This window comes from Dermacentor variabilis, chromosome 5 (genome assembly GCF_050947875.1).
Source record: "Dermacentor variabilis isolate Ectoservices chromosome 5, ASM5094787v1, whole genome shotgun sequence".
Taxonomy (NCBI): domain Eukaryota; kingdom Metazoa; phylum Arthropoda; class Arachnida; order Ixodida; family Ixodidae; genus Dermacentor; species Dermacentor variabilis.
This window is the reverse complement of record NC_134572.1, coordinates 55,316,246-55,438,141: the sequence shown is the minus strand read 5'-3', so window position 1 is coordinate 55,438,141 and position 121,896 is coordinate 55,316,246. Positions and strand designations below refer to the sequence as shown.

The 121,896-nt window shown below is 45.3% G+C and overlaps 1 protein-coding gene across 1 annotated transcript; it reads right to left on the bottom strand.

Annotated features, from left to right (window-relative positions):
* Positions 1–8,887: 8,887 nt before the first annotated feature.
* LOC142582620 (uncharacterized) lies at positions 8,888–104,009 on the bottom strand. Its single transcript, XM_075692526.1, has 8 exons — positions 103,770–104,009; positions 52,704–52,912; positions 26,738–26,873; positions 18,791–18,924; positions 15,879–16,080; positions 12,572–12,705; positions 10,961–11,243; positions 8,888–9,686 (listed from the first exon to the last, which is right to left on the bottom strand). Exons 1-8 carry the CDS (start codon positions 103,870–103,872, stop codon positions 9,586–9,588), a joined length of 1,302 nt encoding a protein of 433 aa, XP_075548641.1. The 5' UTR covers positions 103,873–104,009; the 3' UTR covers positions 8,888–9,585.
* Between the last annotated feature and the right edge of the window lie 17,887 nt (positions 104,010–121,896).

The following is a 121,896-nucleotide window of genomic DNA, read 5'->3' as shown; positions in this document are numbered from 1 at the left end:
TAAAAATTTTGATTGATTGATTGATTGATTGATTGATTGATTGATTGATTGATTGATTGATTGATTGATTGATTGATTGATTGATTGATTGATTGATTGATTGATTGATTGATTCTGCTGTCACTTCTTTAGATGGAGAGACTGACGTGGTGACGCAGCTACATGCGTGCGTATGCAGTGTCAAAGAATAAGTGGCTGACAGCTTCGCAGATACGAACGAAATAGTAATATTTGAACTAAGTCTAGACTAGCCTAAATGAGCAGCTAACCTATACAGGACCCGCCGTGGTTGCTCAGTGGCTATGGTGTTGGGCTGCTGAGCACGAGGTCGCGGGATCGAATCCCGGCCACGGCGGCCGCATTTCGATGGGGGCGAAATGCGAAAACACCCGTGTGCTTAGATTTAGGTGCACGTTAAAGAACCCCAGGTGGTCAAAATTTCCGGAGTCCTCCACTACGGCGTGCCTCATAATCAGAAAGTGGTTTTGGCACGTAAAACCCCAAATATTATTATTATTAACCTATACAGGGGCGTGATTCTGAGTGCAACGCAAATGTATTCCGAAGACTACACGTAGTGGAGGGACTCCATACAACGCTGGGTAAAACAATGCGGAGCCGTACTTAATTCGGGCGCTTCTGGCATGCTCGTCGTGCTCTCTGCCTAGTAGTCTGGAAATACCATCCCGTTGGAATGTGGGCAATTTCGAAAAGTCGTTCATGAGATCTCGCAGAGAGTGCGCTCCACTAACAATCCGTTCACTCTCACTCTCTTACCTCAAAGGCGTTAGGCCTACAACTGGCGAAGATAACTCCAACATTTCCACGGAAGGTATCTGCGCCATGTGCTAGTTCTATCACCATAAATGCAGCACTTGTATTTTCTGTAGTTGTGTTAGCCAGGTAACTAGATTACTTGGGCTTGTCGTGGTGGAAGTTTGTCGTTTTGTTAAGGAATTAAAGGTGTCTTTGAGCACAGCCGAAGGGGAAAGTATTTATATGAAAGAAGAGATGCGCAGTCAGATTGAGACATTTTATATAGAACTTTAATAGCTGCGAGTTACCACACAGCAAGAACGTGTAGTTTATGTGCAAAATATGTTCCGCGGTGGCGTCGAAGGCTTTTCAGGAGCCCAATCGCTTGGTCGTTATTGCGACTGCCTTCAAGTCGCAGCGCTCGAAATTGTGCAATTGCTTTGAGAGTAAAAAGAAAAGCAATTTCATGACTCTTGGAGAGGCAGAGAAAAATATGAATGAGTCTGGCGTCGCCTAACTTACGCGCTTATTAGATTTGACACACACACGTCGGCCCCTAATATGCGTTCCTATATGCTGCTTACCGAACACACTAGAAGTTCGTTAATTAAAAGTTCGTGAACTGACAGATTTTAGTTTAACATGTTAGAACTGCAAGCAGTTTACTTTGACTGAATGCAATTCAGCCCGTAACCAAGACAGTATGTACGGGCGATTTCTGATGGAGTACTTTATCACAAAGGCAGTCATTTTCAAATAGCTCGACGTAATAATAGGCAAGTAATTATGAAAACTAGGCTGATTGCCTTTTTAACCTAAATGGTCTGACATTTCATACCCATGCAAGACTTGAAGCCCGTCATCCGAGTAGCTCATAACTTCAAGTCAAACAAAAAAAAAAAACAGGTACAACTGCTAGATTCTTCAGCTTAATGAACTACGGCTGATTTCACAGAGCAAGTCGAACCTGTCTGCCGCAGTGCGCAAATGTCGCGACCCTTAGCAGACGCTCAGCAGGGAATTAACTGTTTACGCTTCACCGTCTGACGAGCCCGAATCGAGCGAGCGAGATTGAACCTTGGCGGGGACGCCCGCTTCATGCTCGCCTGACGGTGGCACGTAAACAGTCACTTCAATCACGGATGCCTGCTAAGGTCGTTGCATCTGGGCTCATCGTCAGTTCAGGTTCGGCTTTTCCGGGTCAAGTCAGCCGTAATTGATTACGCTCAATAAATTTATATTTCCAACTTCTCGCTTGTTTCTAACCCGATATGACCTCCTCGGATAACGGACGTAATTTCTTGCTGTTGGTATCGGACGTCTGACTCTCTCGGTTAAAACTTTTCGTAATTGCGTGCCTAGTTGTTAGCACATGTGGTTATGATGTGCACGCCTTTGCAGTAAAATTAATCCCCGGGAAATCGCCTAATTGTCGCACCTTCCCGATGTCTGAAAAAAAAAAGAAAACATTCGAAAGCATTTTATGAAGCATCTGGTCTGTACACACGAACTTCTTATTTTCTATACTTTCTTTTACAGATTTGAAACACAACTGTAGCATTTCAAGACGTTGCGAATACTTCGCAACGCAAGTTTGCTATTTCGCCCGCGTAGTCTATATAGTTTAGTATTCTTTAGCGCGTGAAATATTGAGGCAGCTTTGGTTTCATGAAGAATTTTATTATTTCGTGGATTAGGATGCCGTATTGATTTGATGTTGTATGGATGATCCTGTTGTGACCTGTAGTATTAGGGCCCTTAAGAAGAACCTAGCCGAAGTAAATTGCACACTGCAATATAGGAACTTCTGTACTTGTTGCTCGGCTCTTACAATGACCCACCGCAAGAAAAGGGTCGTATTAGATTCCCTGCCCTGATTCTTTCGTGAGAAGCAGCTAAAGGAATACATCTGAAAGACTATTGCTGTTCCAGTGCCCCTCGTCATTGGTTCCGTGTTCCATCTCCTGTCTTTTGCACGTGACCGATGTCCTCCCCGATATGTGCAAATCAGTTCAATAATAATTTTAAGAATACATCCTTCAACAAATACCAAATTGACTTGTATATATTCCATTTATTATAACAAACAGCGACTCACCTTTACATCTCATTTGCCGCCTGGTAAACTCAGTCCTTGCACTACAAACACCCAAGTCTTCGCGAACAAAAGTATTTTGATTCTCACTGGCAAAGTTTCATGGTGGCATACTAAGATAATGTCCACTAACGTGCGAACATACTAACATAATAATATTAACGTAAGCATAAACATGCTAACTACTAGTAACTGGTGACACGATAATTATAAGAACATACTAAATTGCGTACTAACATAACCTTATTTCATGAGGTGCCTTTAGCATCGAACAGTGCAACCTTACGCGAACACGAAGATGAGACACACACAGCGCTGACTTCCAACAAATAGTTGTTTCCAAACATTTGCTACATTTATTTCAAAGAATGGTCTGCCGAAGGTGAAGAAAGCGTCCGAAAATAGAAAGTACAAGATAAGTGGCCCGTTGTGCACAGTGTTTGGTAATTTTTATATTATTGTGTCATAACAGCGGATGCTCGGATGATGACGAGACAAATACTGAAGTCATATACGTGATGACTGTAAGTACTTGCAGACATCATAAACTCGCGAATCTAATAGAAACTCAGGACAGGAGGATGATTTTGGTAACATATAGGAATCAGCAAAAACTTGCGTGACTTTGCTTAGATGCCGGCAAGTTAAACTCGCTGCAATTTCCTTTCCACATTTCTGTCTCCCCTCAACCCTCCTTCAGTGTAAGGTATAGTGAACTGGATGTTTCCCTTTGGGTTGAGCTCACTGCGTTCCGCATCTCATCTCCCTCTCCCTCATTCTTGTTCATTCCAAACAGGAATCAAAGTGAACCCTTCGGAACCAACGAGGAATCAAAGACGCTAGGAAATGTGGTGAAGATGAACGCATATGAAGTTCAAAAGTCGTTAAAGTGCTCTCGAAGAGCAGAATATTCCAATGAGGACCGTAATAGAATGGGCAGCAGTGAGCCACGTTGCCGTAAACGCAAGCGCCCCGTCAGCAGGGCAAGAAAAACTAATAACCGCCTTGTTGTTCGCCAGCCGCTGCAAATTAGCGATGGCTCTCGTTGTTTGGCCCGCCGATATGAGGCTCTTCGCTGGAAAGCGTCGGTGGATGCTCGTTAATTATTCCTACGACAGCAGCATCACACTCAACCCAGACGTATCAGCGAACTCGAATTATGTTGATGTCTGCTTTTTCACCGTGCGGTGTGAAGGCGGCAAAAGGCTTTCTGCGTTTTCATACATCCAAATAAGGTACCGCAGACAGCTGCAGACAGACAACCATGAACAGGGGAGATGAGGCGGGAGAAATGACGTACTCTAAATTTACGCCATGCCTCGCCTATGCATGAGCATTCAGCATTTCACACGCTCCAGCATTCATTTTTTTAAGCGAATAGCATTCTTTGCCTACTTAAGCCGTTTTGAGCCTATACATACACCTAGCTAGCCTTTTACGCCGACCCAGTGGCACAAGCTCTTTACCCGCTTGGCCCAGTAGGTGTGTGCTTCTGATCGTGATGCATCATGGTCGTTCAGTCCTAGTCATTCCAGCTTCGTCCTCTTACTTTCGTCACGCTGCCATCGTCGCTCCTACTCCGACCCAATGGTCCACGTTGTTTAATAGCTGAGGGCACTATGGGTATGTGTTATCGGTCGGATTGCTGTCGTGGTCGTTGCATCGTCGTCATTCCAGCTTTGTCATCCGGTACCCGCCATGCCGTCATCAGGCCATCGTCATCATACAATCGTCATGCATTCCTTGTCACACTACCATATAGTGATGCCGTCATGGTCATTCAGTCCTAGTTATTCCAGCTTCGTCATCTTACTTTCGTCACGCTGGCATCGTCGCTCCTACTCCGACCGAATAGCCCACGTTGTTTAATAGCTGGGGACACTATGAGTATGTGTCATGGGCCGGGTTGCTGTCGTGATCGTTGCATCGTCGTCATCGTCGTAGCACCTTCCTCGTTCCATCGACGTTAATCTTTCTTCGTCATTGTATTGTAATCATATCGTCGTCATTAAAACGTGATTATGCTGCCTTATCATGCCGCCATCTCCAGACAGTCGCTGTCACGCCTCCATTGTCAGACAGTCGTCGTAATGCCGTAGTGGTCGTGCCATCATCGTTCGTCGCTCCAGCTTCGTCATATGACTCTCGTCATGCTGTCGTCGTCACACCATTGGTATCACATAGGTGTCGTCATACAGTCATCGTCACGCTATTGTCATAATAGGCTCGTCATCATTCCATTATCCTCATACCGTTGTCATGCTATCGTCGTCTCTGCACCACTGTCGTATAGTCATCATCATGCATTTGTTGTCATACCGTCATCAGAATTCCATCGCGGTCGTGCCATCCTCATCATTGTAACTTCAACATACGACACATGTTAAGCCGTTGTCGTCACCGTTGTCGTCATGCCGTTATCTTCATGTTGTCGTTTCATCAATTTCATCACTTAAGCGTCGCCATGCCGTCGTCGTCATACCAGTTTCGTCGATCCATAGTGATTATGCCGCAGTTTCCATACCGTCGTTGTCATTGCGTCAGCGTCAGACAGACGCTATCATACATTGGCTTCATACCGTTGTCGTCATGCTGGCTTGGTCATGCCATCGTCGTCATTCACAATTCTTCACCCGTAAGACGTTATACCGTCATCGTCGCTCCATCATCGCCATGCAATCGTCGTCGTCTCATTGCCATCATGTCGTTGTCGTTACGTAGGCGTCGTTGTGCCATCGTCATAATTTAAATAATGGCATACCATTTTAGTCATGCCGTCGTCGTCATACTCCCTTGTCGTTTGTTTTATATAATTCTTTATTCGTCATGTCATCGTCACTGCGTCGGCGTCGTACAGTCGTCGTCATGCTCCCATGCTCATGGACGATCTTGTCAAGCGAGTGCCGTGGTAAATTGAGACGATATCAGAGTATGTGGCATATAACCGCAGCAACGAAAGTGTCATAATGACCACTGCACGTTTGAAATAAACGTGACTTCTACATTATGATCTGTCGCTACATTTTTCGATTGCTATTCGCATTACCATGGACAGTCATTGTGAGATGAGTTCTGCCGCAGTTTTTTTTTATGTATTGCTTTCGTTTCAATTATGTATTGACCTTACCAATAAGTATTCTTTATTCAGCATCCGGTGACAGTTGAAAGTGATTTCTGTCGTTTTAAGTTTGTTCACGAGTATCGGCTAGCTGATCACACGAGCGCCTGTCACAGTTTTTGGCAGGACTCGTGTTCCGCATAGTTTTGATGTCGGGTGTACGCGGTAGGAAGACACAAAAGGTACAGCAATAGCGATGCGTTCGCCGCAACGGACAAGTTCCACCAATTTATAAAATGCACGCAGGTCCGTTGCATGCCTTGGTGCTTCTGATCCGCTATGCACAGAGCTCGGACGAGCTCCTGCTGGCGTGGGTAGTAGCAGGCTTTGCCCCACACTAAGCCAAAATATAGTCGCAGTGCAGCGGGCTCGAAAAAGTGCTGCCTTTAAGCGTTGACAAGTACGCCAGTGTTCGTCATATATTATCGGTGTTGAGTTCCTTGATGTGTTTCGTTTATCATCACCCCTGATCCCTCTAAAACAGCTTGCAAAGCACGTTCTTGCTTAACGTTCTTGGATTTTATACAGGCTACATGTTTTTACCATCAGTCAGCGTTGGTTACCCTCTTCATACATCAGCGCTCAACTCGCGCAACAGTCTTTTGATTTTTCGACGGGCGTTTTTCGTTCATTAAATAACAAACTCGCACGCGCTACTCGGCGATGTATGCAGACACATAGGTTCATAGGAAGCAGGAAATGTTCAATTATGTTTATTGGCAACATATAGCTTTCTACGGAGGGATCCTTATTGCTTACTTGAAAAACAGCCATTCGCCATTCCAAATGAAATCTTTCCTCGTCGCTACCGTGCATAACTCGACCACTAAGCAGTCGTTGAAGTTTCGTTGTTGCTGTGCGACGTTGTTGTGACTTCCAGAAAGAGCATACTTGGCTCATTGAGCAATAATACCAAACAACAGCTGGTTGTAATGAAAGGAAAATTTTTATGTACAGATGTTTACATGTATTTATTTACAGTGGCAATAGTACCCATGTATAAACGTCTGCGGAGCCGTCGAGGTCATATCAAGTAGCATTAGCCAGCCTACAATGAACATCATTTTTTCGGTTAACCTCCTAATGCTTAACGCGGAGTACTTCAGCACAAGTCTGTTTGATCAACTCCTTTATTTACATATGACCCGCAGAAATGGAACATCGCGAATAACACCTATGTGTAAAGAAACACATCAATCAAGTCTTCAAAACAATGCGCTTTTTTCTGTTTGTGTATACGTAAAAGAAATACATTTAGCAATAATACCAAACAACAGCTGGTTGTAATGAAAGGAAAATTTTTATGTACAGATGTTTACATGTATTTATTTACAGTGGCAATAGTACACATGTATAAACGTCTGCGGAGCCGTCGAGGTCATATCAAGTAGCATTAGCCAGCCTACAATGAACATCATTTTTTCGGTTAACCTCCTAATGCTTAACGCGGAGTACTTCAGCACAAGTCTGTTTGATCAACTCCTTTATTTACATATGACCCGCAGAAATGGAACATCGCGAATAACACCTATGTGTAAAGAAACACATCAATCAAGTCTTCAAAACAATGCGCTTTTTTCTGTTTGTGTATTCGTAAAAGAAATAGGTGAAAAATAATACGCTGCAGTCTAGCATGTTGCCCGTCAGTACCATCAGGCAAGAAAACATGGATGTAAAACTGCTAAACTGGTCTGTTTTCTCGCACTAGGAAAAATTGTAAATAATTTGTGCGTAAGTATACTCAAAGTACCCCATCGAGGGATCAATTTTAACATATGTGGCCCTAAATTATGATACAGAAGAAAGCTTAATGGCATGAGAGACTATGTTTAGGACTTTAAAAAGCAAGCTTCGCGCGAAAGGCGGTGGAATGAAAAAATGTTTTGCGTAACATCAAACTAATATATTAAATGTTATCGGTTTTGTACGATGGAGGTACACCGAAGAGTTTTATTTTTTTAAATTTCCTTCTTAGTACCGTTTATTGACAGTCACAGTCATTATTTTCTGAAATGCTTGTCAATAGCTCCCCGACATACACGCTCCACTGCTGTGTACTGGAGCGAAAGCATGTTGAAGAAGGACAGGCAACTGCCTACCAGTGTATGTTACTTTCTTCCGATAATGGAAGCCTGCTTGAATTCGCATAATTATTATGCGGAAATGTACATTCAGCTCAAAAATCACGTACCATACACTGCCAGTGAAAGGCTTCTATTTAACAAGAACGGAAACGGTTAAACAGAAGTAAACTAAGATTACACTACGCAAATTATGTGGTTCTATTATGTAAACTTGTTTCAACTTACGAACCAGTGCGGTTGAGAAAGATCATTGCTACTGGTACCTCCTGAGAAATTCTAGTACATCTTGAGCATCAGCACGTGTAAAATAGAAGCCAAACAGTGGATAACACGCTGAATGTAATGTAATCGAACACAGTAAAGTGTGTAGTAGGATGAACAGATATACCGAGAGCGAGAGACGTACAAGATGTAGGACACTTTTTTGTGACAAGGTAGACGTCCTAAATAATTTGTAACGCTGCCTTCAAATGCATTCCCGTTTTTAATGTTTATTTTCGCCGATCCAGTTTCAGCAAGAATATGCGAAGCACATAACCCCGCATTTCACATATTGCGTCACAAAAATGTGTCACATTTGCCAACATTCGTACTGGCATGAATGTCAACTAGAATGCTTGCATTAACATTACTAAGTAAAACCTGGTCGGAAAGCAGTCCAAGTAACCAGGAGGCTGTAGCTCTTGCTGAAACGGCCATTTCTCTTTTTGTATCAGAAGAGTAAAATGTTGTGCAAATATTTCACTTTCAATATTCTGGATTGTAATTAAGCTGCTCACTTTCTTTATGAGGCTGAATAAACCAAGCAGCCATTTTTCTCTTCCTTCTTTTTTTTTTTTGGGGGGGGGGGTGGCAGGGCTGCACAATTTATTTTTTGTAGCATCAACCAACTTTTCTTAAATTCAAGTATAATATATTTGTAGTACAGTTAGCATCGTACCATATGTTCATCGCTTGCATTTCCATGCAGTGCCATAGATGATGGAAAAGAATTGAAAGCCTAGTGAAAAAAAAAATCTAATTTTGCCTTACGAGCCTCTACAACGGCAACGTGCATTGCACAGACACCTCCCAGACAACAGAATACCTATGCGCACTCAATGTGACGTCATCAAGCAAGGCGGTCCCGTCCCTTCAACTGAAAACTATGCCATGAAAAAAAATTACTCTAGCCGCTCTAGCCGTACATTGTGAAATGTATAGGCTCCCAACCTTCCAACGTGACGTCGTGGCTTAAAAAGCGCGCATCTTCTGTAATTTGGGGAGCGTTAATTGCATGTACCGTTTCGTGATTATTCCCAATTTTCTTGCAACACTCACTCATCCTTGATCGTTAACGATGTCATCGATGACGCGAATCGAAGGCACTGATTTATGTACATTGTTTTTCATGCCCAAGACAACTGTGTAAATGATGTGAAGCACATCGAAAATTTAACAAGTGTAAATACGGTGTTTTCGAAACACATGAACCCAAGTCGGTGGAAGGGCATACAACAAAATCTTGAATTTGATCCTCAGTCAAGACTGCTTCACGAAACCATCGGCAGTAGCGTCAAAAGCAGCAATGTCGCTGAGCTTTGGATGAAGAGAGGCAGTGACTTCAAAGGCGGCGAGCCGTTGGAATCAGCAACTGTCAAAGAAAAAGAGAGTATACAGTTAGGGTTCGGACACTCGTTTCAATGCTCACGGATGGATCATGCAGCAAAACGTTGATAAAAAAAAAACTCTTCAAGAAACCAGATCTCCAACTGCCTCATCGAATGAAGGCTATAGCGCCTCACGAAAGGACCCAGTGATAACAGCGTGGACTGTTGGAAACAGAAACTTAGTTGAGTGTGCTTCACCATAGATTAAGAGCTACTGTAGCAACCCCTAATACAATGGTGTCAACTTCCTTCACATGATAATGGTGGCTCTGCGTTTTAGTGTCTATGGAGTCTTACAAGCATGAGTTTTAAGTACGTTTCCCATTGTGTTCGATTAAAGTGCTGCCTGTGTAATGTAGCGATTCCTTTCGCTCGAATATATTATTTTCATATAATCCAGCGCTTACGACTGTCCGATCCTGGTCATAACATTGGTGAGGAAAAGTATTGGAATAGAATCATTGCATTATCCCGGCCCATAATTCCTTTCATTGTCTTAAAATCTAGATAACTTGCTGCCCGCAAACACCTCTCAGCGCTCACCAAATGTACAAGCCTCTAGGTCATGCTCAGGTCTGCGGTCGGATTTATACGTCCAACGTCTTACGCCCCATAAGAAAGAAATACAAGTAAAGTAGTTAAGGCAGGGAGATAAACCAGAGGATATCTCTGGTTGGCTACCCTCTACTGAGGGAGGGAAAAAGTGGCATGAAAGTTGAGAGAAAAACCAAGACAATAAATGAAAAGGAAGAAAAAGAAGGAAAGAAAGGACGAACAACAAAGACTATCTGTGTGAACACTGTCGCACACACGCTTCCTCAAGAAGCCACGCATTAACACACAATATCAATATTACACACGTATACAGACATGCAACATCGCACGGTGCCCAGGGTCACCAAGTGTGACCCAATCACAATTTGGGACGCGATGCGTTATCCCACTGCACCGTATACCACCACTGCGCCAAACGCAGCAGCGCCTTTCAAGCCCAAAGCTGCTCACTGGCCTATCAGTTACAACGTATAGCGTGGTATTAACAATGCTGCCGTTACCCGCAGAGATAGATAAGCGGTAAAAAAAATGACGGTCATGGACTTAGATTAAGGCGCACGCTAAAGGAACGCTGGTGGTGTGTTCGGATCCGTGCATTATACTGCGTCTCTCATAGCCTGATAACTGCTCTGGGACGTTAAACTTCACGAACAAATCAACCAAGACCGCTGCCGTAGTTTATGCCGTCAGCAGAGGACCTCACCAGCGCCGTAGTGCCCAGGCACATGAAGCCCTGACGAACGATGGCTGCTACCGAGCACGAATTCTCTCTCGGAGTACGAGTCGCCGCTCGCGCCGGCTGCCGAGGAGGACGTGGAGGCGGACGAGCCCCTGGCGGCGCCCGGCAGCGCGGCCATGCACTTGATACGCATCTCGTCGTGCACAAAGTGTCCGGGCCGCACAGTGAAGCGCAGTCCCAGTGACGTCACCTGGCGTCCGGACTCGAGCCGCTGAATCGGATAGTGGACCAGGTACCGGTTCGACACCTGCACCGCCAGGATCGTGGTCATTGTTTAGCCTTGGTCGTATAGAGACAATGTGCAAAACTACGAAAGCGGGCTTCTTCGCCTGGCTTTACGGTAAAGTGTCTACTTTAGGTGTGTGTAAACTCTTCGTGAACGCGTGATACGTATGAATTAATGTGCCGTCTACTTTGGAACAGACTGTTAATTATTACCTGCATCGTACCTCTTGCGTTCTCTTCAACTTTTCTAGAACTATGCGTAAATATGTTCCGAATTTTGCTTACTTCATGTTTGCTCTACTGGTAATATTTCTAGGGAAGACCTACGAGGTTGTTCTTCGTATGCCTAAGGGAAAAGAAATAGTCGACATCACGAATGATGCCAACATCACCTACGCGTACACTTCTTAAAATAAATTTTCTACCTAATACTCCCAAAATACCTGAGTGCGTTCCCTCTTAGCGTTCTGCATTTTTGGAAAGTTTTCGCTCTGTTGCAAACGAGAGCGCACGTACGCACCCCTAAAACGAAAAAAAAAAAAGTCGGAAGCAATGTTTTTGTAACTTGTTTGGGTAGTAATTAGCGTATGTAGTGCGGTCCTGTGCAAAGGGTTGGGGAGCCGAGACAGCATTTTTTAAAGTTTTTACTGATTGCCCGGGTGATCTCGTTTTGTTCTCCCAAGTTTCCCTCGATGTTCTCGTTTAAGTGGCCGGATGTTCTCGTTTGAGTCTCCGGATGTTATTCTTTGAGTCTCCCGATGTTCTCATTTGAATGCCCCGATAACGGCTCTGGCTTTTGGCTCACGGTCACTTGAAGGTCGCCCACAATGGGAGCTAAAAGTATTTCACGCTTAAAAAACAGGTGGCTATTGTCCGTGTATTTTCCCCTGAGCGCATTTTAGGAATATGCCGACAGACGGGAGATCCCTCGTTTTGTTTTGTTCGGGGTCGGGCTAAATGTACGTGAGAGGAGGGGCTATTGCGAAGCTTTGCAGATCAGCGAACTTAGAGCATTTCGAAAGCCAATTCGAAAGCCGCGTTAATCAAGACGGGTAAGAAAAAGTCAGTTAATTAAAAACGAAATGCAAGTGTTTATTTGCATACACTAACAACTGCCAGTCGTTCCAGACTTTCGACCCAGATGCGACAGATGGCACAGGAGTCGCTGTCAAACTGCACTGCTGCATAGCTAAGCACGATTTGGCGGTCGCAATATACTAATTTACGACAAGCTTTCTAAGGTTGTTTGCTGGATAGACAGCACATATGCTATTCTAATCATATCATGCCGGGCCTGTGTCGCTGCTATAATCGGCAGTGGAAATTTCAAGGCGAAATGGGTGCACCCGCCTCTCTCTCATTTAGTTGCCATTGGAGTTCTACGGGTCGTCCATATCGAGAGTAGCTGCAGGTCACGTTCACCAGGTCGCCAACGTGGTAGCTCGCCTGGCCTCCCGTGATCGAGGGCTTGTCATCCTCGGAACCTGCGACAGAACGAGGGAGAAATGGTAACAGCGAAACGTGGGCGGAATCCCTCTTTCGACCGAAATGTCAAGCGACGTTAGAGAAGGACTCGTCATAATTATCAGTCCGTGCTTCGGAATATGACGCTATTACTCTGTTTCTATCGCCATGGTTTTCTAGAAGAGCTCGTATTGTCGAGCCACATTGAGGTCAAGTGGCACCGACGAAGCCAGTCATCTTTCTTATGCTTCAAATGAAAGGGGAGGACGTCTGGCATTTCTTTCATTCTTTAATATTTCCATCGCTTTTAGGACTCAAGAGCAAGGAATTCGCTGGAAAATGTTCGACACCGTCAAGTTTCCAACTAGATTATCTTTCTGCAGGAAGCATTCTTTTTTCCTTTTTGGCATTCTGACTAAGGCGCAACCGGTGGAGCCGGTTCTGGTACTGGCAAGGCGCCTCCTTTGTGCCGAAAATAAGACGCTAACCAACGCACGACCGACTTATCGGAAGGGCACGTAAGCTGATGCGGGGAGCTCTTCGGATTGTTAACGTAACCCTTTAACCGCCAATTTACCTTTCGAAAAACGTACCAAAATCACCAATTTTTTTAAGTAGTCATAGTTTTTTCCATGCAATTTTGATTCTGAAAATATATTAGATCATTGATTTCTGTTTAGAATTAGCACAAAAATTTCAAAAGAAAGAAAAAGAAAACTGCTGTTGAGGGCGGCTTTCCCTCAATGCATGCCTTGGTAATGGGTCAGAACATACTGAAAGTCGAAGCATTTATTTGATGCAATAGACGGTAACACACTGAAAATTGCATGGACGTTGCTTCGTCGTAACAAAAGCTTTCATGATTAATAGTCGCTCGTTGTGTGGTAGATTTCGAAGCATGGCGTTGCACAAATCCCGACTGTTCCTGAACACTGGTGTCTCCAAAACTTCCTTTGCTGACCAATCTCAACTTGACGTTTGCCCACAATACCCTGCAATATTAACAGCACAAGGAAGGCCATAATGTCATCGCGGTCTAACGGTTTCCATGTAGAACCCCGAGCAGCAACGTATGCTACCGCATAATGGTTTGTCTCCGTGACGATTAAGTAAATGATGCCCCAGTAAAAAAAAATACATGAAACCAACCGAGAATGTCATTCTCGTCAGTGGGCTGCAGCAAGATTCCGGGCATTGAGGAGAAGAGAAACCGCGAAGACGCATGTGGCGGGTTATCGGTGTTCACGCACTGCCAAAACACGTGCACTGCTCGGTGCGTCACCGTCGTCGTTGTCGTCATCGCCATCGCCGTCGCTGTCGTCGTCATCTGAAGCGATATCCAGGGTAAAGACAAGGTCCGAGTCGCTGTCAGACACAAATTCCACATCGTCACTAACGCTGCTTTATGCACTGGTCCAAGAAGCACCTCTTTTTCTTGGAGCATCGCCGCCACCGGCATTCTTCTTGCGAAGCGCCATTATGAAATGACTGTTGCCAGGCTTAAAACACGCGCGAAATGCACGAAATGCAGTTTTGCATAGAAAACTACCGCCATTTAGGGTTGAAAATTGCCAGCAAAGCAATTGACGACCGTGATACGTCATTGGCGGTGGAAGGAGCGGAAAATCGGGCCGGATGAGCGTGATTCGCCGTTGGCGATATTGGTGCCAACTCATGTGACCAGCACAGCTCGGGGTTGGCGGCTAAAGCGTTAAGGTATAAAACCAAAATTCGAAATATTTAACTTGGCTGAACCCTACTAGCCTAGACGTGCACTGGAATACTATAAAGCACGTATCTGAGAAAAGTTGACAGTCACTTTAACATACGCTAAAGAGGGTGAAAGCGAAAGCTTTCGCACTCACGAGACGTTCATTACATTACTTGACATTTTCATTCGAATGCGTTGTTACTTCCTATTACTTGTTTTCTCCCACCAAATGTCGTGAATGCTGGTTCGGGTGCCCTAATGAACTCTATTTTAATGAACTGTGCCTTTATTCACTCTGCTGTAATTAACACCAAAGGTGGCGGTTTCGACTCCCACCAAAGGTTGTGGACTCGAGTTCCTTAATCAACTGTATTTTAATTAACTGTGCCTTAATTGACTTCGTCTTAGTTAACAACGAAGGTAGTGGGTTTGACTCTCGGCTTTCACGATGTCAACTGAAATCCAACTTGGAGGTATCGCCAGTTTGCCCATATCTCTAAGTGTGTTCGACTTCCCCCAGAGGTCGAGGGTTTGACTCCCACCAAAGGTCATGGGTTCGAATACCTCAATGAACTATATCTTAATCAACTGTCCCTAAATTAACTTTGCCGTAATTAACATCAAATGTCGTGTGTTCGACTCCCAACAAAGGTCGTTGGTTCGAGTGCCGTAATTAACTTTGCCTCAATTAACTTCATCCTATTTAACACCAAAGTTCGTGTTTTAAATTCCCACCAAATGTCATGGGCTCGAATGCCTTAATTAAATATATATTAATGAACTGTGCCTTTATTCATTTTGCCGTAATTAACACTAAAGGTTGTGGGTTCGACTCCCACCAAAGGTCGAGGGTTCAACCCCTAATTTTGGTGCCACTAAATTTTGGTACCATAACAGCGGACGGTGTAAGGCCGGACGGTGAAATTTTCGTCCCATGAGCCTAATTTTCGTGCCGTGAGTCTAACTCTTTCGCCTTAATAAAGGCGCTAGTGAGGACATCTTGAGACGCTGTAATCAAAACATCGCAGCAAGAACTGCTGCACGGCTCTCCTGTGCAAACAATACGATTTAGAAGATTACCTTGCAATCATTATCTCACGATCGACAAGCTTACGCCAGCAGATGGCAGGGATAGTGTCTGTCACAAAGTTTTCGGCGCATGATTTAAGCACAGTTCTTTAGGCAAAGTGTCATAATATGTTGCCAGCAGCACTGCTCTTTCTGATACTCGTCTGCACCAAGTTACATCTGCGCTGTGCTAAAACTAACGGTGTTTTGCTGGTGAAGTGCCCTATGTATATGCTTCTAGTAGAGCTAGGAACAATGAGCAATCTCGTAAAGGAACTTAGCGCAGGTAGTCAGGGAAAAGAGGAAGACATTAGCGCCACGGCGCGCTAAGATCCAACTCCCATGTAATGTGCACGTTTAGAGAGATTTCCGGAGCTTGCTGAAGACAAAAGACGCTTAAAACGATTCACTTACGCGTGCTTTTGGCGTCCTGTGCAGCGACGATCTCTTCGCTGGATAACGAGTATGCCTCGGACACAGTGGCCGTACATTTCAGTTTCATGATGCCGTAGGTGAAGTGGCGGGGTTCTGCCGTGAAAGTCATTGCTAGGGACGAGTGGTACAGCTGGTCTTCGTCGCGGAGAATGGGGTGCACTTTCTCGAACGATGGGGGTACCTGCGGAGAGAAGACCGAAAAAAAAATCCCGAGTCGTCGAAATAGCATAAAAATAGAAGTAGAGTCATTAAAATCCAGTGAACATCCTCCCTTGTATTTGTATACTTGTTTGCTTCACACCCGGCGCGGTAGCCCAGTGGCTTTGGCGTTACGTTGCTGAGCTAGAGGTCACATGGGTTCGATCTCGGCCACGACGGCAGCATCTCGATGGGGGCGAAATGAAAGAACGCTCGGGCACCATGCGTTGAGTGCATGTTCAAAATTAATGCGGAACCCCCACTACGGCGTACCTCATTATCAGTTCGTGGTTGTGGCACGTACAATTTCATCATTTAATTTTGTTTACTGTGCCCTGATAGACCCGCTGATAAAGCGCGCTGAAGTGTGGACAGACAGACAGACAGACAGACAGACAGACAGACAGACAGACAGACAGACAGACAGACAGACAGACAGACAGACAGACAGACAGACAGACAGACAGACAGACAGACAGACAGACAGACAGACAGACAGACAGACAGACAGACAGACAGACAGACAGACAGACAGACAGACAGACAGACAGACAGACAGACAGACAGACAGACAGACAGACAGACAGACAGACAGACAGACAGACAGACAGACAGACAGACAGACAGACAGACAGACAGACAGACAGACAGACAGACAGACAGACAGACAGACAGACAGACAGACAGACAGACAGACAGACAGACAGACAGACAGACAGACAGACAGACAGACAGACAGACAGACAGACAGACAGACAGACAGACAGACAGACAGACAGACAGACAGACAGACAGACAGACAGACAGACAGACAGACAGACAGACAGACAGACAGACAGACAGACAGACAGACAGACAGACAGACAGACAGACAGACAGACAGACAGACAGACAGACAGACAGACAGACAGACAGACAGACAGACAGACAGACAGACAGACAGACAGACAGACAGACAGACAGACAGACAGACAGACAGACAGACAGACAGACAGACAGACAGACAGACAGACAGACAGACAGACAGACAGACAGACAGACAGACAGACAGACAGACAGACAGACAGACAGACAGACAGACAGACAGACAGACAGACAGACAGACAGACAGACAGACAGACAGACAGACAGACAGACAGACAGACAGACAGACAGACAGACAGACAGACAGACAGACAGACAGACAGACAGACAGACAGACAGACAGACAGACAGACAGACAGACAGACAGACAGACAGACAGACAGACAGACAGACAGACAGACAGACAGACAGACAGACAGACAGACAGACAGACAGACAGACAGACAGACAGACAGACAGACAGACAGACAGACAGACAGACAGACAGACAGACAGACAGACAGACAGACAGACAGACAGACAGACAGACAGACAGACAGACAGACAGACAGACAGACAGACAGACAGACAGACAGACAGACAGACAGACAGACAGACAGACAGACAGACAGACAGACAGACAGACAGACAGACAGACAGACAGACAGATGTAGGGCAGCCGTACAAACGCTAACAAATTTCATACCCCTGAGAAATGCTGACTAGTACACATAATTACAGTGTCTGTGAAGCCGAGAGCTCAAAAACATACACTCTGACTAATCTTGCTTCTTCTTTCTGTCATAAATGTGTTATCGTGGAGAGAGCAAAGCGGAATATACCTTAGCTATTTCAGTGTCGTAGTACACAACATTCTAGAAATAACAAAAAAACTGCCAGAGCACCGATACTTTACTTACCTAACTAGTCATATTAACATGTTAAAAAGAGAGCACCATAACTGAATTACAGTGCCCTTTGCCACCGGGCATGTACAACGCCATTTCATTTTACCTTCACCGTGTTATGGTACCGAACTGCGGGAGGAATTGTCTCTTTTTATTGTTATAAAGCAGGTCCATGTACACCTAGGTAAATAAATATGACTCACAATATAAGTAGTGCATTATCTATTACTTCAACAAAAACAATCGAAGTGCCTAGTAGAACCAATAATAGGGCTCAATCCATCGATTGATTTTTGCATAAGGCGGTTCATTTGAATATGTTTGGGCGATGCCTATGCTCAATGCTTGCTAACTATCGCGATTCCTTTCATGCGCAAACTGAAGATCACTGCGCATATCGCAGTCTGTCTAAATGTATGGACAACATTGACAAACACCGCCTTCATTATTCCAATAGTGGCAAAGGTAAACGCACTGAAGAAAGACGAGTGTTAAGGGCCTTCCAGAGATTTCTGAAAGTGAGCGATACTTGGAAAGTGTCGAGTAGAGTATTTATTTGTGATGAGCTCACTCTATGTATTTAATTATGCCTGATTTTTGCCCATTCTAACCTTGGATTCATGGGCCCTTATGTGAACCTATTACGTTTTCTTTTGGGCCGTGATTACCGTGATTATAGTGTAGTTATGTGATTTAACTTTGGGTTTACTTTAGTGCACTGGTGAGGCTGGAGTTCGGGTTTGTAACACGACTTTCAGTTTTTGTGTGATTTTAAGTGTTTTCCTATATCTGTGACCTTTATTGTATGCGCATGTCTATGTGATATGTGAAAAAGAGTAGCCATCTCCTAACACCATCTCCTAAACCGCATATTAAAAGAACAGCTGGTAGCATACTATTTTGTACACGGTTCTTGCATAGCCCATAACCTGCGAGACTGACCTGTTCACCATTGATGTACCACACCAATACTGCTGGCGGTTTCGATGCATCTGCTCTGCAGGTCACGTTCACTGCGTCTCCGAACCTGTAGTGCGGCTTGGTGCCGCGAATCTCGGGGCCCTTTTTTGGTAAGACTGTAGGGGGTACAGCAAGAAAGATAAGTTTGGTGAGTGTATGGCAGCAAAAGTGAGCAACTTTTGAAAATGTAACGAATTCAAAAATATAAATAAATAAATGAATAAATAAATAAATAAATACAGTCCTGGCTTCTATTTTGGCGGTGCGTAACCGTTTGCATTAGTGTTAACGCTTTCTGTAGCTCTGTCCTACTCCCTAGTGCCATGCGTTTTCCCGATTCTGCCCAATCCATGCTAATGCACTTCAAGGAGGTGCACGACAACTCTCTAACATAGAGTTAAAGAGACATTAAATAGAAGTACTGTTCCTGCTGTATATTAGTACACTACACTTCTGCAATAAAAAAAAAAAGCCATTCTGAGCGTTAGAAGACGCTTTGTGGGACGCTTGGTGGGCCATAAAAGACGCAGGAAGGAATGACGGGTGGCGACGCAGCCTTGAAGTTCCTGAACAAGCCAATCGTGGCTTCATATATTTTGACGGCTTCTGTTCAGGCCTAGTTATAATTTTGTTGGTAAACATAGAATGCATTGTACTGCTAAAGAGCCTCAGACTGAACTTAGCAAGTTTAGATTCCTTTTACATCCACCACAACGGCCGAAATGCGATAAAATACTTTGAAATCTGTGACGTCACCATTACGTACCGACGCTGCGGTTTCCGTGCGAAGATGAAAAAAAAAACTTTAATCTTCATTTGTTCAACCCCTTACTGCAAAATAGTGTTTTTAAAGAATACTTTGTCAGTTTACAGTGATTCTTTCTTTCGATTTCGCGTCCCTTTAATTATGAAACTTGGACACATATGAAGAAGTACATTTGGAGACGCCAAGTGAACTTGAGAAGTTTAATACCCTGAATGAGACGTTGCAGACCAGTGTCCATCTTAGTTGCTTCTAGCATTTTCCACACCAAGGAAGGACTTTCAGTGAAGAAACTTGACCTTAAGTTCTCGTAAACAAAACGTTTTTCTTTTTTCAGTGGCCAAGCGTATTCGATTGGTTATCACAAATGCACAGGATAGCGTTTCCCTCAGAAGTACATTAAATTTTAATTTATGCGCGTAAGTATACGCAAGCTGTCACCCGTTTTTTTTTATGATACAGCACAAGAAACACACAGCGCTTATTCTTTCCCTTGCATGATTAGAGCAGCCAAAAAAAGGTAATACGCGCAGTCAAGATTCTCTCAAAGCTTCTTTCTATCATGAACGCGCCCGCAAAAACACTTTCACTATCTTTAAGCGCCATTTTCTGTTACCACCGCATCTCAGTCGTATTAACGATGTCATTGAATATTCAGCAGTGCCACAACTGAAGGCTTGCTTAAGTTAACCACATATCACTTTCCGGTGGCTTAAGGTAGTCCAGATATCAAATGACGCGCTCAAAGCCCATCATGTGCGTTCCCATAGGGCCAAGAAATGGTGATTAGGGAGAAGGGAAGGTGCTTCCCGAAGATGGTGCAAATTAACGGCAGTCGACAACATTCGCGCTCTCGGCGAAATTGGTGTCGTATAATGCTCGCTTTAATCAAAAAGGTTATTAGCCCTCAACCATTGCTTCCGCAGCGAAGGTTAGGTGTACGGGAAGAAAAAAGCAAAACTGAATAATTCAATGCCTTTCCCGCAGACGAAAAAGACAGCGTGGGCACATTCTTTTAATAGAAGCTTAGACGGGCTGTTGTGTGCGACCCCGAGAGACCAGAAAGTGGAAGTTATGAGTGCTGTTGCGCTTCGCATGAAAAGATTGCCCCCTGCCTCCATCGTGTGGTAAAAGCTACTCGGTGCCCCCTCTTTTATAGCGCTTAGGTTCCCCGCGTCACCAGTTCTATTCCCGAGGCCATTAAGAGCCTATAATCGCTCCACATGCGCGATAAAGCGCCGTATGAGGAGGTTGCCTGGGCAGTCAGCGAGCCGAAACAAAGTGCGGGTTATCTAGGGATGCATTAAATTCTTGATAGAGCATTGCGTTTCGTGCAAGAAATTTATGATGGTCTATGCAGAGCCTAACTGCATTGAACAGATATCGACCTTTGTTATACATTTCAGTACGCTTCGTTACTTAAGCTCAGCATAAAGGATGACCGTGCGCAGGTGGCCACGTACTACATCAGCGAATATTCCATGCACATATTACAATCGCGAACTACATGAGCAAACCTTGAAAAGGCCTTCTTTCGCGTGGTTCCTGTATGAAATCTCGTGTTAATCGAGGAGGCATCTATTTTATTAAAAGCATAGAGTTTGGTGCAATTACCAGAGGGAACTGTGACTCTAGTATCTACGGGAGCTGCAAGCAGGGCAGTTCGGCGAGCATGGGAATGATGCGCAGTACACGAATTTGCCTCAATTTCGTCCTTCTGGCTTTAAATAGCTTCGTGACCTTGCACAGTGATCATTTTTAAGAAGGTGCTGCGTTTTAACTAATTAAATAAACATTATTACAATTGTCCGACGGCAGGATTTGAACGCAGGACCTCTAAAGCACGGAAGCCCGATATTGAAACCATTACGCCACGGATGCAGGGACTAGCGGAACCACTGCAACTATAGCAGCGACGATGTGCGCTTGCAGTCTTCTTACCCTCCACATTTAAGAAGTATAAATCGCTCTGAAATTTATTCCAATTTAGGCCCATATAAAGCGTAATAAACGAAGCCACAAGAACGTCTGAAGCCCCAAGCACCAAGGTCAGACAAATCCATGTGCTACCCATCATTCCCAGAGCTCCCGCTAGTAATTGTAGGAAACTATATGATTGCAAGAACACCATCCAAATGAGTGCGGAGAGCGCGAGAATAAAAGACGTCAGAGGCGGCGAAACACAGGCGTGTACGTGCGAGCAGCCGATCATTCACGTGTGCCTTGGTTTGTATTGCACCGGATGGAAGGTAATTGTGTCTACTGAGCTAAGCGAAAGACAAAGAAGGCTTTCGCTGTTCTTGGTGGCCTGTATTTTTGGGGAAATGTTAATCGCGAAGACGCAAACTCGTTCGGTGCGAAAGTAGGCGCAAGCGTTCGAACGGCGTGAATCTTGAAAATTCAGCATGACACTGAAGTGTTGTGCTGAATATATTGTAGTGACACTGTATATACGGCAACGTATATAGTTTAGTACCGAATACTTGGTCCCAACTTATACGGGGGACGCACTTGCAGGTCGATATGTTGTTCGTCACGAGTCGGTCCTTGGTTTTCCACTATATCGTTCGGCTACGTGACTTCCCAGTTGCGTGTGTGAATACACTTTAATTGTGTGTTCGAGTGTGTCCGCTGGCGTGATTGGTACACTGGAAACAAAATATGAATTTTGAGATCGCAGGACTTAGGGGGCCCCAGGTTAGTAAAACTGCTTATTCGGGCATGAAATAGTAATTTTGTCGATGAAGAAGAAATCATTCTTTAAGAAACTTTGAATCGTGGGCTGTGACGTCACGAAACTGCGCAGCAGGTTATGAGGGATGCCGTAGCGGAAGGCTCCGGATGAAGTTTGACAACCTGGCATTCTTCAACGTGCCACTAAACCTAAGCACATTAACGTGTTTGCATTTTGCCTCCCATCTAAATGCACTCGCCGCGGTCGGGAGTCGGACCCGCGACCTCGTGCTTCGTACTATAGAAAGCCACAGCCACTGAGCCATCGTGTGGCATTTAATATATTTATTGTATCACTACACCGTTCCTTCTATCGACGATTGCCTGAGTTTATTAAAGAAAAAGCGGGATTCGAGAAAGAAATCATCTTTAGCTGACCAAATATTCTAGCAGTGGAGGACATCATATTTAGCGCCATAATCGCAAATGCACCGTTAAGGAAAGAAAGTTTACATAATAACTTTCTAAGTAGTGAATTTAAAGGGTGTGTCGTATTAGTATAGTTGAAATCAACCAACTCTCAAAACCTAGGCTTATGTGACAAATAAAATTGTGCCTTTGTGTATAGCGCCAATTTGGACAAATACGGACTGAAATTGCGCTGTGCAACGCATTGCATTTGCAGTTGACCGCTTTTGATTCTCAATCTTTCTTCAGCGCGGAAGCATATTCCCTTATATGATTGCGCCAGTCGGAACAGTAACCATATTAGCGAAAGCAGCCAGCCCATGACAAGAGCTTTTAGGTTTTAGGAACGAAAAGCTGTGGGAAGTCGGCTTGAGAAGCCGCAAGATTTGAGAGCTTGGATTAGGTTAGGTTAGTTAGGGCTGGTTCATAAGACGTCCTATAGACCGTCCGTGGCAGCCTAACAATGCAATGGCAAATGCACCCCAGCCCACCTCACAGAATCCGTGTAAAATGTTCCAGCCAATGACGTCCTTTCATTTCCGCGACGTCACGACGGAGGCAATATTTTTTTTAAAAACATCGCTTCCCGGGGAGTACGTTTCGGAACGCGGAGGCACAGAGGTCAGGCACATCACAGTTTTGCTGCGGCAGCTCGCACTGAATTCGCAGGTTGCCGCAGAGTACAGAGCCGAGCAATCGCATGCACGGCGGATTCGTGCTGTCCTTTCTTGTCTCTGCCGTTCCCCCTTACCTACAGTGCGGGGTAGCAGGCCAAACACCCTCTTGCGGATAAACTCTTCCCCTTCCTAACCACTCAAATTTTTCTCTTGGTATATATATATATATATATATATATATATATATATATATATATATAGATGTCTTCCTCAGGCTGTCAATGACACACTTAGTGTCCCCCACTAAAGAGCACAACGACGTGTCGTCGGCTCGTGAATCGAATCAGCTTCAATGTTCTCGCCGTGACAGCATAAATGCCATATGTACGCATGCACAGCGCGCAATCCGCGCCTGGCTGTCCTCTCTCTGTACCGGTGTAAAAAAAAAAGAAGAAAAATAAAACAGTCACTGACTCCGAAAAGCAAACTCGGTGAAACGCGCAGGCTAAGATGTGCGCTTCGGGAACAAAATGTCTGCACGGAGGGAGGCGAGTGAGGCGAGACAAGATAAATTGAGTTGAAATGCGCGCACGATCCGCCGTAAATGGCCGAAATTGCGCTCCCTTGCTTTTCATACTATTTATTCGGTTTCCGCTTCACTTCACAATGCGCTACTGGCGCAGACTGTGTATTATGCCTTTTTCTTCTCAATGCACGATGGAATGACGACAAAAGTAATCGTATGTTATATCCTATATATATAGAAAAAGAAGGATTAGGAAATGTAGAGTTTTGGCATTTATATTGGGTGGCACTTGAAAGTATCGCTGATGTATCTGCTCTTCAGCAGAGTAAGCTGGCGAATCGAAGCTGTCACCGGCGTGAACTGTTATAAGCATGCGCAATTGACAAGCAAGAATCTTGATATTTATAGGGATGGCGTCTTGAACGTTAGGGAGACTGTCGAGGTAAAACTGTGTACCAGCGAGGAAAAGGGGCAGATTCTAGGTGAGCGCGCACGCAGCATGGGAATCTTCCAAGAAAGAAGGCAGATGTCTTGTCTAGGGCCTTTTTGCAGTGCGATCTATTCAAGTCGTTGCCTGTAAACAATTTTCACTTGGACGCGTCACGCTGACGAACTTGTTATCCTTGCTGATAAGGACTACCGACAGTGCCACCTGCTAAACGTGTGTGTGTGACGAAACCTTCGTGCACCTTGTCTGTGTCTGTTCATTCTGTAGCGCGGAGGGGCTGGTGATGTACATGGACCGTCAGACGTAACCCGAACGTTGGGGACACACGTATAATAGCCTAACTTTATCCAGCTGTGAAGGAGGAAATACCAAATGCTTTGAAGGCCTTAACCTGGAAGAACAAGGGACCTCGACGAGAAACCTCTAGCACCTTCAATAGCAGAATCAAAAATACCTTTAAGATGCGTTCTGATCAAGTATGACGGAAACACCGCATCGCGATTGATGGAATGGACAACTGTCCACTGTAGAAACACAGATTTCTAGGGTAAGCAACCGGAAAAAAAACCCGATTGTAGGGCTATAGAACTTCATTTCCCAATGTCGATGGAACTGCTTTATAGAACAAGATTTCTGCGAGTCATGCTACACCCATAGATATCGCACGCAATTTTCCTTTTTTACAGCGAAGCTGTATGTTGCCAACGGATTCGTTCGTCCTTCCGTCCGTCCGTCTGTCCGTCTGTCGGTCGCCTGTACGCCGAAAACTCCTCCGGCGCAACCCCATGCGCATGCGCGAGGGAAAAAAAGAGAAAGAGAGGCGCGCGATTAGCCAGCACCACCTAGATAACACAAGGCCTGTTTACTCCGATTCATGATGTCGCGCTACCTGGCCCGAAATTTCCATTGACAAGGCTGGCGTGATGAAAGCGGTGACGTCAAAATCACTGTTGCCTACACGAGAGCATCCCCATTAGATTCTATGGCAGTCGGGCCATCTTACACTAAGTCATAGATCAGAGTAAAAAGGCCTTGCGTTATCTAGGTGGTGTAGAATTAGCTGCACCACTAGTGGCGTCGTTGCTCTCCATCGCAGCCGAGCGAGCGCGCAGCAGTTTCTCTCCGGTTCTGAAATGGGTACGCCATGCGTCATACGTACTCCTTGGACGCAGGCACCTTTCGATCAGCAAAGCCGCGAGCAGAACCGGGAACGAGCTCGCCTACGCCGTGATGATGCTGCAGCGCGAGTACAAGAACAGGCTCGTGCAGCCGAGCGCAAGCAGCAACTGCGTACCGCAGATCCAGCAACCTACCAAACCGTCGTTTAATGAATCGTCGAGATTAACCCAGTGAGAAACAACGGGGCAGCACGTTACAGCTTCGCTGGTTAACCATCTGTACGGAGGGCTTGGTCGGTGCTTTTTTTTTTCTCTTACATCAGCGTCGGGGAGCGCCACCTCCACAAACAAAAACGACATGAGATCTATAGATTAGTCGTTTAATGAAATATCTTATTCTCTCACTGAAATCTGTGCGAGAAATGGCCCATTCACAGTATTGTGGTACATCATTTTCAGAGTCAGAAATCAGAAATGTTTTTATTTCCAACAAACTTTTTCGGGGGTCCTCCAGGCGAAATACGAAAGGGGTAAAAGGCACGCTAGCATATACGTGCTTGATGAAAACTCTGTGACTTTGGTGCATCCCTCGCCCGCAGTGCCGGATGTGCGTCTGCACGGAGGAAAATCGGCAAACGTAAAAAAATAACATCGTTTGGTGCGAAGTTCGTTTCAGTATAGATATGTTTGATTCAAAAATGATTATTGAATCAAATAACCTGTTCATCACTCTCGTTGGCATTGTACAGTTGCTGTTAAATGTCTTAACTTCTTTAACGAGAGAAAGGTAAGCTTTCTAGTTGCCACGTTCCCGACTGATCATAAGAGACCGAGGGAGTATTCTTTTCTTGATTCTTTACACTTAGCTGCAAAAAATAAAAGAAGAGTATGTGTGTGGGAAGGGGGCAGGGGGAGGGGGGAGGGGGGAGGGGGGGAGGGGTTGCAGTAGGACAATAATGAGCGCAGTAATGGACTTGCCCGTCAGAGCGACAATTTCTCTAAACGCTCCCACCAGTTGGAATAAATTTCTGAGTGTCTATGAAGATGTTTCAGCTTACCAACACTTGTACGACCTCCAAAAACGTTTACGCTCTTGAAGATTGTTCAACTCCTGCACACTCACTCGTGTTAATCTCTCAGCAATGCCACTGAGTGTATTACGTGCGTTAGCGTCGTATTGTCCATATCTTGCTTTGCAGTTAACCGATCATAATCTAGTATATCGAAAGATCCTCACAGCATCGATAAATAAAATATTCCTTTATGTGACAAAATTTTATCACCGCAGACACGTAAACGTTATTTTATGCACTCACCGTAGATCTTCAGTTCTTTTTCTGAGCGAATTGTCTGGAAGGAAGGTGCATCGGCCGACACTTCGCACGCGTACAGGCCCTCCGACTTGAGGTCTGTCTCTTTCAGGTAGAGGCTCCCGACAGAACTGCGGCTCGCCTGCGTGAACAGAGACCATAAGAAGAAAGCGATGACAACGAGAGACAAAGCTGCCAGAGCATTTGAAGTGAAAATATGAACAGGAATGTTTCTTTTTTTTTTTCGTTGGTCCGGATAGTTACAAGAACACGTACGGAAGATTAAAATTCGGTTTCGTTGGAAACAACCTTTTCCCACCTTGAGGGATAGAGACCAACTTGAACAAGTACAGCCACGCATCGTTCTGCTAGTTGTTGTACTTAAACGAAGCTCACTCACTCACTCAAACCTACATAGATACAAATCCCGCTTCTGTGTACTAAGTTTTCCAATGCAGTGGGACAGAACCAAGCAGCACTGGACACCACGAATGAACACGTGTGTGATGTACCGCTTGTTTATTAGCGTCCTGTCTTGTTTCCTAGACAATAGCGAGTACCGGTCGGTAGCCAAGTAAGCCTCCTTCCGGGTAGCTGAAAGGTCCTTCAGCCATTACGGCACTACTAATGCGAGAGTCGCTCCCCCCGTATTTGTCGTCGTCGTCATTGGGTAGCTCCGTCATTGGATAAGTGCGGCTCCATTAATCAGCGGTGCCCGTTTAGCCTGTCGCGATTGTCGTAAGAAGCGCAGTCTTAGGGTGTCGTCTGGAACATCGCCAGCCAGCTAGCATGGAGAAGCTGCTTGAGAAGTTCGGGAGAAAGGCTACTCCTTTCGCCCCGCCTGCTCCCCTTCATGGACAGGCATCGCAAAACCAAAAAGTAGCGTTCCTGGGTGGAAAAGTATCTGTAAATGCAGCGACCAACTGCGCGAACACTGCGCTCATCGTGTGCTTCTATGGTAACGACGATGTGTATGAGGCCTTCCAATTTGTACACCATATTATTCAATGTACAGCAACACCATTCTCCAGAAGCGATGCAGCGACAAGGTTTCAAACACTAGCGCGTGAGCTTACACTGGCACAATGCAACTCAATGGAATTTACAATCGCTTGTCTCCATTAATTGGATCCACGAATACTGCTCCGTCTTCTGCCTGGAATATCCCCACCTGAAGAAACACTTTTGTACCACCTGATGCTAGGCAGTGCCTTCACAAATAGCTATTCATGCTCCATCAGAATAGCTGAATGGGGCAAGTGTGGACGCGAGAAGACGATTGCGCACCTCCTTTGTGAATTCCCTCATTACAGTGCATCTTTGAAGGAACTCTCGACCACAACAGATAGATTGGACAATCGACTCTTGTCAGAAGAGAGAATCCTCTACACTACACTTTCATCTTAGCCAAAAGGCTTAGCCGGTGCCACCATAAAGGCGCCAACCTCTCCTAACATTCACTTCAATAAAAAAAAAATCATCTACACTGGTCCATACCGTCCTTAACACAGATGGCGATGAACGCATTGCTTGGCCTAGGAGGCATGTGGACCGAGTAACAAATTGAGAGTTGTCGGGCTCTACACCTCCTATATGGTTATTTTTACAGTGAAGCTGTTTATGGCTAGGTTCTGGCGGACTACGTCTCCATGGACATAGACCAACAATTTTTCATCATACATGGGCCGATCCCGAAGATCATGCAATGCCGGACCGACCCGCTGGGGAGGTGAAGAAGGCGCTAAGCACTCCCCATACGGGGGCAGATCCCGAAAATAGTGCAATACTGGGTCGGCCCGCGGCGGAGGTGAAGCAAGCTTTAAGCGCTCCCCATACGGGGGCCGACCCCGAAGACAGTGCATTACCAGGCCGACCCGCGTTGGAGTGGCAGTTCACCATTAAGGGGCCCATGCACATTCACAGCTTCGCTTGTCATCCTTCTTCACAGGGTGGGAAGGCGCTGATTTTTTTCTTTTTCATTTGAGTTCGGCGCTCTCTCGTTTACTTTCAATTCCCTTTAACCCTCTTACACAGCACAGTGAAGCCAACCGTTATACACCCAGGCTAACCTCCCTGTCTTTCTCTCTCCTCTTCCTTTGTCTCTCTTTCTAATAGCAATAGAAGTAGAACTAACCCCTCTTATCATTTACTGTCTTCATTTTTTGTGTCAATATACCTTAATCGTACGGTTCAGCGAAGGGTGCTTTGACGTGGCTGTTGTCAAAGTAATGGTATGTTTTCTGGTCTTTAACCTGTTAAGCGCTATCTTATCAGTAGGTTTTCGAATAAAAAAAATGATGCAGGATCCTTACGAATATCAGTCTATTAAAGAGCCCTCTCTCTAAGACTGTACATACATTGTCGTAAATGTGTGGCATATGCGTGGGAGCGATCGTTGCATGCAAGCTTGCGTACTTCCCTCTAGTGCCGATAGACGTCGTTCATGTGTGAACATGGAGCTGAAATACATAGCAGAACACTAAGTAAATGAAAGAGAATCCTATGCACTGTGCATTAATACGAAAGTAAGCCGATGACACCGGCTACCGGCTGAGCGTCGCGTTGAAATAAAAGAGAACGCACTGACTCAGGTGAAGTATTTTTATTGTGTACTTTATAACCATTACCTCCTTCAGTAACAAATTATGATTCTATCTTCATGTACTGCCGGTAAAGTTGTATAAGCTACGTAATTTTATTCCGAAGCACTGCAGATTCTTTAAAAGGACGTCAAGGTGGTAGGATGATGTTCTGTGCACTTTCTAGTGAGTCTTCATAATTATTGTGTAATTAAATGTCTGTTTATTCTATACCGTCAAACATACTGCGCATTTTCTTTTTCTTCTTTTTTCAAAAGAAAGGATTGAGCCACCGTCTCGAATCACCTGCACAAGTTACATATTATCAACAGGCATTAATCCAGCGAACTACACTTTCTCCATTACAGGTGGAATTACTGTGTAATTAAATGTCTGTTTATTCTATACCGTCAAACATACTGCGCATTTTCTTTTTCTTCTTTTTACAAAAGAAAGGATTCAGCCACCGTCTCGAATCACCTGCACAAGTTGCATATTAGCAACAGGCATTATTCGAGCGAACTACACTTTCTCCATTACAGGTGGAACGCGACACCTCGAACATGCCGTTGAACGTGATAGTGCATTTGTCAAAGTGGTCGTGTGTGGCATTTATAGCATATTCAAGTTAAAAAAGATCCACGTTGAGCACGCAGAGGATTCAGTATACCCTAAGCTCAACGTCCGTGATTTTTCCTTGCGACCATTGGACAGAACTGAGCAAATAATGTCGCGTACGCAAATGCATACACCTTTACTGAAGAAATTATATTTCACGAGAAAGAAAATGGGAGGGGGGCATTGTTTAATTACATATCGCTACTTTATTTATTATTAGTGCACTGGGAGAGATAGAGAGATTTGATGTGCAACGAAGAACTACGCAGTGCGATTCGGCAGGTCCTTTACCAAAAGCACAAAAGCAGAGATAACTCCTGTGGCACAACTTCCAACGATGTCAGCTTGGGTTTGCCTTCTGTGTATAATTGCGAAGGCCTAGGCACTCACGTCTCCTTGAAGTCTAGCTTGACACATTCCTAGCCAAAGGAAAAGAAAAAGGCGTGTCTGTGCAAACTAAGCGCATCACATTGTTGTAATTGACAACAGCGAGGCAATTTCTTCACCATTTGGTTCGAGAACCACCCCATTGTTTGCTGCTCTTGCTTACTCCAAACAACTAGCATGTTTCACAACAAAACGTGATGCGATGCGCTCTGCCGTGTCGTCGCCGTTTCAGCTTGTCTCATTCGCGCACTTCGACTGAATGCTACGCTGCTTTGGGCATGACATTCTATAACACACAGCGCGCATGTGCTTTATCGACGAGGAGGCAATACTAATTCGCTCGTTTAGACTTTCCTAACGCTCACTTAGAGGAGGCGCCCTTCGGCTATTGCTATATACAGCCACAGGACGTTAGCTGGGAGCTATGTTTCGGTAGGTGTGTTTCCTCAGTTCACCGTTAAGGCTGTCGCATTCGCTCGCGTTGTTACCCTGCACTTTCCGAAAAGCGAAAGAAGGACTTCATTCCGCCGGGGAGCTATCACCGTCGCGTCTTGTGATCGTGGAAAGCCATAGCCGTGGGCGAGGACAAATACGGGCCCGGTCATTCGGATCGAGTTTCCTAGCTTTTTGTTCAATGCAGGGCCACCGTGGACAAACAAACAAGAAGGTACTCGCCACTGAGCCGAGACAGAGAGAGAAGTTCCTAAAGAAGTAGATCTAGAACTTGTATTGAACAGCCATTATCTGGTTAATCAATGTAATGGCAGCAGTTGGCCGACTGAAGCTTAAAGATTCATGGGACACTAATACAGAAATACAGATGGTTGCCGTTAGGGACAAACATTTCCTTTCGTTTATTGGCTTGCATATACGACATAGATCTAGCAATGGTGACACACACCTAATATGCTGCAAACTGTCCGCCTGACGGTTAGCAGTACCGGACAAAGTTGTTGCGACATGTCACATACGGTCATCGTCAACGACCGTTTCCGAGTGCCGCTTGAAAACTGGCTGGTTATGCCCGACAATATGTGACCCATCCGCTGTTAGCTGCAAACTAAGCGCCAACCCTTAAACCGTGAACACAGGGGGTAAGAAATGTAATTGAAAAAAAAAACGGAAGCACATGTGCTCATACGCGCCCATCCATTTTTCCCCATGCTTATTCAAAAATCGTTGTTTCGGAAAATTGCGCTCGCATGTATACTGCATGTTCCTGCAGTATGAATGACAAAGGTGAGAAGTTGGGAGGAAGGGTGCGACTGTTCGAGTCGCCGTTCAGATGAGTGACGCCTTGTCGCGATTGATAACTAATGTGTTGCTTGTTGTCTACAACAGCCACGAAGTATTATAGCAGCGCAGTGCCGTAACTAGGGAGGTACAAGAAAGCTAGATAGTCGGGTTACGCAAAGCCCGGTATAACAGGCTGTCACCTGGCCTACACAACCAGAAATTTAGGTAAGCATCAAGACGAAGTCAGCACATTAACCAGTACGCCGGAACGTACCCAGGGGCATGGGGTGGCGCCCGCCCCTTAATATGAAGCGGCATACGCCCCTCTCCCCCCCCCCCCCCCCCACACACACAACACTCTGCGTGCAAAATTGGCAACTGGAAACAAGAGTCGGAAAGAGTTGGGAAATTCAGAGAATTAAGGGAGAGAGCCGAGGCAACAGCCAGACAGGAAGGAAAAGCAATAATGAACAAATTTATCCACTGTTTACGAAAATATTAATGGATCAACATCATTAGTAGTGTGGTTGGCTGGGCCAGTTGGCGCATGGTGAACGTAAAAGGGTTCCAGCAAGCAGATGACATGAAACGGATTTGCGTTCCTGATTCCAACAGCTTCAGATATATATATATATATATATATATATATATATATATATATATATATATATATATATATATATATATATATATTAGCGCATATTCTAACCTGTTCCATTTCAACGACGCTGAAATACAAAAACCGCAACCTACATACCTTAAGGATTACACACGTGCAAATGATCCTGCTGTACTACGTTTCCTAGAATTCCGGTTTCATTCATTCAATGAACTAACAAATGTACAAGAACTCTGGACGCCTTTTAGAAATACTGTTAAGTGTTCCGAAAACACCTTCATTCCAAATAAAAAGAAACGCGTTAACCGAGAATACCCGTGGATAACGCGTGAAATAATCCAACTAAATATAAAAAAACGACGGCGGAAAAGGGGAACCAAGTGCACGTTAGACGATCTTATCGGTACGTTCAAACGAAAAAATTAGGCAGCAAAAGCCCGTTTCTTTGACACCACATTACCTTCGTTTATGGCGCGTGACCCTCACAAATTCTGGCGATATTTGTCAGATGAACGAGAAAAAAATAACGCAAATCAGAATCTCGGATCATGTTATTCAGGACCCTGAACTCATTGCTATATAAAGAGATGAATAACTTATTTGAGACAGTTTTTACGAAACATGCTACAAATGCAGCTTTAACACCTTACGATATCAAAATACCAATGGAAGAATTAACTGTAAGTGAGGAGGCGTACTGTCTCTATTGCATAAGGTCGATATTTAAAAAATCTACCGGCCCCTATCAGATTTCTAACTCATTCTTAAGCCGATACGCAAGCTGGACATCAAAGTATCTATTTAAAATATTCACTCTTTCTCTTCAAACGTCAGTGTTACCAGACGATTGGCGCAAGGCTGCAATAATTCCAATACATAAATCGGGCTCGAAATTAGATTTAAATAACTACCGCCCAGTGTCACTAACAAGCTCATGCTGCAAAATAATGGAACACGTAATTTTTAAGGCCATAATAACTCACCTAGAAACAAACGAACTTCTATATAAACAACAACATGGTTTCAGATCAAGCCTGTCAACTATAACCCAACTAGCAGAGTTAACTCATAACATAGCTAACGTACTTAATAATGGTGGCCAATTAGATGCAGTTTTCTCAGACTTTTCTAAAGCGTTTGACGTAGTTCCGCACCAGGATTTACTCACAAAATTATCGGCTTTCGGTATTAGTAATAAAATAATATCCTGGATCAATAGTTTTGTAACCAATCGTAAACAGAGCGTTTCAATCGATAATAATCTTTCACAACCACTCGATGTCTACTCCGGAGTACCTCAAGGATCAGTTCTGGCGCCACTTTTATTCTTGATGTACATTAACGACATCCAGTTTTCCATTAAAAACTCAATTCAGATGCGCCTGTTTGCTGATGACTGTGTCGTGTACACAGTCGTACACAACCAAGAAGACCAGATAGAACTTCATAATTCCCTGCAAACAATTTACTCTTGGTGCAACACTTGGGGCATGAAACTGAACACATCAAAAACACATTACATGTCTTTCACAAATAAGAAACTCCCGCCTAACTTTACATATTCGATCGGAAGGTCAACAATCAACAAAAGCGACCAGGTAAAATACCTAGGCATTAAACTCACGCCTAACCTTAACCGGGAGCCTCATATTTCGACCATGTGTAAAAATGCCATAGGCAAACGCGGCACCACCACACGTCAAACTAAATGCGCACAAAACACTAATAAGACCATGCCTAGAATACGCTGATCTAATCTGTAGCCCTCATCAAAAATGCCTTATAAATAAAATAGAACGCATACAAAAATTAGCAATTAGGTTTGTATATTCGGACTACAAAAGGCAGTCCAGTATCTCAGGTCTGCTAGCAAGGACAAACCTAAAATCCCTCTCGCAGAGAAGAGCAATTTCGCGACTACAACTCATCTATCAATTATACCATGGTCATTTCTAGATAGCACGTTCTCATTACCTGCAAAATCCTCCAAAACGCTCAACCAGACTAAATCATTCCAAAACAATCTATCTTCCTCGAAGTCGTGGTAATGTTCACAAGCATTGCCTTTTTCCGTCTGCCATTTCCCAGTGGAACAAGTTAACTAACGATATTGTGTGTTGCAATAACATCGACTCTTTTATTAACCGCATTGAGTGTATTGACTTGTCATCGTGATTTTTTTTTATTGCATTTCTGTACCACTCCTGCACGGGCCGTGAAGGAACTACAGTATATTCAACTAATATATATATATATATATATATATATATATATATATATATATATATATATATATATATATATATATATATATATATAAACGAGAAGAGAGGGGGTTAACCGAGGGTCCCGATTTTTTTTTTATTGGCTTCTTATATGACTATATATATATATATATATATATATATATATATATATATCAGAAAAAGTAGGCAGAGTATACTCCGCAACACGGAGTAGCTTAAGGGTGACAATTATGACCAACGTGCCCGAAAAACGAAGACGACAAGACAGGAAGGACCGAACCATTCGTCTTTATCTGTGTTCGTCATTTCTCGAGTTGGTCACATTTGTGAGCCTTCAACAGCTAGCCCTGCTTCCAGTTCTACGTTGACTTATGGATAGCGGCACAGTCACGTACCTCTTCCTGGCCAATTCACATTCACCTCGTTCGCCATAGTTTGGCGAGTGAACGGACAGACGAAGGAACATGATCGAGCCGTTTCCTATCCCATAACTGCTGCTCACTGGTAAATGTATAATTGCGGACGCCGCAATTGTTTCTCAACCAACTATTCTTATCAAAAGGAACTTCTGACAAGTGGGTCTAACCAGAAGGCCTAATCATAGAGCAAAGATAATAATAATAATAATAATAATAATAATAATAATAATAATAATAATAATAATAATAATAATAATAATAATAATAATAATAATAATAATAAACTGACAGAAAGCGGCATGAATCGCAAGAAGAGTGGCCACGCACGTCACGGCACAAGACCCGAGGCTCCGAGACCCGTGCGACTTCATGGAGAGTGAAGGAGCAAGATGGAAGGCGAGGCGATATGTATTCCGTGGGGCAGGGTAAGAGATTGCCATCTTCGCAGTACGCCTCGTTCCCTTCAAGCTCTCGCTCCCATTCACTTTAGTTTCTCCCATTTTACTCTGCCTGCCCTGCATACGTGAAGGAACGTGTCAGCCGTTTCTCCGTGCGCTTGTTCACAGTTTGTTCTGCTCTCCGTCTGCGTGCACGCGTGAATGGCCGAGAAACATGCAGACAAACAATGCTCTCGTGATTTATGACAGAGGCTAGCTTCCCCACGTTCCTGGCGCGCAGAGAGCGTGATCCGCCACTTTTCTCTCCTATTTCCCATCTTCTTTTTTCTTTTTTTAAAGGCAGCGAGACTTCCCTGCTTTCAGCGAATGACCCACGCCCTTCTCGCGCCTACGTGTCTGCCTCTCGACGTGGCCTACGCTGCGCTGTTTTCTCGTCGCGGCAGCAATGTTTACGCTCTTTATCCGGGGCTTCGTGAGCGAATCTTCCGGTCCTGTGCCGTCGCTCTCTCGCAAGATAGTATAGTGAACGGAACAATGCAATAGGCGCGGAAATAAAGCTGAGATGTGTCAAGAAACTGCAAGCGGCAACGGCTGCGGGCATCAGGCGCATCCTTTCATGCCCGGCGGCGGAAAGTTACTCTTTGAAAGGCACGACGGTGCCTTTCATTTCAGTCACACTTTGAAACAATGGGCGTCGGTGCCATGGGAGCGCCGTGCGTTTGCGACGGAGGGAAGGGAACAGCTGTGAGGGGAAACGTGTCGTTGCCAGGACAAACTCGAAAGGGCGCGGAACCGAGGAGGAGTTCAGAAAAGAGCAGAGCACGAGCATTGGGAAGTGTGGAATAAAGGAAAAAAGTGAGACCGACTCCAAGGGCGGGCGTTGGGAATAAGGGAAGTGACAGAATTGAGAATGCGATTGCTTTGCTTTGTTCTCACCTTTGCCAAGGAAGCCGGATCAATAGGCGCAGAGTCGCGGCGTGCGCGTGTGTTTAGTTTATAGGGAGTTTTTGAGCACCGTGAGTCACGCGAATGCTGGGAGCCGAGCTTATATTCACTTCCTTTCACGGTACAGAAGTGCGTATTTAATTACGTTATATGTGGAGGGGATATCCGAAGTGTGTAGGGTGCAGATTGCATGTTGTGCTGCTTACGCTTGCGCATAGTCACACAAAACAACAAATGTATATATATGTCGTCGAATTGTGTATGGGCACATGCAGGTACGCATCCAAAATCGCATCGACATTCGCATATACAAGCTACCGATACTGGAATGTACTACAACACGTGTCCAATAGCATCGCTGCTAATGACACTACGCGAGAGGCGCGAAGGTGTTGGTAAGGCCTATTGGTTGCCGGCAATATTTAGCACCTAAGCTGTTTAGCCATTATCGCGCCCGCAGCATGGTGGCTACACCTGCAGCGTGAACTTCGTTCCCGACGTGATTCGACAGAGAGAGCGAGAGAGAGAGAAACGAAGAGGGAAAGGTAGGGAGGTTAACCTAGGACTTGTCCAGTTGGCTACCTTACACTTCAGGAGAGTGAAAGGGGAAAATAGATAAGGAAAGAAAAGAAAAAAATTGTGTTAGTCAATCACAGGGTCAGTCGCAGCGGAATCTGCGCAGAGCCCTTCTGCACTTCTCGAAATGCAGAAGGGCTTTTGTTGCCTTTTGCATGCAAGAATGCATAGGCCATGGTCCAAGGGTGTTTTCTTCCTAGATCGCTCTATTATCAACAGATTGAGTTTAACTTGTAGAGTACGTCGTTGATTGTCAAAGTATGGTCAGTGGCGCAGAAGGTGCTGCGAGAGTCTTATCGCACCCGTTCAAAGTGCACGTCGCGCACTGTTGGCCATTTCTATGAGGAATGAATAGGCATTGGTAAATGTGACACCCAACCACATGCGACACAAGTTGTTTCGCGGCAGAAGAGTCCAGGTGGTAGGCGAAGTCGCAAAATTAGGGTCGAGAAAGTGCGTGTGCCCACCTTCTACCACCTGCAAAAGGGGAACCAGCCAAACGACTGAAGCCACGCCAGGTGGCCAAAAGTCGACCTCAGAACGCATTCCTTGTTAGGGCATCCTCCCTCAGGCAACAGAAGGCTCGCGTAAAAATCCTGAGCAGTACTAGCGCCGCCGAGAAAGCAATAAACGAGTTCGGGGCCGGCCGCTGCGGCTAATGCGTCTTCGCAGAAAACGTGGCACGCTTTACGAGTTCGCTGTCTTTCGAAAGAGCACTTGCTAGCCGGGCTCGCTTGCTCATTAGAAATAGCCAATCACATTGTTCGGAGATCCTCACTTTTCTCCTCGTTTCGGAAACAATATCAGGCTATCGATTTCTCCGTTTCTTTTGTTTTCAGTGAAGTAGCCGTGGTTTCTTCAGTTCTGTTAGCATCACGGGGCATGCCTAGCCGCTGGTTAAACTGTCTCTTGTATTAGTAGAGTGTTTTAGCTTTGCGCGATGGGTTATACGTCACCATGATACGTACGTCAGGCCCAATTCGCATGCGTTGTCTCTCGGTTCAACCGCGGTATACCTGCAGAAATCTGCATACAGTCATCGCGTACTGTGCCAGAGCGCCGAAGTATATTCAGGAAACAATGAAAAGTTAGGTTTTCAGAACGTTCCTTTTTCACAAGAGGCCTCACGGTAGCATATCGCGTAGCACACAATGGTCAACGTCTGTTATTACTGCATCTGCCCTAACAGTTAGGCAGAACATCGAGCCTTCTTTATTGCCACTCAGTTTAGGTCGCACTTACTTACTGTTGATATTTCTGGCGCTGGTTTCTTTCCGCAGCAGTAAGAGTTGAAATTCATTACTTTTCCGCAAAACTTAAAAAAGTATCGCTTGTTATTGGCTCTGTTGAATAATCATCATTTCAACCAAGTATTTATTTCGCCCTGGTTCCTAATTTAGTGCTCAAATAAGTGCTCAACAGACTACATTTAGATGTGCCCTTCGCGCATATAAATTAAACAAGGTCTGAATGCAACAGTAATTTCTGATTAGCCGGTTACTTGACATTTCGACTGTCTGTACTGTTTCTGACGTCCACTGCTATTCCTCCGAATAAACTTGGCGTAGTACACAAAGCAGCAAGAAATTCTAAGCTACATCTTCGACATATTGCACCGCTCTTTCCTGCTGAATGGTGAACTTCTATGGCTTTTAAGCAAATCTCTTAAATATGTCCGCTCTTATTCTGGGGGGGGGGGGGGGTAATATTTTTTCATATATGCTTAGCTAATAGACTCACAGGTTATTTAGAGATGAATTCAGCAGTGAATGTTGCTAAAATATTAATTTCATTCTTTTCACCTGTGTGCATTCACATCCACATTGTTAGCACCTTGGATATGAGTCCGCAGGTCATGTCTTTGATCATAAGACCGGCCAGTAGTGCAGCATTTTCTCTTCGTGCAGCTTAACTTTCTTTTCTTAGGGACCGACACCCAGTTGTGTAAGTTATATAATAAAAAATTGTCCAAGACTGTAATATATGTTGCGAATTAACACAATTAACGCCATTGAAGGCATGCCCTCATACTGATGGTCCTACATAAAAATAATATAACGAAAAGAAAAAAAATATCTTCCGTATAGGTGCCATTCGGCCCCAAACTGAATAACCTTGAGGAATTTTAAAAAAGGTGCAGCAAATTATTTCTTAAAGAAGGAAAATAATAAAACAGGGCATTTCAGCTCCCCTTATCTTGCTTTTCATCGCTGCTCTTTCATGACCGTTTTATTTCATTCGTCGCTAGTCATTTCTATTTTAAGATCTTGAGGTCGGCAGTCAAGGTTGCGTTTTCTCTCGGTTCTTTCTGCTTCGTCGTATCTGACGTCGCGTTCTCCCGTCTTCCCGTTTCCAGCCTCAAAAGTGACGCGACGCGTCGAAGGAGGAGCATGCCTGGAGCGTCGTTTGGGGACCATCGCTCATCTCTCAGCGCGCTGCCGCACTCTTGAGAGCGGGATCCAAGGCAGAGCTTTGAAAATAGATCGTTGACGGTAAGTCGTCGTCGAGACGGTTATCAAAATGCGCATCGCGTGCATACGAACACGCACAAAATGGCCGTGTGCCATAAGCGCAGGAGAGAGCCTACTCCAACTTCTTTCCCAGCGCATCACTCTCGTCTTATAGTGCCGTGTTAACAGCATATCTATGTCGAACGTAAGCTTTTCTTTGGGTGGGGGGATCTAGTCACCTAACCGTGCTTCAAGAAGATAACGCAGAATCGATGTTATTGTCGTTTTAATGCGGTACGCGTTTTGCTTCGTGCCAGACACCTTGCTGTAGGTAGATTATAGTACTTGTTTCACCTCCTATCGAGCTTAACAAAGCCTCGCTTGGGAACCACTACAGCAACGCAGGAAATATCTCAGAATGAAACTCCTTCACAACATATTCCACTCTCGAACAGGTATAGATCCCGGGAAATATTTTTCCAAGCCTGATTACGCTTCTCAACGGCTGGACCATGAAAATAAGGTTAAAGAAATAGCCTGCAAAACTGAAGCGTTTAAAATGTCACTTTTCCCCAGAACAATAAGTCAATGGAACAAGCTACCATCCGATGTCGCAATGATTCTCTCAAACGATGTATTTTCAAACTCTATACGCCCACTGAAGTAAGATAGTGTTTTTGTGTGTGTGTGCGAGTATGAAAATGTTCCCGGTACATATTTTGTTTTGCCTCAGTTACTCAGTGCTAGAACGCATCTGTCCCAGCTAGCCAGTTTTCGTCAAATTTTCATCAGTCTCTGGGGAATTTTCCGCGTCCTGGCTTGAGGCGATGGACGCGGAACGTTCCGCAGGCCCGTGCTGCCAGAAGTCTGCAACGGCAATCTCTTCTATGAGTCAAGGCACCTGGTCAACCACCAGTGACCACTCAAGAGAGACTCCTACTCCTGGGGCCATGGATGCAGAGCCTATTGCCGGCCCGTCTGGCAAGATCACTACATTAACAAGTTCCTCAAGGAAACGAGGCACCTGGTCCAGCACCTGCGAAGACACAGAGGTCTACTCAATCACAGGTGAGGACTCATCTGATGACAGCTTCGTGTCGGTGAGGAGCCGAAGGGCTAAAAGGAGGCTTATCAAGGCGTCGTCACCAGCGAGTACGTCAACCATGCAGGCAGGTAGTGAACGCTGGCCGCACACCATCCTCTTCATGCCAGTGGATTCTTCTGTCAACCTTCGAGCATTGAACAGGCAAGCTCTCTCTGTTTTTCTTGAGGGAAAGGCGCCAAACGAAATCAGGGAAGTCCGGCTGAACACACGAAAGAATGTTCTAGCTGTCGACACAACTCGTGGAACTACGCTGGAGACGCTACGACAGATAACAGATTTGGGCAACATAAAAGTACGATCGGTCATACCTATGGATGGGGCCTGCACTGCAGGTGTGATCTACGATGTTGACTTGGCTATTTCGAACTCGGACCTGCCAATTCTGATCAAACCGGCATACGAAGGAATGGTCATCACGCACGTATGCCGACTTGGCAACAGCCGTTGTGTGAAGATTGTGTTCAAGGGGGATTCCATCCCTTCGCACGTAAAGGTCGGTCACTTCCGACATGTCGTACGACGGTTTATCCCAAAGCCGCTTCAATGCCACAAGTGCTTTAAGATCGGACATGTTAAGGGCGCCTGCACAAACTCCCCAATATGTCCCCGGTGCGCGGAGTCACACACGGTAGATGTCTGTCGTGCCACAAACTTAAGGTGTGGCACCTGTGAAGGCACCCATGAAGCGACGTCTAAAGAATGCCCAAGAATCAAAAAAGAGTTCGAAGTTCTGAAGCAAATGGTGAGGGATAACTCAACCCATAGAGAAGCCTCAGAAAAGATCCGGCGTCGACGTCGTCATCGACGGAAACGCTCAAGACAGGGTGGCGCTCGTGCGCCGCTTGCGCCAACGTCATCATCTTCATATGGAACGCCCGAGAGCACAAGGAGGCCTCAGAGGGGAACTGCTGCCCCCGTGGAGGAGTGGCCGGCGCTTGCAATCTCTCAGTCTTCTAAGGAGCCTACACGCTTGATCATCCCACCGAAGCCCGCTTCTGTCGGTGAGGCTTCAACAGTCGACTGCCAAATGATCCCGGTGCTGCGATCCATTGTGAATGTCATCAGGGCCATGTTGACAAGCATTGACACTCCATCTGCTCGTAGTGGACTACAAGTGCTCGACGCGCTGAGCCCCGTCCTAGCAAGCCTTGAGTGAAGCCATGACTGACAATCACAACTCATTTCGTAAGGAGGTCAGAGAAGCGTCGATCCTTCAGTGGAACGCGAGAGGTCTAAGATCTCGCATCGCCAATTTTCGTCAATTTGTTCTCACTAACCGCTTTCCAATCATTGTCATCTGTGAACCAAGATTATCCCATCCAATGAGACTATCCGGCTACGAGACAATATTCTCATCGAGCGACATCAAAAGTAGCAAGGTGGTCGTGTTCATTCGCCGTGAACTCACTTACGTCGTCCAACCGGTGCAACATCATGACGACAATCAGTATGTGTGCATGATTGTTAAAAATAGGAAAGTCACCTTTGCACTCTTGGGGGTGTATCTGTCTCCATCAAGTCGATTTGACACCAAAAGACTAGAAGACATCTTGAAAACACAACCTGGTCCATGGATTATCACTGGGGATTTCAACGCTCACCATACCATTTGGGGAAGCTCAAAGGTTAACGCGACGGGAAGACGACTAGCTTCCTTAGCTTCCAACAATGGTCTCTACCTGCTGAATGACGCGAGTCCAACATTTCTGCGGGGAGTAACATACAGCAGCTGCCTCGATTTGACTTTCGTCTCCCACCGCCTCGCCACACATGTTAAGTGGTTTTTGGGCATTGAAACGCACGGAAGTGACCACATCCCCACCTACCTCAAGATCAAGGGAATGCCTAACACGTATACGTTCACCACGATACGAAGAATAGATTGGTCTGTCTTTAAATCCCAGATTGAGGACGCTTGTCACAAAGGCCTCTCTTGTGGACTTCAACAAGCTATTAAGAAAACGGCACAGACGGCCACGCGCACACTTACGTGTTCTCCAAGGTATTCTGAATTCGACCTGGAATTGGAGCGGCTTCGTGCGATTCGCCATCGTGCCGAAAGGAGATATCGACGCACTAAGTCAATTCAGGATCTCAGAACAGCCAGGCGAATGCAAAAGAAGATACAACGGCGCATGGATAAACTAGAGGCTCAGCGTTGGTCGAAATTTTGTGCGTCGCTAGATCCCCGCAAACCGCTATCTCAAATATGGAGAACTGTGCGAGGTCTACGTTCTGTTCCGGAACAGCGTTTCCCGTTTAAGGCCCTAGCACTATTCCAGCGCCGACAAGACATTGATGTGGCGGAAGACTTCTGTGCTATGATTGCGGGCCAGCCAACTCGCACAGGTTCGCTTACATTGAACCGTATTCCAGATTCACGCGATTCACGCATGGATCTGCCTTTCACGACGCAAGAGCTTGACGCGGCGCTCGCCCTCTGTAATCGGTCGTCGTCGCCTGGTCCGGATGACATATCTTACCGCATGCTATGTCACCTTGGTGAACGGGCACGAAGTGCACTCCTTCATATCTATAACGAGTCCTGGCAAGAGGGCAAAGTTCCTCAAGATTGGAAGCTCAGCCGCCTGGTACCGCTTCTTAAGCCTGGCAAGTCTCCCTTAGAGATTACTTCATACCGACCGATTGCGCTGGCAAGTTGCGTTGGGAAGGTAATGGAGCGAATGATCCTCGCCAGACTTGAGTGGTATCTTGAACATTACGAAATCTACCCGGACGCCATGGCTGGTTTTCGACGTCACCGATGTTCTATCGACAACGTTATCGATCTGGTAACCTATGTTCAACACCAAAAGACGTGTAAGAGATTATCTGTCGCAATGCTCTTAGATATAAAGGGAGCCTACGACAACGTTCTTCATGACGCCATACTTGAAGCATTGGAATCGGTGGGCCTAGGCGGTCCATTATATCGTTGGACTCGCAGTTATTTACATAGGCGGTCTCTATTTCTTAACACTGAAGCTGGCCCAACCTCGGAATATTATACGCACCATGGAGTTCCACAAGGTGGTGTCTTGAGTCCAACGCTTTTCAACCTTGTACTCATTGGTCTCGTGGAACGACTTCCGAACACAGTTAAAATTTCAATGTATGCCGATGACATCTGCGTGTGGGCATCTGGTGTGACACGGCCGCAAGTACGCGCCAGGCTTCAAAAAGCTGCCACGTCAACATCGGCCTACTTAAATGAACAAGGCCTCAAGATCTCATCAGAAAAATGCGCATTGGTCGCGTTTAGCCGGAAGCCAATGAGATCATACGATGTCTCTATCGACGGTCAAAACATTCCTTATGTCAGGACGCACCGATTCTTAGGAGTAATCATTGATCGCGACCTCTGCTGGAGTCCTCATGTGGCCTACCTAAAGAAGCGCCTGACGGATATCTCTAATGTGTTTAAGTTTCTTGGAGGAAATGTCTGGGGTACTTGAGTACATGCAATGATGCAACTGTACAGGACGCTCTTTCTTGGGTATTTGCGATACAGCTTGCCTGTGCTGACCAACACCTGCAGAAGTAATATCCGTACACTCGAAAGCGTCCAGGCCCAGGCGCTAAGAGTGTGTCTTGGCTTGCCGCGGTGTTCGTCAACGGCTGAAACCATTGCGATTGCACACGATTTCCCAGCCAAGACCCATATAGTCATGGAAGCACTCAGAGCACACGTAAGACACCTTGCTCGAGCCCCTGCCCATCATCTAGGCTCACTGCCAGAGGATCGACCACGTGCTTCCTTTTGTGAAACTGTCCTGCCCTATCGTGCGTACCTTCCATCAGGTTATACAGCTCCAGTGAGAGTTCCGTTTCCACCATGGTGCTTGGCTCAAGCAAAGGTTCGACTTGTCGTACCAGGCATACGAACAAAAGCCCAACTCTCGTATCCAGCACTCAAGCAGCTTTCACTGCTCTTGCTGTACGAGACGTACAGCGATCATCATCATCTGTATACTGACGCTTCAACCACGGTGAATGGGTCTGCAGGATCGGTGATCTTTCCTGCAAAACCTTCCACCATAAAGATTCGACTCTCTCACCAGACTACATCGACTGCCGCGGAGCTTGCTGCTATTCGTTGCGCACTTCGTGTAATTTCTGAAGAACTACCCAAGAAATGGAGCGTGTTCACTGACTGGCTGCACTTCATTGTTTGGTTTCTGCCTTACGCCGAGGACCCCACGAACAACTAGTTCTAGAAATCAGACTGCTGCTTCACCACCTCGTCGAGCAAGGACACGACATCACGTTGCAGTGGATTCCAAGCCACTGTGGCATAATGGGCAATGAACTTGCCGACGCAGCAGCACGATCTGCACATGAGGAGGGCTTCCAAGACTCCATTCCATTCTCAAGAACAGACGCTGCAACGAAAATTCGTGTGCTTGCAAATGAATCCATCAAAACTTTAAGGAACACACCAAGCTTACAGCATACACGTCTACACCGACTGGACCCATCCCTTCGACTTCGACCCCCATCTGGACTCTCTCGACTAGAAACAGCAGTACTTTGCCGACTGTGGCTTGGTGTCGCCTACACAAGATCCTTCGCCTTCCGAGTCGGTATGGACGACAGCGCGGCTTGCAGACACTGCGGCGGCGAGGAGACCATCGAACACGTGCTCTGCCACTGTCCTCAATACAGCGCGCACCGGCTGTCACTAGCGACCACGTTGGCACGCCTTGACGACAGGCCACTTTCAGAACAGTCAGTTTTGGAATGCCGACGTGAACTGTCGTCGCAGCAAAAGTCGGTCAAGGCTTTGTTGACTTTTCTACGTGACAGTGGCCTATTAGAAAGACTATAAGGACCCCATTTCATCCCTTTTCATATTTTTTTTTCTCACGCTTTTATTTCTGTCACGCTCTTCTTTCCGTCTTTACTTCCCCTTTCCCTTCCCCTAGTGCAGGGTAGCAAACCGGAGGTTTTAAGTCTGGTTAACCTCCCTGCCTTTCTCTCATTTGCATCCCCCCCTGCTTTATTTATTGGTTCTTTGTTTCCTTCTCCCCCCCCCCTCCCGCTGTAATGCCTACGGGTGCTGTGGGCATTGTGATAGATAGATAGATAGATAGATAGATAGATAGATAGATAGATAGATAGATAGATAGATAGATAGATAGATAGATAGATAGATAGATAGATAGATAGACAGATAGATAGATAGATAGATAGATAGATAGATAGATAGATAGATAGATAGATAGATAGATAGATAGATAGATAGATAGATAGATAGATAGATAGATAGATAGATAGATAGATAGATAGATAGATAGATAGATAGATAGATAAATAAATAAGAACAAGAAGCATAGCCTGCGTATTCACAGACTACGCAGAATAGCTGCGCGCAGCGCTTTAACCCCATAACAAATAGTATGCACTGCCCTCTGATGATGCGTTTCTTCGCAGGCAATTCTGTTAACATGACACGATAGTTGACATGACATAATTGTTGCCATTGCAACGAAAAAGAAATAATTCATTTGCAACGTTAAAAAAGCGCATAGTGTTTCGGGCTGACGCTTGCCCTTGTCGGTAGTCGTGGTCACAGGTTTATGAACCAATAAAACGAAAGCGGACAGATGGAATGCAAGATGGAATGCCGTGCGTCCCGCTTAGCCGTCATTTCCTTATTGCGTTAGAAGCGCTCCATGTTTTCCGGGGACCTTGTATTTTCAGACCGAGGACACGTGTCCGCACAGGAGACCACCTGGACAGAGTTCACAAGTAGCCACCGCACTGCAGTGCGGCCGCTGTGTACAAGAGATTGAGAGAGAGAGAGAGAGAGAGAGAAAAGAATGCATATGAAGGCAGGGAGGTTAACCAGAAGTAGTTCTGGTTGGCTACCCTGCACGGGGGGAAGGGTTAAGGGGGATAAAAAGAGAGAGTGGAAGGGGGAGATAGAGAGAAAGAGAGGCGAGCACGAACAAAGCGCGTAGAGTACATAGCGGTAGGGGGCGGCATTCTTAAAGTCTATCGTGAAGCCCCTTAGACCGCAGGAACCTTAATAACGCGAGTAAGGCTTTCAACGCGGATGTTCTTTCGGAGCACTGGCCTAAAGCTTTGAGTTCTGATAGTGAAGTCCAACTGGTCCAGTACTCTGTGCAACATCGCTTGTCTCTGGGCACTATATCGCGGGCAGACACAGGTATTATGTGAGAGCGTCTCGTCGCTGTGTGCAATATTTCTGAAAACGTGAGTGCCGTGAGAGTCAGCTTTCTTTTCTAAGAACGATTACGACGAAGTCGCCAAATAAAACAACGCACGAAGGAAGACGACACGGGACCACCGAGAGAGAGAGAGAGAAAAGGGAAGAAGGAAAGGCAGGGAGGTTAACCAGACTGAGTACAATTTGCTACCCTACACGTGGGGAGGGGAATTGGGAGGGAAAGAGAGAGAGAGAACTTAGGTGTAGGATGTCTATAGTCGGGCACTCAAGTCTGTGGCCCTTAGGAAGTGAAAAAGCGCTCGAACTGCTTTCTGGGCTAACGAACTTGAGGCCAGGCTCCCAAGATCTTCGCTTCCGTAAATGGACTGGATGACACGGGACAACCATCCGTCGTTTTATTTGGCGCCTTCTTTGTAATTATGTATTAACCAACTCGCCCATCATCACGCGCTCAGTGACTTCGTCTTTCCTAAGAACACCGGAGTGCCAGATTTCCTTTTACGACGAAGCTGCTTGTGCGACTTGAAGCGCTCCAAAACGTTACACGCGGATTTCCGGACTGCCTTAAAAAAAACTAGATAACTCACAAATTTGTATTTATAGGTGAAATATGGGGCATGTTAGAGGTGGTGGGAAGGAAAATGTTTTATGTTTGGGTTGATTACGACCAAATTAATGCTGCTTAATTCTCGTTTTCTATCTGTTTAAAGGCGTTATATGAAACGTTTCTAAGGCTTCCGTGCTACTTTAGGAGGATCAACAGAGAATCAGGGAGAATCAATATTATATTTGGGGAGAATAGGCGTCATCTTATGGGTGACCAGTACAGAAATATTGTACTGTGTGGGCTAATAACAGCCTTTGCGGCAAATTACGTGTGCAAGAGTTTCATAGCTATACAGGCGTATTTTACGAGTGGCTGAGTAAAAAAATTGCTCACTAACCTGGAAGAAGTCGACATGTCACAAAGTTGACATTTCAAGGAAATATGGATCTCTGAAAGCGTTACACGACCGTTATCTGCAATGTATCGCAGAGCCCTAGGAGAACTGCACGTGGCACTAAGTTCATTTTTTCTGTGAATGCAGGTCACGTTAAGTGTAATGCGTGGCGAAGCTTTAATGTTCCTGGCTTAATTATGCGTTTTGAAAATAATTACTGAACCTTACGTTTCTGTCTATATTTATGCGTTCCACGATGCACGTAGTGATTTTCCTGATGTGCTCGGTGACCCAAACTAGGCACCTGCTTATAGCTAGCAAAAATATAGGGAATGTTGTGGGTGATGTGTAGGGGAAAGTGTAAAGTGCGTGTGTCGATTACGACATTTGCATGGAATTACGTATGCAAGCGCTTCAATGTGCTATAGGGTTATTTTCGAAATGGAGTAAAATTCATTCCGCTGTAATGGAAGAACCTTAACAGCCAGCGAAGTCAAATTTAATCGAAAATGGAGGAAACACTATGACTGATGTGCCCATGAAGTTAATGTCTGTGGGTGAAGGTCAGCCTTTCTAAAAAAAATAACAGTCTGACGATTACGATACTCCCTAATGCGAAATTTGAGTGCGGCTGTATACGTGTTTTTCTTTCGCGATAAATAGAGGCAAATAATTTGAGACCGAAATCACCGCACCGATTGGTAGTGGGCCAGTGCTATAAGCGCCTTCGCAGAGGGAAGGGAAGTATACGAACGCTGGCATAATAAGCGGCATCGGAGCCGGCGATGGGAAAAGAGGCCGACGAAGGCGCGAGCATTGGCACGTTCCCCGTACGTTTCCAATATAGGAACGCTGGTACGATGAGCTGCATCACAGTCAGCTGTGGAAGAAGACGACGACGAACGCGTAAGCAGTGGCACGAGCGCGTTCGCGCGGTTACGCCGAGGGACGCCGACGCTCAACCCAGGAGTCGGCACCTAATAGCTGCTCTCTAAAAAAGTTTCTGAAGCGAGAGAGAGAGAGAGAGAGAGATAAAGGCAGAATAATGACGCGGAGCTTAACCAGAGGATATATCCGGTTGGCTACACTCTACAAGGGAATGGGGAAAGAGGTGTGAAAGATGAGGTAAAAATAAGAACAAAAAAGAACAATGCAGAACTGTCTCCGTGGGTTCTGTCACACAGTCTGCGGAGGTACAACATGGTCAGACACGGTGGCAATTGCCCATTAATCCGTTCAACGTCATCCAGTGCACGAGCTAAGCAACCGCTCCACACCGCTATATGTGGGCAACGCCTAAAACAGGCGGGCGAGCGGGTGAGTCCCACGAGGGCAACGTTTTAAAGTACATAGTTTGATGTCAGGCAACGGAAATTCTTAATGCGACTGCTAAAAGAGAACCGTTTCGCTTGAAATTGGGCTGTGATTCAGCAAGCTAGCAAAAGTCTGTTTTCTTTCTGAGACTGCACGTGTCACAACTTTTCTTCAAAAGCTCCTTTCTTTCTTCTTATAACGCTTGGTTCCACCTTACAGTTAAATCGCTGGCATTACTACCGTGACTGCTTTCCGTTAGACTTTTTGATACTGTAGATTTCAAGTTCCTAGTAGAGAACATGACTGTGGTTAGCTCAACGGATTGTTTAAACGCGGCTAGTATATCGTCGAAGAGTTTATCTTGTCGTGCAAAGGACTACTAGAGTCTGAATATAGCCAACTAATAACAGCCTGTTAATGAGCGTGGACTTACACAAATGAACAACGAAAAACATGCTTCTCACATAACCACTGCGAATTCGGAGATGAGTAACTGTGGCCAGTTCACGGTGCCTACTAAATAATTGCTGTGCCACGCAATAGGTCAGGAAATTTCCCGTCACTTCACCCACTCGTATTTTTCCTTGCATGCACACGGACTGCTTGGAAAGCTTTTTCTGCCACTTCGATCTGTCCCTCTTCGGACCTGTAAACGTGCCGCCACGTATTCAAGTATTTATGAAACGGCAGAGCGTTGTGCCGCTTTCGCATTTCCAGCTGTCATTGCGCACGCCAGAACTAGTGAAAGCGAGCCGGTCGGATTAAAAAAAAATGGGTGTGCAAAAAGCGGCGTTCGACTTTCTCAGCCAAGCACTCAGACGTTAATGTGAGCCGTGTGAAGCTCGCCAGAGTCGGCGCTCCTCAGTGAGTGTACCGGCGGTCAATTAATTATTGAAATCCGGGAACTGCGTAGTCTCGAGGAGCTTTGCGCGTGGCATCTACACCGTCTCGGCTTCCCGCATTAGTAATCCAGCCGTTCTTTGCCTTCGTTCCAGCCGCGTATCCCAAACCCCTATTCAGGGCAGTTCTCTCGTCATTCCTCTTTCTTCTTCTTTTCTTCTTCTTTTTTTTTTAATCAGTAAGAATCAAAGGCATGCTGCTTTCTTGCAGTACATAGGCTGTAGTTGCTTGGGGCTTGTGTCTGGTTTCGTCATCCGACTCAAATTCAGGATGATTTCCTATGATCAAAAGGCGCGGTACGGATAAAAGGGACGGCTTAAACTACATATTAACGTAAACGGACTGCTTTTGACAGGCTGTGGTGCTTTCGGCGAGGCCTCCGTGAATCGCGGATCACGCCCCTGGACATCCCCTGGACTGCGGACGCGTCAAGAAGACGCGGCTTCCCATTTGCGACTTTGCCCGAGACTCCGGCGTAGCCAAGAAAGTTTGACAATAGTGCTGATACACAATTCCCCTTTACACGCACTCAAGCTCTCAAAGGATAACGTGTACACGGCCCGTTTTGTACTGTTGTACATCGGTTGCTGAGGAGAGATTGAGGTAACGAGTACCTAGCCATTTTTTACGTTATACGGCAGTAATTAGATGCATTCATAATAACAAATATAACAACTAGTTATTGAAAAGTGACAATGAAGATAATCATAAGGGAGATAACGATGCCGTAATGATGTGTTCACTCGACATTTAACGTCTGTCACGCGGCTAACCGATTGATCTATACACTTTGCGGTCTTTATCCGTTGACTATGGATAAAGAACGCGCACTTTTTTCTATGCAAATCTCTCAGGCTTAGCTACCAGTCTCCTAACAAGGGCTGTCTATTTTTCTTGTTTCCGCACCACCTGCTAAATAGCCGACTGCAATTTCTTTTGCTAACCTGCCCGTATTTCTTAAATTTTGTTGTTTTTATTGAGAGAATATAAAGGGTCATGACCAAGAGGAAGAACTGAAAGTTTTGTGCTCACGTTAAATATTATGCCCTTTCAGACTGACAGGAAACTAACGGCTACCACGACATCACCTCGGAAGCACCTCCCTCTCCCCCATTTTTTTTTTCCTGCCTGAACGTACAGTTCGCAGAGGCAAAACGCGATCAAAACAAAGGGTAGCTATTCAAACGCCATTGTACTATTTCTAGGCAACGACAAAGTGATTACCATAGTTTTTATTTCTTAAAATTATGATACTGAATACTGTTGCCGCGCCGAGTACGTGACTCTGCGACCTGTCTGCTAGTTCTCGTTGCTACTCAACTACAAAGCCAAGCACTGACGCACGTTCTGCGAGTTAACCATGCCTCAGTGATCGTGCTTCAGTTTTCGTCCATCCCGCATTTACATTCGTTGCTCCGACCGTGGAGCGTAGTTTCTAGCCGGCGGTGGCAACGATCGACCGTTTGAATTGTGTGCGCAACCCAGCACGATGAGCTCCCAGACATGACTAGACACAGAGAATAGAAAATTACAGACTACGGGGAGTCAAAAGTGTGGGCTGTCGGACGTGCAACGTGCCGTGCCTGCCATTTGAAACCAATAGTGTCGTGCTGACTTGCTGCTGCCAGATAATAGCGATATATGTATTACACTCGGTGGGCCCCCAATACAGAGCGTGAGGAAAGGACAGAAACAGCTTATTTCTCGCGTTGCTCTGGGCTCTGTATGCAGCACAAGTCCTGCAGTTGAGCGCAAGATGATGACATGGGGGTACACGGCGATTTTAGTGGCCGATACATCAGCCTGAATGTGCATGCAGATAAAACGATTAGGTGTGAAACTGTTGCAACAATGTGAAATTACGCGCGTTCCAGCGGCTGGCAAGTTACAAACAACGTGGACAGACTGCTTGGCACGTTTCTGTATAATAAGAGGTGGCCTTCTACGTATAGCATGACAAATCGTATATCTAGTGCAATGCGCGCAACATCAAAGAAAGGAGGAGGGGAAGAGAGAGAGCGAGATAATAGGACAACACACTTTCATAATTACATTTATCATTTCTGCTGTAGTGATGGCACGGAGAATGCACAACCAACCAGCCTTTTCCTACACCAGTACATTTGTCATCGTATCCTGTGTCACCTAACTTCGTTGAGCATGTTTTTGTATTTCTTTTCCCCATCCGGGCGCACAACTTTACAATCCTTTTCACTTTATCGCAAAACGTCTAAAAACCACCGTTCTTTTCAGCGGAGTCTGACAACTCCAGCAAGCAGATCGGTGCTACCACCCTCGGCTCTCGTGGACAGCGATATTAAAGCTTACCGCAGCTGGTGTTGCATAGCGCGTCTTCAACGCAGAAGAGGTAGCGATATCACTGGTGGCAGTGACACTTTTGCGAGAGACAGCACGCCAGACTCACCTTTCGGGACAAATGCCATGGGTAAGCATAACATGGGGAACAGATGTAACAGGTCGAGAGGTTGGAAACATTGGATTCCAGCGGTCCTGTATTGTTTGTACACTCGAGTGCCTCTACAACAAACGCCTCTACAACGAAATCGCCTGTATAACGAAAGAATAATGCTTTCTCGGTGCACGACATTTACATCGAAATGACCTGTATAACGAACGATTTCAGAAGCCCGAAGCACTTCGTTCTAAAGGCGTTCAACTGTATATCAGTTGTTAGTAAGGCGCGGCCCCGAAGTCATAACCAGCAGGCCCAAGTCTTGGTCATGTTGATTATGAAGTTAAAGCCATTGGCACTTAGTCAGCAGCGCCCAGTCATGGCTCGCACGTCCCTTGTATTTTCCTCTTCCACCACTAAGCCGCGATGCCACCGATCGCGGCTGCAGTTCTTACAGGGTTAAAGTGTTGTGAGCGATTAAATTTATTGAAAATAAACTACATAATTATTAAACTTACTGAAAGCCGAGTGCGTAAACGAGGTCGAGCGCTTGAAGTGGGCAAGTGAGCAGGGCAACATGTTATTTCTCCGCATCGATGCATTCGAAAAAAAAACGAAAAGAGGCCAACTTACGTCCACGTAGACTCCTGACAACCGGTACGCCTGTCCCGGAGGGTTCTCGTTGGGCAGGTACCGGAAAAATTCCCTGTTGTTCTTGTACCATTTCACGGAATACAGGTCGTCTGACTCGAGGTCGAACGAGCAGTTAAGCCAGAGAGGGTCGCCGCGGATCACAGCGCTTGGCATGTCCAACCGCACCAACCGCAAGCCATTGCACAGTCCTGCAGGCACAGAACATACAGCTTTAGAATAAAAAAAAAAGAATCCATGCTTTTCAACCATAAACAAAGTTGGGCACGTCGATTATGTAGTGCGCTGTCTTATTTCCATTACATGCTGTGGCATTGCCCCTCGTTGCGAGGCATGGAACGAATCAATGAGGACAAGTAGGTTCTCCGCTATCAAGAACCACGATGCCGGGGCCGATGCCGGGGCGCAACTATGGGCTGTCCAGAGGGCCCACGATGCGGTGGTCGGGCATGGCCTGACTGTCCCAATGTGGGAGAGGCCCGCAGCGCGCTGAGTCGCGTACCTCAGCACTTTCATTAAAGTTTTGCGTCCGTACATCCATGTGTAGCCACATTCCACGCTCTGCCCTGTGTAAAAGTTCCTTTTTGGTTTTGTTTTTCGTGTACTGACTGAACAGGTGCTCTGGTTTGTCTGGCCAATATATCGTGCTCCGACTGTACAAACAGCATATAGAACGCTACGCCTAAGGTATATGATGGTTTATTCCTCTGTTATCAGTTTCGTTATGCTTTTATTTTTTCATTCTTTATATATTCTTCAGTCACCCAGGTTCATTTTTGATCATTTGGGACAGCTAGCACTACGGTGTTCTGTTTTCCGAGGATTTTACCATATATTAAACAGCAACACTTATTTGGATATTGTTCGCAGAGAAAAATATAAACGTATCTGAAAGTCTCTCTTTCCCAAACCTTATACTACTTCGCCTTAGTATAAATAAAACAAACATGATGACCAGCAACAGGAATCTGTGAAACTTAAACGACGTAGCGCAACGATGGTACCCCGGTCAAAAGCGTGGCAGTTTGGGCGAGTTGGTATGTCATAACTGTTTAAGGCTAGTAGCGCCGCTCAGGACGAGCAAAAAAGGAAAGAGGTAGGGGTAATCAAACAGCGCTCACCCTGTTTTCCGCTCCCTTTGATTACCCCTACCTCTTTCCTTTTTTGCTCGTCCTGAGCGGCGCTACTAGCCTTAAACAGCTATAAAGATGGTACCCCGCTTGAAAGGGTACTGCCATGTCCCTTCAAGCTATCGGCTTCGGAGCGGCATACGATTTTCAATTTCCAGGGTTCGATCAAGCACAGGCGCGAAGCCCAAGTTGATTTCTGGCTTATAAGCATAACAAAAAAATATACAAATCCAAAGCGCATGTTGCGACCTACGTGAAATTATGCTTTAGTGAAGCAGCCAATGGATGCTGTGCAACTCAATTCAATGCGTACAATTGTGTTTATTTTCGTCTTACGCAACGTGCGACCTTATGCTTATGTTTATGCTTATGCACTGTATAGGTTACAACTTTATCCTCCTGCAATGTTTATTTTTATGCATTAAACTGTTTACAGGCTATGGCGAAACGCAAGCACAAATTAATGTGATGTCTGCCAATTATTGTGAGCTGCGAGATTTGTAGCTATGACGCATGTAGGTTGCCTTCGTATGTACACGATTTTATGTAGGGATGTGTAGACAGGGTCGTATATATAGGTAGCGTGTCTGTATACATATAGTCTGTGCCTTTTGGCGCGCTTGTCACGAACACTGATGGAGTTGGAGTGATGGGACAACAAGCGCATATAACATATTTTTCCATCATCCCTCCTCCATCCTGCCGTACTTTCCTTTTCTTTCGCGCTTCCCCTTTACTTCAGTTTGGATTAGCAGGCGAGATACACGCTCTTCCAGTCAACCTGCTCACTTTTAATCTCATTAAACCTTCTCGCTCTCTTTGCCCAAACCAGGCGGATGCAAAGTGTAACACGTTGACGCAGCGACGTCACGATAAAGCAGAAATGTGGATGGAAAGGAAGAATTGGGAGGACAGAAAATTATTGAATTGTGCGGGCCAAAATCACGATTTGATTATGAGGCATGCCGTAGTGGGGGACTCCGGATTAATTGTAACCACCTGGAGTTCTTTAACGTCCACGGATGTTTTTTGCACTTTGCCCTCATCGAAATGCGGCCACCGTGGCCGAGATAATGGAAACTACAGGCGTATGCACAGAAAAGCATAAGTCATACCTAAATACATTTAAGAAATATATACATCTTGTGTCAGAGTCGCACATACCCACTCTGCAGGACTGGCCAAGAATCAGAGCATACCCACTGGCGCATACCACATGACCCAAGAGTGAGGCATTTCAGATATAATAGACTTATAAAAAGCCAGTGAAGCCATTGAGTATCGTGTGTTATTTCAATAATAGCTTCATGCGGTTTAGAGATAAATATGAGCCGATATTTTATGTACGGGTTTTATCCCCTGATTTATTTATTTTGTAAGCCAAAGTAAAGGTGTACTCAATGTCCCTCCTTTGTAGATAAAAACTCCGTGCTATATATTCAACCCTACCCAGTCATCGCACACGCCCCCGCCCGGGCCGACACGCCAACAAATAACGCGCCAAACCTGGTAATAGGCAAAGAAAGCTTTACTTAAAAAGTGGTGCGCCATTACTTTTTGTCTTCAAGCCCTCCAAGATATGTGGCAAGTTGTTTGAGAATACTCTAATGGCAGCTGGTGCCATTAAGGTGTTCAAGCCATTGCAGTTTTTTCAGGAAACCTTTCGTGCCCACAAAAAGTGAAATTACAGCAAATTCTCGTTTAACAAGTGAGTGCCAGATGGAGAAAGAGCTCTGCGTAATTCCCCATCAAAATAAATTTTGCTGCAGGACGAGCACCACGTTTTCTTATGCTTCTATCATGAGAATTTTAGGTAATTGGGTGTAACATTAAGGGTGCCGTAGCTTTTGTTATCTGCCGGATGTTATATTGAAATGCACATATAACACATAATTCCCTAATATAAACTTCAGTTGAGAGTGAGCGCTGGTCTTGTTTTCTATGTTGTCCTTGTCCTCTTTTTGCGTCCTCTACGTTCATTATGAACAGAAAGCTTCCTGCGCAACTTGGTGTATTACAAAATTATCGGCACTGAGTGTCAGAAGGACCAACATGATATCGGGAACTGTTCATTCAGATCGCCCCTGCTTGATGTCCTATTGTTCCGCGCTACACATCCTGTCGGACTTTTCAATTACTACACTTTCCCATTTCAATATTCAAAACGCTCGACACTCAAGACATCCTTATTAAGCTGGATCAACGCTGATTCTTCAAGAAGCACCGAAACTTCCGCCTGTCAACGCTGTTTTCTTCTGCCCCAGGCGTAAAGCGACCGCCGTAGTGAGAAATCAAATCCTCCACACATCTTCCCTGTTACAGCACGCCGCAAGGCACTTCGGAAAATGGAATCTAGAAGAGGGAGACGCATATGAGAACAAAAATGGAAAGGCTGATTCAACGAAAGGGGTTCTGTATACGCCGGAGAGTTCAAGGAAACGTGTCCCATCAGCCTGATTTCTGCAAATTTTCCTCCAACCCATTCGGCCGCAGGAGTAGCACTTGAAGATTATCTTCTAGAACCATCCTTCGACCGCACTGCTTTGCCCTCTCCTGCCTCGGTGAAATACGATAAGTAAACACGCAAGTGCCTCTGACCTCCCGAAACCCGAGGAACAAGGAAGCCGCGCTGCCATCGCGGCAGCATGACAGCCGACAATACGTACAAGCGCAGTGCCGATACGCCGCCCGGGCCGCGTATCTCTTCGACTCCCATCAGCCATTGTATCCTCCGGGGTGACCGCCCGCCGCTTTTGTCAATATTACATGGCATTCCCTTTCGAGGACACGTACTCGTATCCTTCGCCTCTTGCTCCGGCCTTCTTCTTCTTCGATGCGAGGAATCGGCTGGTCAGCGGCTGGCTGGAGCCCTCCCCAGTTCTGCCCTGTACTGGCGGCGAGGCAATGGCTGCGCCTTCTGTGTATATCTCGCTCGTCGGTCACTGTTCAGCGATTATTCATCCCCGCGCGATGTATTCAGCGCACGCGCGCACGTCGGCTGACCGGCAGGAAATCCATCTCTTCCGGTGCGCATAGAAATGCATCAACATTCGGCATCGGACCTTTCTGGGGAGCAAGATATATGGTCGACACGAGAGAGAACCGCCAAATACAGTAAGGAAAGGAAGAAAGCTACGGAAGGAAAACGAGAAGACAGCGTCCTGCGGCCTATGTGAAGCGTGCGGGGTATATAGCAACGCCACAAAAAGCAAGCGAATATTCCAGCAGGAGATGGGAGAAGACCGCTTGCCGTATTATTTTTGTTCCGGTACCTTCATGTGCAAGCGGAATGCAGGAATATCGGTCCTTTATCCCACGTGCTACACAAAATTTAAGAGAAATACGGGACATATGGAATGCGCATGGTTGTGTCCCTATACCAGCACGTGATACGTGACGTGAAATAATGACTAAAGCGTAAATATGGGCTCATTGGTTGTTCGTGACAATCTAATAACAGTGCGTAAAATGAGGGACAAGCATAGAAGAGACATACACAGTGCTGTGTGTGTCTATAATATGTTCGTCCTTTCTTTTACGCGCTGTTATTACATTAAGTAATGAGCTAGTGAGAGCTCTGGTTGGAGGTTATAAAGTGCGCAAACTCGTCACAATAGTGCAGCTGACGTTGTGTTGCCAGCAAGATAGTGGATACTTAAGCAAAACGTTTCCCGGCTACTTCTGAAGTTCTCGCCTGACAGATTAAATAAGTGATGGGTAACACTCAGCAGTATTGTTTGAGCACGTTGTGTTCAGCGAGCCGTCAGTACATGGTATTATCGTTGGTCTCTTCACCTGCTCTTCGTTTTGCTCCGTTGCCCACAAAGAATTCCCTGTTGCTTCATGACTCTCGATTTACGACTTCACCTTATGAATTTATGACCTCTACACTAAACGGCTTCGGGACTACCGTTGTCTTCAGGCATTCCAGGGCTAGGTCAGCCAGCAAGCGACAACCTCCTCCTCCTTTTCCTTCTGGGCGCACTGTTTAAATGTACAAGTGCCCAAAGCATCGCACAGAGCATTTGTTCTACTCCTGTGGCAGCTGCTTATGGCACGGCCGCGCCGGCCCTATCTTAATTGAAAGCAATCTGCGATGGGTACAGAGTGCGCCGAGTGCTGACATTCGTGTGCGCTGTGTTTTCGCCGCTTAGTTCTCGTTGAAGCGAGAGGCAGCACGAAGGTCAAATCGCTCGCTGCTTGTCCCGCGCTTCCTCGCTCCAGCGTGGTCATCTAGCGTGCGCTCGAGCGCGTCGAGGGAGATGCGTTCATATTTGCTGGTACGCCCGTCACACCATGCTTATTATCTTAGTAAGTGGATGTTTACAAGTCTATACGGCCGATAAAGCTACTATCCTTACTTTGTATAGATGTCGACTAATTTGCTATCGCAATCGATGCTTCACCTTTCGGGCGAAACTTGGACTTTTTTTTTTCATGAAAGTAATAACACAGACTGTCGTGCATATTACTGCTGCTATGACCCAATGCTCCGGTTGCTGTTCTTTCTCATTCTCTTCTCTCTGATCTTTTTGTTCTCTTGTTTCAGTCTTACCTGTGAGTGCAGCAACTCGTGTTCACTTCTAGTTATCGTTGACGTACCTGCAGTTATCGCTGTAATAGGTAATGCAAGATCGAAGTGACCTCAAGTGCAGCAACAAGCCGGAAGCAAAATAAGGAAAGCGTTTTACGCATCTTAACACAGCTCAAATGTAGTTACAGTCGGCAGGGTTATATATGAAGTGGGAACTTATTTCTTTACTATGAGCAGCACAGGCAAGAAAGTCTTGTCAAATGCATCAGCGCGCAACGAGCAACCCGAATGCAAATGTGTATTTCAAAACCAGGAGGCAAGCATAACGTGGATATTTGCTGGGCTCGTGCCTACGCATTATATACTTGTCAGGACTGCTGGTAATTACCAGCAGCTTGGTAAGGCTGCGTGTCCACCTCAAGCACACATGCCGTTCCAGCGGTGATTGATGGCAAATGTGTATAGTTTTGGTAACGCGCTGAGAAAATGGTGGGACACAAAACCAGGCGATTCGATATACAGCGTTAGATAATGGTGTTCGCGCGCGTCTAAAGGAACGTCCCAAAATAACATATGCGTCATGGCTCTGTATAGCGGTGTGCTAAACTATAAAATTGAGAAAGATCGCTTACGGGAACCAAATTGAGCGTTTTGTTTTATACTGATATGTTTTCTGTCCACGCAACGATGCATATACTCTACTTCCGATATGATGAATTGTTCGAAAGCGTCATCAATAACGGGGCATTGCGACACCTTGTCCAAATTATTCTTTTGCCTGCAGTCTTTTACGCTGGGTCTTCGCAACCCACAATGTGAAATATAATAAAAGCTTTTATATTTATGGTGGATTGATTAGACGGCTGATGGAGCAATCGGGCTGTGGACAGAACTCATGAGACTTTTAGCCCCAGAAACGAGTTACTTCTCTATAATTATCACAGAGGTAAGCTATTCTACGGTAATTTGCAACTGAAGAGTTTCCACAACTTACCATTCGGCGGACATTTCTTTTGTAGTTATTTGTGGAGAGGACTGTTCAACAACAATTTTTAAATTACACTTGCTGGTAGCACATGGTTTTCCTATCTGCCCCTAAGCTGATGACACGGGATTTGGCACATCCCATCGAGTTGTACTCCCAGTAGCAATGGCTTACTTTAAAAAATAATGCAAAGTTTCAGTGAGGTATCAAACCAAACATATAAATGACATTGTAAAATCTTTTGTACAGAGATTTCACAAATAACCGTAAACTTCGGGATCTTCAGAAAGCACATGGGCAGCCTCCTATACCGGCGACAAAAATAAAGTATCAGCACTATGTACGTATGCTGAAAGTGACGTAATATGCTTGGTTGTTTAAGTCAGTTGATCGAAAGTATTGCGAATGGACGGCCTCGTTTTGCAGCCGGATACAGAAAAGGCAACAGCAGCCTTCTATATAACAAAACCAAACGAGAACAAAAAATTAGTATATTGATTGCAAACTTTCTAACGATATAATTTAATAATCGTATATATGTGTAAATTGTTCTTAGAGCCAGACGATTGCAAGCACGATGCTTCAAGGACTAGCAGTCTTGCAATCTTGCGATTATCTTATTATTTAGAAAGCGCGCGAACACGAGTATGAATCGCGATATTTCCTACAATTTCACTTTTGTAAGTTAACTTCATTCCTTTCGGAATATCATCCCAATCCAACGCTTGTGTATAAGGACAAGATTTGCAGGTATTCAAGATATATACTTGAATAGCGTAATTCGAATTGACACCAGAGATGGCACATTATGTTCGGTCCTTTCATCATGCGCTCAAACCTGGGGGCATTCTTTTTTTTTTTTTTTTACGGCTGTGGGTTAATCAATAAAAGCGTATTGATCACCGAAACATTGGAAATTGCCGACGCCGTGGTGCCAGGAGAAGTGAAGAGCTGGGCTCTCTGCGCCTTTGTTTGTAGTGAATTAAACAAGCTTATGTAGAAACCGCAACTTGCAGCAGGCTTTTCTTACGGTGATCACAACGCCCGCAGCCGTTGGCAACAGCCCAGCCAAAAATATCTAAGGTTCATAGTTTTTCCCAGTCTTTTTGACGTATGCCAGTGCCATTTGCTTGTATTCTGCAGTCTTTTTTCTGTGTTCATTCCAGATGACTCGGTTTTTTATTCGTGCTAATTCTCTTTCTGTTAATTTTTGCACGTCTCGCGAACTTGAGCATTTCGTTCAGCCAGTTAAGTTGGAAGCAAACATGAGGCTTTTGTTTTCATTAGAGAAAGACAGAGGTTTTATTTGCTGGACAGGCAGAGAGGTCAGCGTGTGTTGGTGTGCTCTAGTGTACTACTCGTCACCGGGGAAGAGGGAAGGGTAATGAATGTATAAGGACAAATGATGACGAGTACAAGGGAAGGAGTGGATGCCTATGTGCATTACATAGCGGTTCTACTTGAGCTTCTAGTCCGCTTCCACGTTCACGCCCTTGGTATTCAGGAATCCGAACAACGAAAAGACTTTCGCTATATGAACGTCGCAGAAAATGCGAAAACGCCGCTCTTTCTTTAGCACACTCGTAAACACAGGTGACGAAGAGTCACTGTTACTGCCCTATCAAAGTCCACGGCATGTCAGCAATTAATTATATGAGAGGAGAAAAGTTGTTTGACTATTTGTTTTAATAATCAAAAGATAGCTCTTCTGCTTGATCGGGAATTCGTCGACGATAATTTTATTTTTTCTATCGAAACGATGGCCAGCCTTCTCTGAGGCACCTTATTCCTGTTTATAACATTTATTCCACCTATTTAGGAACATTTGCCGGCTTTTCTTTTTTCAGGATTTTGTTTACATTTTTGGGTGGCATGTGCATGTACCTGTGCTTACCTATATCATTGCCATTGTTTTGCATTTCTCTTTGGCACCTCACTTCACTCACTCGCTGACTTCACTCGCTCGCTCCACTCACTCACTCACTCACTCACTCACTCACTCACTCACTCACTCACTCACTCACTCACTCACTCACTCACTCACTCACTCACTCACTCATTCACTCACTCACTCACTCACTCACTCACTCACTCACACACTCACTCACTCACTCACTCACTCACTCGTTTACATGATTGGGCATTCAATCATTTTATCACTTGCGCGGTCATAACTACGTTCACATTCTTCCCTCGGGTAATGTGTTGGGGCGACGCCGCTTCGCAATATACATCGCAGCGCGAAACTTCCCAGAAGAGCTAATTAAAGGATGATCCACTTATGCGTGCCAGCAGACAGTGAGAGGGAAGACGCGCGCAGTGCGTAAACTGCGCCAAAGCCAACGACACGACCACTCAGAAAAGCGGAAGGCATGATGACAGCTCGGATGAAGGGCACTTCCAGCCGCGTGACAGTGCAGCGTCCACAGCGGCCAGACGCTCTCGTCCCTACTTCGGGAGGATGAAACGAAAAGAAGAAACGCATGGCGAGAAAGAAATACGGCTTTGTCAAAGTTTGGCTCGCTGTCTCGTCAGATGCACAGAGAGCGCCTCTTTCTTGTTATGGTATGTCTTGACTGTTTCTTACAAGGACGAGCCGGGCAACTACTATCGCTGCCTGTTTGCGAAGATGATAGTCAAGGTTTTTGTTATGCCGCGCCTCGTAGACTCTATGTGGCGCATATTAATTTATTTAGTTATTTTTGTCGTGGTGTTGGCACGTCGTCCGTGGAAACGTCCCCGTTTGTGTTGTTTAGTCAAGTGTTAAGCTCCAAGTTTTTGAGCAGCCAGTCAGAGTAGTCTCAGTTGCTTGTTTAGGCGATACGGCTAAGGCAAAATGAGCTGTCGCTTCCGACGCCTGTTTCAAGGAGTTTGTGAATCACTTCTTATCGAAGTCAAGAAATTATTTTGAGGTTAAAACCGGCTATTTCAGAAATGCTTTACCGCAAAAAAAGTACTAAATGCCTTCAGCAGAGGTGGAGTTACTTGCAACCAAAGATTGCCTGTGATCCCCTTTGCGGTGCTCCTAGCCCTTCTTCAGTGCCTTCCATCGCGAAGGCTACGGCGGCACGGGCTGGTGCCCACGACGCTTCGCCTACTGAACATCCCTGTGGCACGCAGTTGAAATGTGATTTTGTATGCTCACACAGACGCCACTACTTCGAATTTTGGTGCCTACGAAGCGCCAAAGTCAAAGGCTATCTCTCAACTTACGGTTTAGTTCACGGTGTCTCATCCCTTAGCTGTGCTACAGTGTGCTGGATAGCTACTTACAGTTCTTCTCGCACCGAGCGACAAAGTAGCACATTTCCTTTCGCACTTATCTCGGTGACAATCACACAATTTCAGAAGGTCGAACAAACTTCACCTTCATGTTCGCTCGCTTGAGTATACGTCGGCAGCGCGCACATCGGCTAAGCGATGGATGCCACACTCCAGACTCGCATCGAGAGGATTGCTAACGTAACGAGCTTCGACCATGATGGCGTCGCACATCGAGGGTCGCACATCAAACACGGGGAAGCAGATGACCTGTTCGTCAGATGCTGGCGCTCGGTACTTGAGCACGTCACCCACAGATACCAATCAGAGCACGCTGTTGTCCTCAGCAAGCCTCAGCAGCTCAGCGAGCTAACAGCGAGCGCGCTCGTCGCGACGTCTCGCGGTAGTCGTGGTATCGGCATACGCTAGGCGGCATGACACAGCTACATGCCACTGCAGTGCATGTCTATGCACACATCAGGGCGGGAGTGCGCGCTCGCGCTCGCGTGTTCCAGTCTAGCTAGGTTATACGTCCGGACCAACTTTGTCCGGCACCAGCTTGACCAACCATAGCAGCTACTCCAAATTGCGCATTTTGCGCAACAGCTCAATACGAAACGAAGCCTGTCAGCGCGTCTAGCCAGGAGCTGCCAGGAGCTGCCAGGAGTGAGCGCGTGTTGTGAACCGCACGTCTGGTCTGACAAGTTTCGCGTGGTTCGAGGTTAGTCGTCTGTCAAAACACTGATTGCCAGTAGTGTGGCCGAAGTTTGATTACAACGGGTATAGTGCCTAGGCACTATACTAAGGGGGCAGGCGCGACCGAGCGTTAGCAGATGACAGTCGGAGATGACGCCATAGTCGTATCTCCAGAAGTACGTAATTCTTATTGAAATCCGAAACGCAGATTTTTGCTTACTTCAGCCTGTTTATTAAAGTGCATCAATATATATAAACAGCAAGAGTAGGCAGAAGCGCACTTGTCCAAACACCTATCTTGAATGATGTCAGCTATTGACCAATAGTAGCCGCGTATGGGAATATACTATGACAAAATATTGAAGCCCGAAAAAACTGCGAACACGGCTTCTGTTGAAAAAAAATTGTGTTTGAGAAAAAAGTGACTTCGCGCTTCGATAGCGAGCACCACGCACCGCACACGACTACGAAATTTGGCTGAAATATTCACAACAGCGTCTGCTATCCGCAGACTCTTTTCATTTTTTATTTTTGCGCCAAGCCGGGGTGGTTCAGGACCCATTTAGGGTATTGTGCTTGCTTGTTAGCCGTAAGCCGAGTTTAAGGATTAGACAATATTTATTCTTGAAGACCTCGAGCGTGCAGTCAACCAGGAGAAAATTAATGCGCTGTAGCTTCTTTATCTTCATGTTTTATAGCAGCTTTTACTTCAGTGAATCACCTTCATTTATTAGTTAAAATTATTATTATTTTGCTTAAAATAGGTTTGAACAGGCATACGCGGATATTCAAAGGGTGTCGAATATGTTATTCTCTAATAACCTCTTCCAGTTTCTGATTTGCTACCTTGCACTGGGGGAGTGCAATTAGGAGGATAAAACATAAAGGGAAAACGAGAGTGTACACTAACAAGGTGAGCGCAACACATGCGCGAAATCATCAACACACTGAAATTCGAAACTATTCGCGCAAACACTGCGTCGAAGGAACCGCATCGTTTACACTGCTGAGAATCGGCCAGTCCGCTTTTGGATCTTTTGCGCACGAAATGATGGCGGAATGTGGAACATTCCTCGACTCAAGAAATTCGAGCAGTGCACTCAGTGTATTGTGTACATACAATGCCCTTTGGGCAGTCGTAGTGTGCAAATTGTTTAAAGGCACACGGATAACGTCCATTAATGACGTTAGTACGAATATGACTCGTTTATACGCAACTGGCACCTCGTGAGCAGGTTTAGCGCATGTCAGGAAGGCGAGCATGCTGTGACTCTGCCAAAATTTGTGTATACAATGGTAGATAGGCCATTCTTCTAAACATTCAAGCCTACCAGCTCTTACCTTATATGTGTGCTCAACTTCCAATGCGCCTGGTGCTGGAAAGGTAGGGAATACGGTGGACGCAGAGGCTGTCCTTCACAGCAGCCATAGGCAGCCTGGAAATCCGTCGGACGGGACGTCGGCGACGCAGGACAACTTCAATTACTTCTGTGTGGGTCAAACCTCCCATACCATTTCCTTAAGAATTGCGAACTTGTTCTAATTTTAGGACATTCTTTGGAAGTGGCGTCGTTAGAACCGTGGAATTCTGTGCACATTATGATGGCTGCAGAAGAGGTGTGTTCTGCTTAATTCTCCACACGTCGATATTTGTAAGGACTGCCACCGTAGGTGTTGACATAGTGCACTTAATTGTGGAAAAGTTTTGCTCATACTAAACTACGGCAACATGGAAAATACACAAAGACCAGCGCTTTGTCTCCTTTTCTTGTTGTCGTCGTTTAATGTGCGCAACACTTTCCACAATGAAGTCAAACCAACTAGCCCGCCTTTACATGTTATGACATAGTGCGCATCGGCCGCCTCCGCAACATGTGCTGCGTCAAGGTCGCATCTACGGATGACTCCATACCTGCTTATGTCAAAGTCTGCCACTTGCGGCGTACAGTTCTCCCATTTATTCCAAAATTCCTTCAGCTTCAAGAGTGTTTGAAGCCGTGTGTACAAACTCAGTGGTATGTGCAGAGCTATTAATAGGAACTTCAGTAATGAAATTTTCCACAAATACTTTATTTTCTTCCATTTCTTGTTTAACATTTGTAGTGGAAGGGCCGAGGGAAGTTGGGGGGGTGGGAGGGGGGTAGGCGTTTCATTCGGCTTCGGTTACTAAATGGTATACAACATGAGGAATTCCTGCGACGTACTTTTATAAGCGCAAATGGAAAGGATGCTACTCTGGTACACCCGTTATGAAGCCCCCAAGTGGAAAGTATAACTAGCGCGATATCCCCAGTTCTTTTTAACTTTTCACATACGCTTTAGCAAAATCAGTGGAAATGATGAAGCACACAAAGTTGTCCGAGGGTCCCACCAAGAATAACACAGCGTTCCCATTCCTCTTTCCAGGATAGACGCTGCAAGACAGCTACGTCACCTGACACCCAAGCTGTCTTTAACAGAACTTGCCAGATATAAGGCGCACCAGGTTGCAAGAATTGAACCCTTCGCGCCAACTCAAACCTCCACCCGGGTTTCACTGACGGGAGGCATCGCTTCCATACCGGCTGTGGTTAAGAGTGGCTTTCACGTAGGCGCACACAACTTTGATTGGAATGACCGACAGTGCAATTCACGACGTCTGCGGTGGCGAAGAGAATGTCGAGCATTTATTGTGCCCTGTCATCGGTTTCAGTAGGAAAAACGAACATTACCTATCCCATTGAGATGGCTGGATGATTGGCCGTTCTCCGTGCAGTTTCTACTTGAAGACCGTCCCCATCGCTCGTCGGCCCACAAAGCTGTGAAGGCAATTTTTATTCCTTGAGGGCGACTGGCCTATGTGAACGCCTTTGACTTGCTCAAGTCCTCCGTGTGCGCGCGCGAGCTCACCGCGTCTGTTCTTCCCCCTCCTCACTCTAGCTCAACTTCCTATTCCCTCTTTCCCGTCCCCCAGAGTAGGTTAGCCAACAAGACGCATTTCTGGTTAACTTCCTTGCCTTCTCACTTTCCTCATTCCATCCTTCCTTTACATACGCTTGCAAAGAAAAGGAAATCGTGCCTGCCTGAACGTTATTCTGAGATAAAAAAAATTCTAATAAATGTGATGAACAACATCCATGACTATGCTCAGTGACCCTTTCCATAAAAAGAATGAATGGTAGCAGCTGCGCGGGAAAGCCCAGCAGTTGCGGCTTCCTTCCTTTCTTCAGCATATCTTGATGGTTGTCGCTTCCCCTTTTAAAGCACTACTACGGCTCGAAGAGAGACCGTGATGGCTCGACTTCAGTACTACATACATTCCAAATAAATAAAAAGAGAAAAAAAACGACGTTATAGTGAAGAAAAATAAAACAAATGTGTTCAACTGCCACTTGCCAAGTCGGCAGCAGCAGGGGCTCAGTTTTATTTCCAACGCAAAGGGACAGGATCTTCTGGCGGCAGAAACACACCAGCTGATCACCATTCATCAATCACGCATCGGCGGAAACACGTTTTATGGAAGATGGCGTGGAAAAAGATAGAACGTAAATGGAGAAAAACCGCGACCAGGGTAAGAAATATATGCAGATCGATGCCCTGTGCAACTATATACCGACAACATTTTAAAGCACACATGGCAAGTTACATCAGGAAAAGACCGTAAGTGATGTCCAAAGGTATTCGAGCACTCAAAGTTATAATATTGGGCAAATGACATTCGGCAAAGCAAGAAACCACGCTTCCTCTGCCACTTTTCTTTAGGCTCTATTCTTCAATATCCTTTTCTATGGAAGGTAAAAATTGGCACAAACCCGTATAGTCACACGCAGCTACAAAGAAAACCCCCATACAGGTTTCTCAGAAAGAACGCCTCGGAGTTGAAGGAAAATTTGTCCTTGTCCGGGTCTAGAACCCGTGATCAACACCTTTTCGGGGCGTTCGATTTACCATCTGACATAACCAGGAGGCTAGCCGATCGCATAGCCAAAGCGAATTCATGGACAACTTGAAACACTGGGACACTGAAAATGGCAAATCAGTTCTGCGGAAGCCCGTAAGGTGGAGAAAAGTTGATGAAAGGGAAATATTTTCCCCTTTCATGTATTAAGACCACTTTCTTTCTGAGAAACCTGTATGGGTTTCCTTTGTAGCTTCATGCTACTATTTGAGTGGATGCCAATTTTTTTTCCTTTGATGTACTTTTCTCAACCTTGCAGGCTTCTGCTGAATTGATTTGCCAATAGTATTTTCTATAGAAGTAAAGTTGCTCAAGCCCTTTCTGCAGTGGAGGGCTAAATTTGTCTGCATTATACATTTACTCGTGGGACTTATTTCCTGTTTTATTCATGCTCGAATCTTTTTTCACTTCGGCACTGCGCTCCTTTATGGCCGCTGCGGTACCCCCGCTGCGGGTGGCCGCGATGAGGTAGGATTTAGTCCGGAGCGCGCTAGAAAGTGCTCGGTGTCTGGCAAATAGGCCCGCAAAATAGACGTATGCTCAAACTCACTCACCATTATTTTCGCAGGTAACGTACTCACACACTCATGTCTACTCCCACTCGCCGGCCGTCACTCACGTTTCTACTCACGCCCACACACACACTTACCAACATTCGCTAGCGTCCATGGTCACTTTCATTGACATTTACGGGCACCCACTGACGTGCTCATCTTCGCGTGCACTAGCACCCACCGGCACTCCTCGCAGACATACTCGCGTCCACTTGCAATCGCCAACAGTCTCTAACGTTCATGTTCACGTTCACCCAAAATTCCCGCCACTAAACTTCGTTCGTACTCACGTTACCCGCACTCACTACTGTTCATGCTGAAGTCAACTCAAGTTCACCGGAAAACGCTCCCATTCATACACTCACATCCACTCACCCCTTTCGTTACTCGCTAACTCTTTATCTCACGCCTGTGAAACGAGTGTGTACCGGATGTGAGTCAGGGGGGTGCACTCGTGATTGAGAATGCCGACCCAAGGCATGCAGTAAAGGCTTCCAACTTTGCTGTTACTCAGCCATCGCCGTAATGTCAATGAGCATGACCGGGTCGCATTCAGCAGAAAATGTGGCGGCTCGTGCCTAACAGCCGCCACATAATTCTGAAAACTCTGCCTTTGGTGCTTAGGCTCAGTTCTAATGAGCACTCCTGGCAGCTAGTATTTTCAACGCTGGCGATGTATTACGGAAAACACATTAACATCTAAATAGGATAAACGCGATCCTGCCATCATTGCAGAGATAACATCTACGGGCCATGTTTTTCTTAGCCTAGGCGTCACTGGCAGTGACTGCTTCTCTTTGACGGCGCGAAAAAAGGGTAATGGTAGCTGTCGCAACACCCTCCCGTACACGGGAAACATAAGGCCAAAGGAGCGAAATGCCCGTAAAATGCTAGAATTTAGAAAATACGTGAGTTACTTCAGCCTTCTCTATATTGCATAAAGTATTACTTATTAGAACACAGGTACGCGTGCAACATATGCTGTGCTCAAACAGCTTACTCAAGCACTCAGACAGCAATAAGACCCCCCTGCTTGCAGTCTCCTCAATCACTCTAAAGCCATTAAATGAACAGGGATTCATGCCAGAAAATCTATATCGAGGCAATATAGAAACCTTTTTTTCTATTTCACAGTTGGATTCGCGAGGTGCAATCTCTTGCGTAAAGTCATTTGTACCCACCCGCCAGTCGAGGTAGTGATTAGTGCGATAACAAAGCAAACGCCACAGTAGTAGCCAAGCACAGACGGGGGACATGTGAGTTTCACAAGTGCAAGCCCGCATCGCTTTTGATGAGTGCAGTAGGCATCGAAATTTCAAAGGATGTGGGTTCCGTGAACGAATCGAATTGCCACTCAGGTTCGACTTGCAGCCACTAAAACAGCGCAACAATATATTAGCCGTGCACATTAGTACAGGTAACAAAAATGAAATTCACGATGGCCGCCCAGGCTCCGGAAATGTTCGGCTTTTCCTCAGATCCCTTTCAATGCAATTTTCACGTCTTAAATGCAAGACGAAATTCCACAATCTTGAATCATGAATGCGTGAGGGAAGAGAATATCTACATCAAAGCCGGCAACCACCAACAACTCCAGATTTCCTGCACCGCTGAACCCCTTGCGCACACGGAACACTGTACACCAACCATTCTTGCTATTCAAGCATCTGTCATTGCCAGATTTTTCACGCTGCCATGACGAAGGGGAACTTAACATATCTGTATCGCATGAGCACTGCACACAGCCGCAGTCTCGAACAAGAATTCGACGCAAATGACTTGCGCCCACACATTCCTCGCTTGGTAGGTGAGGGGCTCGGTGGTCATCGTGCTTGAGTACCCTTGTAGAAATTTTATGTGTTCTGATGCATTGCTCCTCGTGTGTCTTTGTAAGGTTGTGAACGTAAGCCACAATGTATTAACCTCTCCCCTTTATCCCCCTTTCCGAACGCACAGCTGAAGTGCATAATATACTCATAGCACGTCACTTCCCAGCTAGCTGCAGGAGTTAGTCTCTAGAGCGGTTGCGAGCGTACTACTCTAAAGTGATAACACTCGGTTGTGTCACTCTTCTTGTAGCAGCCTTCTAAATTACCACATTGTTTCTTGGGCTTCCAGTCAGCTTTCACGGTAGGCTACATATCACTTGCCCAAGGAATCCCGCGCAAGTTACACGCAAAGAGCAGGGGCACGGAAGTAAACCGAAACACAAAAATGTCACCGACCTTTATAGCGGCCAAAGAATAAAAGAAGAGGGACAACAGCTTGATGAAAATTATGTATATGTATTCGGCACGTGTTCAAAAGCGCGACAGCGTAGACACTGCGGTACGATATTCTGCCGTCCTCAACCATTCAACCACCAACATGCGCTGGCGACAAAAAGAGCGCCTGTAGTTGTCTCTCGGAAAAAACTGCACGTATATCTTATAATGGCGGCGCGTCGTCAAAAGCCGACGCAAGGCGGCGGACGGAAGCTGGAGGTTGGAGGGGGGTGGTCTGTGAAAGAACCTCGTATAAAGGCGGACCTGCAGTGCCCATGAATTATTGATCAGTGGCCGAAGCCGCTTTCTTCTACTTATCGGACTACGCAGGCGGCGACAAGGCAGGGTTTTGGCCAGAAAGAAAAGGCAGCTCTGGTTTCGTTTTTTACACGTGTCTATCCCGCAGTTCTCGCCCACTGAAGGCCCAGTTTTGACGCTCGCGCTGGCTTGTTCTGATAACAAGAATGCTACTTTTCCTATGGTTTCCGTTACTTAGTTTCTTTTTTGATGGAATCAATAACTGATCACAATGCAGCGCACCTTTTTGTTTTATTTGTTAACGCGTTGCAGCATAAACACAAAACGTTGTCTCTAATGCAGAGACTAATGTACATAAATATGAACTGCAAGTTCATCAATCTTTCCGAAGCTATACCTAAGCATGCGGTAGCATAGCAGTTATCTTGGCACAGTGGAACGAGTAAATTTCAGAACCGGTCTAAAAATATATCTTGTTTTTCACTGTAAACTCATATGAAGTCATACTCTTGACTGCATGGCATCGTATCTTTTGTTAAATCTCTACTGAACATTTGTCAAGAGCTTGCCAGTTAGTGTCGTCAATGGAGGGCCTCAAGTGCTGACTACATAAACTTTTCTTATTTGCTGTAATATTTTCCAGGAAACGCAATAATCTTGCTCCTGCTTCGCCTATAACGTAAGGCGTGACCGAAGCTCCTGCAAAAGAAAACAGGCACATTTGCAGTAATCCTTTTATATGTCAAGCAACTAACGGCACATTACCCCCTATTCGATGTCTCTAAAATACTGGACATATACGCAGTATTAGGGTAGTTATGTTTGTCCATGTATAAATGTCTGATATATATAGATAACCAAGCTAGTCGGCCATTCATTACATAAACAGCGCAACAGTGATATAGAAATAGCGTTCGTTCATTTCTTATTTACGTCCTCCATCCACTGTTGCGCTGTACTTACGATAGTCTGGTCCAAGTCATCCTAGCTTCTTAATTCAGTAGCTGCGCAGCGGTTAGGTTTGTAAGAGTTGAAAGCCTATTTTGATTACCCATCGTTATCGTTATCAATGTACTAAATACAATGAAGCATAATATAAAGCTGGACAAGTTGGTAAGGTTTCATGATGTTACTTGTCGCAGAAAACTCAGAATGGGAGTATTAGTTTCTTATTCTCTCGTCACGTCCTGCGGCTTCCCCGCCAAATCGCACCAAACCATGAGCTCCTCGATCCTAGGTGTCATAATTTACCTGAATTCGCAGAAAGCTTCCTCGATCATACACGCTTGGTGGTGCGGGCCAAATACAAAGAAAAGACGAACTGTGTATAGTATAACTTGCAATACGGTTGCTCCTTATTTCAAGAAACCCAAGCGTTGGCAGGACGAGAGCCGTGAATTAGTACGTATCAGCAGAAGCTGAACAGGAGAACTTCCCGGAGGAAACATTTCGACAAGGATAATTGACACCGTCACAACCTAACGGAAACAACTTCCCTTGTCGAAACGTTGGTTACATGTTGAGGATTCCTTCGTTCGGTCACTGTTGATCAATTCAAGTGTCCATCATGCTATGAATCCTTTGCCATGCATTCGGACTGACATACGGGACAACAAAGTCTACCTCTGCCTATCAGCAGGAGTGAAATTTGGCGAGAATATTCGCACTCTCTTTCAATTGTAGCAGGGTAGGATTACAGCGACAGTTCCCGATGAACGTCATAAGACTAAAAAAAATTATTGCTTGGTCTAGTTGATTAAAACTATCACTGTGAACAGATTGAGAGGCAATATTCCTGTCATATGCTGACTTGTCCTTATACCTCAGACTGTGTGCAGAGTACGGACATCGTATAAGGCACGACGGCGATTGAGAAAAGCAGTATATCAGAACTTCTCTTGCAGCCGAAGAAAATCACAGAGCGCAAGTTGAAGAACGTATAAAAATGAATGCAGACAACCCATTTCACATCACCACGGAGTCATTCAGGCTTCTCGACCGATGAAGCAGCATCCCTGAGGGAGCAACTATCGCTTTTCGGCATTGGGTCCCGTTTCCTTGTGCGCTGATTGCAGCTGCAAAAACTCTGAAGCTGAGGTTGTGAGCACACCACTATGTCAAGAGAAAGTGATGATCGTACGCTATACTCTATATGGTCGAAGAACAAAAGTACGAATATAGAGACCTTGCCTTTACACGACTTGTTTGTTTGTGTGCGAAATCTGTGTGCTAAGACGGCGCTACACCGTTTCCCGTAGATCATGAGTTCTCGCTCCTGTTTCTCGAAAAAGACAAAATAGGCTGCTTCCATGACGACCTGAAGGTCAGCACTCGTATCCCCTGAGCGCATTTTTTTTTTTTTTGAGAACATACGGCATTATGAAATCTTCCCTCTTGAAGTTGGATGTAAGGACAATAAAGAAGACTTTCGCGCATGAAATATTACTGTTACTGAAGCGCGAGTTTAACCGCAGTCATTTCAGTGCATAATTTAATTTCGCGTTTCGAAATAGTGGCTTTCGCATATCCTTTTATGACTTCCTACATTAGTTTGCAAAACGACGTTATTGTTAACCGAATAATTGCCGCAATTTTTCTATGTACTCCAAATTATTCTTGCCTTCCACTGTATCCTTACTCGAACACAAGATATAAAAAAAAAATAGATTGAAAACCGGCACTTTGTTCTTAATTTAACTGAAAGTTCATAGGGCGCCGTTCCGATACTTCTCCGCTCACTTCTGCAATTCTCAAATGGCAGCAAAATCTGCACTCCGTGCAAACACCACCGAACTCACTCCCTCCTCCCTTCTAGCGTTTTGTCATTCTACTCAGTGCAGTGTCCCTGCCTTTGCCAGCTCTAGTCTTTATGGGTCTTTACCATTCGCAAGGTTTGTCCAAGACTGTATTTATGTTGTTTAATCTAAATATATGATGGCTGTACTTTTTGCCAGCTCATTCTGCACTGCCTATCGCTCGATCTCGCAAGCGCTACTAGGTAATTTTGGTAGCAGCGTTTAATATCACAGCCATGTCACGCTATTAACCTAAGAAGCCGGCAACAAAACATAACCATCGAGGTAAAATGAGCAGTGTTCTTGATTTGTCTCCGTTTTCACTTTCTGTACGGCGCTCTTTATTTGTTTTATTTCTGCTCGCCCTCCTAGTCGATAGTCAGGGAACCGGAGGCTGAGAGCTCGTCGGGCGGGGTGGATTGCAATAAGCGACGGCTGTTGCTTTGGGCGTGCCCTCTTTCGGCGGGAAGATGATTCATGACAGTAAAGGTGCGGGGGTGTGAACCTTCTTTTTTTTTCCTCTTGTTCCCTTCTCGCCGGCTCGGCCAATAGACTTGGCAATATAGCTTTAGTGAAACGGTCTCTTCCTTCGATCTTTACGCGTTACAAATGTCTGGCAGACTCCATTCCCATCTTGGCTGTCTAGCCCTACTTTCACATAGACGAAGAAAACACATAGCCTATCCGTGAGACCTTTGTCACGTACTTTCCTGTCATAAATGGGTAAAAAAGCGTATATTGCTTTTTAAACCCCTGTCAGAGCTACACCATGGTCATTTCCTTTTGTACCGCAGCCGCGCAGCTGCTGCACCCGTGACAGAGGTTGAAAAATGCGAAGATTTATAAGATGCATTAAAATGCACAGGCTATCTTTGTTTTCTTATGTATAATTCAAGACGTTTTCAGCCCACATCAAACAGAATAGATTGACTACAAAACCTATTTATTATTTCTCTTTAGAAAAGGCATAGTTTGGCAGCTGTAGCTTCTGCAGTTGCCTGGCATCAGAGGGAGAGGTAAAAATAAAGGAAAGACAGGGATGTTAAGCAGAGCATGGGCCCTATGACGTAAAACTATTCGAATCTGTTTTTAAGCCGATCTCATGACGTCATATTTACGTATCCCCCCACGTAAGCATCGGGCGGTAACCCGAAGCATTGTCTAAACAGCCCAATCAAACGCTCTCCTCGCTTATAGGAAGTCACTTTTGTTTGCTTTAAAAACAAATAAGATTGTCTACATTGGGCTCTTTCTCTTATATAATTGACTGGCCAAAGGCGAGGAGCACGCTCAAGTGGAGAAATTTTCGATGTGGCCGAGCAACATCATAGATAACTGCATGAGGAGGGTGGTACCAGCGTCTGCGACTGGTTCGCTTCCCCTTACTTGCGGCGGCTCGTCAGAAATTGCGGCGGTGTGCATCGGAAAGTTAAGAATGCTGCTAAAACGGACCCTCAGCAAAGAAGAGTTGGCAGAGCGATGTCGTGTGCGTCTCCGCAGGCTTGTCTCCACAATACTAACGTCCATTCTGCGGCCTAGTCCTCTACCAAGACCTCTACCAAGGTCGTTTACAAGGTTGATAGCCGAAGCTTTCTGTGTGAAGATTGCGGGTATTGTGGTCACCATCGATGGCGAAATCCTGGGCGACGTTTCTGCGACACCCTTCTCAGAATGTAATGTGTTCTCCTCATTTGAAGAACTGGACACTGCTCTGGCCACGTGCAGACGCTCATCGTCGCCAGGGCGGGACGGCATCACCTACGTTTCTTTAGGCCACTTAGATGAAGACGGCCGAGGTCAACTTCTGGAATGTTACAACCACTCATGGAATGATGACGTCGTTATGAACGATGAAAGTCCAGCAGCTTCATACCACTCCTGAAGCTTGGAAAGTCGCCACTTGACCTAGCATCCTACCAGGCCATTGCGCTGCCTAGCAGCGTTGGGGAGGTCATGGAAAGAATGGTTCTCACACGCCTCGAGTAGTATCTCGTGCGCCACAACATATACCCCCAGGCTATCGCTGGATTTAGAAGAGACCACTCCTCTGTTGGCTACGTCATCGACCTTGTGACGTCTGTGCAACAAGAAAACACCTTAAGCGTATATCCATAGTGCTTTTCCTCGATGTGAAAGGCACCTTTGACAATGTAACGCACGAAGCCGTTCTTGATGCCGTAGAAAACAATGGACGAATGTTTCAGTGGATTCGGAGCTATCTATTCAAAATATCCTCCTTTGTGCAAAGTGCGGATGACCGAACCACTGACCATTACAATTGCCGGGCGTCCCGCAGTGCGGGATTCTCAGCAACACTTGGTTCAACGTTGCAATCATTGGACTTGCTCAGGTTCTACCACGTACAGTTAACCTTTCCATATATGCTGTCGAAATATGCATCTCGGCCTCGGCAGTTACAGGTCCCATGTGCGTGCATGGCTCCAAAAAGCAGTGAACTTGATGTCGCCGTATCTGCGTGCTCAAGGCCTCAGTATATCGACCGAGAAGTGCGCGTTAGTCATTTTTATCCACAAGCTTAGGGCCTGGTACTGTGTTTCTATTGACCACCAAAAAATTTTATACGAATAATGTCACCGATTCCTAGGCGTTATTATTAACAGAGACCTTTCATGTAGCATGCACATCTCATACTTGAATAAGATTACCTCTGTCGCCCATATACTAACGTTTCTCGCCGGTAAAACGGGGGACACATATGTGGCATCTATGTTTGAACTATACCGGACGCTCTTCCTCGGATACTTCGAACATGTCTGGAGCTGCCTCAATGAGCTACCTGGAAGTGAAACAACTTTTTTCACTCACTCACTCATTGTGTTCGCTAAATGTGAACGGTTATAAATTAACTTCCTAGATGGTGTTCTTTGCCATTAACATCAGCATTCCTTTTTATGATGTCAACAGACTTTACTACATGCTGTATTGGAGTAAAAGGGACTAGCAGAGAACGGATGTAATAGAGAGAGAGAGAAAGAGAAAGAGAAACAGGAGGAAGGAAAGGCAGGGAGGTTAACCAGATTAAAGCTCCTTAAACTTCGTAAAGTACTGCCACGCTTTGAAGAATGCCGCCTCTTCCTCGCGTGCTCTGTCCGAGGCCGACGCCGCGTCGCTATCGGCCTAATAGCATCAAGTAGGTCCTCGCGCAGTGCATCAGCGCCATTTTTGTTCGAGAAACGTCTACGGAGTGGCGTGGAGCGCACGTTGGCGCCGTTGCTACGCTCGAGCAATTTAGGCGGCGCCACCGTCGAGGAGGGAGTGTGAAAGAGAGGAAAAACGAGGAGGAGTGAAGGAGGAGGAGGAGAGTGTCACTACTTTACGAAGTTTAAGGGGTTTTAAACCAGATTTGTCCAGTTTGCTAACCTTACACGTGGAGAGGGGGATGAGGGAGTGAAACAACGCAAAAGAGAGGACGCGAGTCTTGAAGAAACCAGCGGATTGAGGCCTGTGCCTAGGTCGCGCCAGGGGCGATGGAGAGACCTTGCCTCCCAGCCGCCTCTCAAGCTCGTGTATGACCAGCTCAGATCTGCTAGCGAACACAGTGGGCGATTTCTTCTTTCTTCTTGATCATTTTAATGGAGCGAGTAAACAGCCCTAATGACTAAAAGCATCGCCACATAAATTAGGCTGTGCTACCTGTGTCAACTTATACTTAGTTTCATTCATCTGTGTGATCGCCAAAAACACCGCTGGTGCAGCTCATGGGTGGAAAACAGGTAGAATGAGCACTGAGCGTAGGACTTGAAAAATGCACGACTAACAGGAATAAGAGGTCGTTCGCAAAATAAAACAAGAAGCGAAAAGCGTGATTTATTAACGTGTGAGAAAACTATAAACACGAGTGGCCCAGTAAGTGAAAATTGCGAGGTTCCGATTATGTCGGCATGAACATTACAAAAACTACTCACCGCGCAGTATATATATATATATATATATATATATATATATATATATATATATATATATATATATATATATATATATATATATATATATATATATATATATATATATATATGTGTGTGTGTGTGTGTGTGTGTGTGTGTGTGTGTGTGTGTGTGTGTGTGTGTGTGTGTGTGTGTGTGTGTGTGTGCCAGACAAGCACTGTAAAAGTGATGCCATACATTGATCACTTTTTATTTTTTCGTAACACTAACACTCCTGACGCGCAGCCCGCTGCTGCTCTAATATATGACGTGTTCCGCACAGTTTTAGATTCCTTTGAATTGACTGCTCAGCATCCATCAGACAATAAGCTGCGTTTCTTAGACCATGGAGCTCTAGTTCTCAAGCAGCCATACATGTTGGTCTCATAAGAGCCTTCTTGCCTTTTCCTCCGTGCACGCAAAGATAGTTTGAAAGTTTGAAAATTTATTTAACATAATTAAAGTACACAATTGCAAAGTACACACTTTTGGGGCCCAACAAATTTGTTAATGGGTCCCTAAAGGGTTAAACCGCGGTATAGCAAGATCTTGGGTGAAAGCGGCCCTCATCAAGTCTTGTAACCACCAAGTAGATGCAAGCTTCGAATTACAAGCAGCTAGGCTGAAGCTCGCAGGTTTCCCGTTACCGCTTTTAACTAGCATCGCTGAAAGCCTGGCAACAAGCCTTAAAAGAAAGCAATCGGCAGCTGCTCAATCTGAGAATCACTCATGGCAAATGGTTGCGGTTATCCCATATGTGCACCAGGTTGCGCATAATCTCAAAAAAGGTTGTCAGCAGTGCAGGCGTTAGGCTGTTGTTCAGTGCCAGAAATGAGTTAGGTAACCTGTGCCACCAAGTCAATCGGGTGACCGAGTACAACAAAAAAAAAAAGATTGTAAGAAGCAGCACAGGCACAGTTTTGTTGTTGACTATTGTTACTGTGTGGTTTATAAGATTCCTCTTTCATGGAAGCGTTTCTATATCGGTCAAACGTGCCGGTGCATAAATGACCGCATGTGGGAACAGTCAAACAAGGTTCAAAATCATGCTAGAGATAGTCAATTATCACTGCATTACGATGAATGCGGCTGCAAGGCGTCTTTTAAAGATGTGACCTATTTGTCAAAGTACCGCGATGACCACGCAAGTCTTATTTCCGAAGCCTTTCACATTCATAATAGCGGCGAATCATCTGTAAGCCTCCCCTCTATTTCTTTCATTCCGAAGGAGATAGCATTCCTATATCATTGACTGCAATTTATTGCCCCTGCGCATGATGAATTTCTGTTGCTTTTGTGCTTAGTTGTTAGTCGTTGTTAGTTGTTGTTAGTTGTTAGAAACTTAGTTGTTAGTCAGCGCTTTGGTCTGTGTCCCTCTCTTCGTCCTGTTGTTTAGCTAACGCTGTTTACTGCTCGTAATCATGAACCAACCAGTCCAAATGCGTACTCTTCTGACGAAAACATAATCTCGCCTCATCCATCTTGTAATGCGTGCGCTCCATATTTTACAAAACGACCTAGTTCTGCACGCTTCCGCTCGTGATGATAAAAGAATAAATCATTACGCTACGAGGAAGAGGGAATCGGTCCTACATTTGCCCCATCAGAATTGACTGATGACGCGTACGGACTGCAAAAGTGCGTCGCCGCGACTCGATTATGTTTTGTTTACGGAGTTGCTACGCAAAGTGCAACCGAATGCAAGGTGACAGCAGGTTAATGCGTGTGGTGGAGTTTTAAAATTGGCTATACGTTAAAATGACCACCACGTAAGGATAACTGCTTGATGAACAGGCTACAATTACCCTGACTACAAAATCAGCAGAAAGAAAAGTAAAAAGATTTGCAACTACTGAACGCTAAATGGCTCAGTGGCGCGGTTAAAGATCACCTAAGTAAGCTCAGTATTATCACATAAATTGCACGCATCGATTTCATATACCGGCTGTCACAGCAAACTCGGACCAAATTTTTCAAAAAGGAGCCCTAGAAAAGTCGTACCAGCTGCTTATTAGCGGTAGTCCTGCGTACTTACAAGCAGTATGTTTTCATCACTAAATATTAAATAATTTTTGTTTTATTTGGTCAACTTGTTAATTATTGCTTGAATCTTTAATATGTCAATTGTAAATTAGCTCCTCGAATAACCACGAATTTAGGAATTTTTTTTCGCGCTAGAATTGGCCTGGTTATTTTTGCCGAGAAAAAACAAAAGCCCACGAAATAAAAAAAAGCACATGATGGAGTGTTTGCGCGACTGCTGTTGTGCTGCGCTCAAGCGTGCATTGGGTGAACAAACACGGCCAAAGCAGGGAACAGCCACGCTAAACAGATGTACACATCCAACTTGAATGGCACCCAGTACTTCCCGTTGAACTCCGCGAAATACTTTTTCATACTAGCGGGAAGAGAAAAATGTCAACTTGGTATTTGGCGAGTAGAACACCAGAATTTTTCCCTACGTTTTTTTTTAGCAGGAAATCAACAGCTTGTCAGAACAAAACGCAATAAACAGATGTCATGGTCCAACTTGAATGGTAGCCACTACTGCCCGGTCGACTCAGCGAAATAAGTTTTATGCTTCCTCAAAGAGAAAAACTTTAAACTTATACATACGTCACGCTCCTCCTGGTGAGCTTTCCTCTTTCTTTTTCGTGTGCTTTTGTCGCGACTTTGATAATTGCCTCGCCGAGAGGCTCGTGTGGCTTTAGTGGAGATCGAAATTTTTTTTAATAATACGGGTGTCAGGGCAGCGCTGCATTGTTACCGTTGCCTCAAATTTGAAGCACTTGGGTTTAAATATTCAGGAGTCCTGTATAAACCGATCATGTATGCATATGGCATGCAAGGAAAGTTACCGTGATCCAGACGCGTTAACCATAGAAGAGATATACCAACAGGGACTCCGTTAAGTAAAATAGGAGACTAATAACTATAGCCTAAGCTTCCTTGTCGCATCGAAGCCTCCAACGATAATGACAAGTATGTACGGGCAGTCGCTTTTCACTTGCAGGTGGGTCTTCTGTAGTGAAATTGAGCGTGACCAGCACTACAAGTAACTGGCTCTGGTGTCCATGTTACCCTTGGCAACCAAGTGATTGCATCACATCGGGATGCTTTGACGTGGCCTGCGATTGAATATGTTTGTCTTCCTGTCCTTCCGAAGGTGTATACAAAGTAAATGTTGGTTATTATTTAGCTACACATGCGTTTAAAAGAATATGACGAAGAGCCGCCATTGTGGCCTAATTGATTTGGGCGTTGTGCAACTGAGCACGACAGCTGGCTCTAAACCCGGCCGCGGCGGCCGCATTTCAATGGGGGCGAAATGCAAAAACGCCCGTGCACGTTAAAGAAACCCAGCTGGTCAAAATTAATCCGCAGTCCCCCACTACGGTACATTGTAGTTTTGGCATGTGAAACCACCGAACTTATTTTTTTTTAATATCAGAAATTATTGAGCAGGCAAGATACAGTAAGTTTAACTAGTTTGCTATGCTGGTCCTACTTCAAGCAAGAGGAAGGAATCCGTACCACGATTTGTATACAAGTGCTGTATTCAACATACATTGATAGCCAGCGGCATTACATATTAAAATATTGTGAACAGCCTTTTCAGCTTAGCTGCATCGGCTTTGCACTAACTAGCACGCACGCATACACTCGCGCCTCACACACATGCTCGCACTTAGGGAAACACGCATGCTGGCAGGCGCACAAGCAGAAAACGTATGTCTGCACGTAAACATATGCGAGCAGGCACGTACAACCCAGAAAAATACACATGGATGGACAGACGCACTTTTGTTTTCGGAACAACTACAAGGCATAATTCATCTGGCTGTGCTTTCACGTAGCTTGGCCGACTCCTGCTGAAAGCCGAGCTTTGGACAAATGATCACCGCACTGAATTCCAATCGTGTTTCCCGTTGAAATGTACTGGGTCTCATTTTTCGATGTTACGCCATCTTACGCCCGAGAGACAACGTCAGTCTCTCCAGTAAGCCTATAATATACTGGACGATACGCCGTTTACAAAAGCACAGGTATTGAGAGCCTGCCCCCACAGCTCATCAGCCCAGAAAGCCATTCGAGCTAGTCTACAGTGCCTGAAGGCGACAGAATTGAGTGTCCGGCTTTACACATACGCTGCACCTGGCTTAGTGCCCGTGAGAGTGCGATAAAGAATCATGGCTTCTCTCCCTCTATTTCTGTCACTCCCCCATCTCCCTCCCCACGTGTAGGGTATCAAACTGGGCAAAGCCTGGTTAATTTCCTTGCCTTCCTACCTCCCTTCTCTCTCTCTATCTATCTATATATCTATCTATCTATCTATCTATCTATATATATATATATATATATATATATATATATATATCTGGGGGAGCACTACGACTCTCCTTCTCTCCTTCTTCTTTATATTTATTCTTCCCTTCCTCATTTATGTCGTAGCCGTAGCCAACCAGTGCGACCATGTTTAACCTTCCTGCCTTTCTTTCTTTATCTCTGTCACTCAGAGGTGCTCATTCAAAAAAAATAAAAAAGAAAAGAAGCTTTTTTTAGATCATCAGTAAGAATGCAGTCTGCAGCCAGCTGTGAACCAAAATCACGTGCGAGGAGCTTGTGGGAGTGCGGGATGTAGGCGCGTAGTAAATCTCCATTGTGAATAGCGAGTCGTCTTGCGTCGAAGCGCGTACGAGGATTGTGCATGCTTTCCGAGAGTGCCTTTTTCCTCACATCCTTTTCTTCCTAGCATTATAGTAGGCAGCGCATATTTCCTGAGCACAGCGACGCCAACTTCGTACAAGAGCATAAATTCGGGGCATCGCCTCGCCGTTCTTGTCAGTCGCTTTCCGAATTCGAATGTAAATCCAATGGCATCCGCCACCGCGTGGCAACCTGGAAGGATTGCGCGCTTCGTTGCCGTGCTAGGAGAGGAGAAATAGTGAACCTTACTTTCTAAATTATTCGATATTTTGAACCAGCCTTACAAAGAACCATGTGTCGTTTCCACTTCTTCCTCTTCTTTTCTTCCTTCATTTTTATTTAACATGGAATTGAAGTTCAGAGCACAGACCGAGGAAAGGAGATTGTTGTGCGAGACTGCACTTTGCATGAAAAGTGAAAGAAAATGGTTGCGGTAAGCCATGTGTCGTTCAGATATTCTGCGCACTTTATACATTATTCAACGTCAATGCGATGGCGCCCTGTGATGGATCAATGGCTATGGTGTTCTACTATCGATTCCGAGATTATAACTGGAGGGATTCTCATCCATGACAGCCGCATTCTGGTGGGGGCAGGATGCGAGAACTCTCATGTACGGCTTTTCTTTTTTTACAAGTTAAGAGATCTACGCTGGTTAAAAATAACCCGCAGCTCTCCACTACAGCGTCTCTAATACAATCTATATTACTTTGGAGAGTTATAATCTTAGTGTGATTCAGCAGCAGGCACCTTGGGCGGAAGCTTCCCGCAGCTAACATTACACTCTAAGAAAAATCCCGGGGAAAACGGGAGTAACTGGGCAGTTGGTCCTAAAACGGGTGCTTTCGTCCCTCAAGGGACTAACTGCATGTTGTGCGTGCCGTGTGCAAACTTCGGAGAGTAAGTGTTTAGTCCCTGGTCGGAAGGAGAGCAACTGGAGAACGAACGGCAACAGTTACTCCCCATGCGCTCCGCTGTTTTCGTCCGTGTCGTGGAGTGATGTGGCAAAAACGGTATTGTCTATAAATCGTGAATACTTCGAAGTTCGTGCACTGTCTATTGAACTACATGCAAAGCAGGACTTTGCCTCTTCGTGAGAAAATTGCGTGAAATTTAAAAGCTGGAATGTGAAGAGCCATGCCCTTCGTGCGCACACCATAAGTGAGCTGTATATACACATTAAACGCGCAAGACATTGATAGACTGCCAGATTTTGTTGGTCAATAGTACCTAAGTACCTTGCGTTCCAAGGAGATTACGAACTTAACTGAAGCCATGTATAGCTCAAACGGGACACACCAAGCGACAGAGAAGTTGTCCTTCTCTGTCGTCTTACATGCATGGGTGCCCCGTTCGAGCTCGCTACACGTTTACATCGCGTAGTACCTCAGTTTAAAGCACCCTACGCATACTCGGGCAGATTTCTTTTCGCACTCACCTATGGTTGCAAGTACACTCAGCGTTATACTCTTCCCGCACAGCATACACAAAATGCCCAGTCGCTTTTATATTGCCGCACCTGCATTCCGATGCTAAACCTGTCTCAATTTCCTGTCCCGTCAACTGACCTGACGTGGTGCAGTGGTTAGACTACATGACTTCTGAGTGCTATGACGTGAGCTCAAATCCTACTTTCGGACACATTTTTTTTCAGCTCAGAAATTTTTTATCAGGGTATAAATGCCTAATTTCATTAATTCCACCTTTGCGGAGCATCGGAAATAATGACCATTACTCCCTTGAGGAGCATCGGAAAAAAGCAACTGTTAGTCCTCGGAGGAGTAATGGCATGGGGAGTAACAGTTCATCCACTCGCACTTACCCCCTAAAGGGAGGAATGGTTGTGGCAGATCAGTTGCTCCCCTAAAGGAGTACCCTCAATACCACATTTCCTTCTTTTCTTCTTACACATACAGCCTAACGAGCGATAGAAGAAAAATGGGAAACACGCGATTAACATTCGCCGTGACATCCCAGATCGATGATCACGAGGCAAGAACTTTCGAGATCTGAAAATGTCTATGTGTGCATGCTCCGCATAACTGCTTTTCGATAGAGATTAGAAGCGCGAACACTCCGGAGTTTCAGCTCGGTGAAGCTCGGGAAAGCTCGGTACGTAATGTAAAGACAAAACGATGAAGTGTGAGTCCTTGTGGTTTTTGATGTCGACAGTCTTATTCGCCTCGTAGCGACCGATGTCGTCGACGCTGGGGTAGTAATCGCAGTGTCGTAACATCTTCTGGCTGCTCCGAGGTGTCCATAACGCTATATTGGAGGCGACGCACGGACCCTTTCTAAAGAACGGAACACTTACTCCTATAGAACATCATACGATTCTCCGCAAACTCATACACGCTTCATTTCGAAATTATACCTATTGCTGCAGTGCAAGGTGCAAGACGTGCTCTGGTTAAGGCTCCGTGGGCGCGTTCACTCGTTCTTTTGTCGAGTCATGCATGGTAGCAACCGCCGCCACCACGAGTGAAGCGTTGCGCATGCGTCAGCGAGGCGAGCGAGAAACATGCCGAAGAAAGTGACCCCCTTAGAAGGGCTGCATCCACAAGTGAAAAAAGTGGCGCTCATCTCACTATGAACTTTGCCTGAAAGTTAAGCTTCCATGTGATACATGGAACCCTCTTCCGCTTCCCCTTGCTTCGAAGCATCCTTTATCGTACATTATTTCCAACTGATTGTTCTTTCTTAGCATTGTGCCTATAGGCTCTTCATGTCTGCACGCATCTCGGAAACTAGATAAAGTGCCAAGATTTTCGATGAGACCTTGCAGCTTTACTACAGGGAACATTCAGCGTTAATTTTAGCGGTGACAGCTATATGGAGATTGTAGCCTCTGCGAAAGCTATATATGTGACTGGAGCCCTGTACTGCTCACCAGTTGAACGGAAACAATGGCTTCAATAATGAATTGAGCTGTAGCATTACACGTAAGGGCACTGACTGGTCATCTTGTATAATCTATCTATCTCTATCTCTATCTAGATTTACAGTGCTTGAGTGGGACAGACGTCATCCGCCATTTGCTTCTTTTTTTTTTACATGTTACTCCGCATTTTTACTAAATATCATCCCGTATAGCGCGTTAGATCATATAAAAGTGAAATGGAGTCGCGGGTGAAACCTTCTTTTAAGAGCTCCATCTGATCACCTACCTAAATCTGTCTGCCAATAACTTGTAACTCTGTCAAAAAGCGCACTGGTGTACAAACTGCTTAGTGAATATGTGCCAAGAGCAAAGCCCTACAACACAAGCCGAAATCTACCGGCAAATTGTTCCGACAAGCACACAAGGTGACCCATGTATTCACGCGCAGTTTTGCAAAAATATGTGCGCAAGCAATAGTGATTTTTTTTTATCTGTGAACAGATGCCTCACATACAAAAATACCACGAGAAGAACGCCGAACATTAAAAAATATATCTATTATTGTGAATTATGTAAACATGTATAAACACAGAACGACCAGCGGGCAATTATCTCCTAAAGCAGACACCATGCCCACCCGCTTAAAGAGGAGTGAGAAATAAAGAAGAGAAAATAAGAGGAAAGAGATAAAGAACAGACAAAAAATTGACTCGCTATCACGAATGGCCAGCGAAGCTGTTAGAAAACCACTTAAATGTCGTCGATGGGGATATGAAATGTTAATTTTAATGTTCTGCCTAGTCTTAGCATGGCACTGTCTTTTGAGCATTACGATTTTGCACCCTTCGACGCTCACCGTAGTCACACTGCTCTTCGGTATTCTTAACTTTGTGTAGTCTACTCATAGCGGTTTTGCAATGAACTGAACGAGTTGTTAGGCAGGCCTCCCTTTTATATATGAAGTTTGGTGACGTCACTCACTGCTTCGTATGCTGCTGTTGCCCCTTTCCCACCGGAGCAGCTTATGCAGCCGTAATCTTTGCCGGGAAACACACGCGGAGAGAAGAAACGTGCCTGGCATTGTTCACAGGCTGCTTATCACCCATCATGCGGTTTTGACGCTTGTTTTGTCCTTTTCTTTATCGAAATGAATACTGAGCTGTGTGTTGCATGCCTGATTCCAAAGAACAGATGCTCTTTTCTTTTTTGTTCAATTTTTCTTTTTTGCTCACGGTCACGAAACATCCCGGCCAACTAGAGGCTAACAGCTTCTCTGTAAAAAAGGATTGATTTGTTGATTTGTAGTGTGCACACTACAAATCAACGCATCACACGCAGAGCACGAACGCTACAGACAAGACACTAGACCCGGGATTGAGAGTAATTTTAGTACAGTTTTGTGAGCCTCATATTGAATTTAAGCACGACCTTCTTTTAATCTTTCCGTCCCCTTTTCCCTTTCCCCGGCGTAGAGTAGCCAACCGGGCTCAGTCCTGGTTAACCTTCCTACCTTTCATTTATCATTTGCTTTTTCTCTCTCTTTCAGAAATAAGAAATAATCGAGTGCGCTTCTTTAAATACAAGAGCTACTAAATCACCAAACACGTACAGCACATCTTTGCTCTGCATTAAAGCCACGAAAAAGGAAAGTACAAAAATACGAATTATTTGTTTCGGACGTCGTCAAATTTATCGGTCCTGCCACGTTGGCTGTATACCCTCTTCACATCGTCAGTGAGGGCGAAGATTTATATTCACGTTGGAACCGCCGCGGAGATTGCTTTATTCACCTTTGTTTGAAAAGTGCTTGGTACGCACAGCGGGCATTGCAGCTTCCTTAGCTACGCAGGTTACGGCGGTCTGGTGTTTAGCACGACAAAACAGGCTCGGCTACCATCCGCTGTGGGTAGCATTCTTGCCATGCAAGAATGCGGAAAGATCTATGATCCGAGATATGTTCGCGCGCATTATTAAAAGAAACAAAACAAACAAAAAAAAAAGAACACGGGTTACCTCAATCAATTCGAAGCCCCCCGATGGCGTCCCTTACAGGCCCACGACGAGCTTCGAAGGGTAAAAAGAAAATCAATCTAGAAATTAACTCTACATATTTCGTTTTATCCCAAGTGCCAGCGAAAAAAAAAAAAAGAGAAGCTAAGCTGAGGCAAATAACAAGACGTGCGTGTCAGTGTGTACAAGTGTTTTTTATTCAGCGCGAGGTGGCAAGCGACAGCCCTGATGCCTGCAGTAGAATCGATGTCGTATAAACGTCAGCGGGACACCTTCTAAGAAAATTATTTTCTCACATTGACGCAAACGGGAGATATATTAAACAAAACTGGCGTTATATCTATTGCGCGACATTTTTTTGCTGCCATTCATTTCTGTCCTTAGCTGCTTCTTCATTTAAAAATTTTCAACCAAACAGTGTCGTACACACGTGCTCTACGTGATGACCTCTTTGTTTAGCGGCGATGTCGGTCCTGAGGTCGGCAATCGAATATTCGACACGTGTATTAAAAAAATTTATTTTTTGGTTCTGTTTTATTCGTAACCGTGCCTACGCGCGCCTTAATCAAAATCAGAACAGAGATTTGAATTGATTTTGAAAACACGGGACACGATAGACCTAAGTTGAAATTAAAGATTCAGCAGAATTTGAAATTGAAAAAAATAAAAAGTATACCGCATACAAATTCCATCGATAGCGCGGGATTAGAAAAAGCCAATTTTAAGGCATGTACTTGCTGTTTTACTTCGTTCTTGTTTGTCTTTTCTACTTCTTCTCCCTTTCTTTCTTTTTCGCACATCGCTGTCACATCAAATACAAAACTAAACTCATTATAACAAGGTACAAGTGAAAGACTTAATGAGCGAATCTTTGTTTAAAATATCTCCTCGTTTGTGCCGTCAATCACGTCGGTGCCGCATGGTCACGTGTACCTAGGTAATGGGAAATTAATTAAATCAAATTATGGGGTTTTACGTGCCAAAACCACTTTCTGATTATGAGGCACGCCGTAGTGGAGGAATCCGGAAATTTCGACCACCTGGGGTTCTTTAACGTGCACCTAAATCTAAGTACACGGGTGTTTTCCACATTTCGCCCCCATCGGAATTCGGTCGCCGTGGCCGGGATTCGATCCCGCGACCTCGTGCTCAGCAGCCTTACACCATAGCCACTGAGAAACCACGGCGGGTCGGTAATCGTAAATGCTTAGGCCGTGCGATCTGAGAATAATCTGAATCATTTGAATCCCTTGGAGCGCAGTATGGTATTTGCGTCCCCACTTGTGCTAACGTATACGAACACAGTACGCTTTTACAGGCTACGGTCGACAACAACTCGGAATGTTATTGTTTGCTCAGATATTAAGGTCTGCAACCTTGGGCAGTTGACTTTACGAAAAAAAGCTACTCACGAGTTTCTTCAGCCGCAGAAAAAAAGCTGGGTTTTCCTTTTTTAGGCTAGCTGGATTTTCTGAGGATAGATAAAACCTCATAGGATAGTGGAAAATGCCTCGCATGGAGCTGAAGGGACAATTGGCTCTAAATCTTCCCTTGAAACGTTGCAGTACATTGGATGTACTCAGACCTCAATATAGCGATCAGATCATGTGCGAGCATTAACTACAGCAGAGCGAATATTTCGGAATAGTAAGATTCGCCTGTCCGAAATTGTGGCTGAATAGTTTGTTAGAAATATTTTCGTCGAATGAAACACTCACATACACACATGAAACACATACAAGCTTGCAGATGACATTTTAGATATTCAAAGGATTTCAAAATATTTAATGGTCGCTGTGAACCCTGTAATCACTTGAATAAATTTTCATTTGCAAAAACATCCTTCAGCTTCCCTGGAGCTGTTAGTCATAGTTCTTCTTTTTTTTTTCTCTCTCTCTCTTATTGTCAATGGCTCCCACGAAGTCACGGCACAGCCATTGCCAGGATTGGAGACCCGGCGATTTGTACGGTAATGTAGATGATGAATTTATCAAATCGGAGAAAAAGAATTCTCGTAAACTACAGCCACTGGTCTTATTTCAAGGAAATTGTATCGCATATTTCGCGGCATGTCAATACTGGAATGCCTTCTTGCCATGTTCAACATAAAGCTCAATTTTCTTGGTAGTACTATATCATGAAATATCTGCCTCTGAAGGTCACCGCGATACACATCTCCGGGCGTAAATTTGGATAACGGCGTCAATTCGAAAGCTTCACATGGCAGCTTTAAATGTGAACCTGTGCTGTGAACAGCCGAGATTGTGCGCATTTGTTCCCCCATATTTCCTTCAACTTCGACACCCTTCTCTTTCTCCCTCCCGTCCCTCAGTCTGGGGCAGTAAACCAGATGTTCTGTCCTCCCCCCCCCCCCACTTCCCTAGTTTTTTCCTTTCTTTCTTTCGTCTTTCTCTCTCTCTCTTTCTATATATATACATCTATAGCGTCCGTGCAGCATGAAATCTTTCCCCGTTAAAAGAAGACTAACGCACGAAAATACACGCGATGCGCTGAGCAACATGCTTCCTGTACATTGCCGCCCGGTTCTCCTCACTCATCCATAGCTCGTAGCATGAAATGCCTATTCTCGAGCGTCCTCCAGGCCGGTCATTATCACCGCGTCACAAGCCGCGTAATAAAGGTTTTATTTTTACGGCCCCGCGGACCGTAGCACCGTGCGTTTCCGGCAGCGCGCATAGCCCGAGAAGCCTATACCGCGCCTTCCGTGTGCCGAGTACAGCCCAAGACGGGCCTTTATACTTTCGGCGTAACTGCCGAAGGCTCTTCGGCCGCACGGGTTGTTGCACTCCCTGTAGAGCCGTATTGCATGTGGCTGTCCCTCGGCGCGTGCCAAGAGACCGCTGCCGTAAAATGCGGAGCATCCACACGAAGGGTCTTTTCCTTCACGAGCCGCGCGCTGCAGAAGCGGGAAAAGCGACATTATGAGGCGTAAAAGGGAGCCACGTGCATTACGCGACTTTTGGGCAAATTCAGCGCTGGCAACTAATTGGTGCAGCGTGAATGAAGGATGCCGTGTACAACTTATGTAGGATGATAAATGAAGGTTTATCTAGGCCAATTACATTCAGGGAACCGTGATTATTAGACGGAAACACACAGAAGAATAAAGATGGGTCGGAGCGCACATGGCAGGCAATACCAAGTCACGATCCGCATCTTACCGCTATCCTTTAAAATAGAAGTGTGCAATCATTGCTTTCTACCGGTGCTAAAATATGAGACAGAAACTTGGAGGTTAAAAAGAAGCTTGAGAAAAAGTTAAGGATCGCGCAGCGGCTGATGGAACGAAAAAATGATAGACGCAACGTTAAGATACCGAAAGAGACCAGTGTGGATTAGAGAGCAACTGGGACAGCCAATGTTCTTGTTGTCAAAGAGGAAGAAATACAGTTGAGCTGGTCACGTAATGAGTAGGGCAGATGCATAGGGTAAGGCGTCGGGGCCTACTGAAGTTACAGAATGGACACCGCGAGAAGAGAAGCGCAGTCGAGGACGGCAGAGAACTAGGTGGTTTGAAGAAATTAGGAAATTTGCAGGTATGAGATGGGCATCAGCTGGCGCAAGACAAGGGCAATTGTAGATCGCTGGGAAAGGCCTTCATCTCTGCAAGGTACATAAAATGATGATGATGATAATGAAGACGACAAGGATTACGACGAAGACAAAATGAAGGAGAGTATATAGGTATTCGTAACTTTAAGAAAAGCTATAGCATTAATTCATGCGGCTATGAACTCATTTATTGCAATTTACTGTACTCCCTGTAGTCTAACCACAACGTTTCCAATAGCCGCCAAAACTCATGCAATGCTGTGCAATCTCCCCGAACAGTATGCAACGACGTCAACACAGCGTCAGAGACGTCGACAGCATGATGAAAGTTGCCACTGCGTGACTACGACAGTTGCGACGGCAGCAGCACGACGACGAAACGACGACCACGACAGCACGTCGGCGATGACATGACTACAACGCCGACGTAGATGGTGTCATGTTGATACCGGGACGATGACAACAGCGACGGCGGCACGATGGCGCCACGACAACGCATACAGTAGAACGTTGCATATATGGTGTCCGTATCCTATGCATGCTCCTTAAACACTGCATAAATAACGGCACAACGACTCTTGCCACAACCTTACGTAGCAGATAGAGCGGGCCCTTTTTCGAGGTCTTAACTGCGGTAGCGTTAAAAAAGAGACGAAAATGAAGAGCCCGAAAGCACTGCGCAGACTGGCATAGGCCACAAACGCCCTTTGAGAGAGTGTGATCAGTCATTATGTGGCCATGAAGATCGGAACCACCACCACCACCATCACCATTATTATTATTATTATTATTAGTATTATTATTATTATTATTATTGTTGTTGTTGTTGTTGTTGTTGTTGTTGTTGTTGTTGTTGTTGTTGTTGTTGTTGTTGTTGTTGTTGTTGTTGTTGTTGTTGTTGTTGTTGTTGTTGTTGTTGTTGTTGTTGTTGTTGTTGTTGTTGTTGTTGTTGTTGTTGTTGTTGTTGTTGTTGTTGTTGTTGTTGTCATCTCTCATCCTTGAATAAAGCTTCAGGTCTCAACGCTGGTGTCAGTAAGCAGCACACGACGGCTCTTACATCTACTGCTGTGCTGTTGGATGAAACGCTAATCAGCGAATGCCTTAAACGCTTGAAGACTTCCCTATCCTGTGAGGCCCTGATGGCATCCACTCGGCAATTCCAAAAACATGCGACAGTACATTTGCCCCAGTAATGACATATATATTTAATAAATATTTGAGTAGTTCTACTTTCCCACACATGTGGAAAACTGCTCGTGTTTTCCCTGTATTTAGGTCTGGCTGTAAAACCAATTTCTCAATTTATCACGTGATTTCTATTCTCTGTGTCACGTCTAAGATTTTTGAGCTTGCTCTTCACAACATATTGTCTTTTACTGTGAAGAACTCATTGATTCCGAATCAACATGGTTTTCTCATGGGCCGCTCCACTATCACAAATCTCTCAAGTTTTACGACACAGATCACTGCGCGGTACTTCAAAGGTGGCCAACTGACACCATTTACTGTGCCCTCAGCCTTCGCTTCCTCTATTTTTTCAATGCCAGCGCAATCGCTCGATCCCCAATGTGAGCAGTTGGTGCGCCTTAGTTCAGTGAGTTGCCGCTATGAGACGCTACCCAGATGGTAGATGGTACGACTAGAGTCACTGGAAAAAATAGGTACGACTGGACACGACTGCTTGCGTCATACGTGCGTCTGAGCTCGCGCCACTGCCGTTCCGATGGAGAAGTGGCAGACGTCTGCGTCTGTCAAGTTATCACGCGTCTGTCAGTCTTCCTCTGACTCTTGTAGCGCCACCCAGATGGTACTCCGCTCCACGACCGTGCAGCAGGCGCGAACGCTAACCGACGGGGGAGAGCAGGAAAGGACGATAGGAGAGAGTGGTGAACGGTCGGATCGGTCCTGGTGCTCCTTCTCTCCCCCTGCTTTCATTCCCTACCCCCTGTGCAGCGCGGTTGAGGTGTCCTCTGCTGAGAGACAGTTACTGCGCTGCACTTTACCCCAACCTTTCCTTCCCATACTCAAGAATCTCCTTCTCTCTCTCTCTCTCTCGGATCGGTCGCATCTGGCTGGAATTGAAAAAGATAGAGGAGGCGCTGCCTCAGCAAAGATTTCGATGTAGTCAGCCACTCACTACTACTGATCAAGCTTATGCAATTTGGTGTTGACTCATCAACTGTCAATCTCTTGCGCAGTTATCTTCTTCGTAGATCATGTTAGGTTAAGGTCAATGGCCAAAGGGGTCTATTTACGGGGCAACTAGCGACGTCCCTCAAGTATCCGTATTAGGACCATTCTTTTTTTTTAATTGTTGTTAATGACGCTCTTTCTGCTATTCGGAATTCTTCTTTCCTTCTACATGCCAATGATATCAAGATCTTTAAGGAAATTCATACTGTTCGTGACTTTCGCATCCAGCGATCTTGTTTTCTGTTTCTAAATGGGGCAACAATAATAGTCTCACCTTGAATACTGCTAAGGCCAAAATCCTGACCTTCACACGCAAAACAACAAACATTTACCTTTATTATTCCGTAGATTCTTTACCATTGTGTAAGGTTTGTGAGATAAGTGATCTCAGTGTACGTTTTGATACAACCTTACACTTTTCTGCTCACACTAAACGAGCTGCATTGCGGGGTATGCCCTCTCTTGGATTTGCTTGCAGGTTATCGAGGGAATTATATTCTCCTGCACCGTTCCGCAAGTTATACACAAAAATCTGTCTTCCTCAACTCGAATACGCGTAGGTCGTCTGGAATAGCATTTTTAGATCCAACAATGACACTGTAGATCAGGTCCAGAAAAAGTTTCTTAGCGTTTATTAACACCGCTTTGCTAACACCGACACTGGTCCTTGTTCTAGCACTTTTGGGTTATTGTCATTGCCCTTACTTCGCTCCCGACGTAATCACGCTGACCTTCTGTTTTTCTTCAAGCTCCTTCGCGGTATCCTCACCTGTCCCGGTACTCCTCGGTTGTATCATGCTTTGAATTTCGCACAAAAACACCAAATAACAGACCCTTCTATGTCCCTGCCTATCATCAACAACACGCAAGCGTCCAAAGAATACAGTGCCGTTATAATGCTTATTTTCATGATCTTGATATTTTTTGTAAATCGCTGTCATCGTTCCTTTCCGTGCTTTTCCTGGTACCATAATTTCATGCATTGTTAAACTGCCCTTCTCCTCCTTTTCCTTTTGAATTTTATATTGCGTTTTGTTTCATAGATTGTTAAGCTGCGCTTCTCCTCCTTTTCCTTGTATATTTACATTGCGCTTTGTCTCTTCTCTTCACAACTGTTCTTTATATTCATTTTTTAAAGTTATATTCCGCAGCAGTGTTGTTTTTTGTTTTTGGATTTAATGTAAGCATGCGCCAGCACTCAGACCTTAGTGTTGTTCCTGGGCACGTAAAATAAACATGATTGATTGATTGATTGATTGATTGATTGATTGATTGATTGATTGATTGATTGATTGATTGATTGATTGATTGATTGATTGATTGATTGATTGATTGATTGATTGATTGATCAGGGTGGCCTCAGGTGGCGGCTCGAAGTCCTTGGACTCGGGCGGCACCATCAGCTTGCCGGACGGCCCAGAGCAGGTCTTCCAACTCCGAACCTTTGAGAGCCGCCTCCCAGCGGCGACGACGCCGACGGAGAAGGTACCCGGCGGCCCCCTCAGCTGGGGCGGCGTCGGGAAGAAGCGAGCTCGAGGGTTCCGTTGGTAACGGCCGCGGTTATAGAAGCGTCGCGAACGGCGGCGGTTTCAGTGCCGTTGTTGCTGGCACATTCCTAGAGCATGTGTCGCAGCGTTGCTCTCTGTCCGCACGCTTTACACGTATCAGTCGAATGCAATACTGGGTAAGAGTGGTGTCAGACGGCCGGGCTAGGGTACGCCTGTTTTTGGAGTAAGTGTAAGGTTACGGCCTCGTTCCTGTTTAATTTATCGTTTGGTGGCGGGTATCTGCGTCTTTCGACTCTGTAGTGTTGGGTGAGGTCTCTGAACGTGGTTAGGCGATCGCCCCACGCCCATTGTGATTCTTGTTGCTGCATTTTTTGTCGTAGTGTCCCGATCCGGCAGATCCGATGCCCCGCTCCCGGGGTCGGAGGCAGTGTCCGCATAATCTGCGGCGGCTCGGCGTGTCAGACCTCGAGCCGTGGCGCGGGCCGCCTCGTTGCCCGTGAGCGGGACCTCGGTGTGTGCCGGGATCCAGAGGAGGAAGACCGTAGAATTTTGGGGTTGCGACGGCGATGACGAGTCGCCGTCGGCACAAATTTGGAGTATGCGGGCCGCTTCCCGCGAGACGCGACCGCGCGCGAAGCCGCGGATTGCCGCCTGCGAGTCGATGATCAGGATCGCAGCGTTCGGCACCGCGGCGAGTGATAGAGTGATCGCGGCTTCTTTGGCCGCCTCCGTGTGTCCCGTGGTCACCGTGGCGCTCGCGAGGCACTTACCCGTGCGGTCTACAACAGCGATCGCGTGTGCGCTTCTTCCTTCTCCATACAGCGCGGCGTCTACGTACACCGCCTCGTTGCTGTTACAAAACTTCTTCTGAAAGTAGCTTGCTCGTTTGTTACGTGTCCCGACGTGGTGCGTCGGGCGCACCTTCTTGGGAAGCGGCGGGATGATCAGGCGGTCGCGGACCGAGGCCGGAACCGCAGTCTTTTCTCCATTCTGAGTGTGGTATACGTGATGCCGAGCGACTCCAGGGCGTGTCAACCCGTCTTTGAATTGGATAATCGTTCACATTGCGCAAAGTCGTGAGCCTCAATTAACTCGTCAAGTGAGTTGTGAAGTCCGAGTTTTGGAAACTTGTCGGTGCTCCCGTTGAGTGGAACGCCGACCGCCCTCTTGAAAGTCTTTCGTATCATGCATTCGACTTTGTTATTTTTTTTTCGGACCCTATCCACTTCAGGTAGGGGGCAACATACGTTATGCGGCTTATCGCGTACGCCCGCACGAGACGGATCGCGCAGTGTTCGCGTATACCATTGCGTCTACTGGCGATGCTAAAACGTGCTAAGACTTGTTCTTTTTTTCTTGGTTATGAATTTATGAGAAAGGCAGAAATTGCTTGCTGAGTAGCCGTAGATCATAATGCTCCAGATTAATGGCCTAAACGGTAAACAAGAAATGGTGGTATGATGGAGCTACGTAAAGCTAAATAATAAAAAAAAAACATTGTAAGAGAACCGTGTATTATAGGCTGCTCAATAATTTAGGGCCGAAAACGTAAAAATGTGCTAGAACAAGTACACAATGGCCTGAAATTGAAAAATGTCATATGTAAACATTATGAAGTCTATTATAAGCATTTAGCCAACTTCAATTCGTACTTGCAATCAAAGCGCATTCACCTAAACATAGAAAGCAAATTCTCATAAGACACAGACACTTGAAACGTGAAAGTGCTAGCACGGAGGCTGGAAATAAAAGAAGGTGAAAATATTCCATGACATTTCGCACAGCGAGTTCGAGACGGTCTTTTCAGTCCATTGAAACATTTTGGGGAATGTACAACCAAAAGCTCACACTGCCTATATGTGGCTTGAGCGCGCTCCTAGCTCGATCACTTCTACGAAAGGTTTCTACAATCTGAGAAAGGAGCACTAAATTCGCGTCAGTGTACAGACTGAGAAAAATCTCCAAAACATTTACCATACAATTTGAGAAAATTGTGCTCGTTTTCCCTTTTCTTTTTCTTCAATCTAAGCACCTGTCTATAAAAACGTCTCTCAGGTTAAGATACGTATGAAGCAATAACTTTTCGAGGACTTGACGCAGTGCCTCCAGGTCCCAACGCAGAAAACTCATCAGTTTGCATTACCAGTTACTGCTTTCTCTCTCCCTCCCTCCCGCTCTCTTTCTCTCTTTCTCTCTCTCTATCTCTTTCTTTCTTTCTTTTTAAGCATTTGTGCGAGCTGAAGTGAGGGCTAAAAAGGGCAGGGTGTATCGTATCTTAAGCGCTTTTAAACATGGAATTTCCTGGCAGTGCAGCTTTGTTCGCGCCGAGCCACGTTTATAATATCGATGGAAAATGTTAGTTTGCCCTCTGCCTAAGTGCCTATGGTTATTCTTTTCTTTGTTGTGCGGGACTGAGCGACGCTGTGTCAGCGTGATTGCCATGTCGACATCCCCCCATTGCCACTTGGATGCCTTACTGTCGCAGAAGTTGCGTAATAAACGCAATTACCACAGCTTTACAACGCTCGGCATTCAGGGTTCAGGTTCTGCTCTGCTTTGTTATCCCTGCAGCACCGCCTTAAACCAGTGACATTAGCTTTACTTTACTTTTTTTTAATACGTGCAGGGGAACTAGGCGTTTTATTTTGCTGGTGGCATTGCCTTCGCATACTTTTCTTTGAGCTAAAATGCTTTTGTGCATTCGCTTTAACGTTCACGCTCTATAATGCCGCACGACTGTTTCTTTTTGTATTGTGTGTCAAAGTAATACTTTAACAAACTGAATGCGTGAAATGTCTGTTAGTCGTGTCAAATTTCTTAGTGGTTAAGCGACTACGCTCTCTCATTAGACATACAGTTAATCTCTATGGCAGTCTATGCTGGCTTTCTGTGAATATTTATTCCCCCTACATTATTATAATCCGCCTTGGTACTTTCTTTCTTCGCATTTTTCAGTCGTTCGAGTTTATTTTTGATGTTCGAAAAAACTGGCATTTCCGTAGCCGAGAGAGAGCGAGAGAGAGAGAGAGAGAGAGAGAGAGAGAGAGAGAGAGAGAGAGAGAGAGAGAGAGAGAGAGAGAGAGAGAGAGAGTTTAATGTAAACTGAAGATGCGCTGCTATATGGCAGGGCTTGATACTTAAGATGCAGTGTTTGAGATGGTATGAAGAGGCAAATAATGCTAAAGGTGGAGAACACATACAAAAAAATAATAAATAAACAAATCAAGCTCAGTTCACTAACAAAAATGAAATAATTTCTATATGATCTCACTGGCGTAAGTATAAAGGCAGGGCCTTGATAGCTCGGATTGCGTTCCCACTTCTGTCTCAAGACCCGAAAACATCACCAGCCTGTAGGAAATGTAGTCAAAGTTCGTCTGGTCAGGTAACATGATGATGAAGAAATTGCGGTCACTGACCAAGTCAAGGTGAAAATAACAGAGACGTTTCGGGACCCGTACGGGTTCCTTGATCATACTCAGTGTTATCAAAGAACAGTGTGATCAAGGAACCCGTACTGGTTCCGAAACGTCTCTGGGTTATTTTCCCCTTGACTTGGTCAGTGACCGCAATTTCTTCATCACCACCTGCCTGTATTTGTCCACGTATACTAAACAAAGTCATTGCTGCTAACCACGCGGAGGTACAGAAGTGATAGTGACACAGCCCCTGCTTCCTGTGATCAAGTAGTTAGCACTCTTTGCACAGCAGTGAACTCATCTGCTCGATCTTAACAGAAAAAAAAATACTGGTGTAGGCTGCACAAATTCTCAATCGATGAATGAAGCCCACACCATGCTTTCGCAGAGCCCTGGGGACACCGTAGGTGCACTGAGGGTCGATGCGACAAAGAGGCGCGTCCTGACGATCAGTGTCGGTCCAGAAAGAAACTTGCGTTCGCCATCCGATGCGCCAGAAATGCTGTTTGTCCTCACGGGAAAATAGGATCTGTGCAGCGGACTTCAAAGAGTGACCCGCCGTGGTTGCTCAGTGGCTATGGTGTTAGGCTGCTGATCACGAGGTCGCGGGATCGAATCCCGGCCACGGCGGCCGCATTTCGATGGAGGCGAAATGCGAAAACACCCGTGTGCTTAGATTTAGGTGCACGTTAAAGAACCCCAGGTGGTCAAAATTTCCGGAGTCCTCCACTACGGCGTGCCTCATAATCAGAAAGTGGTTTTGGCACGTAAAACCCCAAATATTAATTATTATTATTCAAAGAGTGGGCGTCCTTAGCAATGGCGCCTCACTTGATGTTTTGTTTGACTCCGCAGTGTTCAAGTAACGATGCACTCAAAAGTCATGCTGTGACTACCGCTCGTTGTTCGTGCGTGTAGAGAGAGAGAGAGAGAGACGTGTTTATTCACTGAAAAAAAACGTACATATAATAAAAGGCAATCCCAGTGGCCTTTCCGGCGAGGTGCCTAGATTAGGTGAATTGTTTCGTTCCTTAATAGATAAGCAGGAGACTGTTATAGATACCTTTGCGGCTTGGAGCATTTATTTTGTAGAGTATATAGTTGGCTGCACTGATGTGAGCGCCTTTCGTGCGCGAGTCTGTGCGAATTACCCACTTTTGTGTGGGCCGATCAAAGACATGTTGCAATGCCGTCCGGACGGCTGACAGCCCAGTTGTAGTGGACGACGTCTCCTGGCACAGCTTCTGTTTGATGTTGTTCTGTTTGACCCGGTTGTCGGTACTCGTATCACTATGGCTGACGATCCCTTGCTCACAGAGCTTGCGTTTACGGAGCTTTGCTAGGTTTTCTTTATTGTCTGTCCTTTTTCTACGAATGGCTGATCTTCAGCCATTGTCCACGTGAAGAAACATAGCGCACTTCAAGTTTTTTTTAACTTTATTTGCTTAAAACAGAAAATCTAACCTGGATCCCGTACAGCACTTGCAACCCCTTGGTCAAGCTTGAGCAAGAACTAACCACGTGAAAGTTGTTTGTCTTGTGCACCAAGAGTTGATATATCTAGGTACACATTTTTTCTGCTAACTATAGTTGACCGTCAGTCTTGATCCTCGTGTGTTTTTTAACTGAATTTCTGAGGACACCTTTCAAAAAATACTGGACTTGCTGTTTGTATAACTTGTATTTTTTTTACCTAACTTGTAACAGCCTGAAAAGGCTATAAGTATTGTAAATAATAATAATAATAATAATCTATCAATCTATCAAAGGTATTTACTGAAGTGCCCAAGAAAACCTCGAGGGTCTTGGTGCTGACACACTCAGCGAAACAATGCACAGAAAAACAGTACACGCCCACACAGTCGTACACACGTACATACACGCGCATACGTAAAAAAAAGAACTAATTTCGCGAGTACAGATTTTAACAGAACACAATATGTGTACACGAAGAGAATACAAAGCAAAATTGGAGAAAGAGAAAAGGATTACAGAATGACGGAACACACGACTGGTGAAAGTTTTCGTTCAGTTATTGAAATTCCTCTGCAACTCCTTCCAGGAAAATATTAAAATTAGGTATGAAGATATCCAGGCACTCTGAATGGGCGTTATATGTCGCCTGCACTCTAAATAAACGTTCACAAAAATCGGAAGGCTGGAAGGCGCGTTGTTTCCTTGTGCCTTTCTGCGGAACGTAAAAGCACACATTAGAAAGCGAGTGCAAGCAGCTGATTTTTTCATGTAATAATTTGTGGAGAAAAAGAACATATTTGTTGCGTCTACAGGCGAGGGTAGGTAAAGTGAGTGTCTTTGTTAGCTCTATGAAAATGGAAGGCTTTTGGCAGAATTGATGTTTAAATCTAGAGGTGAACTGTCTTTTATTATTATTATTATTATTATTATTATTATTATTATTATTATTATTATTATTATTATTATTATTATTATTATTATTATTATTATTATTATTATTATTATTATTATTATCGTCTTACTGTGTCACTTCTTTTTTTCTTTTTTGAACAGCAGGAGCAGGGCAAGAAGTAATAGAAACGCGCTCTAGAAAGAAGCTTTAGAATGCGCATTCTTATTCTTGGCCATTCACAAAAACTTTCACTTCATTCTACCTTATCGGTAAATTTTCGTTTGATGTAGTTCATCTTCTAACATTGCCACCCTGTACGGGAATTATTCTTGGCACAATACTCACTAATTAGCTGTCACAGCTGTGTTGCAATACTTACGGTAGGGCAATACCCACCGTGTCCAGTCTTTTATGTGCAGATCGCGTTCCCTTGAGCTCCTACCTGTGTTAATCGCAGAGATGCGTCTTTTCGTAATTACCAGTCATTGCTTTCTTTTATCTCTCTCTTCCTCTCTCTCTTTCTCTCTCTTTCTCTCAATCTTTACAGGCAGCGCGATTCCAACCGTTAATTCGTAGTCGCGTGGAGACGTCTTGTCGAAAGCTCCCATTTCCAGGGCGCAATATCACTATGGAACTACCTCGCCCTTTGAAAGCCTTTCATGTGTCAATTAGTGTTCCGTTTCTCATTACAGAACTGTACTTCTCCAGCATGCAACTTAATTTGTTTTCTCGGTGAGGATTCAGTGGTCGTGTAGCCCAATCGCAGAGCAACATTCAGTCATAGCAAGGGGAAAAAGTGTTGTGGCAACGGCGACCGCAAGTAGTGAGCCACAGAGCTTTTCTTTCTCGCCTTTACAAGAAAGAAAGAAAACACGAAAATAGACGGCATATGCACACAACTGTTGCTGGTTATCCATAGCGTTAGATAGAGGCAACACGACGGTGCCACGTGTATGAGGCTGACAGAAAAAAAAAAATCAAGGATAAAAAAAATCAACTTTATTTTACTTTCTTCCATCCTTTCTTTCTTTCTTTCTTTCTTTCTTTCTTTCTTTCTTTCTTTTCCTTTCTTTTCTTTTCTTTCTTTTTCTTTCTTTGTGCGTATGAGTTCCTTATAATATCTGTGAGAAAGAAGGTTGGTCAGAAAAAGTTGGTTTTGTCCTTGTCTCTTGTTGTTTTAATGCTTTTATTTATTTGGATTTTGACCACCAGTCCTGATGACTGTCATGTGCGGTTGAAGGAGCAAGGGATTCACATTTCTTGTTTTGTTTATTGTTGTTAGTATTTGAGAAACTTGACTTTAGGGATAATAAATGTGTGGTTAGAGATACGGAAACAGACTTGACTCGTGCAGATATTCCAATAGGGAATGGTCTATCACCTTTGCTTGTCGGCACTTCCTTCCCGCACATAAAACTCATATATTTCTCTCCGTCTTTCTCTCTCGCTCGGACTTTTTTTTTGTCGCTGAGAAAAATTAATTAATGATTAACAGTGAAATCTTCCTCACCTTAAGAATCTTCAATTAGTCACCCTATTACCACTTCATTGCCTCACTTCGGGCTGGAAAAGTGCTAATTTCAGTAGGTTGAATTTTTTTGCGTGTGTGCCACAGCCACACTGGCTATCGATCGTTCTGTCCATATCGCATGCGAGTTCTCACACACTCCTGTGACTCACCGAACCTGTATTCTAGCTTTTTTCTTTCTTTCTGTTTATGTTTCAGACCCACAGAGCATGTTGCAAGCGAGCGGCGGGCTTTGACCGCGATGGAAAAAAAAAAACATCTCTTACGTGAAATTCATCTTTTCAAAACATATGACACGAAACAGTTAATTTCATGTTTCAGAGCACGAACTCAGTCGTATGTTGTTTATTACTACTTCATTTGAGAGCGTCACCTTTTTGTTTTTTTTTGTGTGTTTTTTTCGGTAAAGCTGTGACAAACTCTTCGCTGCTGTCTTAGAGTCTGTTCCACGGATTGCCTTTCGTGTGTTGCACGTTGTTATTAACAGTCCCCTTTTGAACCTTCTCTTCAAGCTGGAATTGGATACGTAATGGGTCTTCGTGATAGCAGCCTTTATTGACATTAAGATTCTGTATAGCTACAACAATGAGCAGTGTTTCGAAAATCTTCACGACCTTGCAATGTGACGATGCAATCTAAAGCTGCAGTAAACAGAGAGTGGGTAAATCAGAGCAGGTTGAAAATATATTGTCGTTACAGTAATGTAGTTGCAGTGGAAGAGTGTCATTAGTTTTCCATATTCACCATTTCCTATATCCACCAAGAAAATAGTATCGGCCCACTTCCTGCTAGACGCATGAACTATAGTATATGGAAAACCACAGGCATGCGAATTAAGATTTTATCTTGCAAATCAACGTTGTTCTATCCCTTGGTGCTTGTGAAAGATGTGTGTTCAAGTGTACACATCCTATAAAAAGACATATTCTCGTTTCGCCATTGCATCCTGAAAAGTGTTTAAAAAATCATAAGCAACGTTATAGGCGCTGCGGCCCCAAATCTTTCGAGAAAATTCATACACCTACATATAAGCACGATATACACATATAATTATACTCCAAGACTACATGCTTAAGTAGTAGCCCAGATAACGTACCATGAGCCATAACTGCGTTGATCTTTTTTTTTATTTTGGCCTGTTTTCTACTCGAGCATTATGGGTATATCTTTTAGGGGTGGACAAGCTACATAAATCAGTGCACTCTGGTCGACCGATGGTCTTTTGCTATTGGTTTTCAAGGCTGAGAAAGGCCAGTAATTTCGCAATTTATTTCGTCCTTTAATTCTTTTTTTCTTGTTTTTTGTTGGCTTAGCAGCTATGGCTTTTTGCTGTTGAGATCGAGTTTCCGGTATTGAATTCCTGTTCAGGCGGCCTAGTTTTTATGGGGCCGTAATAATAAACTCATTACGTCATACTACATCTATAAACGTATTATAAACGTATAAATGCATACTGATGTAAACGTACCGTATCGGTGCGCGCTGAAGAGCCTCAGATCTCCAAATTTAACCCGAACTCCACCCTAAAGTCTCTCCCTTGCTCATCGGGCAGTTTCAGCGTGTAAATCTAATTAAATATTGTGATTATTATTGTCAATTATATGCATCTCCTAAACACATTGGCTGTCTCCTTTACCTTAACATTACTGTAATGCTCAGTAACTGAACTTTGACTATCTTCCTCTTTCTTTTTTTGCGGGGTTGAGGTGGGCGTATTCACGAGTACGACAGGCTTGTTTATTAGACAGCACACAAACTTCTTATATTGGCATTAGGTGACTTCTAAATTGGTTGTCACTTCTAAACGCTCATATTTATATATCAAGTTCTAACAAATTTCGCTTATTGAGGCGAACCAGTCAAAAGGACGCTGGAGAGAATTCAATATTTTCAGACTACGCGTTTGATAATATGTGTACAACATCCAACAAGCATACCAGTGGAGGCTTCCATCCAACCCTTCGCTACGACCGACTGAAAACGTCGACGAAATCAAACGTAATCTCCTCAACAGCCTTTTCTTATAATGACAGCCTTTGAATACATCACCCGTCTTTCGTGCAACTTGGAGCACTCCAAACTGAAAAATTATCGTCACCAAGTTGACAGGGCATCCTTCTACGCTCCCACAAAAGCAAACTCCTCTCATCTATTTCATATTTTTACGGGAGGAGAAATACAGAGAAAAACACTGCTTACAGTATCTGCAGTGTTTACAGTGATTTCGTTGCATTATATGTAATGCGATAAATATTGCAACTTCGGTGGTCAATATTCGATATTCCTTTACTTTCAAGATTTAAGATGATACCGTTCCATTAACATATACAACACACTATGAGGCGAATCTATCCGCGAAAAAGTGCACTCCGCATGCTTCGTAATCACGATGCATCGCGAGACCAGAACGACCACTAAGGTAGTAGCATCGCCTCTCGGCATCGATGCCGAAAGCGCTTGCACGATTTGCCCGAGGCACACGAGAGTGCAGCGGTTCACTCACCGGCGCGGCCGATGACACAGCAGAGAGCAAGCACGGCAGTGCTCCGACACAGCGAACGCGTGGAGCAGGCTGCGGCGTCGCGGGTCCGCCGGTGGGACCCCATGGCACTCGGTGATGCGCGCGCGCGGGGGGCTTCCGATTATCCTCTCGGTCGTCCAGGCAGCGACGACGCCGGCGCCGCGCCACTGGTCGAACCACGCACCCGCCGCGATGCTATAGCGGTGCGTCTCTCGCGAAGGCGCGCCGTCGACCGCGTGCTTGGAACTCGGGTCTGAGACTCGCTCTTCCCTCCCCCACCCCCCTCCCCTTCCTCCCAGCTTCCGCGACCGCTGCGCTTCTGGTGGCAGATGAGAGAACAGCGCTCGCAGCAACGGACTTAGTGCAGTTTCAGGCCGGAGGCCGCCCGGGAAGGAGAGAGCTCGGTGCATTCACGGAATCAGGCGCTCCAATTAGTTTTCAGGGTGCGCTACGATGACGTTGCAATAATGTGAGCGCGCGAGAACCAGAGTGGCGACAAAATCAGGTGATGGTACAGTGCAAGAACACAACGCAAATGAGGTTACGATCAGCTTAGTGAAAAAAGTTTACCAAAGCGCCTTTTCCAGCCCAATTTGTCAACAACGCCAATGGTATTATGACTCGTCGGAAAACTTGCCGACCCTGACGTTTCGATCCTCGGCGAACAGAATAGGAGGAGAATATTGTAGGAATAGAATAGAACATTCTGCAATGCTTGAAGGTATTAGGGTGCGGCTCAGGTAGGCGTATGTCAGCGCTTGCTAACGTTCTTCATACTTTCTTTCAACGGTGAAAGATTGAAGGGCGGCAGGAAATTCAGTTTGTGCAGTGCCGATAAAGCACACACCACGCTATGCGCGGACAACCTTCTGTGGCAATGAAAGGAAATATACAGGAAGTGGGGCTTCTGCACGAGCACTATTGCGCCGAATTGTCCGGCGGCTTTGACAGTGCTTTCTGTTACACTGAATCAGCATAGCACGCCAATTGCGGCCGCTTCGCATTTGCCAAAACGCCTGAAGAGTGGCATTAAAAAATAACGTTATAACAAAACACTGAGTGGTGTATGTTGTGTCCTATTTTAATATAATTGCAGAAGTGTATGTCAGATGCTTGCCTTATTTTGCTCCCTTGCCTAAACAAACGCGATTGAGACCACGGGACTATATTCAGGAGAGCTATCCCGCGTGCGTTTCGTCTTCGTAGATTTCGATTCATTCCTAGAGAAATTTGTCCTCGAGACACGAGTGCGTCTCCTCGCACCTCCTGTGCTCGCAAGGTGCGAGGACACCTATTAAAGTGGTCTGGAAATTGACATTGCAAACAGCTTGGGAAAATATTCCCTGCGCATTGGTTTCGAGCGCAACTTTATTACTAACAAAGAAGTCGGCAGCCCATAAGGCGGTCTGATGAAATGACGAGTGAAAATTTATTTCTATTAGTCTTGTGGTAGAGCACTTTCTTGCCGCTTTTTGGAGGATCGACAATGCCACGACTGTCATGACTATATGCGTAAATGTCCGCTGCTCGTCTTTCGCCAACGGTTAATTGTGCGCTTCATCTCGCTTGTTTTGGACATCTGCGGCGAGCCCTTACGATCGACAGACTAAGCAGCAGAATGCATTCATTACTGAGGTATATCTGGCTCCTATAGGCTAGATTGCAGGAAGGAAATTGCGTGACGTAATACCGAAGGCGTCCTACGAGTGGATCTTCTCCAGTTTCGACCTTGTTGCTTGAATGAAGCGCACGACTTGGCGCTTTCTTTAACTTGAATGCATCTGGACTCAATAAAGCTTCAATAGATCTGGACGTAATGAGAAGCGAGCGAAACGCTCTGACGACTATAGTCTTAGTCTCGTACTATGCGACCCTTTCCGAGACATGTTAATGATGGGATCTAGCGACTTAATTGCCGCTTAGCGTTCGTGTCCCGTTCTGGTTAAAATACACGGCGCAGTAACTGTGCAAAGCCTTTCGCTCGATCATGACAGGCCGGACAGAAAAAACATAGACACAGAACGAGAGCGACGGGTAAGTTATTAGCCCGTAATAACGGGGCATCACTCTCCGGCCATGAACGATCTGTTCACTCCTTGGTGGGACGTGCCCTGAATAATGCCACCTCGACATCGAAACTGTCCGCTTATATATATATATATATATATATATATATATATATATATATATATATATATCGCCGAGCGATTCGCGAGAGAAAGGCGAGCGCTTCGTTTGAATTCATTATTGTCAAAACAGCGCCGGCTCGCACCGGCAGTGCGCCCCATCGCTTGCTCAACGACGCGTTGCCAAACCGTTTCCGCAGCCGCGTCGCGTCGGTTTCACAGGCGGGTCATCGGAAAATGAGAGCGCTGTGTGCATCGCCTGCTGGCCTCGAAGTGCCGCTCTCTTTTCGCGCGCCACCCGAGTGCCTGACGGGTTAGACGGCCCTCTTGTTTCGAGCATATCTTTTATTGTGCTCTTCGATTACAACGGAAAGTTCATAGCCGATGCAATTTCCCAGCGCTAGTATCACTTTCTTTTTATATTAAAAAAATAATTCACATATAGAGAGCGAGAGGGAGACAACTGATAAGCAATGAAAAGGCAGGTAGTTAAACCAGGCTGAGCTTGGTTGGCTATCCGGTACTTGAGAAGGAAGAATTAGGAGACTAAACGAAGAGTAGAATGAGACAAAAATGAAGTGCATAGCACGCACGCACACATACGCACGCGCTCCCAAGCGTTCATTGTTCAGTTCATTACAGGCGGTCATACAGGATGGTGCATCCTGCGATTCGCAGCAGCTCTTTTATGGCTCCAGGGGATAATGCACAATTCCGCCATATTGTCCAGCGCAGCCACGTTTGCGTTTTGAGTTTTTGTTTTGTAAAGAGCGTGTTTGCAGGTTTAACAAGCGCACATCTTCGACCGGACACCTTAGACAGGGTGGATTGTAACTGCCCTGGGAACAACCCGGAGGTGACAAGAGTGAAGAATTTGGCAATATGGCTGAACCTAACACTGTACAGAATAGCACCGATGGAATGTAAAAATGAAACGGCGCAAGAAAAAACAATCGAAATAACTTCATGCTAAAGTGTCCTCTTGTGCTTTTTTTCACATTAAAACCACGCAGCATTTAGTAACAGAAAAAGAAGGAAATACCCAGATCCAGCGCAAGGTTCGAATCAAAAGGGGGCGAAGCTTGTTTAAGAGAGCGAGGTAGCAGCAGTAACGGTTGACACGAGCACAGCCTTGTCGGTTGTATACGTTATCTATCTGCGTTACAAAGACATAGGCGATGTATGATACCTGGCCGGGCCAATCTTCCAGAGGTTCACGCGCACTTGCACATACACAGTGTAGAAGTTGTCTATTCGGGCACATACTCAGTGACCCAAGTTGTCAATGTACCGGATAATCAATTTTCCGATTTAACCTATCCGATTCGATTAGCATTTCTTCAATACCCGTTCTTTCAAGCACGGTGGCTTTCAGCACACGGCTACTCGGCTGTCAGCGCGACTAGATTGTGAAGTAGCCGTCGCTGTTCGGTCGCTAAATAACTGAGATTGCTTAATGAAGTTTCTAAATACTGGTTTTAACGCCAACATTGCCACGGTAGTATTGGAAGAGGATGCTGCAGAAGGCAAATGCAATTTACGCGCTTTTAAAGATGCCACCCGCTAAGATTTTCGCAGACGAAAATAAACCCTTCAATACCGAAAAGAACTTAGTTACCGAGAGCGCCAGAAGAAAGTATTGCTTATTGTGTATCGCTTGTTCCTTATTGAGCAGTCTTGCCAAGATGTCAATTTAAAGAACAGACCTGCTTCCAAAAGTGCGTAAGTAAAAAAATCGGCAGAACCCATCACACGATGACTGTCGGCGGTATACTGAGTTAGCATTGAATCAATATAGTTACACAACGTATTTCCACTCTCGAAACCAGTTATGTATAAGGCGTGTATACTGCAGTGCGACTCCTCTTTCGCGCGTCCATATGAACACTCTGCGCCATCTAGCGCCGCCGCCGGGAAGCGAGTGTGTGACCTCCGAAATGCATGGCGCGTCGGTTCGTGCGAACGCTGAGAAACGCGTCATGCGGCAAGAGGGCCCCTCTCTCTCGCTTCTTTCTGGACGCGCTACGCCATCTAGTGCCACTGACGGGAAGTCCGTGCGTGACCGCCAGGACGAGGAGCGTGGCGCGCCGGTGCCTGCGGACGCTCAGAATTGGTCCCTCGCTTGCCGCGCACCAAGCGGCGCATACATACTCAGTGATCCAAGCTGGGGAGAGGTTCATTGAAGAGCGACACACAGCAAGTGTACTCATGGCGCAGCTCGCTAAAGCGCTGACGTGAAAGACGTTCATTGAAACGCGGCACATACCATTTGTGGCGGAGCCTGCCAAAGCGAGGGGTTGCAGGGCTTGAAGGTACCTTGTGACGTACACTCGATTCCGCTCAGCATTTGAGAATTCTGAAGGATCTTTTTCGTCAGTGTAGAGAGCCACAATCTGAGTGGCACATGCATAGTTACCCAAGTCGGTGTAAAAGTCGTTAATTGAAGACCGGCACAGACCGAGTGACACATACCATGTGCTCCAAGTCGGCGTCAAAGAGTTTCGTTGAACAGCTGTACTTACCCAGTCCCGCATCTACAGTGACCCATGTCGACGTGAAAGGGGTTCGTTCAAGAGCGGCACATATGTTCGCATTGCCACATACATACATACATACATACATACATACATACATACATACATACATACATACATACATACATACATACATACATACATACATACATACATACATACATACATACATACATACATACATACATACATACATACATACATACATACATACATACATACATACATGGCACCCATAAAGTGCGTGAGGAACCCAAAGAATGCTAACGCATTAAAATTTGCTGTGTCGTTATATTCCGCTCAACCAAATACAAAGCCCTACATGTACGTCAGCTGGCGAATCACTCCGAGGCCCATACATAAATACATGTTCTTTTTCGACGTGAGCGTCTGTATTAAACTGAAATGTATTAACTGTACATCTCCAAGACATAACATGTTATTGTGCTCATATCGAATAAAAGCCATTGTGCGGCCAGAACAATTAACTTTTCCGCTTCAGACACATACGTGTGGGCAGTGAATAGATTATTTGATCCATCTCCCTTGACGCATTTCCATTCCTGGGGTCGGGCTAGACAGTATACGGGGGGGGGGGGGGGGGAGGCGGGAGGGTACCGCAGTATTGACTGCACCAGAAAAGCGAACAACACCAAGCCAGTAGGTCTATAGCACAAGGCTAACGATCGAGCGGGAAACGATTAAGCAAACTACGTACCCAGGAGACTTGTAAGCGCACGTTTGATGGGAAATATTCCTGGGTAACTTTTGTTTGTTTCTTTCTTTCTTTCTCTTCTTTAATTTTTTATTTCTTTTTTGTTCAGGCAATCGCTGTGGCTCTATCATCTCTCGTCACAGGATTTTTCTGTTCCCAACGACGGTTTGGCGAAAACGCAGAGCAGCAGGATATTTTTGCTCGCACTCCACGCCGATAACCTTGAGATATCATTCTCTTTCAAGAGTTGCCTCGGTGTTTTAAAACAACACACAATTTTTAGGCGCCTCATTTACGTTTCAGTCGTTCTTTTTTTTTTCCTTTTTCCCAGTGCACAAAAGACTACAGGAGAGTTTATAGCGGTTATAATAGTAGCAATATGCCATAGCTGAGCTGGGACACTTGTCACGCTCTACGCCTCTGGCTACACGGGCTGCATCGTGAAAAGATTTAAAAGATAGCCGATGGACCGGCGTTTGATTGCCCACATGCAGCCAAACAGCCATCCACACATAGAACTGCAAGTTCTGGTGCCCTGGCACAAAGAGAGAAACCCTCGGAACTATTTAAAGAAACTTGCTTTTGCCTGCAAATTTTCGAACTTTATTCGTACCAGTCGTGTGCCGCTAGTAGTGTCGTCATACACATATATTGCGCGCTGTTGTGCAAGAAGTTCTGTCTTATAGTAGGCATGTTATGGCGCACAAACAGTGTCATATAGTAGGCTGATTTCATACTCGCCATGCACACACAGACAACGATATTACTAAACGTATCTTATTGTTGATGTATTTACATGGGAGGCCGATAATGGCCGCCGCAATTACGAGCGAAGTACAACTCCTTATGATAAGCGAGTTATGTTTTGACGTTCGCGAAGGCATTTTTAGATTTAACGTCCCGAAGGGGCACAGTGGCTTATGAGAGACACTTCAGAAGAGGGTACTAGAGTAATTTAACCACATGGTGTTCTTTAACACACAATAAATGCACGGTGTGGATACGGCCGCCGCGGTCGGGATCGAACCCATGACCTCGAGCTCCGCAGCGCAGCACCATAGCGACTGAACTACCGCGGCGGGAGATTTCCTTCGCCTTCCCCGTAATTCCTTCGCCCGTAACGAGAGAGCCTGAAGCAAGCGTTTGCCCAATGCCGGCTTTTGCAAGGACAAAAGTTTCCCAGCTATGTACAGCACCGAGAATGAATACCACAATACCACAGGCGCTGACAAAAAAGTGCCTCGGAAACGAGCGAGAAATGAACCAACAAGAAGCCAAGATCCTTGTCGTGCACACGACCCATCGCGAAAAATCAGGGAAGCGAGCGGCAAGCCAGGTAATTACAGCCGACATGAGCACGCCACCTGGAAGAGGCGATCGCGTTCTCTGTGCGGGCACGCACAAAATGCAGCCGCGTATTGATCGCGAGCTTAACTGGCCGTCTGATGGACGCTTGATCGCTGCAGCATTTCCTGCGCGATGAAAGTTTCCTTCCGGCTGTGCTCGTGGCCTCACGCCATTCCCTGCAGTTTGGGCTACCGTTCGTGCTGTCCGTTTGGCGTAATTATCCCACCCGCGAACACGTGCGCACGCACGCACAGAAAAACACGTGCGTGGCGTCCCCTTCAAACGCCCGTGAACCATCGCTTTCTTTCGGCGATGGTAGAGACCACATGGTATACTGTTTGTGGCGTGTGCTTTGCATCGCTTGGAGTCTTGCTTTTCGTCCAGTTCTCTGTACCTACGTTCATACATTTGTTTATTGATGTGCAAGACCCTCAAGGTAGATAGTATTGCAGAGGAGAGGGCGCACAAGTTCTAGCCGTCGCGTTCAGGACTGCGTAGCAGAAGCTGAAGGGCCGTAAGCGCAATGAACCCGGCATGGGGCTGTATTCACGCGGCGTCACAATCGTCACGCATACTGTATGTGCGTACTTTTTTACCTAATAAAAAGTATATGTTGGCGCACAAGTGCGACGCCGGCTACTGGTTATTTCGTTAAAAGTTAATTTTTTTACACATTTGCTGCTATACACTCGTATACATAACTCTGATACTCTTGTACACATAGTATACAAGGTGTTCAAGCTAACTTTAGCCTGAGTTTAAAAATATGCGGATGCCACGTCGCTGGATAGAACCTGGCTAATGTTTTATGCCATCGTTTGGAGATACACAAATTATATTTTTCATACCGCCTAATTAGACAATTAGTCTTAATCAATTAATTGCATTCTCACATATTATAATTAGATGAATATGTCAATGAGAAAATTGTAGAGCAACATGAGCAACTCCAGATACAGGTTTCTGCTGCGCGATACGTGCTGCATAAAAGTGTTTTTCCGAGCGTGAAAGAAGCCCGCGAATGCACACAAAGTGCCTCGAGCGGCCAGTCGCGCGGCAGTGTTGCCTGTATATTCGCGGGGCTCCTTTCACGCTCGGAAAAACACTTTTATGTAGCACGTATTGAGCAACAGAAACCTGTATCGGGAGTTGCTCATGTTGCTCTACAACTTTTCATTGACACTTTTCATCTAATTATAATATTTGATAGCTGATTAGTTAATTAAGACTAATGATCTAATTAAGTGGAATGAAAAAAAATTCATTTGAGTATCTCCAAGCAACGGCAAACAACATTACCTTGGTGCTGTCCAGCTACGTGGCATTCGCATATTTTTTTTTTCAAACTCTGGCTTAAGTTAGCTGGGACACCCTTGTATACAGCAAACATACTGTACAGTGCTCAGCGATCGATGCGCGATACTCAGAATACGTGGCTTCTGGCACATTCATTTTGCGACAGCGGCGGGCGCTGGGAACACTGAAGCGATGCATATTTGTATCACGTGAAAGCGAGGTGCTTTGGGATGCACTGTGACTGCATCCGGCCTCTTCAGCGATCTCAAAACGCTCACCGGTGGCGCAAAACGCGCTGGCCGCCATGGGGTTCAGGAATCGCGTTTCGATCGCTGAGCACTGTACTATTCGATCGGCATATTCTCGTCATATTTACCGCTTCCCTAACGGCGTTCAGGTTATGGTAGGGACAAATCGATACAGTGCAGCTCTTTTCAACGTGAAAGTGGCCGCTATGATGTCAATGCATTTTGATGCAAAACTGTCCTTAGAGTGTGAAAAATATTCGTTCAGAAGAGAAGTTCGTCTGCCGCTTCGCAGGCGCGGAAGGCCCTGCTGCCTCAAACGAAGGCTATCGCCAACTGATCAGTGATGCAGCGGCCCACGATTTCGGATTTGTTGATGCGCTGACTCAGTCGACGCAACATTGCGCAAGATCATCGTGAACAGAGTAACGCAGCGTACAGCGATACATCGAGTGAAACGTCACTATAAGAAGCGTGCGTAGGAGCAAACGGCAATGACCCAAAAGTGAGAAATTTGTCGAAGCCCTGGCCAAGGAAGCGAAAAAACCGGAAATTAAGAGAATTTATATGCGGAACTACTTTAGTCAAGCGAAGTGAACCAGATATTCGAAATACGAACGCAATCGGCGAAGATACACGAAGACCGCTTCTCGTTCGTGCGTGGCACCCCATGTGAAAGCGGGGGAACGCCGTCGGCGCGAAAGGAAGCGAGCGATTCTCAAAGAAAAGCGAAAAAAGAAGTTCACTCTTGCGTGAGCGCGCCGCAATCGCATAAATTTCAGACGGCTTCGTATTTCTCCCGCGCAGGGCCTTCACTGCCGAGTCGTTTTGCTACTGCAAATGGCGGTGTGCGAGCGCGGAACGCTTAAGGTGCCTCAGTGAGCACGTCCGGGCCGTATTACGCCGAGGCGCACGATGGCATTATCATTTAGCTGAAAAAAAAAGATTTGTTATCAATATTCGCCGTTTTGTCTTTTTTTCTTGAATTTTCGACCCTTAGCTCTTATGATCCTCACTAGTTCGACCGCTAGCAGCAATTGCCGCTATCGAAGTTTGCCCGACCGTTATAGATTTTGTGGTTGAATTCAGCGCTTCGTGTGCTTTTCTTTTCCGTTAAGTTGGCCGACGTGCAGCGCATTGCGTGTTCTCACAGTGCCGTTCGTTTATTAGCCGACATGTGAACGCCGGAAGTTTGCCGGAGAAAGAACAGGCATTCAATATTTTATCAGATTAACGTGTTCATTCTTTTTTACTCGTTCCTGATTGGTTCACCTGCGGTTAGATAATGCAGGTAAGATAATTTGTTTTAAAATAAGATGGATAGTGCTGCTCAGTGAATCAATGTTATCGAACGCCGTCAATAACTGCGATATCATGTTGCACTGCTATCTCGCTGAAATGAAATATTGCTAACAAATCTTCGTTCTGAGCAACTAAAGAAGTAAATTTGACACCCGTGTAACTAGTACGAGCGTGCTACCTGATTATCGCTATCTTACAGCCGGCCGCTATAATGTGAAGTGAGAAATCGTGCGACAAGCAGAATGCAAATCTCAGCTGAATTTTGCACTTAGGGCTCTTCATGTAAGCCACGCTGACCCGATGCAACGGCGACATACTTGGTCTCGCCTTCTGAGGCCTCGCTGCACATGAAAGTCACAAGACTGGTTGATACAGAAATGATGGCACAGAGACATATCACCTACGCTATGTATGCACAGAACTGTTACGCACACTAAAGGTGAGTTATCTAAAGCCGGAAATAGGAGCGAAGCACTTAAACAGTGGCCGAATAATTCCATGTACATATCTCGTGTAAAGTAATGAGAAGACGTTTGATTGTTCGTAATCCATAGATTATGCGTCATCCCTCGTAATCGCGAGATTACTGTCTCTCCTTGAGGCGCGCTTGCCTTATGATCGAGGCTCAAATCTTAAGGTGAGCAAAATTGAACTTAATTCAAGCTGGCACGCGTCAATGAAGACGAAGTGCCATAATTTGTTTACTTGCGGTTGCACATGCCCCAAGAGTTTATAACACATGTTAATAAATACCGTTCAAGTGGCTTGCGTAGAGCAGAAAAGGTTGCTTGGGGAATGAGCCTTAAACACATCAACATTTAGAACGCAATCGCACAGGCGAAAACACGCATGTGCGTTCTACACACGTCGTGATCTTTGTGTAGCGTCGATAATCTCATCATTATGACCTTCACTTCTTTTTAGAAAAAGATATCATGTTGCACTGTTTTTATGAAGATGCTAAAAAAGAGCTCAATACAGAAAAGTGAGAAATCTGGGAAGTACCAAATGAAGGAAATTCTGGAAAATATTTTCACGGAACATTAACATAAGTGTCATGAAGTTTCGTGAACACTCCACAGTAAACATAAGTTAGGTTTCGGCAAAATATCTAATTGAAGCCACTTTTGAGCTTCGAACGATATACCCTCTTTTCCGCCACAAAAGTCATGAAAACGTCTGGATGTTCTGTGATGAGCTTCTCATTTCTAAAAAGAAACAGCTCTCGTTATCCGTTCAGCCCAACGCATGGAGGACACTTCTCGGATCCCTCAAGCAAATAAATGTTTGTGGGAGCAGAGCGCAATGACTTAAAGCCGCCAAATGTGTAACGTTTTACACGTACAACATGAACGAAAACGAAAAAAAAATGAATCTGTCCACCAAGCCTTTCGTACACTATCTACATTGCGCACAAGCACTGTATGTCCAACTCTCCCGGAGGAGTGCCATACGTGCTCGTGTTTTACGCAGTTGCCGCTTTCCCCTGCTGTGGCTGAGTTTGTAGCTATCCAGGGCGCCGTATCAGCAGTGGCGCCACCCATTGAATGGGATTCGCCGGAAAGCCAGATCCACTGTACCTATTCCGCGCCCAATTATCGGCTCTCTCGACATCCGTTCTGACGTGCAGCGTCTCCTCGTTGAACTGTGCATACGGCCGTGCCCTGTTCCTGCATGCGCAGCGGATTTGCCGCTCTGTATACCAGTCCAGATCGCGGCCCACGCTGTCTGTCATCCACAGGATGTAGCGTATGTGATGCTTCAACTATTTCCACCAGACTCGTTATACTCCTGCCCAATCAGTAACTCCGGCGCTTCACGCGTGCGGTATCATACGTTCCCGATCCTGTAACTCGCCAAGAGGAGGTTGCGCTCAGGAAGATGCGCGTTGGCGTTGCATTCACTCCTGCTGTCCGGTATATACGTGGACAACTGGGGCGCAGACACCTCCCGTGTCCTGTCTTTTCTGCCCTGCCCCGCATCCGCTACAGAGGCAATACGAGACCACCTCCGCAGAAGCCGTCCGAGCCTTCGGAATACCCGTGCCCGGCACACCTGCGAAGCTTGGGTCAACACTCCGGCCGTCCGTCCGCCTGGCCTTCCCACTTGGTCTCTTGTGCCGCTCCGCTCCTGGATTTTATCCAGGAAACACGTTTTTACACATTCATTTGATTTATCTCGCAATGGTGTCCTTGGCGCAATAAAAAAAGAAATGTGCAAGCTCAAGGTTTGCGTATTTTCTGGCTGCAGTGCACCGCTGCTTGACGTTAGAAGAAGCCTGATAATAATATTTGGGGTTTTACGTGCCAAACCCACTTTCTGATTATGAGGCACGCCGTAGTGGAGGACTCCGGAAATTTTGACCACCTGGGGTTCTTTCACGTGCACCTAAATCTAAGCACACGGGTGTTTTCGCATTTCGCCCCCATCGAAATGCGGCCGCCGTGGCCGGGATTCGATCCCGCGACCTCGTGCTCAGCAGCCCAACACCATAGCCACTGAGCAACCACGGCGGGTCAAGAAGCCTGAAGCTGTATTATGCAATATCAGAACGAATCCAAACATTCTGTCGATCTCGCAAAAAGATGCGCGTGCAACTTCAGGCCTTTCATCCTCTTTTATCCAGTGCATGCTGTGCCCCAGAAGCTGCGCGTTTCGCAAGAAAGTGACCGTTACAGCCGCTATCTATTGCAATTTTAAAGACGGCTGCTTCAATACTCTCCGAACATCAAGCATGTCTCGGCGTTTTTATGCTTGTAAAGGTCGTAAGGGAGCACCGTTCATTGACCCTCGAAAGGCGACGTCGTCGGTCGTTGCCTGTAAAGTTTCTTTCACTTAATTTTACTTCCCCAGAACGCCTGTTTTAAGAAAAATATGCCTTTTATTTCAATGCTTCCCCTCCCCCTCCCTTTATAGAGGCGGCCGCTGGGGCAGACACTACAGTAATCTCTTTTGAAACGAAAGAGGATGACCATAAGGTGTTGCAAAACAGTTACGTAACGTTCTGTTCCACTTGTTTAATCTATCGCTGTTATTCTCGTTCGGTTACCTTGTTTTTCAGGATTGTGCCTGCCGCATGCCTTCTGCACCTGCTGCCTGAAATATTTGCCTTCTTGGGCTGCAAACTGGGTTGCACAACTTAGAAATAACTCATGCGAAGCATATACCTTTCAAAAGTTCTGCGCCCGTTCGTAGTCTCCACGTAAGCAGATGTATATGGAAGCGCCTGCATTAACACACGTTCTCTTCGTCGTCGGAGAATGCAGCCGGGAGGATGTACCGAATACAAAACAAAAACAAACTGAGAAAAAATGTTCGCCGCACCGTATCGTCCGCTTTGTATTTTATCGAACAAGCATTTTGTCTTGTTTTGTTTTCTTTTGTATTTCGCATGTGAAGCGGAGAACGTTCCATGTCTTGCATCGATCCGCTAAGAAAAAAATTGGCTGTTGCACAACAATAACAAAATTAATCACGATGGCTCGCTTAAGTATCCATAAAATCTCAGCGTCGTCGGTTATGTTCTGGACGCAGCAAATTTCTGCAGGCAACCAAGCACGCTTCGTATTGCTACGTGCTCACCTCCCCATCCCCCGCCCCCTTTTTTTTTTCCTCTTTGCTCCGACCCACGCTATCATTATTTACGCAAAGCGGTTTTGCAAAACTTAAGCGCACGTTCGTGTTTGGCAAGTTGGAACAGGCCTGCATATAAGTAAGATCGCTGAAGCATGTTATTGCGCAAGTGATCCTCTTGACACAAGTCAACATGACCGGCTCAGGCCGCGGCCATTGATTTTGTTATATATATATATATATATATATATATATATATATATATATATATATATATATATATATATATATATATATATATATATATATAGACAATCGGGCTACTTTTCCCATCTGCGGAAGCGGACTGTTGTGAAGCATGGAAGCAAGATATGTGACACAGCATTTCGCGGCATCAGCCGTAGCCCACTCTTGTCAAATGGTCGAGGCATACACCGTTATGGCTATGTGCCAATGTCTGTGATTGTCGTCGTCATTACTAAAGGAGGATAAAAGCTTTTTATTATTATTATTATTATTATTATTATTATTATTATTATTATTATTATTATTATTATTATTATTATTATTATTATTATTATTATTATTATTATTATTATTATTATTATTATTATTATTATTATTAATAAAAGCTATTGCGTTTGCCTTGGTCTACAGCGATCCTCGACTTGGGATTACCGTTTTTGCTGTCTGCCCCACCCGATGGCAAAACCCTGTTGATTATTTGTTAAAAGATATATTAAAAAAAAGCTTATAGCACTCGGTCAATCACAAATGGTAACATCGTAGCGCTTGGCCTTCCATCCTTCTGGACTCTGTTTGTGCAAACTGTGGTGCTACGGCATTTTTTTGTTCAGCGATACTAAAGTATGCTACACAGCCCCCCGAAGCCTTCGTAGTACTGTTCGCTTTGTAGTTCCGCGATCCTCAACGGGATATGGTGAAGCTAGACGTTGTGTTTATGTTCTTAAAATTCTGAACGATTTATCGAATGAGGCATTCTCCAGTAGATCAAAAAAGGCATTGAAAAACGGGATTTGCTCAATGTAACACGGTTGCTTTAACATTTGTAAAATATACGGGTCATCATTTCTAAAACATGTACATCTTACCGTCTTGGTGTGGACTGTTGATTCTCGCCCCATGATTTGCTCCTTGTTCGTGTTAAGCTTCCTAACTGTTAGTCCTCTTGCATTATCTTGCTCTATGTCGATGCTGAAGTAAATATTGCACGCTTGCTCGCTGATGTTGCCGGGCCAAGTCCCTCAAGCTACTGGCGGCTTTGACAGGCCCGTTTCTTGTACTCTGTATTCCTTTGTGGAATAAATTATTATTATTATTATTATTATTATTATTATTATTATTATTATTATTATTATTATTATTATTATTATTATTATTATTATTATTATTATTATTATTATTATTATTATTATTATTATTATTATTATTATTATTATTTCACTTTGTTTCTATCAACGCTGAGGACAAGAAAAATAGCAGCAGCAGCAGCTGCAACATCAACCTCACCTCTTATATCCACCACCTACTCACCCTATCCGCCTTCACAGCCTCAATACAATAACTCTAAAGCTAATAGGCCGAAGTTGGCAAGACAGTACACCCTTATTTATACAGCCAAAGGTATAAAGCTGGCCTTAGCCAAATCACTTAACACAGCTACTCTGCAATAGCGGAAGTAGCAGAAAGAAAAAAAAATGCTGGTACGGCCGCATTTGTAAGACAGACCCACCTATCGAGGTCGACAGGTCTTTTCTGAGTCACCCTATACCTATACATTCGGAATCGTTCGGTCTTCCCCTGAATGATGCTTTATAACACCACCTGTAAAACACATAAACAGCAATTACTGTGCTTCAGTCCAAGGACGCCCAATATAGCAATTTTAAATAACTCTAGCATCTCACTGCGGTGAGGCGACTACGAGCGCCATTCTCTGTTTCACTGGAAATATTTAAACAAGACTTTCTATCCGTGACGTACATCCGCCGCTTTAGTTTCATAAATTAATAAGTGGAACCTCGTTATATCAAATGATCCGTTGATCGCAAAATAGTTCGATATAGCCGAAAATTCGATGTATGAAATTACGAGTGAGACGGGCGAATGACCGGAAACTCACGCACCACATGCAGGACGGTATCACACACTGTCACGTGAGGAAAACAAGCCGCTGCTAACAGCCAGTAGCATGAGCGCAAGCAACATACTGGCTATGTCGAACATATTCAGAGCGGCTGGGCTCACGCGGGATTCTCAGGCGCTATCCGCGTAATCGCGATCCTCTGGTGTACTGCGGAAAAGCCTGCCATGTGTCGCCGGAGCGTGCACAGTCCGACGTGGCGAAGTTCGATATAAATGCTACGTGTCCATACTGCTCCGTTCCTGTGATGGAAGCAGATCCATACCATCTAATATGGACATGTACTGGTTCAAAATCGGAACGCTCGCGTCTCCTACTGCAAGCCGGCCTCCGCTACAGTGTGACAACCAGCTGTGACTGTTGGATACATGACAACAGATTCCAGAAAACACTGCTTCAATTCATACACAACACAGGCCTCACAGCACACATATAATACACATATACGCACCAAGAATTACGCCTTAAGGGCAAGTCTTTATCGCAATAAAAAAAAGAGTTCAATCTATAAAGATTAAAATAGATGGGATTATCTTGGTGATTCGCCACCTGTTCGACATAAGCGACGAGTTGATTTATCCGTGATCGACTTAACGAGGTCACAACAATCGTCCCTCCTTTAACGGCAACTTTCTTTTTCTTAGTTTCCCTGGATGCTGTGAGCAAAATAAAGCGATTTGTGAAGGCGGTAATGACGGGGTGAATGGGGCGTCGATCAACTACGATGCCAAGGAATTGCGGCGTCTATAGGAAAACGGGAACTATTTGGCTCATTGCTTCCGACGAGTTAACTGCGCTTGGAGTGGCAGTTATCGATTGTATACCATTCCTAGCAGTATAGTTGGAGGGATGTATATAACGCCCGCAAAATCGGTGGACTCAATTACTAGCCTTGGACTTACAAACTATATCTGCCTCTGTGTATTTATATCTCCCCGGCGGCTGAATTCCTTGTCCTGAGATAACAGAGTTCGACTGCAATAATTCGGGAAGAAACCATCGATAATTAGTTCCAGGAACAGCATTAGCTTCTTTGAAATCCGCTGCAGTTACATTGAGTGGCATTTTGTATAAGCCACCTAAAAGAGGATGCAAGGACAAGCGCGCCACAAATAATGGCGTGAACGATACAAGGTTACTACACCACGTGACCTCCACAGCTTGACCCACGTGACTGTGGATTACATTGCCTCCAGGCTCACCCAGTTTTTATTATACCATCTCAGAGATCGGTCCACTTTATGTTACGCCACCTTATTGACCCATTTTATACAGCGAGAACATATTCTCCATGAACATATTTAAGCCCCGTTTCTTTATTCTTTGCGAAATTTTGTAGAGAGCACAGCTGGTCACCGGTACACTTGTAGTGCTAGCTAGTACAGACGACTATATAATATGGCTAATACAACTGCTAATGTTACATATACGCTAAGACGTCAACGACGCTACTGCCCCCGCTAACGGTCAGCTAATCAGCGCAGGTGCCGTTGTTGGCCGGCAAAGATATTTGGAATGCATACTGCTTGTTACAGGCTCTTAGTCAGTGCGTTGCATTGCCCAAGCCAGAAGGTGCCTGTCACCTGCAAGGGGCGCATTGTTAACTAGAAGGCAGTGAGCACAGCGCTTATGCACACTAGCGAGAGCAAAGCTCGCCTCGCACCTGTGCTAATTACATGATAATTGATTCAGTAAGGAAGCGTAAACGTTTGTCTCCGCAAGGCTGCTCACAGGGATTGCGGGCGTCCTAGTGAGCGTACGCTTTGTCGAGGACAATGTCCTCACATCTGTAACAAGTGCCTCACGGGTGCACAATGCTCAGTAAACGACTGGTATACTTTTTCTCAAAAAGTACGCCGTGCCACGATGATGTGCACGTTACACAGCGTAAAATTTTTGTGCACATGAATTGCTGTTGCGCAAGGACTGCTGGAGTTTATGGCGTTCGCGCTAGAATACTGTAGCTAGTGTCTCGCAAATGGTGTTAAGCCTGCGTAAAAATTAACGGAAACAAGTTTATCGCGGCAGAAGTTGCCTAGAAATCTTCCCGTGGCCTAATTCTTCCATCAAACTTCATGTATACCTACTTGTTTCTTTAGGCATTGTCTGTTTGATAGTGATCAGTCCAGTTAGCTTTAGGAGAGCAAAGTTTATATATCAAGACGCGTGCACTTGAAGCTCTATAACAATGAATCCGCAATCAACGCTCCCTACCAAATCGACTGGCTACTTGCTAGCTCTTCTACGTTTCACTGTATTGCTGATTCTACGGTGAAAATTGGCTGAAAGAAACTTTTCCAACGAAGCACGGCACGCATTGGTTAGCTCTAGGTCGTCCTAAAAGTTTCACGCACATACTAAAAACGCAAAGAAGTGAAATCATGATTTGGCACAGCCCCGTCCGACTATATTCAATGCAAGAAAAGTTTCATAAAAGAGCGTCTTCTAGAGCATGCGGGTGCGGAAAAGCAGGGACGATTCCTCAGAGCCATAGCAGATGTCCCCTGGGCCATAGCGAGAGCGCGTTCTTAAAAACACTCGCTCTACTAGCGGGCGAATACGGGGCTGAAGCAAAAGCGAGTCAAGCAGGCTTCAAAACGCAAAACCCGGGACCACGCTGCACCGTCGATTTGAATACGGAAGTCTCGAGGACTCGAAAGGCGTATCTCCGTGCCGTCGAAAACAAATCCATCTTCTCTCATACTTTCTGTTAATACGTCACAGCGTCGCTATTTCTTTCCCTTGAACCTTTCTTCTCTTTACGGGCGTGAAGACCTCGTGCATTCGTCTAGAAGGCGAAAAACAAG

Excerpts from the sequence above, each read along its gene's own strand:
- LOC142582620 (XM_075692526.1), bottom strand. The coding sequence starts at position 103,872 with ATGGGGTCCCACCGGCGGACCCGCGACGCCGCAGCCTGCTCCACGCGT. Across the intron at positions 52,913-103,769 it reads CTGTGTCATCGGCCGCGCCG|GACTGTGCAATGGCTTGCGG; the intron begins GTGAGTGAACCG and ends CTGTGCCTGCAG. Across the intron at positions 12,706-15,878 it reads ACAGGACGCCAAAAGCACGC|GTTCCGAGGATGACAAGCCC; the intron begins GTAAGTGAATCG and ends GTTCTGTCGCAG.